Raw genomic sequence first — 142,527 nt, 5'->3', positions numbered from 1 at the left:
GTGGTTGTATCTTCTAGATCACCTCATGCCCCAAGATAGCAGCTTTGTTCCTGCAATCACCGCTGCATTCAAAGCAGCAGGAAAAAGAAAAAATAAAACAACCCCATACTCAGTAGTTTGGCTCCTTTTAAGGAGTCCTTTTGGACGTCCTGCTCAACAATTCCACTTATATCACATAGGCCAGAATGGACCCACATGGCCACGTGGGTGCACAAAGACAGCTGGGGAATGAAGCATTTAGTGCAGAGCCTTGGTCAGAAGCGGAGGAGGAAATGGATGTTGAACCAACTGTTTCTCTCACATGGCGTGTTAGTTGAGCTTGGAAGGATGAGTGGGTTATTTACAGACAGGCTTGGAGAGAGACACAAGCAAGGATCGTGTGTGGAAGAAGCATGCTGGGAATTCGCAGGATAAAGAGAGTCTCCCCCTCACTGCAGATTCTTCTGGCTAAAAACTCAAGGGCTTCTGAATTATTTCCATACTTTTTCTTTCTGAATTTAGAAGATTTACAATTCAATTATATGTAATGGTAAGACATCGTCTCCTTGGGGATTGTTTAAAAACAAGTCTGTTTGGGTTTGGAAAGAGAAACCTAAGACCCGCGTGCAGGGGTGGGAGTTTCAAGGTTCCTGGAACACAATGCTGGAAGGAATTCAGGCAAAATATTCCATGGTCTTCTGACTGCTCTCTGGTGCCTGTTGTGAAGTCTAAAAGCTGTGATGCTCCCCAGGAATGGCTGTGTTCTGAAAACTTTTCCAGGAGAGTGTCTTGAGCTGGACTACATTGTTACTCACTTTTGTAACAGACCAACTCTTGTGATAAGGAACCCACTCCCCCAATAACAACATTAGTCCACTCACCAGGGCGAAACCCTCATGACCTGATCACTCCTTAAAGATCCCTCCCCTCAGCACTACTGCATGGGGGATTCAGTTTCCAACACTTGAAATTTGGGGGACAATTTCAAACCATAGTAAGAAAACAATGGCAAAAATAAATTACTTATACAGTGTTTATCACTGATAATAAGGTATGCACAAAACATCATTTATAGTCTATATTCACTATAATATGTTGTGCTCTATTTTCATGTTAATTCATGCAAAGAAATAAAAAACAAAGAGAAAGATTTTCGAGAGAGGTATTAAGAAAGAGCACCATAACTTTTAGTGAAACTGAGGAACTGGTGGAAGTAATTGTTTTAAAAATCTTTTTTATTTGCTGGTTGTTTGGAAGTCAGTGGTGACATTTCAAGGAGGAGTTGTCATTGGGAAGGCAGATTTCAGGAGGCTTCAGTAAGAGTGCATGAGGAAGATGGGGAAGGAAGGAGGACAGGTGACTTAGAAAGATTCTTGGTGGCAACTGGAAGTGCAGAAATAGAATGGTGACTTCAGGGAGAAGCAATTCAAGGAATGTTGTGTTTTGCTTCTCTCTTTCTGTCCCTCTCCCCATCTCTCTTTCCATCTCTCTCTGCCTCTGACTTTGTCTGTCTCTGTTTCTCCCTCTCTGTGTCTCTCTCCTGGTTGCTCTGTCTCTCTCTGTCTCTTTTTAAGACTCTGTGTGTGTCTCTGTCTCTCTCTTCCCCTCATCTCTTTCTCCATCTTTCTATGTCTCTCTGTGTCTCTGCTTCTCTGACTTTTTCTGTCTCTCTCTCTGTCTCTCTCACTCTCCCTCTTCCTTTCTTTCTTTCTTTCCTTCTTTCTTTCTTTCTTTCTTTCTTTCTTTCTTTCTTTCTTTCTTTCTTTCTTTCTTTCTTTCTTTCTTTCTTTTTCTTTTTTTCTTTGTGTGTGTGTGTGTGTGTGTGTGTGTGTGTGTGTGTGTGTCCCACTTTCTTGGCATCTCACTCCCACTCTCCATCTCGCAGCTCTCTTTGGTTTCACTATGCAAGCTGACTCTCCCCACCTGATGATCCAGTGGGATTAGCAGGAACCGGGTGGACTACCCCCACCACCCGCATCCTGTGCCCATCCATGAACTGGGGCAGAGGAGAGGACTGATCTCGCTACTTGGCCTGGCTGGACGTGCTGACCCTCAGGATCACAGGCAGTGGAAGGAGCAGCTCCTGGAAGGTCAGAGTGAGACCTGTGATGGATGGAAGCCACAAGTATGTTGAGCACCAAAAATGATCAGCACTTGGTCTATGGCAGCAGGAGCTCAGAAGTGAGGAATCCTAGGGCCTTAAATGAGTCGCCCATTGTGGCAAAAAATTTTTAACAAAAAAATAGCCCCTTGGGCCGGGCGTGGTGGCTCAAGCCTCTAATCCCAGCACTTTGGGAGGCCGAGACGGCCAGATCACGAGGTCAAAAGATCGAGACCATGCTGCCTAACACGGTGAAACCCCGTCTCTACTAAAAAAATTCAAAAAACTAGCCGGGTGAGGTGGCGGGCGACTGTAGTCGCAGCTACTCGGGAGGCTGAGCCAGGAGAATGGCGTAAACCCGGGAGGCGGAGCTTGCAGTGAGCTGAGATCCGGCCACTGCACTCCAACCTGGGCGACAGAGCGAGACTCCATCTCAAAAAAAAAAAAAAAAAAAAAGCCCCTAAGGAGTGTTCCAATGGCCACCTCTTAAGCAATACAATTGACCCATGAACAATGCAGATATTAGGGGCACCAACTCGCCACACAGTTGAAATTCGTACAATAACTTTTGACTACACTAAAAAGAATTTACTAATAGCCTATTCTTGGGTGGAAGCCTCAGTGATCACGCAGAGAGTCGGTTAACGCACATTTTTTGTGTTATATGTGTTGTATAGTGTATATAGAGACTACAGGTGTGCCACCATGTCCTGCAAGTGTTTTATTTTTATTTTCTTATTTTTTGTAGAGACAGGATCTCGCTATGTGGCCAAAGCCGGTCTCAAACTCCTGGTCTCAAGCTGTCCTTGTGTCAGCCTCCTAAAGCACTGAGATTATACACATGAGCATGGCACACAGCTGATTTATTATTTTATTTTCTCAGAACTCTATGCAACCTGATTCTTAATACATAAGGAAAGAGAAGCCAGACAAAGGTGGAAGGAGTTACACACGATGTGAGTGTCATTTGGCACTTAGACAAGAGAGGCGGATGATAAAAATAAAAGATCCGCATGTCGCAATTGGCGGTGGGCTTGGATATGGACTCCAGCCCTTTTTATTTTTATTTTTTTAAGAGATAGTGTCTCACTCTCTTGCTCGAAATGGAGTGCAGTGATATAATCGTATCTCGCTGTAATCTCAAACTCCTGAGTTCAAGTGATCCTCCTGCCTCAGCCTCCCAAGTAGCTGGGACTACAGATGTGCCATCGCTCCAGGCTAATTTCTTTTTTTTGAATTTTGTAGAGACGAGGTCTCCCCGTGTTGCTCAGGCTAGTCTCAAACATGTAACCTCAAGCAATCCTTCCGCCTTGGCCTCCAAAGCGCTGGGATTATAGGTGTGAGCCACTGTACCCGGCCAAGAATCCAACCCCACCTGTTTTCTATATAAAGTTTAGCATCTAGATACAAAGCAAAATAATTTTGAAAGATCAAGGAGTCTGAAGGGAAGCTGGTGGGAGGGGAATGGGCTGAAGGCAGCGTTTTCTGGTCTACGGTTTTGCTTATTCTTGGACTTTCCAAAGTCCCGAAAGAAGCAGAAGGAAAGTGAGAAGGGAGGAAGAGGCAGGAGGAAAGGGGGAGGGCTGCGCCTCTGAGGTTGCAGATTAGCCCAAGGCGGCTCAGTGGCTGGGAAGGAAGGAAGGAAACCCCCAAGGACGAAGGTGGAGTCAGAGTACTGGGTCCAGCAGAGACTGGAGGGGAGGAGGGTGCTGGGAGCCAAAGACCTTCCTGCTAGCACTGCAACCTCTTAAACTGCTTAGGTTTTTATCCAAATTTGATGCGTCCACATTTTGTAGACCTCCAAACAAAGTCACTCAGGGTAACCCAAGCAGGAAGGGGAGGATGATAGGAGAAGCTTCCCCACCTGATGATGCCCTTCTGGCTTTTATCCATTCCTGGGAATGACTCTTTCTCCAACTCGGGGGATGCCCCTATGGGAGAATACAGTGGCGTGGACCAGCAGTGGAGAATTCCAAGTCCAAAAAACGATTGGCATTTTAAAGGAAAGTAAGAAATCATCCTGCATATGTGAAATATTGGAAAAAAAGGTTGTTACTAATAATTCTCAAGAGACCACTCTGGTGAGATTAGGTTTCTTTGGGGATGTGTCGAGCAGGGTATATGTACCGAGTGGGCACATCCCACCCTTCAGACTCCTCCCTCAGCTCCTGTCTACTGTAGCAGTCAGAGGGCAGCTCCGGTCCTCATCTCCTCTGAGAGACCCACTCAGTCATTCACTGACTCATTCACTCACTCGTTAACTCATTCACTCACTTACTCATTCACTCCGTCACTCGCTCACTCACTCATTCACTCAGTCGTTTACTCATTCACTCACCCTTTTACTCACTCACTCATTCATTTACTATTCACTCACTCATTCACTAACACATTCACTCACTCACACACTCACTCATTCACTCACCCATTCACTCACTCACTCACTTACTCATTCACTCATTCACTAAGCCATTCACTCACTCATTCACTCACCCATTCACTCACTCATTCACTCCCTTATTCACTCACTCAGCCATTCACTCGTTCACTCACTCATTCACTCACTCATTCACTCACTCATTCACTCACTCATTCACTAACCCATTCACTCACTCACTCATTCATTCATTCACTCATTCACTCACTCAGCAATTCACTCACTCACTAACCTTCTCTCATTCATTCATTTACCCACTCACTAACTCATTTACTCCTTCACTTATCCACTCACTCATTCACTGACTCACTCACTCACCCATTCAGTCTATTACTCACTCATTTACTCCTTTACTCACTCACTCACTCCTTCATTCATTCATTCAGCAGCACCCATGACAGGTTCACTCTGTCCTGGGCTCTGCTGTTGCCCTGGGCCTGCAGCAGGGAATAGTCAAAGAGCTCTGAATCCACGGCATTCAGAGTTCAGCAGGGGGACCTGTCGAGAAGCTCAGCAGATAGGTGAAATGCCCCATGTGTGACACTGAGGAGGATGTTTTAAGAGAAGCAGGGAGGGAACAGGAGTGTGCATGGAGCCCAAAATTTCTGCGAGGGTGATCGGGGGAGGCCTCACCATGCAGGAGACCTTTCAGGACAGACCTGAGGAAGGTGGGCAGAATGGGTAGGGAGAGGAGGGCGTGGCCTCAAGAAAGAGCAGGCTGGGCCTGAGGTTGTTGGGTACCCGCATGGGCCTCTGGGCAGCACCAGGATCTGATGGGACCAAAGGACAGGCCAGTGGGCCATGTGTGGGGCCTGTGACTCCGAGTCAGCAGAGAATATGCCTGAATTACATCCTGATAGGTGCACCCTGACTTTGAAGCTGAGGACACCCGAGGCATGGAAGTGGGGTGGATATGGGGGCAGAGCAGGGCATGGGGAGGGAGCCTGTGCCAGTCCAGGTCAGAGGTGGTGGCTTGGCCCCTGTGGCTCCAGATGCAATGAAGAGCCAAGAGGGACTTTCCTGAGGGACTTAGATGCCGGGGTGGAGGAGCACTGCAAGGTTTCAGCCTGAGTCCCTGGGAGGATGGAGTCACCAGGAGCTGAGGTGAGGAAGACTGAGTGGTGGGGGGTTGTGCGGCGGTGCAGAGGCCTGAGCTCAGTTCGGTCCCTGCAGATTTGAGACGCCCACTCCATGCACAGGCAGAGACGGCAGGGAAGGGGAAGAGGTTGCAGCTCAGGTAGCCCTGGAATGTGCAGCCCCGCATGCTGGGGCACTGGGTCATGGCGCCCTCATGGCTGGGAGGATGCTTCCCTCCTGGGATGCCACAACTCCTTTAGGGCACATCGGCAGCTCCTGCGCTCACCACAGAGGGGAAGTGGGAAGGGCATCTGTCCCTATGCATGTTCTCTTTCACTTTGTCCTAGGCAGGTCCCAGGCAGCACCTCCCCTCCCAAGTGGCTCCCCTTGGCCCCTGCCCCTAGTGTTCACAGCCAGACCCTCGAAGAGGGCTGGACTCAGTGGCTCACTTCTAATGAATAGAACCAGGCAAAAGAGGTGGCGGTCTCTCCTGAGATTGGATTGGGAGGGGCTGCAGGTTCCGTCCACTGGAACTCTCCCTCTGGCTCTTGATAGGTGCTAGTTCTGGCAAAGCCAGTCACCCGCCCAGGGCAGAGGGCGGCCTGAAGCTGATGCCACGGAGAGACTGGGGCCTTCAGTCCAAGTTTGTAAGCAACAGAATCCTGCCAGCAACACAGAAGCGAGCATGGAAGCATCTCCTCCGCTGATGAGCCTGAGCCTTCAGAAGACACGGCAGCCCTGGGCAGACACCTGCTGCAGCCGCGGAGAGCCCCTGGGGTAGAGGGCCCAGTGAAGCCTGCACTCCTGGCCCAAGGAGTAATCATACCTGTGGTTTAACTGTGTGCTGGTGTGGGCCACAGTTTAGACTAACCTGTTAAAGGACAATAAAGAACAAACACACACCTCAGGTCCTACTGGGTGGAAGCTGTACGGTCAGCACGGCATGTAATATCTTCCTCTTGAATTAGAAGATTCATTGCTAAGGCTAACGATTAAAAAAAAAATACCTCTAGTTGTAGCACCATTAAAATACATGACGTGCAAAAAAAAAAAAAAAAAAAAAAAAAAAAAGAGCTCTAGCTATTCTCTTCCATCTTAGCTACAGGCATATATTAATATATGCTAATTCCTTGACTGACTGAGCAATGGGCCAAACTCATGAGAACAGATGTGTGAGGACTGTCAGTGACCACCCTGACCCCAGCCCTTACATACAGACAAACTTTTCAACATAATCCGTAACCTTGGGGGTGTTGACACTCTAAATTTTATTGTTTTTAATTAACTATTTCTTTTCCCTAAACAATACCTGTTCATTGGAGAGAAAAATAGCATTACCTGTACTAAGCAAAAGAAAGGAAATAAAATGCTCAGAAACATTTACATATGTATGCAGACTCACACACACACACACACACACACACACACACACACACACGCACAGGCTCGCACTGTGTCTAGGACTGCCTTTTCACTTATTGGTATGTCCTGAACATATTTCCATGTCAGTAGACACTTATCCTCGTAGCGGTAACAGCAATTAAATATTATTGCAGCATCTATTTTTATCATCATTTATTTAACTCGTCATGGTTGAACTGTTCGGTTGTATCTCTCGTTTTCTGTATGACAGGCAATTTGACGACAAATGACCCATCCCCTAATGTTCAATATACAAATATCTAGTGTATAAGGAGATAAGGGGTATTTGGCTAAAATACAATTCAGCGTGCCCCACCTTCTCCACATGTAATATGCTCTAAAAATGCATGAATAATTAAATTAGCCCTTCTATTCTCCAGCACAGATCCTGAGCCCAGCGGTGGGTGCGGGTGCTTAGAGCCCCGGTCTGCTCTCCTACCCGCCAAAAGGCAAAGGCCACTCAACTGCCACCTTAAGACACCCAGGATTCTCCTCTTCTTTTTTATTAATAGAATAAAGCTCAGGCTCAGTGCATGAGAGCAGCGCTCTTCGACTTTGCATTCATCAGAGTAACCTAGATGGCTTGTTTAAAAATACACATTCCCTGGCTGCGCTCGAAGAAACTGGACTTCAGTGGTTTAGTGGGGGTGTGCATAGGCCAGGTGATTCTGAGGACCACGAGGGGTTAGGGACTGCCCCGTTAATTCCGGCCAATGGAGAGATCAGACCATCCAGCATTGTCTGCAGCATATTTCTTTTTCCTCTTTTGCAATGAATATTTGATGCTCAGCGGGATGAGCCCCAGGATGAGGCACACATGAAAGAAAAATCCATGCCTCTCCATCTTTTCCCCAGGATTGCCCTTTGGTGAGACTCTCTTTTGCGACTGCTTCACTTTCCCCGGTTCACAGAACAAACCTCTTCTTCGTCTCTTTTGTTGTCTCTTATCTGTTCAACAAACACCCACTGCGCAGGACCATCCTCCAGTAAGCCGTCCAGTGGGGCCGTTTGGGAGCCCTTCTTCGTGGGGTGAGCACTGAAGGAACCGGGGCCCCATAAGCCCGTGCTTTTGTCGGGGCTGCCCCCTCTCCCATCTCAGGGTACCTGGCACCAGGCTGTTAAGCTGTGGATAGGCAACCGCACATCCCATTGGGTGTGCGTATTTCAGCACGTGGAGTTGGCCAGTGAAGCCGGCCGATGTCGGCACAGCGTACAGCAGCGCGCCTGTCCGTGGGGAGGAAGGGTCGTCCCGCCTCCCCTCCAGGCCAGTCCTGTTGCGCCTCCTCCTGCCCCACTCTGACTTTCGCGCGCCCAGGGGTCTCTGAGGGTCGCGCCCGATACCCTCCTCTACCCCAAGGCTTCTTCTCCCCAAGGGCCGGGCTGGGGACCCAGGAGCGTCACAGCCTCCGTAGGCCCCGGAAATCGCAACTTGGTCAAAGCTAAGCCTGCCGCGATCAGCTTTTCTCACCACCTTGGGGATCCACTCTCCGTCCGTCCTTCCCGACCTCAGGCTGCAGAGAAAACTTGGGGGCGGCGGTCGAGGAAGCCGCGCCCCGAGGCTCCCAGCACAGCCCCAAGAGGAATCCTGCCGGCAACAAAAAGCTGTGCGCGCGGCCGGGCGCGAGCCTCCGCGTCCAGGTGGGGTCTCCGCGCCCCAATTCCACCCCGCCCCGCATCGGCGCTCCCCGCAAGTGAGGGGTTTCCACACGCCCCGGCGTTCCCGCACACTCAGGGTCTCCCTCGACCCCCCGGGAGATGCTCCCCGCTTTCTATCCCGCCCCGCTCTGGCGCGCCCGGTAAACGATGTGACCCCGCCCCGCTGCGGTCTCCCCTCCCCAGGACACTGCCCCCGTCCCCACTTGTGGTGCTCGGGGCATCTCTAAAGCCCCCAACCAGAGTCCTCCAACCCACCCGCGAGGCTCGCGCACCAGCAACGCGGCCCCGCCCGCAGGGACCCCGCCCACCTGTGGCTCTACCCCCGCCTCTGCGGCCTCCCCCACCGCTAGCGCGGCCCCCACCTAGGACGACCCCCGCGTAGGTCCTCCTGCCCACACCCGCCCCCTCGCCAGCCCCTGCCCCAGCCCCTAGCCGTGACCCCGCCCCTAGCCCCCCCCCGCCCCCGCCCCGCAGCCCCTCCCGTGCGCTCGGGCCCATCCCGTCACCGCCCATTGGCCCTGGGTCCGCTCAGGGGCGCCGGCCTGGCGGCGGTTCCGAGTCGGGCGCGTGCCGGCAGGGTTCCCATTGCCAGCGGCGCAGCCAGACTAGGGGCTGCCCTCCGCCTTCTCGCCATGGACGCGGACGACTCCCGGGCCCCCAAGGGCTCCTTGCGGAAGTTCCTGGAGCACCTCTTCGGGGCCCGCAAGGCCATCGGCGTGCTGACCAGCGGCGGGGATGCTCAAGGTGCGCGCCCCCCTCCCGGCGGCGAGGGAGTGACGGACGGAGGAGGGAGAACAGGGCGAAGTGGATGGGGCGACGGGGCAGAAGAGGGGGAAGCGATGGGAGGACCCGGGGAAAGGTGGGGAAGCGATGGGAAGAACCGGGGAGACGAGCGGGGAAGCGATGGGGAGAACTGGAGAGAAGCCCGTGACCCGGAGCGGCAGGGGTACCTGCGGGGCGGCGTGAGCCGGCAAGGCAGCCCCGGGGTCCTTGCCGGGTGGGGCGGAGGAGGAAGGGACACGGCGGTAGGAACCTCCGTCCGGAAGAGAGTGAGGTTTCCACCCCCTCCGGTTTATGTTTTAAATTGAGCCTGGCAGAGGGGGTCGCCTGGAGCGCCCTTGGGGGACGTTCTCCCTCAGAGCTGTAGGACAGGGCCGGGCTTCCCCTCCGAAGCGTGAGTACAGCGCGATCACTTGCTAAGTGGCCCCCCGCCCCCTAACTCCGCCCCACGTCATCCCCCAGCATGTCGCTTTTCCGTTGGAAGAGTTTAAAAAAGGGTTTCCTAAAAGGATTTAAAAAAAAAAAAAAAAAAGGGTTTCCTGCACTAGTTGCTTTTCGGCTAGTGACGATACCGAAAACTAAAATGGGTCCCAGGCCTTCCCCGCCAGCCTCTGCGGACGGGAAGGACCAGGAAGCGGGGACTCGGGGACGTCAGCGGAGCCGGGGCGCGGGCTCTGGGCTTCCCCTTCCCTGCAATGTAGAAACGGCTCTCCAGGAGGGGCCCGAGTCTGGGCCCACGACGCGGGCGCGCCGGGAGGACATTTAACAATGACGAGCCGGAGGTGGTGGAGACTGTGCGCCTCAGGCCCCGGGTGCACGTGGGGGCGCCAGTGCCCCGACGGTGGAGCGTCCCGATCCTTGCAGCCGCTGGATGGTAGATCCGCGCTTCCCAGGCGAACGCTACCTGGGAGCCTTAGCGATCGCGCGGGCTGGAGACGCGACGCGCCCGGAGCTGGGTTTTGATTTTTATTTTCCCGGTTCCTCCTGCAGCAGATGCGTGGAAAGGCCCGGATGGCGGATTTCCTCCCGTTTCGGGACCGCGCACTGAACAAGGATGGAGCCGGGATGGGCCCCCAGCCCACGGCCCCGGTGACCTTCCCTTCGCCCTTGAGCGCGCGGGGCGGGCGCGGGTGCTGCAGGTTGGGGCGCTGTGGGCCCCGCCCGGCCCGCCGCGGGCGCCTACGTGATGCCGGGCCCGTAGTCTCCTTGCGCCCAGGCCGGGACATCCGTCTGCCAGGCACTCCCCGAGCCCGCAGCGTAGCCTCCCCAGGCCCAGCACCCCCCGCGGGAGACCCCAGTGGCAGCGCCAGACTCCGCCCTGCAGCCCGACCCCCAGCGCCCCTGGGAAGTGCTCTGGCGTTAGCGTTCTAGTAAAAGGACCCCCCAGCCTCAGCATTCCTCCTGTAGGGTTGGATTCTCAGAGAAAGAAAAGGTGATGCAGCAGACGCTGGGATTGGAGAAATTACCAGAGTGAAGTGGAAATAGTCTGGCCAGCGTGACTTAAACCGGCCCGGAGATGTGCAAGTACCAGTGGAACCGCCTGGGGTCGGGATAGGACCCAGAGTGGCTTCTCAGTCAAAGGCCTTCAGAAGCAGAGGGAACATCTTGAGTGACTTTACCCGGGCCGCGAAAGACAAGAAACCTTTGGCACGGGAAGAGGAACCGATCTCTGGAAGTCACCAGGGCGGGTGGAAGGTCAGGGGTTCAAGGTTATTTTGGAATTTAGGTGCTGTGGTTCCTGCACGGTGGCTCATGCTTGTCATTCCAGTGCATTGGGAGGCCAAGGCAGGAGGATCGCTTGAGCCCAGGAGTTCCAGAGCAGCCTGGACAACATAGTGAGACTCTGTGTCTACAAAAAAAAAAAAAAAAACACGAAAGAAAAACACATTAAGATGCTGTATGTATTGGAAAATATTTATGGGTCATTCTTTTGAGCTTCATGTCCAAAAGCTTGCTAAAATGCTTGGGAGTTTGTGTACAGGCATGTGAGATTAGGATACATTGGCAGAATCGCGGTGTTCTCTGTTATCCTGGTTTTGCCACCCGGGAGGAGTTACACATATTGAAGGTTAGTAAGTCCACGCCTCTTCTCTTCTGGGGAAAAAGGTACTTTGGAAACCAATATTATGTGGGAACGTGGCTTGGTTGGTACAGCCTTGGCTTAATGGGAGACAGCTGCCCTCAGCTCTGCAGGTGGCATCAAATACGGTGGCCTCGAGCCCACATGGGTCACACCTGGGCTGTCCCTGGGGAAGCCCGCCACGGCGGGTCACCTGGGCATTCTTTCCCTGGCAGAGCCGAAGTCACAATTTTTTTGTAGACTCTAAAGAGCTTTACCCTTCCGAGATATGATCTTGAATCTTTTGGAGCATTTGGACGCATTTCTTTTAAGGAAGTTCACCTCCAGATGTGCTCAGACGGCCTGGTCTTAGCTGCCACAGATTTACAAATTCTTACAGTAAGTAGGTTATTCCTCGAGAATTTATCTGTTGTGCCCCCATTCTTTTTGCCATTTTATTCTGATTCTATATTAGTACTTGATTTTCCCTGACATAGAAGACTTGCCTGTAGCTAGAGATCAGAGAACATATTCACATTCAAGTATTAATTTCAGGGGAATTATCTGTCAGATGTGAAATTATGGTAAAATTCCATATATTAAAATGACCATAGCTACCATTTGTTGAAAATATTTTGTATACTAGGAGCTTTACAATTCTTATCTCCAAGCCTAGATACATGATCCCAAGAGAGGCATGCCCTCATTTTGGAAGTGGGGAGAAAGACTCACAAAGAAAAATAACTTAGGTAAGGGCATGAGGGGCATACGTGATTGTGGTAGGAGCAAAACAGATCCTAATTCCAAATATTGTACTCTCCCTTAGACCATGAAGAGTGCTTATGTCTGGCTCTGTCACCCAGGCTGGAGTGTAGTGGTGCCATCATAGCTCACTGCAGCCTCAAACTCCTGGGCTCAAGTGATCCTCCTGCCTCAGCCTTCTGAGTAGCAAGGAAGACAGGAATGCACCATCATGACCAGCTAATTGTTATGATGATGATGATGATGATGATGATGATTTCTGTAGAGACAGGATCTCACTATGCTGCTGAGACTGGCCTTGAACTCCTGGCCTCCTCTAGTGAGCCTCCTGCCTTGGCCTCCCAAAGAGCTGGAATTACAGACATGAGCCATCATGTCAGGCCTCCACCATACTTTTCATGGGACTTTCTTGGCGAAGCTCCTTAATCTAGTTAATGCTCAAAAGTGAACAAAACCCAACTTGCTCAAAATTACACAGATATTCTTTGGGTGGTTTTGTGAGGGGAATGGAAAATAACTTTTTATAGCGATAGGAGTCAAGGTGGCAAAAAATCATATTAAGGCTTAATACCAACGCGATGGGCTGCTTTCCTTCCCCCAGTAGAGTTCATATTATTTAATTATAAGGTAAAATTGAAAATCTCTTTCCTGTATTCCTGACTCCCCAGGCCTTGAATGAAGAAAGTATTTCTCAGGCTTGGTTTTTTTTTTGTTGTTTTGTTTTGTTTTGTTTTTCCTACTTCTTTGGGTATCTTCTGTCTCAGGCTGTGGGATTTTTTGTTTTTTGTTTCCCCCTGCTTCTTTGGGTATCTTCTGTTGTCCCAAGACATGTCTGGAAACTTAAATTGATTTTCACTCAATCTAAAATAAGCTCCCCAGCTCTTGATCACGGACTGATCATGACTAAGTGCCCACCGCCACGTCACGCTGTGCCACACACCAAGAGTGACTCATTGTCTTAGTCACAGGTTGTGGCTTCTGCAGGGCCTGATGCCTGGTGGAGCTGAGTGTACTGGGAAGTCCAGGTGCATCCTTAGGGTGGGCTGGATGCGAAAGCAGCGTCCTTTTTGCCTGTGGTGACAGGAACATCAATACAGTATTTATAGAAAGTTCATATAAATTGAGTATCAACCTTTCCAATCCTAGTGAGAATAGCTAGCGTTTAGTGACTCTCTGTTATGTGGCAGGCCCTCAGTGATGCTGGGCACTGACTTATCCCCACTTTACACATGAGCAAGGGATGCCCGAGGTGTTCCAGCTTCCCTGAGTTCACAGAGCTCCGTGGTGTGGCCAGGCCCTGTGGCTGCAGCAGGGATGTTCAGTGCTGCGTGTAGCTGTGTCTTCGCTGTGACTTTCCCGTGCCCAGCACCACGCCTGGCGCTTGACAGGAACACAAATGTTTGCTGCCTGCCTCCCGCCTGGAATCTCCAGTGAGGAGCAGGAAACCAGGGCTTCTAGCTGTCTTCTTCATTCATGAAGTCCTTTAGAGGAATTCAACCCTCTCTAATCAAAAGTACCCAACATCCTCAGGTCTATATGTATACACTGTTAAGACTTCAAGATTAGTACCTTAAAACCGAAGTCAGAAGTGTGAGGTTTCAATTGACTGGACATGCATTAGGTCAATGCCATACATATTTATTGGACACCAGGCTTGATCCCCACATGGGCACCTTTGGTGTCTGAAGCAATATTCCTTGGGTGGTTTTGTGAGGGCAACGGAAAATGACTTTTTATAGCGATAGGAGTCAAGATGGCAAAAATGATATCAAGGCTTAGTACCAATGTGATGGGCTGCTTTTCTTCCCCCAGTAGAGTTCATATTATTTAATTATAAGATAAAATGGAAATCTCTGAAGCAACGCTTCGGAGCGCAGTCGGATGGAAGGGGAAACTGAGAACAGTGCCGTTTCGCCTCACACAGCTCCGGCGCCCCTCACCATCCTGTACACACACATTCTTTGATGGGATCTTTTCAGTGTAAAGTGCAGTAATTGATTTTGCAGAAATTACTGGGTCTGGGAGGCAGACGATGAGTGATGGTGTCACCCCGTGGCACAGTGGAAGATTTATGTGATGGCATCATTTTCTATGAATGCAGACCGCTTTGTGTGCCATACTCGGAGGACCCTTCGAAGCTAGACATTTTGTCATCTTTCAAAAGAAGCATGTTTTCCTTCTTGGTTACAGAAAACTAAAAGCTTTTGATACAGGACTCCAACCTTTTATCAGGGAGAATCAGGGCTCTTTAAATAAGCTCTACCAATCGGATGGGCCATCAGAAACAATTAAAATTAGAAAGATGAAGATACGGTAACAACGTGGTCAGGGCAAACGTCACGATACCAGATTGCACGTTCACAGTTGCCTTTCTGCTAAGAACGTGCGGGTGAATAAGGAACAGAGGGCCATGTGTCAGTAGTTGGGTTGCGTTTTGTGTTTCTTTTCTACAAGCCCTTTCTGGTGTGTTTGTGTATATTACAGAGTAGCTGCCCAGAGGTTGCCATTTCCCTCCCCACTCCTCGGTTCTCTCCATCTTCACCCCCAATTCCCAGTCCTTTGTTTGGAATTACAGTCATTGTGCTTGTCAGGATGGAAGAGGGAGCCAGACACATGGCAGACCAGAGCACTGAGAGGCAGAGACTTACTTATAAGTCCCGCCCTGGCCCTGCAGTCTGGAGTGCTGAGATAGGGTCTCGGTGTTTTCCTCTGCAGAATGGAGGCATCACTCGGTCTCTGTCTTCTCTCCCTGTCTCTTTCTTCACTCCCCTCTTCCCTAACACACATCCACAGTGAAAGTCTTCAGGAGGCAAAAGAGAAAAGGCTGGACTGTGCTGGGTCCCCCAACCCCAGGGCCCATTTGCTGTCTTCCCAGCTTCCATGTGCCCAGAGCTGCCTGGGGGAGCCTTCGGAGGTTCAGATCCTGACTGTGTGGGTCTGAGTGAGGCTCCCACTCTCACCGGTAGGGGGAGGGCGCCAGTGCTGCGGGTCCCCCTGGGGTCAGTGAGGCGGTTTGCAAATCCTGCAGATCAGCTTCTCCACTTCTCCAGGTTTCTCCAACGTGAGATGCTCCCAGGAGTCCTGTGGGATTGTTTTCTGACTTTGACCAGGATTTTGACGGAGAAGATTCATTAATATAGGACCCCTTGTCTTAACGTACATATGTAAATGATCTGATGTGAAGTTTTCTGAATGGAAAATGATTGAAAGGTTGGCATGCAGTAGACTTGGGGAGTCATTCCTTCATATCTTTTCAGCTGTGTCTTACTACAATTAAGATTTTGTTTCTGTGTGTGTGGGGTTTTTTCAGATGGAGTCTCCCTCTGTTGCCCAGCCTGGAGTGCAGTGGCCTGATCTGGGCTCACTGCAACCTCTACCTCCCGGGTTCAAGCGATTTTCCTGTCCCAGCCTCCCAAGTAGTTGGGATTACAGACTTGCGCCGCCATGCCCACCTGGGTTTTTTTTTTTTGTGTGTGTGTGTGTGTGTGTGTGTGTGTGTGTGTGTGTATCTTCAGTAGAGATGGGGTTTCACCGTATTGGTCAGGCTGGTCTCGAACTCCTGACCTCAAGTGATCCACCCGCCTTGGCCTCCCAAAATGCTGGGATTACAGGCTTGAGGCGCCACACCTAACCTTATTTCTGTGTTTCTGTAATCATTTCGCACATTAACCGACCGACTTCGGTGAGTCAGGGCAGGCTTTAGGCAAAAGAACCAAGTCCTTTATGCCCCTGGAGCTCTCACTCCTGCGGTGAGGCGTGGGTACAATATGCCTGTAGCTGGACCTGAGAAGAAAAGCTCCAGTCTTATGAAAGGGCCCAGGGGAGCCTCTGATTGGGGCCCTTTGACCTGACCCTACGGTGAGGGAGGAGTCGGTAGAGGAGGGTGGCCCAGAGGAGGACTTTGGATTTGTCTTAGGGGAACTGGGAAGCAGGTGGAGGGAAGCCGACTGACTGGGAAGCAGACTGACTGTCTCCAATTAAAGGTGGCTCTGTGGAGAGGAGAGGACAGGAGGAGAAGTAGTGAGTTTAGGGTCGCACAAGAAGTGGCCATAGATGGAAGCTTATGGGGTGGGGCATGTGGCAGGGCAGCCCTGTGCCCACAGACACACCCTGCCGAGGAGACCCAGGGACTTGAGTGTGTCAGGGCGTGGGGTAAATGGCCACTCAGCTATTACAGCCGGAAGGCAGAGCGTGTGAGCTGCGGCAGACACAGGCTGGTGGGGTAAAAGGAGAGTCTTCATAGCAGTGCTTAGAATAATAGAAAGTGGGAAAACCAGCAAAAAACTATCAACAGGAGATTAATGAATCCATTATGGCACCTGGAATGGAAGGAATTATTGTCAGCGTTTAATAAGGAGCTTTGTGCTGGTCGAAAGTCAAGAGCTGCACAGTACACTCAAGGGCAGTATTGAAGAGCCGAATCCAGAGCAGCTCTGCACAGTAGATCCCCCTGGGGCCAGAGGGGCCATTTGCAAATCCAAGCAGATCCCCTTCTTGGAGGTTTCTCCAACGGGAGCATCTCCCAGGATTGGGGCCTGCGTGGGTGGCTTGTGTTATATATGCCATTTTAAATGAACTAGTTGCCACATTAAAGAAAGGCGGGCCGGGACGGGGGGACACTGGGTGCCATGACTCACGCCTGTAATCCCAGCACTTCGGGAGCCCAAGGCAAGTGGATCACTTGAGCCCAGGAGTTTGAGGCCAGCCTGGGGAACATGGAGAGATCCAGTCTCTACAAAAAATACAAAACAATTAGTCAGATATGGCGTTGCACACCTACAGTCCCAGCCCCATGGGAGATTGAGGTGGGAGGATTGCCTGAGCCCAGGAGTTGGAGGCTGCAGTGAGCTGTGACTGCACAGGTTCACTCCAGCCTGGGCAATAGAGTGAAACCCTATCTAAAAAAAAAAAAAAGTAAAACAAAAAAAAAAAACTTTTATATTCAGCCCATTATTTGATAACAATCAGTTATTATGTTGATTATTAATATTTTACACTGTTTTCCATACTAAGTCTTTGAAATCCATTGTGTAAAGAATCTTAAAGTACATCTCCATGTGGACGGGATGCACGTGGCCAGCGGCTCCTCTGAGGGACAGTGTGGTCACGGCGATGGGTGGCGTGTCCTGCCTGTATGTAGAAGGTCCCCGTGTGGGTGTTTCTGCGAAGGCCCTGACGGATGTGCAGGGGAGGGCCGACACCGTCCCAGCCACGCAGAGGACCCTGGAATGCAGCACGCTGCCACCGCGCCCACGCCCCAGACCCTCTGCTGCCTGAGCTCTTTCCCAGGTGTCCATTTAGCTAACCTCCCTCCTCTTCTTCCCTTTCCTTCTTTCCCCAAACGTCACTCTCAGGCAGGTCTGCAGGCTCTCCGCTTGTCAATGGCAGCCCTTCCCCTCCCCACCCTCTTAACACCCCCACCCCACTTGTTATTTTTCTCCTTAGTGCTCATGGCCATCCACCCCTGGGCATCATGCTTTTGTTCACTGTGTTTCTTGCTTTCGGGTCTCTCCTGATCAGAACAAGCTCTGCCCAGACCAGAGACTTTCCATTTTGTCACCGACGCATCCACATAGCGCCCGGCAGCGATGGCGCTTGGAGCACCTGAGGTCGACAGTGGGCCGGTGGTTGAGTGAAGAGCCCTACAGATTTATCTCAAGCCCTCCCCTGACCCTACCAGAAGACACGGTGGTCTGCACAGTCCCGATAGTCAGATAGGCCCCCGGCTCGGTGACTTTGAACCGGTGGGGCTGGGGAGGGGGCAACAGCACGTTGACAGAATCCCCCCTTGGTATCCCACCTCCCCATGCCTACATAATCCCTATATTGTCAAAGGAGAGACCCCTAGAAGGAGCTTTGGCAGCAGGAGTGAGATCAGCGCAGTGTAAGCTCATTTTCTGACAAACCAGTGGCAGCAGTCGGCAAACTGACTTTATTTCTCAAAAAGAATGTATGCATCGAAATTAACAAGTGAGTGATCAGCAGTGTGGGAAAATTCAGGAAAAGCAGTTCAGTGCTGTGAGAGAGGGCGAGGCAGGGAGCTTTATTACTCCAGACAACGGAGGAGGTAAAAGGATAGAACTGGATTATTTCATTAGATTTCATCTATTCGAACTTTTTTTTTTTTTTTTTTTTTTTTTTTTGAGACGGAATCTCGCTGTTACCCAGGCTGGAGTGCAGTGGTGGAATCTCGGCTCACTGTAACCTCCGCCTCCTGGGTTCAAGAGATTCTCTTGCCTAAGCCTCCCAAGTAGCTGGGACTACAGGTGCATGCCACCACGCCCGGCTCAATTTTCTTTGTATTTTTAGTAGAGATGAGTTTCACCCTGTTATCCAGGATGGTCTCAATCTCCTGACCTCGTGATCTGCCTGCCTTGGCCTCCCAAAGCCCTGGGATTACAGGCATGAGCCATCACGGCCAGCCTATTCCTTCCTTTTTTTTTTTTTTTTTTTAAATACAGTTTAGATTTTATCAGAGCAGAATCCCAGGAAACTGAGATTTGTAAACTGGGAAATCCAGCTTCTCCAAGTAGCCGGGAAATAAGGGTGACCTCAGTCATTCTTGCTAGACCCTGGTGTGGGCCGTGAATGACTCTGACTCAAGGAAGAAGCGGTCTTGTGACTCTCTTACCTGCACTGTGGTTTAGTAAGAAGCTGTTAAAAAGTGTGTCATATGAAGAAAGTGATTTAATAATTGGTCAGAGTAATGACCACTTATTTCCTATGTAACCACTCCCTCGTTATCTCCAACTTTATCTTTGGTTCTTATGACAAGATTATCACTTCCCTGAAAACTGGGGTTTTTGCAAATGACGAAGAGATGTTTTTCCAAATGGTAAGGTTCTTCTTTGGTGGGAAGATGTTTTCTCCTGGAAATCCTTAGGAAATTTTTTGGTTCTTGGGTTGGGCTCCCAAAACCAAAATGAAAGGAGATGGATTATCCCCAGGATACCTGAGCTATAAGGACAATCTGTAGCTTGAGTGTGGAGTGAAAGACACTGAAACTGCCCTTTGTCCCAAATAGCTGTGTGCTGGGGCCCTAGGACAGCCCTAAGAAGATGGTGAAACAGGTGACGTTTACCTGTGAGGCTGAAAGCCCTCATTGCCAGGCTGTGAAAGCCCGCACTGCAGGTGTGCATGTCTTCCTCCCTGTCCTGCGGGTGACAGAGCCTGCCAGTAAATGCTGGTGCATTTCCTTCTTATTTTTCATCCAACCATGTTCTCCTCCCTCCTAACCCCTTACTGAATGTTCCTGGGGCTTCCTCAGGTTTCGCCCTGCAGGGCCCAGCAGGAGGCAGCTGATATGCACTCCTCACCATTCAGAAGTTCAGAGGGAGGGCTTAGAACCACACAGGCTCCACCCCCAGGCAATTAAGTGAGCATCTGGCCTCAGCAGGCATTATTTTCCTTCAAGTTCCCATTGGTGACTCTAAGGCACAGGCATTGTAATAGAGGAAATCAGGAAGTCTTGAAAGTTAAAATGAAATAAGACTAGGGTTTACACTGCAGCTTCACCACTTCACTAATGTCGTTACCTTCCAGTAATCAGTTTATCCCCCTCAGAGCCTCAGCTTTCTCATCCCTTCAGGGAGGTGTCAGGAGCTCTGCGGGCTTCCTGTGAGAATCATCCCTGTGAGGGCTCTGGCTGTGGGTGTGCAGTCAGCAAGGGATGCCCTACTAGGTCCCACCAAGTGCTGCCAGCCCCTGAGCTCAAGGATGACACGTGAAGAAAAGCCCTTCGCAATGTAGGGCTCCATCCCAACAATGTGCAAGTGAATAGAAGTCCTTTCAGGACCTAGTGTTGTGTATTTTTAAGTGTGGTGCCCTGTCACCTGGAAATTGTTAGAAATGCACGTTCCCAGGCTCCCTCTCCACCTGTGAAACCCTGGGGGTGGCCCAGCTACCCGGGGTGCGGCGGCCGCCGCTGGTGATCTCCTGCTGTGGGGTGATGTCACTGTTCTTTCTGGGCGGGTGCAGGTGGACACAGGGTTGGGTGGTGGGGAGAATGCTGCAGGGACTTCAGGGACTAGTTTAGTGCTGGGATTCATTTTTACTCTGTACAGGAGTCTCCTGGGGTCACCTTGTGTATCATGTCCAGCTTTTTTTTTTTTTTTTTTTGAGACAGTGTCTCGCTCTGTCACCCAGGCTGGAGTGCAGGTGGCGCAATCTCCGCTCACTGCAAGCTCCTCCTCCCGGGTTCACGCCATTCTCCTGCCTCAGCCTCCTGAGTAGCTGGGACTGCAGGTGCCTGCCACCATGCCCAGCTAATTTTGTATTTTTAGTAGAGATAGAGTTTCACCATGTTGATTAGGCTGGTCTTGAACTCCTGACCTCAGGTGATCTCCCCGCCTCAGCCTCCCAAAGTGCTGGAATTACAGGCATGAGCTACCACACCCACTGGGCTAATTTTTAAGTTTTAGAGATGGATTCTCACTGTTACCCATGCTGGTCTCAAACTCCTGGCCTCAAGCAATCCTCCCATCTTGGCCTCCCAAAGTACTTGGATTTGCAGGCATGTGCCACCACACCTAGCCAAACATTGATCTTTCATTTTAAACTTCATCTAGAGATGTGGCAAAAACCAAAAGAGGTATTTGTTAAAATACTTTATAACCCTAGTACAGTAATAGAGTAATCCAACTGACAATTTCACAAAACTCAATTTTTGGCAACAAGTTCAAGGTTATACATATTAATACAGATAACACATTTATTCAACCAGAGGAAAAAGGTCACAATGACAGAATTTATCTTTTTCTTTATTATGTTGCCTGAGCTATGGTTAAGATTTGGGGAACTAGTACCTTAAAGAACCTTCAGAAATGTCTTATTCTAGAATTTAGAAACAAAATTTATACTCTCAGGGTTGAGAGAATCCAGGAGCAATCACCACCCCTAGTGTCCACATGCTACTCTCCAAAGGCCCTTCCCCACTAGCCACAGAAATCAGAGCTCCCTGGGAAACAGACAGTTGAATCTCTGGAGCAGGGAGGGCCTGGCTGTGCATGCTTTAGGGAGGTGGGAGTAGGGGTGTAGAAACCAAAGAAGTGAGACCAAAATGGGCCAACAGCTGGAGAAAATGTGGGCATAAAAATAAATTCTACCTGATCACATAGTCTCAAATATGTACATATACAGAAATATTTCTGTGAGGTCACAGGGGTGCTAAAAAAACAAAACAAATAAGACTGGGGGGAAAAAAGAAGAAAAGAAAGAACTCTCTTCTCCATGTTGGGCGCAATGACTCACGCCTGTAATCTCAGCACTTTGGGAGGTCAAGGTGGGCAGATTGTTTGAACTCAGGAGATCGACACCAGCCTGGGCACCACGGCAAGACTCTGTCTCTACAAAAAAATATAAGCACTAGCTGGGCATGGTGGTGCACACCTGTAGTCCCAGCTACTCAGGAGGCTGAGGTGGCCCAGGAGGCTGAGGCTGTAGTAAGCTAAGACCATGCCACTGTACTCCAGCCTGGGGGACAGAACCAGACCCTGTCTTTAAAAAAAAAAAAAAAAAAAAAAAACAAAAGACAGCCTCTTCTGTCATCATTAGAGGTAGTTCCTGCACCGCCCCTCCTCTTCAAACTGGAATTCCCAGGGAGAGCAGCCGCCCCTGCCTTTTCCACTGAACCATATTTCAAGATAACCCAACAGCCCCAGCTGATGTGGAGCTCTTCTTTGAAGAAGTCCAGCAAACGAATGAAGAATTACAGAATTTGAAAACTTCACAAACTCTAATAAATGATTCAGACAATAATCCTCAATGAATATGAAAACCATTAATAGGTTGATGAGAAACTCATTATCACAGGACACCAGAAACTCAAGTGCACCAGCTGCTCCGTGGCTGAAGGGAGAAAGCAGATCTTCACAAGACAGTGGCCGACTCTCAGCATGCACCCCGCTGGCGTGAGACCCCCCCAGTGGAGGCAAGCAGGCCTCACAGGATGGTAGAATGTGGCCATCTATGCAGAACTCCCCACGAGGGACTCTGCTTCAAAAGGCACAGCCTGACTCAAACTAAGTCTTTGGATCTAAGTTCCAGTTCTCAGGAAACACAGGAACATGGCACCCAACACCACACAGAAGCAGCCAGGTCACCTGGAAAGTGAGAGCGCCCAGAGGAAACCCGGCCTGCACACTCCGCTGCCGTCCGAGAGGGTGCCCAGGAGAGACCCGGGCTGACCAGCTGTGATCTGTGGGACCCTGTGCCACAAACACTTTGAGGCCAACTAGAAAATTTGAATATGGAATAAGAAATAGGCAGTTTTAAGAAAGTATGTTTTATTCTATCAAAACTGAAAATTGCATTAGCTCATGTAAGAAATAATCCTCATGTTTTAGAGTCATAAATTCAAATATTTAGGGGTAAATGATAACATTTATAATTTACTTCCGAAAACTTCACAAGGAAAAGGATATCTATTATGTGATAAGTGTTTAGGGGCTCATTATCCTAGTCTACTTTTCTGTATGCTTGAAAGTTTTCATAATTCTTTTTATGTAAAATAATCTTTCAAATATGTTTTTACGTTAGCATTTCTATGTAAATTATTAGTGTTTTATATAATATATAAAACTATATTATTATGATAATAACCTTATATTAGTGACATAAGAAACAAGCGATGTATTATAAATTATGCTGCTATAAAGACACATGCACACGTATGTTTATTGCAGCACTATTCACAATAGCAAAGACTTGGAATCAACCCAAATGTCCATCAGTGACAGACTGGATTAAGAAAATGTGGCACATATACACTATGGAATACTATGCAGCCATCAAAAAGGATGAGTTTGTGTCCTTTGTAGGGACATGGACGCAGCTGGAAACCATCATTCTTAGCAAACTATCACAAGAACAGAAAACCAAACACCGCATGTTCTCACTCATAGGTGGGAACTGAACAATGAGATCACTTGGACTCAGGAAGGGGAACATCACACACAGGGACCTATCATGGGGAGGGGGGAGGGGGGAGGGATTGCATTGGGAGTTATACCTGATGTAAATGAGGAGTTGATGGGTGCAGCACACCAACATGGCACAAGTATACATATGTAACAAACCTGCACGTTATGCACATGTACCCTACAACTTAAAGTATAATAATAATAAATAAATAAATAAATAAATAAATAAATAAATAAATAAATAAAAGAAACAAGCGATGTATCAGAACGTGAGGATGTAATTAAGGTTCTGTGACTGCATCCACTGTCGGAAGAGCACTTCTCCGTGCCAAGGACAGACTCGAAGCTTCACACACCCTGGGTCGGGGTGGGCACCATCCATGCACCCCCACTCTCCATGCAACAAAGCTGGAAGTGATGCAAGAAGCTGGGGGCCAGGACCCTCCTCTGGGGGTCTCTAAACACCGTGTTTGTAACCACCATTCTGAGCCCACCGAAGGCTATCGTTGTAAATGTCCAAAATCAATGTCCAAGTAAGATAGGCAAACTTAGGCCAAGAATCTTACCTACACTTAGACATTTCTTAAGCATCGCTAAATGTGAGAGAAGCCATGTCATGAAAATGTAAGAACACAAACAAGTCAACTTTTCACAATCCACCATCAAACTTTTCCAACAAAATATTACCTAGCATTGCTTGGGTGATAGTGAGTGGCATGAAATTGCTTAAGCTGCTCCCACGTAAGCTCCGGGATGCAGAGTGGGTCACCCCCAGAGACCACTGAGTACGTGTGGTGGGGAAGAAGTCTGTTTTGAAGGTGCTGGGAGAATATCCTCTCATTGTCTGTCTTGAAATGTGAAGTAAATAAATAAGAATATATATATATAAAATAATACACACACACTACATTCCTTTCAATGTAGCCAATCGATCACATTCTGGTGCATATGCCTGTAATACTTTGCAAATAAAACTCTTCTAATGGTAAAAAAAAAAAAAAAGACACCCCTGTAGGCATTGTTTAACACTGTATTCAATCACTCATCACCCATGCACAGAACCCAAGGATTGAGAACAATGGACTTTTTGATGTGTGTTGCAACAAACTCATAGCCGAGGGCTGTAAATCGGAGGGATCACCAGGTCTGCCTACCAGCCACCAGGCAAGTGGGGAGAAGCTGTCACCCCAACTTGAGTTTCAAGAAGACTCCTTGGAAGAAAAGACCACCAAATTGAGAATGAAAAGGTAAGAAATGGTTCACCAGCTGAGGGAGGCTATGGAAATCAGAGAGCAGGCCACCTATGAGCCTTAGGGACACCAGCACAGGCAGGTTGTCAAAGTCACAAGGGGACATGAAGACACAGACCCAGGACAGCAGCTCTTAATCCAAAATGGTCTCAAGACTCCTTTACACCCTGAAAAATTAACCCATTTATGCCTGAGGTGGCAATTTTTTTTTGTAAAAATCAGACCTTGGCAATGACCTTGAGCTGTAGGATATAAATAACTCCCACAAGCTTAGGATTCCAATAATGGAACACTAGGCACAAATGGGTTTTAATGAGGACCCAAACAGCTTTTGATTATGTAGGCTTTTTTTGCCTGTGTAGGTACCTGTGTGTGTTTATATAATTTTTCTATATTCTAAATTAAAGTTGATTAAAAAATTAAAGTATTAAAAAATAATTATGCATTAAGGTAAGCCATCATTACATGTTAATATAAATATGTTTGAAAAATACTTCTCATAACAAAGTAAAACACTACTTAGAGTGATGCTGTGTTGCCTTTTTTGCAAATCTCTGTAGTGTCTGGCTCAGAGGTGAAGCTGGACTCCCTCATCTGCTCTGTATCCAGCTTGCTGTGTGTCACACACCTCGCCACGCAACCTCTAGAAAGTACACCATGTGCTTGGGCAAGAATGAGTGTAAAAGACAATGTGTTGATAGTGGTATGAAAACAGCTTTTCTCTCCCTGCAGATCATACACGGGGGTCGTCAGACATGGTCTGAGACCTGCTGGGAAGAACAGCAGCCTGGCGCTGCTACCCTCTGGCTTCTGTTCACAGCACTGACCCCAGCTAATCCAAGAACATGTCACCTATAATGCGAATATTGAAGAAAAATCAACCATCTTCCAGATGTGTCTATATCATGATACGGTACATGGGTAAGGTAAGCTGAACACAACATAAAAAAAGAAAACTTACAAACGCTCCCTTCGTCTCATTAAAGATGACTCCTTTAAAGATGAAGGGCATCTGGGGGTCGCTGGGGTTCTCATATTCCAGCCGCCATCTTTCCTGCCTGAGGACAAATAATTATAAGCTGACAGTGACTCAAATACTAAAGTCTGTATCAACTAGTTAATCACTCATGACATACCAGAAATCCAGCTCACGTAAACCTGGGGAAAAGGTCTCATCCAAATACACTGAGAGGAGATTCTGAAAGTCCTTGGGATTTTGTGTGGAAAATGGATACAGAGTATAATCACTAGCTGGGTACAAATGAAAAGTGAAATTGTAAAATTAAACAAATTTCTACTAAAATTATTGAATCTCAAGCCTCATTTCCCCTTTGTCCTAGGATAGTAAGTTGTAGCTATTCTTGAGATCGGGCAGTGGCTCCATGCTCTGGCCCCCGACCTCAGCAGCCGTCCCAGCTCATCACCCTGAGTGCCAGCTTTCCCATCTCATCTCAGGATCTGCACTGGACGGGCACCAGGTCTTTCTTCAGCGAACATCTAAACTCTCTCAAGTGTCTCCAGAGACTTTCACACGTCTACAAAGATGACCTCATTCTGTAGCAGCATGGATTTAACTTGCTCTTCGATGTCACTCCTTCACAGAGTGCACTGTTCATTGTCACCCTATCCACTAGTGTCAGTCTTACTAAAAGTCAAACATCAACGTTAGTGGTAACTCTGGAGGCCTGGCATTGTAGCGATATCCCAAGAGAAAATTGTTTTGAACCTTTCTGGGAAAAGTTCACGTACGTTTTATTCAAACACTAGTTTTTATAACCTCGCTACCATGTGGCTTTCCTGAAGGATGAAATTTCTGACGTCCTTCAAGTAGAGAGAGATAAAAATTTTTCTAGAACATTAATTGCCCACTCCTCTCATCCCTTCTCAGAAACTAACTGAATTCCAGTGGGTGTGCCTGGCAAACCCAAACACGGTTTTCCGTTCAGGATGCTGGTCTTACCTGTGAAGGCGTTCATGAAGGTGGAGAGGGACTGGTTCAACATTTTGAAGAAAGGGTCTCTGCACGGATACTTCCGAGACCCACAAAGGATGGTATGCTCAAGAATGTGAGGAACACCGGTACTGTCCATGGGAGTGGTCCGGAACTGCACGCTAGGGAAGGAGAATGGCTAGAATACAAAATGTTCATCTTTGTGCTGCGGACACAGTTCCCAGATGCATCATCACCTCAGGCTACTAGAAATCATCATTCTGACACCATAATCCTCCAACACGGGGTTTCCCAACTCTAATGTAAATCATTAATTCAGACTATAAAATTGTATTTTGATGAGATTGTAAGTCCGTGTAAGCTTTTCCTTATTTTTCAAGATGCTCTGTCAATAAAAATACTAGTGAGATGATATTTAAACCACATAACATACAGTCAGTGCTTTAAACCAAGCTTGTCTAACCCACAACCTGCAGTCCGCATGCTCAGGATGGCTTGGAATGCATCCCAACACAATCCCTACACTTTCTTAAAACATTTAGGTCCTCTATTTTTTTTTAAGCTCATCAACTGTCCTTAGTGTTAGTGTATTTTGTGTGTGGCCTGAGACAGTTGTTCTTCTAATGTGGCACAGGGAAGCCAAAAGATTGGACATCCCCGATTTAAATAAAACGTTCAAGACCATGTTCTTACAATGCACCACGTACCTGAACAGATTATTCGTGTCTTCTCTGGCCAGGTGTAAATACCTGGCTCCTCTGTCATCGTGGCTGAGCTTCATGACCGTCAGGAACAGCTCGGGAACAGATGTCACTTGAGTTAACCAGAAAAACACGAGTAGTTAAACGTAGACAAAATAGCCTGTGAAATGGTGATCTTCGACACACTGAGAAAACTGGCTTTTCTGCCTGAAATTAGGTGATACCGGGAAGCCAGTATTTCAGAGCTGGAGAGAACAGAACTGTCCTGTCCAAGTCCCTTATCCTACAAACAAGGAAAGTAAGACCTAAAGAAGGCAAATGCGAATGTGTGCGTATTTATGTATATTTTTGAGTGCTTATTACTGGCTAGGTATTTTTCATTTTTTTATTTTTAAATTTTTTATTCTGTTTTGGCTAGGCATTTTCTAATCATGTCACATAGAATCCTGTGAGGGAGGTATTCTCATCCTCATTTACAGATGAAAAAACTGAGGCTCAGGGTGATGAAACAAGCTGCCCGAATCAGAGCCAGGATTCACCCTGGTGTCTGCCCTTCCCACGGTACTGTGCTGCACCTAAATAACACAGCACCCTTTCCAACGCCTGCTGAGTGCCTCCTGCTTTTGTGTACTGCACCTCAGTAACACAGCACCCCTTCCAACATCGGCTGTGTGTCTCCTGTTTCTGTGCATATAATCTCCTGTAGTGCGAAGCACAGGCCTGCAGGAGGGGCAATGCTGGAGTGGGCTAGTCGGCGACAGTGGGGAGAGGGTCCGGGATCAGTCTTTGCTTCCCCTAGTTTGGGATGGATTCTCGATGGTAGCTGTAAGCACAAAGCTGGGGCTTCCAGAACAGCTGGAGGGGCTGGGAGGATAGAAATGCCCCCCAAAAAGATGAAAGGCTCCCCACTCCTGGGGCAGGGTGGAAGGTCTTCTCCTACCTTAGGCAAGCCTCCTGGTAAGTGTCCATACTCCTCGATATGAAAGAAACTGTCTTCTCTTCCAGTCATGCCAGCCGACCCAGCCTCTCCCTCAATCACATACCACGTCCCTGTGATCACCACATCACTTGCCACCCCCTCTGTCCACGTGCCATGAGTCACCTGGCCAAGCGCACACAGCAAGTCGCTGGCAGAGGTGAGACCTCGGGTCTCCTCAGCCCAATCTAGGGAGCCTGCCATCCAACAGTCATGCGTAAAGCGGCCCACTACGACCTGCATCATCTACCGCTGTTAAATTACTTGTTTCCAAGCTTACCGTACTTTGTATCAGATGATCAATGCATTTAAAATCAGCAGATACAGTGAGATGTCTGCTTTCTAATAATATATAGCTTTAATAATAATAGCGTTCATGGTAGCTATTTCTCAAACAAGAAACATGACTTATCGTAAGTTTCTATGGCTGGACACAGTGGCTCACACCTTTAATCCCAGCACTTTGGAAGGCCAAGGTGATATGGTTTGGCCTCGTCCCCACCCAAATCTCATCTTGAATTGTAGTTCCCATAATCCCCACATGTTGTGGGAGGGACCTGGTAGGAGGTAATTGAATCATGAGGGCGGTTCCCCCATGTTATTCTCGTGACAGTGAGTATGTTCTCACGAGATCTGATGGTTTTATAAGGGGCTTCCCCCTTCACTTGTCGTTCTCTTCCATACCACCCTGTGAAGAGGTGCCTTCCACCATGATTGTAAGTTTCCTGAGGCTTCCTCAGCCATGTAGAACTGTGAGTCAATTAAACCTCTTTACTTTTTAGCTCATTCATTATAAATTACCCAGTCTTGGGTATTTCTTCATAGCAGTGTGAGATTAGACTAATATACAAGACAAGAGGATTGCTTGAACTCAGGAGTTTGAGACCAGCCTAGACAACAAAGTTTCCACCTACACCTACACCTACACACACACACACACACACACACACAAAATGAGCCAGGCGTGGTGGCACCTTGTCCCAGTTGCTTGAGAGACTGAGGTGAGAGGATCGCTTGAGCCCAGGAGTTCGAGGCTGCAGTGAGCCAAGATCACACCACTGTACTCCAGCCTGGGCAACAGGGTGAGTCCCAGTCTCAAAAATAAGTACATTTGTATAAAATTTGAAAAATAAAGGAGAAGAATCTACCACTCTGGGTGAGGCCCTTATTAATAGTAGCCAGTACTATAAACTCAGGTGTCTGTCTGCCCGACCTTTGCAGGATTTCACAAATGCACTAAGTCTGTTGTCAGGACACCCATGCCTGGACCTTGCCTGGAACCCCCTAGTCACTTGCCTGGCTCCCTTTCTGGAGCCCTGCCCAGAGGCAGCTGCTTTCTCACACCACCCTGTCCAGCTCTTCCCTCTCCCCCCAGCAGCAGCAGCTCCCACTCCTCCTCCTGCCCTTGTCCTTGGCCCTCTGCATGGCATCCACCATGTGCCTCCAGTCACAGCCACGTCAGTCTTTCTAGACAGTAAGCTGTTTGTCTTTTACATTTGCTACAACATCAAGCATAGCACAGAGCCAACAGCTGGTCAAATATGTGAAGTGTTGTCATTTTTAGTTACTATGCTAAAAAAAAAAAAAAAAATGGAAAAGGTTTAAGCAAATAACAAAACAAAAAACAAATGAATCCATTTTAATATAAACCCAAGTAAGTATAGGTCTACAATTTCTTCTTTATAATTTTGAAACCCAAATGGCTCAGAAAACTGAAAGATTCTGCAGAAGTTTAGAGCAAACTATTTGATGGCAAAACCTGACTGAACAGATCAGGGCACTGAGTCTTCGTGCTCACACTCGGCGAATCATCAGGTTTGGCTGCAGAAACCCTAGTGTGTCTAGGGTTTCTAGAAGGGCGTGCTATGTTGGGCGGGGCTGTGCAAGTGATGGGAGGAGCTTAGTGAGGAGTGGCTCTTTGCAGGTGAGGAGTGGAGCCTAGTAGGGTGGGGATGCAGGTGAGCTGGGCCTTGGGGATGGGGCTTGCAGGAGATGGGGTGGAGACAGTGGGGCGGGGCTGCAGGCAAGCTGGGCCTTGGGGGCGGGGCTTGCATGGGAGAAGCGTGGCCTTGTGGGGGCAGGGCTGGCAGAAGAGGGTGGGGCTTGGTGATGGACAGGACTGTTCAGGTGAGGGTAGTGGCCTCGTCAGGGGCTGCGAGAAGCTGGGCTAGGTGAACCTTGGTAATCCTCTCTGGCCTTGGTCATGTGGCTCAGGCTGTGCCCAGCAGGGAGGCCGGCCCCATCGAGCTGCGGTCTCCACCCTGAGAGCGAGGGCTCCTCTCCCCCAGCACGGGTTAAAGCAGGGAGGCCAGGACCCATCGAGGGTGGGGGTCTCCGCCCTTCCACGCTGAGAGCGAAGGCTACCTCCTCCAGCGCGGGTTAAAGCACCATGTGTCCACCTGTGCAGTGGCTGGTCCCCATGTGACCTGGAGGGCAGAAACCCTGGGTCCTGCCGCTGGTCCAGGGCGTCTGCTTCCCCTTCCTGCAGTTCCTGGGAGGGTCTGTGTGTCCAGGGGGCTCTGATCCCTGCCTCAGGACCACGGGTGAGGGGTCAAGATCGCCCGCTGTGGAGCTGGCCCGGATCTTGGTTCTGTGGATCCTCGCTGTGTAGTTCTGGAGCAGTTCTGTCCTCAGGAGAGCGATCCTCGCAGCTGCTTCCTGGGGTCGTGAGAAGAATTAATAGGCCAACCCCCAGGTAGCTGCTCGTAGCCCTGTGCGGGGCCAGCCCTGTGTCTCCACCAGTTCCTTCCCTTCGTGCTCCACCACACTGTCACCTCGCCAGCCTTTATTTCCTTTTCCTTGGACCCAGGCAGCAAGTGCCCCGCTGGCCTTGGCAGCCCCTTCTCTAATCTGTCATCAAATCACTTCCTGACGGACAGCACTGACCAGCCATTGGTGTCACCAAAGCCCCACAAAATAGAATCCAATTTTCCTATTAAGCTGTGCAGAGCTGTCCCAGCCCCACTTCCCACAGGCTGGCCTCATTCACCATGGGATCCGTGGTTCTCACCTGGGGCTGGGGGTGCCCCTGGCATCCGGTGGAGAGTGTCAGGGATGTCCCTCCAGGCCCAGTACAGTCCCCCAGCCAGTGGCCAGCAGACAGCAGCACCCAGCCTGATGTCCCTGTGGCTTCTGGTTCCCTGAGGCCAGTTGTGCTTTGCTGCCTCTTCATCCTCTCAGACGGGTGCCCTCTCTCCACCTTCTCTGGTTAGCAGTGTTCCATCCACTAGAGCTCAAAGCACTGCCTCCCGGCAGCGCAGCCCCTTCTCTTGGCCTGCCGTCTGCGTGTGCCTCGCGGTCTGTGATATGTCCTCACTGGCCCATCAGAGCGAGGCTCCCAGGGACGGAGCTGTTCCTGTTTGCGTCTCTGTCCCACCTTCTCTGGACCTGGCACCGTGTCCTTTGCTGACAGAGGTCTTGGGTTGATTGTCAGCAAAACAGACAATCTATATGGATCTAAATGGCTGTAAACATGCTTGATTGGGGTATTTTAAAAATAATTGGATATGTAAACATTTGAGTGTGACACAGGTGGATTTTCGGGTGAATGGTCTTGTTCTTCAGGGAATAACCACAGGTCCATCCACAAGGACCATTTCTGGCTGATTTATGGAACACTGTTCTACCTGGTTAATTTTGAACGTTATCTCAGCCTGAGAGGTAGGTCAGCATGTAACGAAGATCACTGGTTTGAATCCTAACCTGCTCCTTCGGAGCTGCACCTTCCATGCCTCCGTTTCTTCCTTGGTTAGGTAGGAAAGGTATGAGCTACCTGAGAGTTGTGAGGCCTGCATTGAGTGACCACATTAAAGTGCCAAGAACTGCACCCAGAATGTTGGTATTTAAAGATCTTTAAACATTCTGATGCTGCATTTTAGTACCCAGGTAAAACAGCAAAGTTATGACAGATGCAGACACAGACCCTCGGTGAGGTGGGGGGCTGATGGCAGGAGGTGGATCACTGACCCTGGAATGAGGGCATGGTCTGTTTGAGGCTGAACGAAGTGCACATCATTGCATGTACCACAGAGGTCCCTCTGGTGAAGTCCTGGAAGGGTCCATGTGGCTGAGCCATGCAGTCTTTCCGTGATGTCCAGCAGGAGCAGAGCTTTCAGGTGCAGCCCTGCTCTTGTGTGCACAGCCCTCAACTGTCTCAAAAGTCTGAGGCTTAAAGCAGGCTTGGGGTTTCCTTACACCTCCCGGACATCTAATTTGCCTGGCAAACATGTTTTTCTTGGGTGTAAAGGTGAAGGAGTGGGTGACTCTGGTGAAAGTGTACTAATTACTGCACTTCTGGGTCAGTGGCGCTTGGTTGAAGACACTATCTGCCCTGGGTGGACATCTCTGGGGTGGTGAAAACCGGTGGCTGGATGTCGCGGGGTTGCCAAGAAGATGCCAGCTTTTTCCTCAGTAACAACACCCTACTTTGTTTAGGGAAGCAGCGCATCCAGCTAAAAAACTAATTCTCTTGCACGGCGGAGTGGCTGGTGACACAGGTCCAGATGCTGGGCTGCTGATGGGGGGTCCTGGAGAGGGAGGTGTCGGGAGGCTTTCCCGACCCACAGCAGCCCTGAGCCCTTGTCCGGCCTTCTTGCCCGGGGCATGATGCCTGGAGGGAAAGCAGCTTCAGGGGCCCAAGTGTCAGAAGACAGAGTCCTAGCATGTGGGGCAGGCCTGGGCCAGGCTCCTTGGATGATGTCACAGAGCTGCTGCCCATGCGGGGACCACCCACCTCTGAGCCCCATGCAGATTTTCGTCTGTAGCCAAGTGAAATCCTGGTACGGCGAGTGAGGCAGTCAGAGGCACCTTTTGTGGAAGGAGGACAAAGCTGGAGAGAAAGAGGTTTTCCTAAAAGGCACAAGGCACTGATACTTCGTTAGGGATAGGTCCTAGGAGTGTGGTTGCTGATGGGTGAAAAACTGTAGCCAGAGAATAAGTGGGAATGGCCCTTGTTGGTATTTAACTGATTCATTCACGAATGGTCGGAACAGTTGTAGTGAAAAGAATATTTTGGACACAGATGTTTTCATCCTGCTTGACAAGCAGCGTGACTGTAGGCTGTTCCATCCTTCCTGGGTGACAGTGAGAGGGTCTCAGGCCCTTCCGGCCCTGTGCTGGCATTTCCTCAGGGTGTGTGTCCCGTCCCGAATAGGCTGGAATGCCTCTGGGTGCAGCTGAGCCTCTTGAAAAGGTAAGAGTCATGTGACATGCTCTGGGTGAACAGGAAAATGAGGGAGGAGACGGAGAGGGGCCTGGAGGTGAGGAGGATGGTGAGCAACACTGGGGACAGGGGATGGAGGGTAACGCCGGGGACAGGGGATGGAGGGTAACACCACTTCTCCAGGTGCCTTTGGGGGATGCTGCCACCTCTGGCACCCCAGAGTGAAGTCAACAGGATTCTGTCCCCAGGAGTCCCAGAGACTGGCAGCAGGGATTGGCCCAGTATGAACCACCGTTCACTGGCTCCACACCCTGGGACAGGCTCCCTGGTGTTTCCACCGTGGTTTCCCATCTGGACAGTGGGATCCTGAGTGTCCCCATCACAGCTGCGCCCAGAGTCCTGGACTGCAGTGTGTCATTGGCACTCGTTAGCGTTTCTTTTGTCGTGGTCGTGGATGAAGTGGCTCTTTCTTTGTGTGTTCACAGCCCTCCTGCTCACTTTACCTTCTGGGAACACTTTTTAACATAACTTCCTATGTGGGGAGGACTTGAGTGATTAATCGAATGTTTCATCAGGTGTGGTTCTTCTGTTTCCCAGTTTTGACACAACATTTGGTGAAATTTCCAGGGACTCCTGTGGTCAACCTCACAGTTTCACTCTGTCACTTTCTAATGCAGTATTCTTTGGGAGTCTTTTAAATTAAGTGCCGTCATTTGAAAATAAGTTTTATAATATGCAGTTTCAGGTTAATTCTTTACCTTTGTGTGTCAGGCAGTGGCTCCTCACCTGTGAGTAGTCAGAAAGGTTCAGGCAGTTTTCCAGGGCGGTCTTTGCATTTACTGGAACTATTAAGAGCTGATTCTTGCTTAGGCCGTGATTGACACGCAGTGCACGTGAGGCCGTGCCTGGCTTAGCGACTTCTGCAGGCTTAGAGGTCTCTTTCTGTTCTTCCCCAAGCCTGCTCTGCTGTGCTGAGTGTTCACTGCGGGCGACGGTCACACTGTCTGGCAGGGGCCACCGAGGCCACAGGGCGGACTCCACATAGCGGAGCCTGCAGAATGGCAGAGCCCAGCCTCCTCGCCGCCCTTCGTGGGGAGCAGAAAGCACAAGCCTGTGATCAGAGCTGTGCTAGCCCAGAAAGCCTCTCAACAGGTTTAATTTAGGAATCGGCTCCTACCAACTGCCCACGTTTAGGATGTGTTTGAGTTTTTGTGATTTTTCCTGCACTGAAGCTACTGGACTGGCTCTTGAGTCACTGTCATGGGACTTCACATTGCCCCGACGGGAAGCCGCGGGGGAGGAGGGCCGCACAGAGGCTTGCGGCGGTGATAATGAAGGGCTTGTTTCCTCTTGGGACAGCGAGTTCAAGCTCTTTGTAATTGTCAGCGTAAACAGTGACCCGCTGAGGACACGGCTGTAATTCAGGGTGGCATAGTTGATTGTCATCGTTGATATCAGGTACCTGCCTCTAAAATGACAGTACCCATAGTGCAGCTCCAGGAGGGCAGCTCCTGCCAAACACACGTGGTCCTGGGCCCCTGCAGCCAAGGTCGTGCTGCCAGCCAGGCCTGCATCTGTGGGTGCACTGGGATCTTCATGGCACTGAGCGACTCCCTCGTTTGCTTGTGGGGCCCAGCCCTCTGTCCCTCCCGGTCCCCAGTGCGGCTCCTCCCTGTGTTCTCCCAGCCCCGTGCACACCTCCGTCTTCACAGCTTCCGTAGTTTTCTCGTGGACGCCCCAGGTGGGCGCCTGGGCAGGAATCGTGTGTTAGTCGAGTTCTCTCCAGCCATCCCTGGCTCGTGGTTCAGCAGGTCCCTTCACATGAGTCAGCCAGCTGTGTGGCTGCACGTTCAGGATGCTTGTCAGGGGCCTTCCTCAGGTCAGAGCAAGACCAAGGCTCACCTCTGTGGGACTTTGGAGCCCACCCTGGAGAGACTCCAGTCACGTCCAGAGGGGCTGCCTGGGTCCCCGCGGGCTGGTGGGAGTGACTTCTGAACCACTCGAGGCCCCACTTTCTGTTCCTACACCCCACAAAGCCATTTAAAGCACCATGTTCTGGTACCGTGTGCCTCTCGAGTGTGGCACACAAGCCTGGACGTGGATCTGAGCGGGCGCTGCCTTCCTCAGGCTGTGCTTGTGTTTTGGGGCCCCTGGAGCACTCGTGGCTGTGATTCCCGCCGCTGTCTGAGCTTCCCTAGACGGTCTCACCCGCAGCCTGAGGGCCACATCGGCAGCCACCGAGGAGCGAGGAGACTGCAGGTCCGGTGTTGGTCCCACTCAGTCCTTCTCGACTTTGGTGACAGAGGAGACAGCAAAACTTCAGCTGGGAACCCCAGGCCTTCTCTGCTTGGGGCCCTGGGACTGAGATAGCACAGATCCTGCCATCCACGTGCTGGGGGCCCCTCTGTGCAGCTCCCTCCTCTGGTCAGGGGCCACGCTCTTGAGCTGGGCAGCTCGGGGTCCTTGCACTCAGGGGCTCAGGGCGGGTCCTGGATGCAGAGAGGAGAAGGGCGGCGGTTTGAGCCCAACTGTGTTGGCTTCATTTTCTGCCTCTTGTCCCTAAATACATTTGCAAAGTTTTCCAGATGAAAACTCAGAAGGGATTTTTAATGACTGGAATCTGTGAATTCCATGGAAGCCAAGTCTGTCCACCTCTTTCACCCACCTCACTTCTTCCCATTGGGGCTGATTTTGGCAGCGTTCATAGGGACATGGATGCAAGGGGTGGTGGCCAGCCCTCAGCCCTGCGTCCCTCCCCTCCTCCCCTCAGCGCCACAGCATTTCAGTGTCATCCCCTTCCCTGCACGCGTCCTCATGAAAACCAAGTGCAGTTGGAGGGAGACACCTGCGCCCGCTCCCGTGACCTTCCCGGCCAGCCCGGCTGCAGCGGCCCCTCGGCAGTCATCTGTCTGGTGCTGCCTCCGTGCCCCTCCTGTCACCTGACGCTCGTGCTCCTGAATCTTCACGCGTGTGCTCCGTGCAGCCACCTCACGGGCTTCCTGGGAACGGAGACTGTGTCTCACACTGGTCAGAATGCTGTTCTCTGTCCTGTCCACTGAATAGTCCAACACAGAATCATTCCTCTGTGATTATTTATGCTTTGTTATGTAGAGCTGGAATAAAGAAAAAGTGAATTTAGACATTACAGCCATCAAGTTGAAGCTAGGTAATTGCATTAGGGAATTAAATGAGAGCATTTGAGCTTCTCGAGTTCTAATTCCACATCTTCGTATCCCCATCACCCCATACCCAGTGTCTAACACAGCTCTTGGTCTAGGATTTTCTTGGTTAATGCTCATTGAATTGAACTGGACTGAGCTTAACATTCCCACCCAGAGTCAGAAGCCAGTCCCTGAGCAAATTGCATTTAGAACGTGAGTTTGACCTTACTGTGGTAAGGGGTATCCTACACGCCATAATTCCTAGTCAATATTGGGTAGTTAGTCAAATAGACACAAGTATAGAGAGGCATTGGCCCAACTGGTGAAAGGGCAAGGTACAGTGCTTTAGGTCCAGGTCCCCAATATCAACTATGAAAATAAAACGTTGTCAACTCCAATTACAGCCCTGTCCTCAGCTGGTCACTGTTTATGCTAACAAATATAAACAGCACGAACTTGCTGTCCTGAGAGGCAACACACCCTCCATTCTCTCTGCAGTGCAGCTGCCTTGGTGGATGGAACATGCCCCTCCTCCCTCCCTCCCCCCTCCTCTCTCCCTCCCTCCCCCCTCCCTCCCCCTCCTCTCTCCCCACTCCTCTCTCCCCCCTCCTCTCTCCCTCTCCCCCTCCTTCTTCCTGTCTTCTCTCACCTTTCTCCCCCCACCTTCTCTCCTGGGCGAGGGGCAGAAGAGAAGGGACCTCCGGAATCTTCTGCTTCATCCAAGCAGCTTGGGGGCAGCATCAACAGCTGCAATTTGGCTGCCCCAGCAGGTGCCTCAGGGCAGCCTTTCTAATGGGAATCCTGGAATCTTGTCTTTCCTTAATGTGTTCTAAAGGCTGGAGGACATGAAGTGAAACAATGCTCCATGCTCAGTCCTGTGATTTTGTGTATTTATTGGACTTACTTTGAAATTAAACTAAACGATACCCAAGATAGAGCATTAAAAAAAAGAAAAAAGGGCCGGGCGCGGTAGCTCAATCCTGTAATCCCAGCACTTTGGGAGGCTGAGACAGGCAGATCACGAGGTCAGGAGATCGAGATCATCCTGGCTAACACGGTGAAACCCCGTCTCTACTAAAAAATACAAAAAAAAATTAGCCGGACAAGGTGGTGGGCGCCTGTAGTCCCAGCTACTCGGGAGGCTGAGGCAGGAGAATGGCGTAAACCCGGGAGGTGGAGCTTGCAGTGAGCTGAGATCCGACCACTGCACTCCAGCCCAGGCGACAGAGTGAGACTCCGTCTAAAAAAAAAAGAAAAAAAGAAAAAAAAGAAAAAAACAGGCTGTGGTGTTTGAAAAACAAACAAAACCGTTTGGTTTGTTGGTTTGTTCTTAGACCTTCACAGGCTACTAGGTCACACGTTTCAGTGTCTCAGCGAGTGACTTTCTCTCTGGAAGCCATGTCAGCCTCTTGTTTGATGATGTCAGCCACAGCAGAAAGAAGCACTCCGTAGGCCCCGTGCTCAGCACCTTGGCATGAGCTCCTGCCATCTTCTGTTCATGCTCATCACAGCTCTGTGCAGTGGGCGTCCTCCTGATCCATGTGGGAGGATGGAGGATGGAGGCGGAAGGGTGAGTGACGGCAGGAGCACATGAGGGGTCTTTCCTGAGATAGGGAGGGGAACCGGCCCAGGACCTCAGTGCCCATCGCGTCCTTCCTCCTCCTCCTCTGCCTCTGTGACTGTTTGACTCAGACTGCAGCGACAGACATGAGTATGTGCAGAGCGTGTGTGCTCCCCTGGGGGTGTGTGCTCATATTGGCAGGGAGGGATGTGAGCGTGTACAGAGCGTGTGTGCACACCTTGGGGGTGTATGCTGGCATTGGCAGGGACAGATGTGAGCACGTACAGAATGTGTACACACCTTGGGGATGTGTGCTGGCATTGGCAGGGACAGATGTGAGTGTGCACAGAATGTGTGCTGGCATTGGCAGGGACGGATGTGTACAGAGCATGTGTGCACACCTCGGGGGTGTGTGCTGTTGTTGGCATGGACAGACATGAGTGTGTACAGAGCGTATGTGTACCCCTGGGGGTGTGTGCTGGTGCTGGCTGGGACAGATGTGTACAGAGCGTGTGTGTACACCTCGGGGTTGTGTGTTGGTATTGGCACGGACAGACGTGAGCGTGTACAGAGCGTGTGTGCACACCTGAGGGTATGTGCTTATGTTGTTTTGTAAGTGGCAAATACGTGGCCCTTGCGTCGGGAGGCCCTGCGCCCATGCTGAGTCCATCAGTGGCCCTCAGGTTGGGGTCTCCATCTCCCCAGACAGCACTCGAGTGTCTTGAGGTTTCAGATTCTTCCTCTCCAGGTACTTGGGCCTCCTCAGGACCAAACACCCAGAACGAGCCAACTGCAAACTACGAGAACGTTCAAATCCATCTTCAGTAGGAAAAGCAAAAGCAATTGGAATAATTTTCCAACATGACCTCGTGGTTAAGCCGTTAGATACTCCAGCCAGCAGATTGAGTCACTTTAAAATTCACGCCGATTAAAATGGTTTTGAGGGTTGCAGAGCTTTACCACTAAACCTTGAAATAATTGAAGCATTCTGCTCCACTTGCTTACTAACTAGGGTTGGAGATAACTTTCAGTCCAAAGTAGCAACCTTCTAAATCCAGCTTAGATGTGAGGCTCCCACTGACACAGGAAGAGACAGTGGCCCTTGTTCACTCTCCTGTGTTCACATACTTTGTCATTTTTTTTGTATCCTGATCATCACTTCTGCTTTTCCAATTGAAACTAAAGGAATTTTAGTTCTGTTTTGGAGAAGCTGTGGTTAGTGGTTTCTTTTCATGGTTTGCTTAATCTCTTAAGTCTGGTGCTTACGTTTACCCAAATGCACTTTTCTTTAGTACGACGGTGTTGTTGCCCAGGGCTTCTCCCTCCATATCTGCTCCCCAGGAGGCCCCCTAGGAATGGACACTGGAGATCCAGCCCCTCCTTCTTTGAGTCCATTGTAGGTTTGGCTCAGAGAAGAAAACAGACCTCTGGGTTAGGTGCCCCTGACTGCTTGCTTGTGAAATGTTTAACAATAAGGTGCCTTCCAAACTAATTTTACACACTGATAGTTGTAGCTTGAAGTATCACTGCAGTCATAAGAACAAGAAACACTCCCATAAAGTAGATAGGCAGAAAAAAGCCATAAAAATTTAATAAAGTACAAATAAAATGGTGTTGTAAGAATATACAGTGGGAAATGCTCTCAGTCCAGCCAGATCGGCTGTGGCTTCCTCCTGTAAATACACTCAGCCACGTATGGCCCTGATCTCAATCACTACTGTGAATTGTGATCCAGAATGTTCTTGGGGGGCCGATGCCTGGACTTTGCCAGCAGCAGAGTCTGGTTGGGCATCGCGGTGGTGATGAGCTTAGCGCGGCCAGCTGGGCTGAGGGGTGGCCACTCGTGCACTCGCCACGTGCAGTCGTTATTCTGGTGATGGAGTTGCACGCGACGCGGCTTGTCCACCTGGGCTACTTAAAGTACCGGGAATCCAACTGTGGGGGGGTGCCTCCCGACATGGGAGCTGTCTTTCTTATCCAGGGCCCTCTAGCACTGCAGACCCCAGCCGCCGGTCCCTGAGCCCACGGGGAGGCACCGGAGGGCTCTGCTGGGCCATGGAGGTCCCCGAGCAGGTGGTCACTCATTGCTTATGGGTGGTCCATGGCCTGTGAGTTTATTCCCGGGGTCTGTGTGGACAAGGTTAACCAGTTCACAGCTGGGGACTTACACAGGTGACACTAGTTAAAGTGGAATCTATATTAGCTCGCACGGGAGTAGGTGAGGAGCTGGGAGGGTGGGGAGGCTTGGCCCGGCCCTAGCACTGAAGCCCGGGCTCCTGACATTTCTGCGTCTTCCTGTTGAGGGGCTGCCAGGGCCCCTGTGGGTCCTGAAGACAGTGGGTGCCCTATGGACCAGGGGATGCGGAAGCCTCTAGAGGCTGCGGGAGGCAAGGAGAGGGTCGCGTCCCCAGAGCCAGCTCTGCCGGCAGCTCGACGTTAGCTGGTGGGACCTGTTTTTGGACTCCAGCTTCCAGAAATGTGAGAAAATAAGTCAGTGTTTAGGGCGCTAAATTTGGGGTGATTTAGTGGAGAAATAGAAAACTAGCCCAGGAAGGTGCACGCATTGAAATGTGCTCTGTCCAGGTGTTCACAGTGGCGTGACGGGGATGGCATCAGGGTTCTGGGAACTGCAGTTTTACTGAAGGAAGGGGGCTCACCACCCCTTTCCTCATGTGACTGAAGGTACGTATGCCTGCCACACTGCCCAGGACACGGGGACTAGAATTTTGACTTTATTATGGGAACCAAGCCACAGTCAGAACAAAGTGAGGACTGAAATGAGCTTCCTGCAGCCTGAACTGGGAAGAGGAATCGCAAGTAGTTTGTGTTTTTCTGCACAGACCTGTCCTTTCAGATTTTGTTGAGTTCTGGAAAAAGGGAGAAGCACACCTCGGCCAGGGACGGTGTTTCTGGAGGTGGGGCGGCTTCAGCCTGAACGTGGCCGTGTGGCTGGGAGGCTCGGAAACTGCCCTCCAAGGGCACCCATCTGTTCCTTTCTGCACTAATACTTCCTTTACAGAAATTCCAGAAATTCCAGAGCAGTGCGGGAAGCCTCTGGTCTGGATGGGTTTGTGGGGACCGAGGTCACGGGGTGTTGTCCCCAGTACTTATCCTGATGTTGCAGAGGCTCTGTTCCCAAATAATTATTCCACAGTTTCAGAGCCTATATCTGAGTGATAGTCTTAACTTTGTTGCATAAAAGCAAACAAAGTATGTCTTGAGCGTCTAAAAATCCATTTAGTAGTCATGACTGTAACCTCATACATGGGGGCTTTGGGATGGAGTGAAAAATCACCGTCACCTGGCGTGGACGCTGCGTGGTATTTCTAGCGTGGTGGCCTGCTCGTGCCTTGAGCTCCATCTGCAGCGTGAGCAAGAGCTGTGCATTTGAGAAATGTGGGCAGGTCAGCTTGCTCCTCCAGGGGGGCTGTGAGGATGTGGGTGAGGGGCCTGGGATGAGGCCACGTCAATGGGAAGGAACTTGGTTGTGTCAGCAGATATGTCTGCCTCTACAGGCCCGCAAGCCAGCCAGAACCCAGTTTTCCTTTGGTCATCTAATGCCAGAAAAAAACCCTGTTTCTTAGAGATTCTCATAATTTATATTAATGAACCATTTGACCCTACATAAAATGTTATAAATGCATAAGGCTTTACAACTTGGCAGATGTGTAACTCACATGTTAGGATTGAATCAAACTGTTGAAGATACTTGTTTCACTTGAAGGTTTTTAGCATTTTATGTGCAAACCAAATGCCAATAGCATTTTGAAAGAGTATTTTGGAATTTTAAACACAGAGTGGGACAGTGCTGGGTCTCTGGGATGCTGGTGGGGTGTATGTGACCACAAGCTCTTGGAGCTTGCAAGCAAGCAGGATTCCTAAATTGTCACACCTGCAGTGCTGGAAGTCAAAGTGGATTTCTGTAAACGAGGTATTAGTGCAATAAGGAACAGATGAGTGCCCTTGGAGGGCAGTTTCTGAGCCTCCCAGAGACCCCAGGAAGAAGCGGGGTAGGGGGGAAGTTACCCCCTAGATGGTGGAGCCAGGTTTGCTGGTGGCCCTGGGTGGCAGGTCATTACGTGCAATAAGGAACAGGTGAGCGCCCTTGAGGGCGGTTTCTCGGCCCCCTTTGCAACCGCAAGTGGAAGACGCCCCAAAGTGGGGGGTGTTGGGGGTCGGATTTCCAGTGGGGCCGGGTTTGCTGGTGGCCGCTGCGTGGCAGGTCACTGCGTGGAGCGATGGGAGGTGAGTGGAGTGGGAATAGTGGACGTACCCTCCACAGCTACTGCTGGGAGTTGGCTCTGGTAGCAGAGGGGGCATAGAGGGATTCCCATCAGGGGCAACACGGCTGGGGTCCCATGTGCGCTGGACGCCGAGGTGTGGCCATATGTGATCTCAGTCTCCACAGCCACTCTGGGAAGTGGGTTCAGTTACCTTCCCATCTCACATTTGAGAAATCTCAGGGGCTGACATCGCAGCTGGGTGGGGTGGAAGTAATGTCTCAGGCAGGACGTTGGCCCCAGAGCCCAGCTCTTACCCGCCCTGCTGTTTTCAGTCCACCAAGCTTGTAGAGAGGCGGGTGTGGTGGTGGGGGGCAGAGGTCGTGCGTTTCAGGGGGCTGCTGAGAAACCAACACAGTAGAAGGGGGGCAGGAAATAAACCAGGCAGGAGACACAGGCAGTGCTTGGGAGATCTGCGCAGGGTCTGGGTATAGGGGGCACCTCTGGGCCTGTGAACCCCATTCTGTGCTCCCGGCTTGCCCAACCTTGGCCCTCAGCCACATGTCCGCTTTAGATGAAATCTCAGTCCCTTGCGTGGTGCGGGCATCTTTTCTCCCTGGCTTTGCCTCTCCTTAAATCAGTCTCAGTGTGGGTGGTGGGGTGGGTGGTGGTCCACGGAATTTGCCCTCCACCTCCCCATCCTTGTCCTGTCTGGCCTGTTACCTGAATATGTGTCTCTTCAGAGCCTGCAAATGAGTGGGGGCCACGGCAGCCTCTCGCTGGCCGGCCTCAAACTTTTATTCATCAGAATCATGTTAAATGCTGATTCCTAGGCACCCCATTAGACTCTCTATGCCTGCCTGGCATGGGTACTTTGAGGAAGGTACAGAGGGTTGCTGGGCTGTTCCAGGAGGGAATTTGCATTTGTGGAATGTCTACTGTGTTCCTTCCAGCACTCTACTTTCCACACACACGTGGCATTAAACCTGGAATACCTCTGGGTGCTGTGCTGGTGAGGAAGCCCCACCTGGATGAGGGGCTGCTGGGGCTTGGACTTGATTACTGGGCTGGGGGCTGCTGATGGGATGCCCTGGGAAGTCCTGCTGTGCACTCGGGGGGGTGCAGAAACAGGCTCAGGAAATACAGACCATGGATCTCAAAAATCCTACTGGAAAATCTTTTATGAGCAAATTTGCATCTGACTGAAGATAATCATTGCTTGAGTAATTGGTTTGTTTATAAAACCGGTCCTATGAACTAATAGATTAGTTTTTATTCATGCCTTGTCTATAACGTAAATAGCTGTTACGGCAACCTAAATTAACTTTAAATTTTGTATCAGATTGCATTCCAGATTACAAACAGCTGCTTGATAATCTAATTGATAAAATGGAGGAATTTGGTACTTGGAACCCAGAGTGAAGAGAACAGAATTGCTTTGGTTTCTCAAAAGCGTGTGACGGGTGACCTGGGGTGAAGAGAAGTGGCTGGAGTCATTACACTCGAGGAGATGATCTGGCCCAGCTTTTCTCAGCTGTCTTCTGGATAAAACAAAAGAGCGATAAACGTGGAACAATTCAGTACTTAGTTTGTCTATGCCCTGAGCTTCTCATACAATCATTAATGTGACCGGGCTGTATCTGAAGCCTCCATACAGGCACAAAGAAATTAGGCTAGATTAAGGCAGCCGGCATCCTCTGGTGCCTGGGCCACGTGTCATCTCCTAAAGCCCTTTTGGGTGAAATGACAGTTGCAATGTCTGTTGTTTGGAGGAGTGTAATCTCACGTATGAGATGTAGATTTAAAACACCAAAGCCAGGAAGCTTGGTGGGAGTGGCTGTCTTCCAAGTGGTTTTCTGTGCTGCCATGGATGAGGTGTGGATGTGTCATCCGTTGGTGAGATCCACTGGTGAAGGGGCTAAGCAAACCCTTCGCGGGGGGCGGGGTTGTGAAACTACATCTCTTCTGGCATCCCAAGTAAATACATTTTGTAAAACTTGTGAATTTGACCCTGACCCTAACCCTGAGTGTTGAGTCTGCTGCAGTGTCTGGAGCCCTCTTCGACATTGAGGGTGACTGACTGTAAATGACCAATTCCTCAGTGGTGAAAGTTCAAATTTAGCTTCCCTGAGGAAGCCAGACCTCAGTCACACGTATCTCCATTGTAAACACTGTGGCTTCTACATGGGTGGCTGCAAGTTTCCAGGTCCTCTTTGGAGAAGCAGCCATGCGGTGCTTGGTGATTTGATAACATCAGCCACCTTCTGTCTTCTGTCTAATCATGGTACAAATGATTCTCCTACAAGGAAACGGATCTGGTTTCTTCCCCGATCATTGGAAGAAGCAGCCCACCTAGGGACTGCACCGTCCTCTGCATTTTCACAGCAAAGCCTGTGTCTGTGAGGAGTGTCATGTGTGTTATGGGAATCATGAGAATTGCCTTAATTCTTCCACTTTTTGAGGGCTCATGCAGCTCTGCCTGTTTTACCTGGGATGAGCAGCGGGTGGTCTCTGGCTGCTGTGGGACTAGGGCTTGGGGTGCATCATCACATCCTGTGGCCTGTCCAGGTGGACATCATTGTCTTTTGCCTGTTGGCTGAGGCAGCTGTGATGCCATGGGGGTCATACTTGTGTCGGGGCCAACCCAGTTCTTCCCGTGTACACCTCTCCTGCTGGAGTGCCTTTCCTTATGATGACGTGTTGAATTAGCGTGGAGAATGCAGAGAGGCTCTGGGCCTCTCCTTCCCATTCTTACTCCCTAGAGCTGTGATGCCCGACAAGGGAGCCCATAGCCAGAGGCTCCTTTAAATTTAATTAGAATAAATGTTTGATTACATAGCTAAACACATTTGAAAAGAACTTCACAGATTAAATTCCAGATTCAGCCCTTCAGGCCCAGTGGCCACATTTTGGGGCTCAGCAGCTGTAGGTGGCTGTTGTCTTTCTGTGTTGGCTGAGCAGATTGGGACGTTTCCGGTTCAGCAGGCAGTTCTCTTGCATGGTTCTGCCTGTGGTGAGGACACCTTGGCTGGAGAGCCTCGTGGCGATGCCATAGGCCTCTGGCTGCAGCCAGGCTGCACGGTTCCTGTGCCCCGCGTCCTGTGCAGGGCCAGATGGATCCCACCACAGAGTGAGCACTGCTAGACTTGGGTACTGTGTGTAGACAGCAGAGGGGCATGTCTGTGCCTTGCTGACTGGCCTCCTTGGCCAGGCTCCCGTCTCCAAGTCTTCAGGGGAAATGCATCCACCATCCACACCGTGCACCAGAAGAAAACTGCAGGCTTCTCTGTGGGTGGTGAATTGAGATCATGCAGAGTGACTAGGCTTGGGCTCCTGGCCAGCGTGGAACCTGATGATAGCTTTAGGTGGAACCCGACATGCCTCCATGTGTACATGGCGAAGAGAATGCAGTGTTGGCAACTTGAATCCAAATGTGCTCCCGTTTTGAGGTGGAAGGTTCTGGGAGTATTGGCCGTTGCTGATTGTCCTGCTGTGGAGGACTTTGAATGCAGGCACTGGTTTAGGGTAACCCTGGTTTCCTGGTCCTGTATGTGGGCATCCCTGAGTGTGCTGGGCTGGAGGAAGGCAGGGCAGATGGGAGGGTGACAAGAAGTCAGGTGTTTCCAGCTGTGGGGAGTGATGCCATCAGATGGCCAAGATCAGGAGGGTGGTGGCCAGGGGACCAAAGCGGGGGTGGGTGGAAATGCCATGTTTCCCGGGGCATGGGGAGGACCTGTTGAGCTCTATTCCTGGGCAACAGTTCTTCCATTCTCAGGAATCTGTGCCATTGTAATTGAGTAGCAAATTCTGTAATTGCTCTAATTACTTTCTGTTAAGTCCCCATCCCAATTACCATGAATTAGCAACAGTGACAACAGTTTCCCTGATCAATCTTTGCGAAGAAAAAACAGTGGAACTAGTTTTAGTTACCTTGAGTTCCCTCCAAATCAGATTCCTTAGTGGCTTGTGTCCCCAGAGCTGCTGCAGTTCCTCCTGGGCCTAGCAGACACATTCCAGACATTCACATCTCAGCTCAGATGTAGGCGTGCACATTATTTACAGAAAATCGCACTGTGCTGTGATCGGCTTGAGCTGACGTTCTCTAGGTGGGAGGCAGAGGCCAAGGACCTGTGAGGGACTGTCCGAGTGTCCTCTCATTGACTTGGAGCAGGTGCACATCTGTTCTTCAAAAGTTCTAATGGGATGAAATTAGAAATATGAATTTTTAAAATTCATGTGTTATGAACACTGTTCCGTGATTTCCTCTGAAATGAGAGACTATTTGTGGACAAGGCAGTTGGCCTGCAGCTCTCCTTAGAACTGTCCTAGACCTCGATGCCATCCTATGGTCTCTTCCTGGGTGTGGGGTGCACTGCTTGAAGCAAAACCAAAGGAAAGAATGTGGTCAGTGTGCATCACTACTGCAGCCAGCTCAACGCACCCACCCACTGGGAGGGGGGCCGGATCACTTAACATTTTAAATGCATTTAACACTAAACCAGCAAATCAGCCAGTACTTTCTGTAACTGAACTGCCTGGCTCATGGGAACCTGACACTTGACTTTTCAGAAGAGAATACTTGCTTCTGTGGAGTGTCAATATTTGTCTCATTTCTTGAGACTTTGTTCAAAGTGATGAACATGTGTAAATTAGGCCACAGAGCTCTCTAGGCACAGTCAGGGGAGTAAAAGGCTGTGAAAGATGCGGCCTGATGTGAGCTGTGGCCAGGCACTTTGGAACCTGGGATCCCATCTCCAGCCTTTCAAAGGACATAGAGGAATATAAAATGCAGATGGGAGAGTTCATATTTTAGGCTTCTCTGTTCTTTTGAAATCAAAGTGCAAAGAAAAAGTTTTGCCTTGAGGTCTTATCCCTTACTTGTTTTTCTCCTGAGGTTTTAAAATTTTCTTAACTGCTTTTTTCTCCCCCGATCCTTGGGGAACTTCTATCTTCTTATCTTCTTAAAAGATATAGTTAAATTGAACACTGAAATTTAAAAACATGCTTTCATATTATTTTTCTTTTAACGTATGTATCTGACATTGGTGAAGAACTAAGTGGGCGTGTTGCTTTACTTTTAGTTTAGTTTATTTATTTTTTTGAGACGGAGTCTCGCTCTGTAGCCCAGGCTGGAATGTAGTGGCACGATCTTGGCTCAGTGCAGCCTCACCTCCTGGTTCACGCCATTCTCCTGCCTCAGCCTCCTGAGTAGCTGGGATTATAAGTGTCTGCCACCATGGCTTGTTCATTTTTGTATTAGTAGAGACAGGGTTTCAACATGTTGGCCAGGCTGGTCTTGAACTCCTCACCTCAGGTGATTTGCTCACCTTGACCTCCCAATGTGCTGGGATTACAGGCATGAGCCACCACACTCAGCCTGAGATATTCTTGATTGTAACTGTAATAGATCCCTTTAATAAAAACAGAACAACAACAACAACAAAAAGCTGTCTGAAAAGTCCCAAAATTAAAGAGCTCACTTGGAAAGGGATTTGGACACCAGTTGAATGGCCCAGCACAAACCATAGTTACATGGGCCACTCGGTCTGTTAGATTCTTAGGGTATTTGAAGTGGTGGGGATATTTGCATTTCTGCCTCTGGATATCGTGTTAGTATGAATTCGGCTAGTGTTTGAGGGCCAGGCTCAGATCCGGGAAAACAAGAGCCCCTGACCTCACGGCACTTCTCTTCTATGTGTGTGTGTGTGAGGAAAATAGAAAACACAAGAATATTTTTTTTCAATGAGCTGGGAAGATGGAAAAACAAGCTTAAGATGTTTACTTGTTCAGAAGAAAGGAAGTGCAGGGAACACTCAGCTTTGCTGCTGCTGAAGGAGGCCCCTGGCGGAGGCTGTTTCAGAGGTTGGGTTTCTCTGAGAAAGGTAAGAGGCAAATAGGATGCCCTATCTGGTTTGCCAGAGATGGGGAAAGTTAGTATCCCCAAAACAGCCTCAGCATTCTTTGAAAGGCTTCAGAAAACCAGCTAGGGTGTGGGACCCTTGTTGGCCGCTGGGTAGAAGGAAAACATTGCTGGTCCTGAGGACTGTATTGTTCTTCCACTGCTATAAAGAACTACCTGAGGCTGGGTAATAAAGGAAAAAAGGCTTAATCGGCATACAGTTCTGTGGGCTGTACAGGCTTCTACATCTGGGGAAACTTACAATCATGGTGGAAGGTGAAGGGGAGGCAGGCATGTCTTCACATGGCTGGAAGAGGAGAGAGAGTGAAGGGGAAGGTGCCGTGTACCTCCAAACAACCAGATCTCAGGAGAACTATCATGAGGACAACACTTGGGGGATTGTGCTAAACCATTAGAAACCACCCCCATGAGTCAATCACCTCCCACCAGGGCCCACCTCCAACACAGGGTTAGAGTTCAGCATGAGATTTGGGTGGGGACACACAGCCACACCACGTCAGGCTTCCCATTCTTCTCTTGCACGTGCTTCCCAAATGGTTCTGTCATTGGTTTTTGTTTTTGTTGATACATAATATATGTACATATTTTCTGAGTGCATGTGATATCTTGATTCATCCCTATATTAATCAATCTGGGTACTTGGGATATCTTTCACTTGAAATATTTTCTTTTCCTTGTGCTGGTAATGTTCAAGTTATGTTCTCCTAGCTGTTTTGATAATACACAGTAGATAACCCACTGCCATCCCCTTGCTGATTTACCAATAGTAGGTCTTGTGCTCCCATTAGGCTGTGTGTTTGTGCCCATTAGCAGCCTCTGCTTATGAGTGGGCTCTGCTGGGCCCTGTTGACCACCTACTCTTAGCCTCCATGAGATCTCTCAGCTCCTGCTTATGAGGAAGAACATGCACCGTTTCTTTGCTTGGCTCGTTTGCTTAATGTAAGGTCCTCCAGCTCCATCCATGCTGTTGCGGATGACAGGGCTCTCCGCTGTGTGGTGGAGTATTGCTCCTGTGTATGTTCAGGCCACGTTCCCTTCATCCCCTGTTGACGGGCACTCAGGTGATTCCAGACCTTGGCTGCTGTGGATGGTGCTGCATTGAAGCTGGGAGCTGTCACTGGCCTCATATTCAGGGGACATGAGCCACTTTGATGTTCTCAAGCAACCTATCCCCAAAGCCTTCTGTAGAATGCCGCATTCCCTTGTGCCCATGGCTTCCACTAGGAGGAACCACTGGGAAGGGGCTTTGAACCCTTGGGTTTCTGTCTTTAATTGGTACCCGGGTGCACTGACCAAGCAGGGGTCCCAGTGACCCTGGACACTACCTCACATAAGGTCCAAAGATGCAGTTAGGTTCTTTTTTAACTTTAGAAAAAAAACGCTTTGGACCTGATTAAGCTATAGCATTATCAGTTAGTGTTTTTCCTATTAGAAAGGTGTATATTTTATTTTCTAGGAAGAAAAGAAATCCTGTTAAATACTCTAACCACAGATTAACTCATGTCAAGGAAAGAGGTACTATTTTGGGGGGAAATTGTCCCTTCATGTCAAAGATCAAGGGGATGACTTCCATTGTTTAATTGAGTTAATTATGAAATCTTAAGTGGTTTGAGGGGCTGTGGTGAGGGTTATTACAGAGTCGTGTGTCTTAGCGAATGGCACAAACGGCCTTGTGGGCCTACTTTGGCTTTGTTTGAACCTGTAGATTGTTAAACTAATTTTAGTTTAACATTCTGAGGATTATAAATTGATTCTTGTCTAAGAAGAGGTTTCTGTTGTCTTTGAAGACAGGAGCCACAATACAGAAGGTCCCTGGCTCCCAATGGTTACATTTGTGTTTTTTTTCAACCTCGTGATGGTGCGAACTAGGCACACTCAGTGCATTGTTTGGCCCGAGATGGGCTGCCTCTGGATGAACTCCTTGTAAGTTGAAACTATTATATCAAATGCACTTTCTATTTAGGATATTTTCAGCTACGCTGGGTTTATTGGAACAGTTTCATCCCATGGTAAGTCAGGGAGCATATGTGCTCATAAAAGTAGAGACAATCTTATAGATACCATTAGGTATAAAGTCTGACGTTACAGAGATACGATGAAAACAATCAAGTGGGACTTGGAAGCCTTAGAGGGGCTCACATGGCGGCTCCTGGAATGCAAACGTGAGCGCCACTGGCTTCTGGATGTGACGTCTGTGCCTTCTGCTCAGCCCAGTGGGTTATCAGCTGCTCTCGAGGGCAGAGCGGTCCAGCGTTGCTGTGTTTAGGTGTTTGAGCTGCCTTAAGAGGCTAGGTCATTTCTCACTGGTGTTTCAGGGCTTTAGGCCTTCTGAACAAGCAGGAGGAAGGACGACTTTGTAGAGCTTTGGAAATCTCAACGGACTTCAGGGCCATCCCCCTTGGCAGGAGAGAGCCCCACTGGAGGTGAGCAGGGTGCCGTGCAGGCCTGTGCTGGACCCAGGCATGTACGGACGTTGTGAGGGCCACAGGACACAGATCGGTCTTGGTTCACAACTGGTGTGGATGGCCACGCAGCATTTCTGGCAGGTACATGAGTGCGGGGAGGTGGGTTTTGGGGTGTGCTTCCTTGTTGCCTAGTTGCTTGGAAGACCCCTATTCAGACCCCATCCTGAGTCACCGTGACAGGCCTCCGGCTTCACACGCCACACAGAAGCCTTGGTGTCGGTCACTGACGCCCACCAGATGTCAGATATGCCTATGTATCTTCCCTGGTCTCGGGATGGGTCTTGTTTCGAGGTTATAGTAAACGTCCTTTAAGAGGGGTTTTGGATATTTTTTTGTTTGCAAGGAGGCAGCAGGGAGTACTTGAGCAGTGAGATCCCCTTCCCAACCAATGAGAATTCAGATCACAGCAGGTAATTATGGCAGCGGGGCTGTGAGATCACCTTCCCAACCAATCAGATCACAGCAGGTAATTAAGGCAGCGGGGCGGGTGGCCAATCCTGAACTGTGGCTATGGCTGGAGTCTTGCCCCGCGGACAGAGCGTGCTGGGGCCTCGGTGGTCCACTGTGGGGTGGGTGGAGCGCATGAGCTGTGTGCTGCTGGGCCGTGGCTGGCTCCCCAGCCTGGGGTTTAGGCAGGACTCGTTCTGAAGACAACTTGGAACCCAGGAAGCAGCACGAAAACAGGTTTGTGCGTTTCTAGATCCTTGGTGCTCCCCAGTCAGACAGTGCGCAGGCTCTGAGGGGTCTCGCCAGGAAGACATGCACAGTCGGCCCGGGGTGGATGCGGCTGCAGCGGGTCTTGCAGGAGCTGGAAGTGGGAGTGTCTCACAAGTGGGACCTTTCAAATGGGTCCAGCAGGATGCATCTGTGGAAATGCTGCCACCTAATGTAGGACTGCGGCCAGCAGGGCCTGAAAGGCTACAGCGGGCTCTGTTTCTGCTCTCTTGAGAAAGTCTCTGCACGGTTTTCCTTGGTTTTTGTCTGTCTGGAGGCTGCTTCCCCCTTTCTTGGGCTTACCTAGCCTTCTGAGCTTCCTTGTTGAGTATGACAAAGCCCTGAGAAGGCATTTTTATCGCATAATTGTGTTATCCTGGTGGCAGGATAAATGACCTGCAAATGTGGGTGACTCAGTAGCTCTGAGGGTGTTCAATATCCAAGACAGAGGTGGGAATGAAATGTTCAGACAGGTGTCAGAGGGTCTGTTCTCTGCTTCACACTGGGGCCCTGGTTTGCTGTGACAGTCTTCACACTCGATCCAAAATGGGGATAATGAAGTCTCACGGATTCGGCTTCAGCTGAGAGCTGCCTCCAGCACAGTCTTGTGTGAGTAACAGTTTATATGTTTGGTGCGAAGGGCGGGCCCCAGTTGATCTTATTTGTGGTGGTGCTTATGGTGGCTTTTCCATAAGGAATGTAAACTTTATTAGCTTTGGCAAGGAAATCTTGAGTAAATCTGAAGAATGTTTCAGGAAATTCTGGAACCTACAGTGAATCTGGAATCTGCATGAAATTGAGATTTGGATTCTCATGATTTCCTAATGCTACCCCGAAGCCCAGTAGTTGAGATAGTCGTAGAGCTTCAGTTGTGCTGCCCAGTTCCCCATTTTAAAAGGAACACGTTGATTTCATCTAGAATGTTCTGATCTCTGAGTGCTGCCAGCGGTGTGACCAGCCCTCTGCATCAGAGGGGAAGCCAGGGCTGCGCTCACGGCATCGCGGCAGCTGGGAGCTGACCCAGGACCTCAGGCACGTGTGATGCTGACCATTTTCTGTAAACTCCAAGGGTGCAGTGGTCTCCTTGGCGCTTTACAGTCTTCTGAAGCTTTTGATGTGTCTGCACTTTATAGATTTTTCAGAAGTAGATGGCCTTTTCCCACACCCTTGGGCTGAGTTTCGTCAGAGGCTGGTGTGTGGGAAGCACCACACCCACATTCTGACAGGGAAGACTCTGGTGCCCAACTGAGGTCAGAGGGGAAATTTGTTTTTCCTTCCCTCCAGTCTGGTCCAGCTGCTCCCTGGTTGGTCAGAAGAATATCATGCTTATCCAAGTCATAGGCAAACCCCCTAAGTCAAACATTTGTCTTTTTTCTTTAATATACCCATTTCATTTATATGGGGCAAGAGATAGAGAAATGTCTTTTAGGGGAAAATTAATTTCTTTAATTACACAAAACTTTTTGGATAAAAACTGTAATCAAGAGGCTATTTTTGTAGAAAGATCTAGTTAAATACTATAGTTGGAAAGCTCCTTATATTTGATCTTAAACTTGGGCCCGGTGTGCATGTCAGCACGCTCGTGCTCATGACACCAGGCTCAGCTGTGAACTACAGGCACCGGTACATATAGCCACCCCATCGATTGCTTCCCCAGCCGTTCCTCCTGGCCTTGTTTCCCCTTCCCTGTGAAGGAGGGAGCAGTTCTGCCTGCTCTGAGATGCCGGCAGGCCTGCCGTTGGAGCAGTGGGCACCTCCCACCTTGAAATGGTTCTTCGTGGTGCAGTTGCACCACGGTAGGTGGACTTGTCTTTGTTGCCTTCCACAGAGGACGGTTAGGGTGGGCAGGAAAGAATTCTCTGCTAAAAGTTTGCATTCCAGGCTGTTTCCAGAAGTGGGAATTCTTGTGCCCTGGAGTCTGGGAATGAATTTCTAGTTTCCCAGCTTCAGGTGGAATTGAAAATGAGTGAGGCAACCCACCACACCCATCTGGAGCCAGGAACTAGAGCCGTTTTTAAAGTGGCAGTTTCTCCATAAGATTAGCAAACAAAATGCACTCAGCACGTTTCTTTCTTTCTCATATGCATTTGTCCATCTAAAATGGGAATGGTGGTTTTTGAAGCATGGATGTAGTTTTAAATTTTGAGTATTATAAACCTTAATGTAGCTTGTTAAAATGTTGGCCTGATTATCTGGAGATTTACTAAACCTTTGGAGTGGTAATAATGAGTTGATCTATATGACTTTGCTTTCTAGGATGCAATGAAAGTACTATAATTAAAACCTCTGCAGTTAGGTGCAGCAGGCGATTGGCCAAAACAAATTTTGCCTTTTGGTTTTCTTTAACCAAACAAGGAAGTAGAGTGTAGGCTGAAGTGGCAAATTCATTTCAGAGCATGCCAGAGCCCTCAACGATTGAGCAGCCTTCTCAGGTGAACGTGTAACATGCCGTGAGTCTTGGCAAGCCTGGCTACTGATGTGTGCACGTGACACCACGGAGCCACACCTAGGAAGATGTGGTTTCTGTAGCAAGATTTGGAAAACCAAAGTGCAACTTAATTATCCAACTTTGTTACAGAAAGAGCTTTGACCAGATTGCCAAAGACCTGATTCTCTTACAATCGAGACTTGGTTATAAAATTGCCCTTACTTGGTGCCAATCAGTGTTGGTCCACAGTGGTACTCCTCCAACCTCACTGAATAGTTGGGAGACTGAAATGAGACTGTGAAAATCTCCTTAAGGTGAAAAGGGCTCTGGGGCACCCGGGAATATCCGCACACCCGTGGCCATTCCCCTTTAAGGTGGAAAGGACTGCTGGGTCACGCGGGAGCATCCGCACACCCGTGGCAGTCCTCTTTAAGGTGGAAAGCGCTGCTGGGGTGCCCAGCAATATCCGCACAACCGTGGCCATTGTGGCTGTTCCCCTTTCTGCTCAGTCACCTCTGTATTCCCGCATTCAGGCTTTGGGACACTCATGAGCAGCTCATCCCCTGGGCTGGTGAGGAAGGGGAGTGGGAGGTTGTTCTGAGGCTCTGTCACCATCTGCCCTGTCGTGAGCTGGGCAAGGCAGTGGCAGTGACCCCGGAGGAGTCTGGTCAGTGAGGGCTCCGGCAGGAAGTGCTGAGGCTTGAGGTGGCTGTGCCAGTCGTAACGAAATGTCTTCCCTCTTATTTCCATGATTCTTTCTAGTTCTGCGCCTTGCACTGCAGAGTCTCTGTGTGTCTATAAATACACATTAGTTATGATACAGGTGCCTCTTTCCCCTCTGGGGCTGGGCCCGGGGAGTAAAGTGCAAGACCCCCTCACTGCTGGATGCCCACCAGCACGAGGCACTGCCTGCCCTGCTAACTAATGCCTTCAGCGAGTCCTGGAAGCCCCCTCCTGAGCGCCTGGCCTGTTGACAGTGTACACGGGAGACAGATGAGCTCCCCTTGCCCCACACTGAGCAGAGACTGGGGAGGCGGCGGCAGCACTGTCCCCCATGGTGCATCCTGGGTGCATGGAGGAAAAGTCTGTTCATGCTTCAAACAGCCCATCCTCTCAAAAGCAGGGAGACAACCACATTTCCATCTGGAATCCTAAAAAAGGGCCCTTTTCTTTGAGGGAAGAACGTGGTATGTATGTGTGTACCTCTTTTTTTTTTTTTTTTTTTTTTTTTGAGACGGTCTCCCTCTGTCCCCCAGGCTGGAGTGCGGTGGTGTGATCTCAGCTTACTGCAAGCTCCGCCTCCCGGGTTCACACCATTCCCTGCCCCAGCCTCCCGAGTAGCTGGGACTACAGGCGCCCGCCACCACACCTGGCTAATTTTTTATATTTTTAGTAAAGATAGGGTTTCACCGTGTTAGCTAGGATGGTCTCAATCTCCTGACCTCGTGATCCGCCCGCCTCGGCCTCCCAAAGTGCTGGGATTACAGGTGTGAGCTACCACGCCAGCCCGTATGTGTGTACCTCCTTTCAAGTCTTGCCTGACCTTTGCATTTAAATATTATTGAAAAACTTAAGCACGTAACTGACAAGAACTTTATAGGTTTCTCCAAGTAAAAATATGGAAAAGTTAAGTGAACCCATAATATGTTTATTAGTCCCACACTTGGATTTTAAAGGTGGGCAAAACATCTCCCAGTTCTTCAGCCTGATTTCCATGGAATCGTGAATGAAACGTGCTGAAGTTGCCGTGCGGATTTTGTTATGTGGCGGTGACAAGTGGGGCTGGTCACTAAACAACTGGAGGGATCTCTGTCCTTTCTGTGCTCCTGTTGGACACTAGGCACGTGCTTGGCTGTTTTCTGTGTGTTGTGTGGGCAAGATGAAGACAGAATTTCCAGATGATCCACACGGTGGTATCTTCTCCCTTTTCTGTTAAAACGTGTCTTCTGCTGCTTCTACATAGACCAAGTGTTTCTCTTGCCTGTCTACATAAATGCTGTTTAACAAAAACTGTATTGTAGACATGTGAAGTTGAATTCCACATTATAAAGCAGATAGAGATGACTGAGCATTGTTTTGTGGAAGAAAGGTTTAAAATGATTTTTAGCTTTTTCCCTGAAAGAGGGAATAATTTTAACTTTTTCTCTGAAATATGGAATAATGAAATGGGAAAATAATTAAATTTTCCCGTGTAATTGTTAGATTATATTTAATTATTTGTTAGATTATTCATGTATTGCAAGGGAAAAGGAACTAGATCACCTCATGCACCCAAATGAAAATTTAAAGGGTATGGGCAAATTCATTTGGACTTCTTTAATTTTTTTTTTTTTTTTTTTTTTTTTTTTTTTTTTTTTGACAGTCTCACTGTGTTTCCCAGGCTGGGTGCAGCAGTGCAATGACAGCTCACTGCAACCCCAATCTTCCAGGCTCAAGTGATTCTCCTGCCTCAGCCTCTCCAACTGCTGGGATTTGCAGGCATTAATCACCACACACAGCTTATCACCTCTTGGAGACTAGCTTTGAGTTTGGGCATTCAGTGAACTGTATTTTGGTTAATTCTCAAAGTTTCTCACTGTTTATCTTTAATTTGCTAGAAATCTAAATGTATTGTGAAATGCATTACATTTCCTTAGCATTCACGGATTCCCAGTTAATGGGGCAGAGACGCAGAAGGGCAGGAGGCGTTCGGACATCATCAGGGTTGCAGTTGAGTGCTTGCCCCGAACACACTGGAGCTCTGGGCTCTGTGGCCCCACGGGGGTCCTCTGTCCACTGAGGCGGCCGGGTTACCTGGAAGGTCCCTCCAGCCTCTGCGATTTTGCCCTTTTCAGGTTAACATCTTGTCGTTGTCCTGGGCAGCGTTGCCTTTCGTTCACTGACCTATGACTGAACAGCTGGTCAGTGGCCAGTGCTGCCTCCTTCAGTTGGGAGGTGGTGACGTGATTACACTTCCGTGGAACTTGGTTCTTGGTGTATTAAGGGTTCAGTTGTGTCTTGATTTTTAATCTGCACCTCTGAATTGGTCTTTTGATTGCAAAGAGATTACTTGCTGGATTTGTTTCTGAATATTTCTTGGATAAGAGAAGAACCTCGCTTATCTGTGTGTTCCTTTAATGTGTTTTTGCAGGCATTTAAATGGGTATCTTAGCCCTTAGCCCATTTTCTGTGTGTGGTAGATTCATTCAAATCTTTTACGCGAAGTATCTCTTCCATTAAGGCCAGAGGACGTGCGGTGCTGTCTCCGTAAACTAGGGGGAAATGGCATTGTTCTGCCCTCCTCCCTGGGAACGCTGGGGTTTCCAGGTCTCTGGACTTGGCTCCCACACTGGGAGAGGGGCTGTGGCTTCTGGAGCCCATTTTGTGCGGGACTGACTCCTTCACTTGCTTTATTCCCCACGGTCTTTGCTGCTTTATGACGCAGGAATGAGGGAGTCGGGCCCGGGGGCTGCGCCTGTGCCTGAAAGGCTGGATGCAGAAACTCCTGGTGGGAAGGATGTTCCTTGAGGGCAGCTTGGAGTCTTTTCCTACTTTTAACAGAGAAGTAGCTCTTCACATGGTTCTATTCTGCTAGTGATGTTTCAAAATAATTGGTGTAGAGTTATGCAGATGTCCAAGACACCCATGATCCACTCCGGGCCAGTGCCAGGCATTGTGCTCAGATGCCTTCAGACCACATTCATATGCCAAAGATTCTTGCTTGGCTATTCTCAAACTTATGAGAATCTAAAACAGGAGCCACGGTGTGGATTTTCTCTTAAGCCCCCATGCCTTTGCTTTGTGTTTTGGGGATGAATGACTTCATCAAGGGGAAAGAATTTGAGGAAGGAGCCTCTGAAGCTAGGAGGGGGTGGGGAGGGCCGGGAGGCAGAGGGAAAAGGAGCTGTAGGGGGAGGAGCCAGGCTGGGGCTTCTCCCTATGATGTTCGCCCACCCCTGGGGTGATGCCCCAGGGATGGACTGACTTTCCCACAGGAAATGTGTATGAGGATTGCTTGTCTGTTTCGTGGGCTGGTCATTTGGATTGAGGGAATGTCCATGTTATGATTCCTTATTGATTCGAAGGTTGAAAAGCTTTGTGCTCAATACAGGGGTCTCTTGGTGTGATGGGAAATGTGATCGCAGCCGCCTTCGGTGTGGGAAGGGCCCTCGAGACCCTCAGTGGTGGCCGGTGCTGGCCTTAGCCTCCCTGGGTGAGCTGCCCTCAGGGCGGGAAGGGAGGTCTTCGGTGGTGGCCGCTGCCGGCCTTCGCCTCCCTGGGTGAGTGCAGCTCCATCCCCAGTGTCTCCGACTCCTTGCCTGGCACCTTCCTCGCTGAAGGCCGTGATCCATCAGCCGTGTCCATGCGTGTCCTCCAGACTAGTGCTGACTGCAGGTCCAGGGGTGGTCAGAGGAGGCCAGAGGAGGCCCTCATGATGTGAAGCTAAACGTTTAATGATGGCGCTGCTGAGTGCATGAGCCGCGTCAGCCCAAGAGTCCGGGTAGGAGGGAGCCGCGGGGTAGAGGGAAGGCTGGACAGATGGGTGCTTTCCTTAGCCCCTGGGGGCATGGCCAGGTCCATGCTCAGACCTGCTTTCTCCCATATTTCCATAAATAGCAAGGGAAGGACTCGGGGCACCCAGGAACCTCATGGGTATAAGCTGTGTCCTCGCGTGGCCCCAGCTGCGGCCGGTGACGTTATTCTCTTTAGCCTCAGGCTTATTTTGTATAAAAACACAAAGGCACAGAAGTAGTTCAAGGGCCTCTAAAGACTTATGTAATTGTTAATAGGCCTACTTTTATGATTTCTTATGTATTAAGAGCAAATCATGAAACAAACTCATTTCTGTTTGAAGAAATCTTTACCGTTCTCATTTTTGTGGCAAGCAACCTTGAGTCTTTGCTTAGAGCGTTAGTGCCCTCATGCCAAGCGCCGCTGCCTGGCGTCTCCTCGGCACACACCTCTGTCCATTGGTTTCCGTTCACCTTTCCGCCTAGAATTCTAGGAGGGGCGCTGGGATCTTAGGGCTAGAAAGAAACTCTGAAGACCACTTCTAGGGGCAACTTTTAATCAGGGCTCTCCAGAGAGACAGCCAGCTGGGTGTGCGTGTGTCTCCAGGGGGATGTTTGCTGCAGGGGCTACGGAGTCCAAGAAGCCCCAGGACCCACAGCCTGCAAGCTAGAGTCCTGGGAGGGCGTGGCTTGAAGACTTGAAAAGCGGAGGGTGCAGATCCCACCTGGGTCTGAGGAGCTGAGACCCAGGAGCACAGGCGGCAGAAGACAGATGTCCCTGGCCCATCAGCCAGACAGGTGGAGTGAGCCCAGTCTTCCCCACTTGCTGTTTTATTCAAGCCCTGGGTGGATAGGGTGGTGCCCCCCACACTGGTGAGGATGGGTCTCCACTCAGTCCAGAGGCAAACATGCATCTCACACAGAAATAATGCAGAACCAGCCATCTGGGCACCTGGGGCATGCTCAAGTCAATGCACAAAACAAATGCCACGCGTGGCCCTGATGTCTGCATGTTCGCATCACTCCACTCACATTGCTCAGTCATCTCCTCGGTGAGTTTGTAAGCTCGTTGTGTGGTTCTGGGGGTCTTTGCCCCGGGTGGTGGTGGTGATGACAGGCTCCCCAGCACCCCAGCTCAGGTGCGGTAGGTGATGCCACCAACAGCTCCTTATTTCTCAGACACTTGAGCGGGTGCTCTGTGCAGCCAGTTCCACCTGCAGCAGCATCTGTTCCCTACGCCAATTCCATTGGGAGTGTGTGCCTGCCTTCTGTTGGGGTGCAGCCTTCTTTCAGGGAGGAACTGTGTCCTGTTTGCCTATGTCTCCCGTGGTGTATCTCATGGCTGAATAAGTACCTATAGGTTACCTCAGTGGCTGAATGATAGGTTCATTGGAAGGAAAACTTTATACTTTTTTTTCTTTTTGAGATGGAGTTCCACACTTGAACGCCCAGGCTGAAATGCAATGGCACGATATCGGCTCATTGCAACCTCTCCCTCCCAGATTCAAGTGATTCTCCTCCCTCAGCCTCCCAAGTAGCTGGGGTTATAGGCATCTGCCACCATGCCTGGCTAATTTTTGTATTTTTGTTAGAGACGAGGTTTCACCATGTTGGCCAGGCTGGTCTCAAACTCTTGACCTCAAGTGATGTATCCACTTCAGCCACCCAAAGTGCTGGGATTACGCCATGAGCCATCACACCCAGCAACTTAATACCTTTTTTTTTTTTTAATCATAATGGGCTTGTTAAATGCTTAAGTTAATGTTTATTTTAAAAAATGTTATCTGTGACGTTTCAGCTTTTCATAGCACTTCTCGTGTGAATATTCAAATAAAGGCCCTTTAGTCGTGGGGGAGAAGGGGTTATCCCTTTCAGCAGAGGGAGATGGAGGAACACGTCCTGGTGGGTCTGAGCACAGGCAGTCACCCCAGCCTTGGTGCTTGCTTAGGTCTGTTCTCCGTTCACCGTAGCAGCGTCCACTCTGATTGTCAGCTTGAAAATAAGCTTTTTCCTCTTTCTAATCAGAACAGTTAGTTTGTTAACTGTCACGTTAAGGTATCGAGAATGATGGCTTTCAGGCCTCAGATATGACACAAGTAGTAAATGCAGCTGACCCTGAACGGCATGGGTTTTGAGCTTTGAAGGATCACTTATGTTAATTTTTTTTTTCCAACCAAACCCTTACTGAAAAAACCTGGCTTTGTGGAGGGCCAACGTTTCCTACATGCGGTTCCATAGGGTGGCCGTGGGTCCTGTGGATATGTAGATTTGGGTAAACTCGGGGGGTGTTCTGGAATCCATGTCCCCGTGTATACAGAGGGACAACTGCAGCTTTTTAAAAGTTTGTGTCCTGCCTTGTCCTAAAAAGGCTCCAAGGTGGATGCAAAATTATTTCATTCTTTTGGTTTTCTTGGTGGGATACTGATGTTTATTCTTCAGGGTCTAAAATCCTGAGTGAACAGAGTTAGTGCTTCAGGAACAAAGCCTGTCTGGAAACACATATTGAGATATCCACCTTTTCTTCATGGTTTCACAAAAGGTCGTGATCATGTTTTATTCGTTTGAACCATAGGAAACTGCTAATATTTGCTGTTTTTGGCCTACAGAATGGCAAGTTCATACGATATTAAAAAGAAAGGTTTTCTGGATGGGGAAAATAGGAATCAGTAAGAACCTGAAGTTGTCTGTCATGGCCTGTGAGTCACAGGTAAATAAACCTGCATGAGGGGACGTTGGCTCTACAGTATTTTCCTTCTGTTTTAAGACTGTCAGAAAAAGGTCAGTTCTATTGTGTTGGGTCCCTGGACCTCACCTTTGCTGCAGAGGGGACTTGCCATTATGCCTCTTGTCCCAGTGCCCAGGAGGCTGACGCCACATAGAAGACCTGCAGGTCAGTGGACATGAACAGGCACCGGACATGCTGTGCACCTTGGGACACATCTGAGAAGTGTGTGCTTGCAGCAGGTCTGGGGTGAGGGCATGTTCCATCTCCTCTCCCTTCTCTGGCTTTACAGGCCTTTGAAGTTAGTCCTGGAAAGTGAAATTAGTTAATGCTGATCAGCTCGAGGTCAAACCCGGAATCAGGCTCATCATTTCCTGCAGTGTTCACAGCAGCAGCTCGTAAACTCGACGTGACCTGAACCCAGAGAGTCGAGGTTCCGCCCTGCTTTGTGACTCTGTTGTGTGTGGTCTTGAGAAAGTGAACATGCGTTTTCTTGACGCTGAGGGGCCCGAAGAGACCCTCCCTTCACTAGGGGTCTGAAGCATTGGACCCTCCAGTCAGGAGGCAGCAGGGACTCAGGAAAGCCCCACATGCCCTCCAGTTCCTTTATGTTGAAATGGTTTGTACTCGGCCATGCCGGGTCATTTTGGGAGGTAAGTGGGGGGTTCACATGGGGGTATGCAGTATTCTTAGGTGTCAGGTGTGAGAGTTGAATTTGTAGAAGCTGTGCAGATAGGAAAGGACCTGGCAGGGAATGCTGTTTACACCGAGCCAATTTAATGCAAGGTCTGCACTCTCCCTGGATCCGCGTCTGACCGGTGTCTCCCAGTCTGCAATGGGACGTTCACGTGACTTGGCGCCATCATCCCACTCTGTGTAGACGTCTGAGGATCTGTGCGTGGCTGCTCTGTTAGAGTGAGTTATGCTAATGAACTGAGAAACAGTGAACAAACCCTGAATTGGTCAGCACTGGTTCCACGGCGAGTTCTGCCGTGGTTGGAGTCATTCATCATAAAGTGTGCTGGACTCCTATGCAGAGCTCTGATTTTCAGAGGCCCTTTAACTTGGCAGCTAACCAGCGGCTTCCTTCAGAAGACATTTGAGTCCCCTTTACCTGCCAGGGTGACCCTGGGAGTTTGAAGATGAGTGAGACAAGCCCTCCCTGTCTTGTGGATTTTACTGTCCAGAGGGGAGACAGATGTAGATGGTGAAGGAGGCCCTATCAGAGGTCAGCGCACGTCGATTTTATTTCTGTAGCACTTGCTGTGTTCAGGCTGTGCCCCGGGCCATGTGCAGAGCATCTGGGGACCCTGCCCATGGCATCCCAGGCACAGCTAGCATCTGCGTCATCTTAATATTTGGCCTGAGTATTGAGGAAGTACCGAGGATGGCTTCTGCCTTTGCTGGAGAGGGTTGGAAGTCAGGGAAGTCCTCCACACGGGAGATGATCGCCAGCTGATTCCTCAAGAAAGAGAAGTGGTCCCCACATGGGCAGAGCAGGGCAGCATGCAGAGACATGGGTGTGGGGTCTGGGGCAGGTGCATCTGAGGGGGGTCTGCTGGGAGACAGTGGGGGTGAGGTGTGAAGGCATTTCAAAATTTACAGGATAAATTATCACTAAGGTGATGCTGGGGAAACAGATAAAATCGGGACTCTCTGGGGGTAAACGTGGACCTAGGGTTACCCTGGGCGTGGGTGTTTTCAAGCTCTGAAGGCAGAGATTTAGGAAATAGGGCAGAGTTGAGCCCCAGATGAGGATGAAGGCTACCCTTGGGGGGGATGTTGAATGAGACAGGGATGGAAACCCAGTGAATGTCCTGGTGTCAGTCTGGCAGGAAGGCAACAGAGGAGACCGGTGCCTTCAAAGGCCCTGTGGGTCCTGCCTCTCAAAGTGCTGGGATTACAGGCATGAGCCACTGCTCCCTGCCATCACTGGTAAAATTTCTAAGCTACTGTCTCTCATACCCACTCCCTTTTTTTTTTTTTTTAAACCAGGTTTATGGCTGTATTTTTTCCAAGGGAACCAAACAGTTACCTGTTTGAAGTACAAATAACACGATGTTTAAAAACCAAAAAAGGTCATTTTGCACAGAAGTTTCCAAATACCCAGTTGGTTTGAGCCTTGTATTGCAGTGCCACTACCTGCTCTTAAATTTCTACACGATGTAGAGATAGCGAGGCAGGGACCACTCATACATCTTCAAGTTTTGATTCTATTAACTTGGGTATATTTTCAATTATTTTGGCACACCTGTGGGTGTGGCAAGCAATGCTAGGGTATTTATTTTGAAGCTTGTCAAAGGAAGAGTTGGGAAGATTTTCACATTTTTAGAATTTTCATGGTAGTCATAATTTACAAAGAATGTAAAATTGTGTCGTCATTATTTTGCTTTTTTCTAGATGTGTCCCTAAACAGGGTTGCTAACTAATTCTACATCACAGGATTCAGAACTGTACCCTTTCGGAGCCAATGCCTGTAATCGAGGAATTCCGCCTCGTCAGTTTAAGCGTGTTTAAAAGGTTTTCTTTATCCTAGTTGGAACCTGTGGCTATAGTTTGTTTTCACTGCTGAGGAATATTCCATGATGGAAACCGTAATTCATCTGTTTGTCATATCGATGGACATTTGGATTATTTTGGGAGGGTGTGTATATCCAGCCTTCATTTTTTCAGGATTTTCTGTAGAAGATAATGTAATAGTGTAACATCCTCTGCTAGGGAGCCAACACGAACCCTGATTACAGCCACACAGACACTCACGCCTTGTTACCAATACACAGAACCATTTTCTTAAGTTGAAACACAGTAGCAGAACCTGAAGCCATGTGAATGGGTCCTCCGATCTTACACTCGGGAATTCACTTTTTATTACTATGTCTGCTAATTAGGAAGCATATCAATTATACAGAAATCTGAGAATGTATAATTATACGTTTATAACAGAAGAAAACTTATTTTTAATACCCCAGAACACATGGCTATGTTTTTCCCTCATGCCCTACCACATTTTTTTTTTTTGCTTGAAATGTGAAGTGACACTTGAATAAGGTTTTCTAGCGACTGTTAGACTGGCATAGTTCTTCAGAGACAGAGGATGTAAAGCACATGGAGAATTTCTGTTTGTGGAATGTGATTTCCCGGTGGCCTCATTCAGGCTGCCGCCGCCTTCCCCTCTGGCCGCCTGCACCGTGGGATGTCTGAGGAGGTCCCTGTTTCATCCTCTGGAAGTTCTGAAACGGAAGGAGAGGAGGGCGTGCAGGGTGTGGTACCTTTGTGTTGTCCTTCGAGCTTTTATTTGGAGTCTCGGCTGCCTTGGTGGTTGCTGCCTTTATGTCCCTAGCTCATGGCTTTGTCCTTGTGTCTAACAGGCAGACAGATGGAAAGGGAAGTTGTATTCAGCCAACAGCTTGATCTTATTCTCAAGGCTCAAATAGACTGGGTATTTGGAGATTTCTATGTAAATTGGAATTTTTGGTTTTTAAACATGGTGTCTTATTTGTACTTCAAATGGGTAATGGGTTCTCTTGGAAAAAATATAGCCATAATGCTGATTTAAAAAAAAAAAAGGGGGGGGGGAGTGGGTGTGAGAGAGAGAAATTACACTAGTAATCACAGGCCGTCGTGGCTTACGCCTGTAATTCCAGCACTTTGAGAGGATGAGGCAGGTGGATCACCTGAGGTCAGGAGTTCGAAACCAGCCTGGACAACATGGTGAAACCCCGTCTGTACTGAAAATATGAAAATTAGCCGGGCATGGTGACACAGGCACCTGTAATCCCAGCTACTTGGGAGGCTGAGGCAGGATAATCACTTGTACCCGGGAGGCAGAGGTTGCAGTGAGCCCAGATCGCACCACTGCACTCCACCTTGGGTGACAGAGCAGAAACTCCTGTCAAAAAAAAAAAAAAAAAACCACCCCGGTGATGGAAACCTCACTGCATCATCTGTGATGGAGATGGCAGATAATTTCGTTTTTAGTGACAGGATGAATTGGATATATTTGCCTTACCGTCTGAAGCCCCCAGCACCTGGTCGGGGCACCCTCCACTCTGAAGCCCCAGCACCTGATCGGGGCACCCCTCCCTTCTGAAGTCCGAAGCACCTGGTTGGGGCCCCCCTCCCCTTCTGAAGCCCCCAACACCTGGTCGGGGGCGCCCCTCCCCTCTGAAGACCCCAGACCCTCCTGGCCTGTGGTGCTGCTTCTCCAAATGCTGCCCTTGGCTGTTTTTGAGGAGTCACTGGCACCCGAGCAGTCTGCATGTGTCACTTCTTCATGGATCCGGGGTGTCGGTGAAGTCGGTGAAGCTCATTTGTCTCGTCTTCCTCCTCATGTGCCACATCTCACCTGTTGTCTGTCGGAGTTCGTGTGTGTGTGTGTTGTGCATTCTCAGGCTGTACTCAGTGCTTAGGTGACAAGAACGTCTTAGAGCAACGGACTGTCTGCTCCTAAAGGACGCTGTGTGTTAATCGAGACACAGTTTACTTGTGGGGTTTAAATTTCCTGGGTGTGTTGGAGGCAATTAGGGGGAAACAAGGTCTAAATAAAGCCCCTGGGAATGAGGAAGGGAATAATGAAAACAATAACTTTATACACACTTAGCAGTTGATTTAATTTGTTTTTTTTTTTTTTTTTTTGAGACGGAGTCTCGCTCTGTCACCCAGGCTGGAGTGCAGTGGCCGGATCTCAGCTCACTGCAAGCTCTGCCTCCCGGGTTCACGCCATTCTCCAGCCTCAGCCTCCCGAGTAGCTGGGACTACAGGCGCCCGCCGCCTCGCCCGGCTAGTTTTTTGTATTTCTTAATAGAGACGGGGTTTCACCATGTTAGCCAGGATGGTCTCGATCTCTTGACCTCGTGATCCTCCTGTCTCGGCCTCCCAAAGTGCTGGGATTACAGGCTTGAGCCACCGCGCCCGGCCAGTAGATTTAATTTGAAGGTGAATTTTGCATTTTGGGGACTCCTAAAGCTACTGTTCTTAGGGATTCCTTGATGAGCTGCTTATTTTCTGTCAAGTAGAAAGTAAAGTGGATCGGTTTTGCCTTTAATTCTGACTGACTAGAATCTACTTCCCTTTCCCCCCATTCACGTTAGGGTGGGGATTGGACTAGAAGAGCTGTAGGATCTCTTTATTTCTGATCTTAAATGAATTTTATCTTTACTCACTTTTTTTATTGGTGAGCTGCTATTTTTTCCTTCAATACACTGTTCTTCGGTTTGGGAAATGTGCTATATTTGTACCGTGCTTTAAATGTACACAATGGTTCTAAATTGCTACTTTAAAGTTAGATATAACATCTTAATCAAAATGTCATCCATAAATCAGGCACAGTCTGAGGCCTGGAGACCCCTCTTGTCACTTCCAGCCGTATCTCATTCCCTGGCCACGTTGCCTCTGGCCACATCTCCTCCCCCAACCACGCCGTGTCATCCCCCCACCACGTCACCTCTAGCCACATCACTCTGGCCTCCCTGCCTGCCTCCCTCCCTCCCTCCTGGTGGCCTCCGTGGCTCCTGCTGACTGCCCTCCCGAGGGTCTGTTTGAGGCTTCTTCCCCATTTTCTGCTCCTGAGTGGGTCTCGGGGATGTTTCACAGGATGCAAGGTTTTTCCCCTTCCAGCCGTGGGTCTCTGGGTGACAACTCCAGAGAGGGCACTAAGCTCTCCTTACCCACCTGGAGGCCCTGAGCCCTGACCGCCAGGGCTTTTCTGCAGGGTGTGGGGCAGACTCATGCATGAATTGGACTAAAAAGGTGCTTCCAGGAATCCTTGTTTTAAGTGCACTGGAGCAGAGATGGGGAGAGGGGACCACCTGGTTTGCTCAGAATTTGGTCCTGCTCACAACCAATTAGGCAACATAAGCACCTCCTAAATGAAGCATTCCACAGACTGATTTTACACATGACAGTTGTGATGGCTGGAAAAGGCTTCACACAATGAGTGAATTTGAGCTGCGTTTGAAGGAAGAACAGGTCCCTGCAGGTGGAAATGAAAGATAAGGGTGACCCAAGCCATCAGCAGCAGCGGGGGTGGGGTGAGGTGAGGTGGGGCGGACTCCCTATGGATGGTGGGCATGACTGAAATGCAGGAGAGGGCAGGGGTGTGAAGGAACAGCAGGGCGGCATTAAAATCCCCCTGCAGAGAGGGGAAGTGACTGAGATACTATCACATGTATACAACTGAGACATGATTTGAGGATTTCTGGGAGCCTGTGGGAAGAGCACGTGGTCATCACTAGTTCTCTGGATCTCTTTTTATGAAGTAGTGAAAACAGTCATGCCTCTGCTTATCTTGTTAGCTGTTGCGAAGGTCAAATCGGATAATCTTCAGCTAGCCTTGTAAATGCTAAAGCTTACGACAGACTGTTCCAGCCCCCTTGTCTCCACGTTCCTTTTCTGCTCGGTAACGTGAACCCTGCTGGGTACCTCACTATCTGCCTGACTTCCCCTCTGTAACGTGAGCCCTGAGCACTTGCTGGGTACCTCGCTGTCTACCTTCCTTCCTCAGTAACATGAGCCCTGAGTATTTGCTGGGTACCTCGCTGCCTGCTGTACAGCTGGGTGTAGCCTTGTCAAACACACTTGGCTGGCACATAAGCAGAAGTGCTCGCCGGGCCTTGGGAGTGCTTTCTGACATGTGGGTGCCTGCTTTTCCCTGTTAGGCTGGAGCTGCAGGAGCCCTCCTAGACCAGAGAGAGGACCAAGGCTTTGGCCTTGGGGTGGCGACTGGGGGAGCTCCCTGGGTTGATTATGTGGGCGAGAGCAAACTTCAGTCCCGCTGCAGCACCGGGATTCAGGGTTCCTTCTGGAATGTTCTGAGTGAGAAACAGGAATGGTGCACAGGTGCATCTTCTGAGGATTTTATGGTTAATCTAGGGAGAGCCCTGGTGCCTCTGAGCTATGAACCTGCAGAACCACTTCTTCCACTGACAGCTTTCTTTATGTAAAGAAAGACTTACAAACAATGCCACTTCAGATGGAGATATTTGCAGGTGTGGCCTGAAAAATGAACAAAACGACTCTTTCATCTCAAGGAAAGCACCTTACATTATTCCCAGTGATAGACATTTGAGCTTTCCAGTGAATATTAAAGTATAAAAATCTTGTGTCCACCATTTTCTCATGTGATCAATGGTGATATTGATGTGGGTTTTTTTTTTGGGGGGGGGGGACACATAAATGTGGAAGCTGCTCATAACTCTGAACCAGTGTTTTCTAACCAATGTGATTACAAAATCGTGTGCTGGTAAAAGCCATTAAAGTGCAGGACGGGCCAGTCGACTTAGAAGGAATTGGGGCAGAAAAGCCCATTGACCAGAGCACAGACTCCGCATTGCAGACAGCCTGTACGGAAGTGCTGCTTGTTACATTTGGCAGCAGAGAATTCTAATTGTATATCAGCATGGGGTCAGACTTTCTTCATAAACTTCAGCCACGGCTCTGCAGTGCACTGAACGCAGATGCAGGCATGAGAACCCTGCTGTCTGAGGTGCAGAGATGTTAGGGGTTTTCACAGCAGCACAAACTATTGCCACGCTGCTGCTTATTTTGGAAAATGGTTTCTTCTTTAAAACTGTTAAGATGTAATGACTTTATCATTGTAAAATGAACTAAATTGTTTCTTTTTGTGACGGAGTCTTGCTCTGCCACCCAGGCTGGAGTGCAGTGGTGTGTGACCTCAGCTCACTTCAACCTCTGCCTCCTGAGTTCAAGCGATTCTTCTGCCTCAGCCTCCCTAGGTAGCTGGGACTACAGGTGTCTGCCACCATGCCCGGCTACTTTTTGTATTTTAGTAGAGACGGGGTTTCACCATGGCCAGGCCAGTCTCGAACTCCTGACCTCAAGTGATCCACCTACCTCTGCCTCCCAAAGTGCTGGAATTACAGGCATGAGCCACCACTCCTGGCCTCATGAGAAGGCTTTTTGTGATCTTCAATAAAGTGCAAAGGGTTCCTGAGACCCAAAAGTTTGAAAACCACTGGCTTAAACCAACAAAATTGTCCACGATTCTTCAGTGTGTCTTCTGTTGATGGAGAAAGGACGTAAGGGTTGCTTTACTTTTTTCCTTTCACAACTCAATGGTGCTGGGACAACTGGGGTATCCACATGGAAAAGGATGGCCTGGGACCCTTCCTCACCCTACACATAAAGCTCAAAATGGATCCAACGTAAGGAGCCAATTGTGAGGGATCCGGGCCTACTTTTAAGATCTTGTGGGACCTAAATTGCCAAGATAAAGGCCTTGTATCTAAATACAGTGATATTTTGAGTTTCTGGGGTTGTGACTTTAACATGGGAATCTGGGGCATGAGGGGCAATTCAGCCTATGACATCTTTAGGGGGCGAATCCTGGTGAAACTGTTACGTTGGATTAGGCAATGTTTCCTTAGATGAGACATCTAAAGCATAACAAGCAACTGATGGGAAAAAGACGGTATCAAAATTAAAAATGTTCATTTCAGAGGATACTATTAAAGTAAAAAGACAACCCACAGAACAGGATACATTATCCCAATAAGGGCCTGATATCAAGAATATATTTAAAAACTCTTAAAATCCAATTTAAAAATGGACAAAGGATTTGAATACATTCTCCAAAGAAATAAATGCCTTAAAAAGCACATGAGATGTTTAACAGAATTCATCATCTTAGAAATGGAAATCAAAACCACCGTGAGATACCACTTCACAACCACCAAGATGGATAAAACCCCAGTATTGGACAGTGACATGGTGAATTTGGGAAAACTGAAATCTTTAGTGGGAGGGGAAGTAAAATGGTACAGTTGCTTTGGAAAAGTCTGGCAGTTCCTCAGAAAAGTTAAGCATAAAATCACTGCACGACCCAGCAATTTCACTCCTAGGCTTATGCCCAAGAAAATTGAAAACACTTTTACAAAAAAAATCTTATGCAAGAATCTTCATAGCAGCACTATTCGTAATAGTAGAAACAACCCAGGTGTCAACAGATGAATGGATGAAGAAAATATGTACACAATGGAATATCACTCAGCCGTAAAAAGGAACAAAAGAACATGTGCTCCAACCCGAACGAGCCTTGGACGTGAAAGATGCCGGTGCCAAAGGTTGTGCACTGTGAGATTCCACTCACCTTGGACGTGAAAGATGCCAGCACCAAAGATCATGCCAAAGGTCACACACTGTGTATGATTCTCCTCACAACAGGTGTCTAGAATGGGCAAATCCAGAGAAACGGAAGACAGCTGACGATTGCCAGGGGCTAGAGGAAGGAAGGAGCAGGTGCTGACTCTTAATGGGTTCAAGATTTCTTTGGCCGGTGGTGAAAAAGTCCCGGAACTACATACTAGTGGTTGGTTGTTGTGCAGCTTTGAGAATACACTAAAAACACTGAATTGTATCCTTTAATATTGGGGCTTTTATGGTTTGTAAATTGCATTTCAATTTAAAAAGGAACTCAAGAACTTCTTTGGTGTTGATATTTAGAATGTGAAAGAGACAGTATCCAAAACATGTTACTACGTAACTCACGTCCCCAGAGAGTTAAACTTCATTAAAGGGTGTGTTTGAGCCTAGGAGACACAACGATCCTATACTAGATGTTACAGCTCATCTCACTGATTTCTATCTCACATAACAAGCATATTCAGGGAAAATGGTCTTGTAAACATGAGCTGAATGCTATGCAGAGGCACATTCCTCTTACCGGGATGGTCTTTAGTGGTGCAGTAAGAGATGCGGTCATAGCAACGTTAGTTTAATTTCCATGGCAACAGGAATTTGGCACATTGATGAGTTAGATGTCCCTGCACAGCTCCTAACAGGGTTGCCCATTTCTGTGGTGTCTGTGTACATTCTTGCTGTGGAAATAAGTGATAGCACCTGCACAGACACTTGCTCGGAAACGCGCACGAAGCTGGTGAAAGCAGAGGACAGGCGAGAGGGAAGCATGGCTCAGTCCTGGCAAAGGAGACGGTTATTCCGAATGCGGAAGATTCAGGAACACGATCCTTGGGAAGACTGGTGATGTCCGTGGATCTCACCGCTGTCGGGTTGTATCTGCAGCCAGTTACCGGAGCTGTCAGAACCGCATGTGTTGCTATCGGTGTCATCACTCAACGCTTCTGACTTTTCCTGTTGCTGAGGATGATTGCATGTGGCGGAAGCAAAGTGCTGACTTAGCACAGATCATCAGATCCCAGTTCTTTTCTATCAAGGGGGGCAGGGTTAGAACCCCGCCCCCCCCCACTCCCCCATCCCATTGTTGAAAATAATAGTTGGCTTGGGAGGGTTTTTACTCCTAAGGTTGAAACCGTGCATTTCTAGAGCCTGGGCTGTCAGCTGTGTGTGGCTGGGGAATGCTGGGTCTGTGGTCGTCTGGCCGCTGGCAGCCCTGCTGGTGGGTCCTGCCTCTGACATCGTTCATTTCTGAAGCTTGCTTTCCCTGGTGTTGGAAGTAGCAGCACTGGAGGAACAGCCTCCTTCCTACAGCGAAGCTCTGCCAAGAGAGAAGACACGGAGCGTCTGTTGAGGGATGTGACGTTCGGGTCACCGCACCATGCGTTCTGCTTCTCAGTAGTGCCTCCTGGTTGATGTTACCATCACCTGGCATTACCCAGGAGGTAACTCGCAGATGCCACACTGATGGAAAGCTACGGCAGCGTGGTTCGAGTCCAGGGCCAGCTGGAGCATATCAGCAAGGTTGGGCTGGACGCATGTGCTCCACGCAGTGGGTGGGTCTGTGGAGCTGGGGTGTCGTGAGAGCCAGAGGGTCCTGGTAGAACCCTGCCAGATGACAGGAAAGAGGCCCATGAGTAGAGGAACCAGTGGAATCGAGGCAGGGAACCGAAGGAGCGAGCCGTCACAGGGCGGAAGGCTTAGGAGCCAGCAGGCGAGTGGGATGTGGCCTCAGGGTGCTGCTGGGTTAGTGAGAGGCCTTCTGTGACTTTTCTGAGAGTATAGTCGGTTGTACGGGTGGGTGCCTGCTCCCGCAGATAGAAGAGCCAAGCATCCTGCAGGAGACCAACGTGTGCACTGGGAGTTCCCAGGTGCGTGTCCTGGCACGCGGCCCAGAGGCCCCTGACAAGGTTCAGTGCACCAGGCACACAGTGGACTGTTGGTGCCTGACCCAACGAGGGAGTGAGGGAGGGCCGAGTTACATGTGCGGAGATGCACGGGACGGGGTGCAGTCAGGTGCATAGTCATGCTGTGGGGTCCAGGAGAGACGGGTTCGAGAATAAATGGGACGGGGGTAGAGTCAGGTGGAGAGTCATGCTGCTGGAGTCTGGGAAATGTGTTTTTGCTTCCATCAGAGAAGCTGGACCTGAGCATGTCTGTGCTTTGACATTTAATCTGTGCACTATCCTCGACAGGGTGTGTATCTCTGTGGCAGAGGACACCCTGGGCACAGTGGATGTCAGTGGCCGTGGCTGGACTCGGGATCCGTGAATGTTGCGTGATCGAACGTGTTTGGTACATTCTCAGCTCCTGCCCAGGTGCCTCCCAAACCTCGGGTGTTGTGGCCCCCCACACCTTTCCCATCTACGTGTAGCATGACCACCACCTTCCTACCATGTGTTTGTCCTACCACGGCTGCTGTGTCTAATGGATGCTTTGCTTTCCAGCTACTTTCCTATAATCAAAACCCTTGACTTTGCTTGTGTTTCAGAGACGACAGGGTATTAGTCTTTCATGATTGCTCTGAGGATTTCAAAAAGCAAATATACCTTACAGGATGCAAGATATTGGAGACAGTAATTATAGATGACTTTTCTCAGTCTTTTGATTGTGGTAAAATTACATAGCACTCGAACCATTTTTAAGTGTATGGTTTGGTGGTATTAACTCTGGTAAGCACTACAGATTGCTTGGAAAATAGGCTTTCTCAGTAAGAGAAGGGGCAAGGAGAAGAGCTCTCAAGACTATCTTGAGATTTGAGGAAGTGTTTTAGGTTTTGCTCACTGGTTCCCAGTGTAAAGGAACTATTGAAGACGTGGGATGGCGAAGGTAAGGTCTGTGATCTCAGGAAGTGCTGGGATGGGCAGCTTTCCTACTGTGATGGGGGCACTTGCCCTCAAACCCGCCTGAGATAATCACTTGAGGATGGTGCTGCATTGTGACGGCTCTGAACTTGGTCTCCTTGAACGTTGCCAAGTGCATAAGCTTTGGCGGTTACCATCTAGTGTCTGCAGGAGACCTAGAATTTGAACGTTGTTGACTTTAGAACACACTCATTCTTATAACACTCTACCTATTCTCATCAATAGGAAATATGCTGTGTCCTTTTTTTTTTTTTTTTTTTTTTTTGCTCTAATATTTGGTGTTGCAGTAGCAGTAGTTGCAGCGGACGCTACTTCTAGTTCATGGTTATTGCCAAACACAAGTTTCTGGAAACTGTGTGAAAAATGAAGGGGGAAAGTGGTTTTCTGCATAAGGCTTTTTTGAACATCTTGTTTTTTTCTGGAATATCTGTCATGGTGTAAAACATTTCCATATTTAGGGGTTTGTAATGTGTTTGATACTGGTTGGCTTTGAAACTCCATGTTTTTGCATGTCCTGGGGCTGCTTTATCCTGTTATTCTATGATATAGCTAGTTTTCAAAACTATTGGTTATTTCACTTTAAAAACCAAAGCAGCTTACATTATGAGTGTGATTCCTGTAAGAATGTAATTGTAAAATTGATTTGTGTTCAATAAACTTACTGGAATGACTAGTTAGATCAGTGGATGAAAAGATGATAAGAACATGTCAGGTCTCTGGGCCAGGAAGGACTTCCCAATAATACACGTGATACGCAGTAATTTCTTAACAAAAGATTAGATTTAGTACATGACTGTTTAAAACCTCTGTATTTTCTATTATAGCCATTCCACAGTGCCCACGGGGGTGGGCTGCAGGACTGCCTATGGATACCAAGGTCTGTGGGTGCTCAGGTCCCTGGTATAAAACGGCATCGTGTTTGCATATGACATACGCACATCCTCCTGCAGACTTTCAGTCATGTCAGGGTTGCTCGTAACACCTATACCATGGATATACCATGCGAGTAGTTGTTAAACGATATTGTTTAATGAATAATAAAGTCTGAATGCTTAGTACAAACACCTTAAAGTATTCTTAAACAATGGTTGGTTGAATCCACAGGCCTGGAACCCCGGGATAGAGTACAAACTCTAGAAGCAAAATGAACAAATAAAGAACTTGAGGTTAGCAGTGACGGGTGTGGGATCACACTGAATCTCGTGTGTTTTCCTGTGTCACTACAGAGTGTAAATGGAAACCATTTTTAGCTTAAGGTAAAATAGGTAACAGGAAACACTACAGAATGGGCACGAAGGCGCGTCCCTCATTACCACGTGTTACAGCCAAGCGTCTGCCTCCTGGGGAAGGATCTGTCTTGTGGGGAGACTAGACGTTGATGACTTCTGGACGTGTGAAAGGAAATGCCCTCCGAGAAGCGTGGTTTTGGCCGGAGCACATCAGACGAGAGTTAGCGTGGCATGGAGTTGCCACAGTGCCCCTCATGTCTGCTGCTTCTCTCCTCCTCACCGCTGGCCCTGACTCTCACCAAGGGAGGAAAGTTCAGCTCCAGCTGAACCCCACACAGGGCTTGTCGGTCTCTAGGGTGGGTGCTGCCTTCTCCTGAACAGGCTGTGGCAGAGGAAGGTCTGGCCATACTTGAGCTGTGAGAGATGCTCTCAGAGATCCAGCATCCTGCAAACCCAGGTGCTGAAGGTTCCTCCTCCACCGTCCTGCAGGGAGAGGGGTCTGTTCCTGCTTCCCCTCAACCCGAGCTGACTTCTTGTCTGTTCTGTACACCTAGCTCTTAAGAGCAGTTATTGTTAAAAATAATCATTTAGCAGACAAACACCATAAGGTGACAGCCTGGGAGGGTAGATGGGGCTGGAGGGTGGTTTCCTGAGCAACAGGGTTCAGTTTTCTGTTTTGGCATCACTCGACCCAAGGCCCCCAGATAATTGAAATATTGTCAGCAAAACACCCATGTTGTATCTGAGGGTTTTTTTAAAGGAATGGGTGCAAACTTCTAACAGGGACCTGACAAAAGAGAAAGATTTTTTCTCTGCAAAGTGAAGGTCGAGGCTGGGTGGCATTTGCCATCTGTGACTAGCAGGGACCCAGGCTGCTTCCCTCCTGCTGCCCAACTCCTGACCCTCCAACTCCTACACCTGTTCCCACCAGCAGGAAGAAGAGCGGGAAGGTGCCTTTTCCCCTTTAAGGGGATTAGGTGAGAGTTGCGCCTGCCATTTCTCTAGTCCCTGGGGTGATTCTCCAGCATGGATGGGAGTTGGGTTTGGCGGCCTGAGCCCTGTGAAGCTGGAGTTGCTGTTCCCTGAGCAGTAGGAAGCCTGGACTCCAGGAAGTGGGGTCAGAGGGTAGCCTTGCTGCATCCACAGGAGGGGGCCCCTCATTCCAGTTGACATCATCACTGCAGAGGGGGGTGTGGGCTTTCATGGTCCATTGATAAATAGAACGTTACTTTTTTTTTTTTTTTAAAGCACATCAAACCCTAATTCCTTCAGCCTTTACTAAAGTGGCATTTTGTAATTCCACATGATTTCATTATACCCGCAGGAGAGAATGTTTCCTGTAAACCAGAAGCGTCGCTGAGATAATTCTCAGCCCATTCAGAGAGTTCATTTTCCCAAGGTTAAAGACACAGCCTCGGGAGGGTTTGAGGACGCACCGTGACAGTCTCAGGAGGGGTTGAGGAAACACCCGGGACACAGCCTCAGGAGGGGTTGAGGACGCATCGTGACAGTCTCAGGTCCTGGACATGTGCCCAAGGTGTTTGGGGCACAACTTGGTCTTACACATTTTAGGGAGATGTGAGACATCAATATATGTGAGATGTACGTCGGTTTGGTCCAGGAAGGAGGGATGACTCGAAGCGGGGAGGGGTTTCCAGGTCACAGGTAGATCAGAGACAGATGCGTTTCCGGTGAGCCTTTCCGGAGAAAGCGGTAAGATCCGCATTTATCTCTGTGTGCAGATGGTGACTTTGAGTTCTTCCCTCTGTCCCTGAGGAATTTCCTTGTGGACCAACGGTTGTGAGGGAGGTACGTGGCTTTTTTTTTTTTTTTTTCTTTTTTCTTCCAGTCTCTGTTAGGAGCCTGGGAGGCAGGTTTGCCCTATGCCATTCCCCACCTTGTCTTCTCTTTAGCTTAGTGATTTTGGGGTCCTGAGATGTGCTTTCACTTCACACTTCTGAGCACACTGGCACTCTAAACAGTGTTGTAGGAGGCCGTCTAACTGATTTAGAAGAAAAAACTATTTGGAAGGACTTGAACACCTTAGTCCTTTGTCTATTTGCCCCGAGGCTGTTACGCCGCCCCGGGGTGGGTGGCCTTAGAAAGCTGTGCCCCTCTGAGTGCCTGCCTGTGGAATCTGGTGAGTTTGAAGTTAATCCAGCAGCTACATGTTTTGGAAAGCAGATTGTTTCTTAAAGTGTTGGTGATTATGATTCTAACACTGGAATTTCAATATGTGTTTTCCACCCTTCTTTCTTTGTCTCCTCATACCCTGAGATGCTGCTGCATTTGCCCTTAGGCTTCATTGAGGGAAGGGTCAGTTCTGGCCCTTTCTTTAGATATTGACCTTGAATGGACAGAATGGAGATTCAGAAAAACCCTTGAGCTGTGAGAGTGTGCCGATATCTATGTAAGTGGAATTCATGTGTTAAACTCAGTAAGAGTTTAAGAAATATCAATTCTAGGCTGGGCATAGTTGCTCACACCTGTAATACCAGCACCTTGGGAGGCTGGGGTGGGCAGATTCAGTTTTGAGCCCAGGAGCTTGAGACCAGCATGGGCAACATAGAAAGACCCTGACTCTACAAAAAAGTAAATAGTGGTGGTGTGCACCTGTGGTCCCAGCTAGTCGGGAGGCTGAGGCTGGAGGATCACCCAAGCCTGGGAGGTTGAGGCTGCAGTGAATCGTGATAGCACCACTCTACTTATGATGCACTGTGCCTGAGTGACAGAACAAGAACCCCTGCCACCACACACACACACACACACACAATATCAATTCTAAATGGACAAAAATGAGACTTTTTAAGTGGAAAAACATCCTGTTTGGTTGCTCTACTTAGGTAACTGTTGACTCACTTGCCAATAGGAAAATGCAGTGACCAGTTCTGCTGGGACCACCTGTTAAGGTACTCTGGGCCTCATGGTTTGAGAAGGGTCTGTCCAGGGGAGAGTGGGAGTGGCTTAAGGGCCTAGAAGTCAGTTCTTGTAGTTCAGTGTGACTGTGGGTGTGGAACTGGGGGCAGGGCTCTCCAGGGCATGAGTGGGTAAACGGATGGGCTTCCAGGATGAGCCCCTGTGACTTTGTCTGGTTCATATACGTCCAATACAAATCCACAGGCTCTTACTCTAGAAGCTTCTGCCAGGGCGGATGGACTGGCCTGGGGCCAGAGGGTGCCTTCTGGTTTAGGAAGAACACTTAGTCACCTAGATCTAGGATTTATGGCACTGCAGGGGACTCATCACACTCGGAGCAGCAGCCATCTGCTGCTAGAACCATCTAGACTTGGTTCTAGGCGAAGTATTTTGGAGCCTGTTGGTACCCTGTGTTCTGTTTATCTGTAAAACAAGATAGAGTTGTAACTAGTTAAAACCTATTTTTAAAATTTTGTCCCAGAATATGGCAGTTGTGGTGGAGCCTGTCCAGAGACCCCCACACTCGGACGCTGCTGCGTGCTGGGGTTGCAAGCTTTGCCTGTATCAGCTGCCCCTCCTGGCATGTCTGTGTTCCTGACACGGGAGCCCATCGAAGCTCGGCCTGTGGGACTCGTGCAGCCATTTGTCCGTGTTCCTCTGAGGTTCCGCAGACTTCACGGTCCTGTGGCAGAGCGTACGGTATCTACTTGCATCCTGATTTCCCCAAACCCCAGGACAGGCCAAGAATTCCTTAAACACAGCTGCAGAGGGCCCCGGGGCGTGGATTTGCTGGTGACACAGCCTTTCCCCAGCTTGGCCTTCATCTCCAGAGTTGGCTTTAGGGCGATAGAAGCTTCCATCAGACTGGGGGGCCCTGAAGCTTTGGTGGTAGGAATTGGGTGACCAGCATGGATGATACCCCATTACTTTACATTTGTAGCAATAGTTGTTAACATGACCACAAGATGCACAGAGAAAGGAAAAAAGGAGATTTTATTTTCAGAGTAACACACTGTGCTTTGGGAAACATGGTCTCAGGGGAGCTGTAAGCACGCGCCCCCCAGGAGGGGGGGAAGTCGCGGCGTTAAACGTTCCGGTTTTTGTTCGCTGTGTGTGTTCATCGGGCTCATGGAATGTCTGAACGTTTACAGGGAAAGTGGGGTTTCTTCATCCGGTTCATGGAATGTCTGAACACCTAAGGGGAAAGTCTAGCACACGCGCAGTGAGTTAACCTGTAACATCCATGTTCGCCTTGGGGGAAGCGTAACATTTGAAATGAGGTGGACTCAGCGTGTCATGTACAAAGCTGAGCGGTTGGGCGCAGACGTTTATGCGCAGCCTCAGTCACAGCCAGGACTGGCTCAGGGTCTGCGGCTTCTGGCGGGAAAGGACACTCACGAGGCCATTCTGTCCAGTCGGGGCTGCCCGAAGGGTCCCAGGGTGGGGTTCTCTGGTCGGCCCACATTGGAAGTCCACCCGGGTCCTGTGGGCAGCGTTCCTCTAAACCAGGCTTCTGTCTGATGGCGGAGGAGACTTCAGGCTGGTTAAACTGTACAGGAGTTAGTGTCATGGGGCTTCGGGGCTGACCTTCTTCCCTGTGATGCCGCTTACATTTCTCTCCGGGCCTCATTGTAGCCACAGAGAATCCACCTCATCTGACAGCAGGGGCTTCCATGTTGACATAGTAATTTATTGTATTAACCTTTTTATTAGTGTTTTAATAAAAGTCCTTTTTTCTTTTTAAAGAGATAGGGTCTTGCTGTGTTGCCCAGGCTAGTCTTGAACTCCTGGTCTCAAGCAATCCTCCCATCTCGGCCTCCCAAAGTGCTGGTCTTATGGTCATGAGCCACTGTGCCCAGCCTACAGCCATGTTTTTAAAACTCAGCAGTTTAAAAACACTAATCCTTTCACCCCCTCAAGTTGGCCTTGTACAAACTGGGGTGTCAGGACCTTGGTCCTCCTCCTATTTTTCCCTTTCTTTGGCCTCAAGTTCTGATGAGAACAGCAGTTACAAAATGGGCATTAGGTGATTTTTCCGTTACTAAAGCCAGAATTCTCACTAGTTAGACATGTTTGTCCCCAGGATCCCAGAAAGCTGTTTTGAATGAAGACCATAGCAAATAAGTAAGGAACTAAAGCCTTGGTCCTCTGCTTAGTATCTGGGGAATGTGTTATTGCTGGCACCCTTTGATCTGTGTTCACGTGCTGCATCTCGTCATGGGAAGCAGAGTCGCCCTGTGGAATAAAGCCTGGCTCACGGTGGCACGTCGGGATGCTCCAAGCTGTCAATCCCTTAGACGGCGGCAGACATGGAGACTCAGCATCGCGTGAAGAGCCCAGGCAACCGGGGTGCATCCTCCTTAGAGACCACACAGCCGGTCGGCAAGGTGGGCGTCCAGGCAGATGGCCCTGACGGGCTCGCCACGCTGTGGTGAATTAGGAATTTGTTAGCAAAGAAATGAAACTCGCCTGTGGGTCCCAGCTACATGGAAGGCTGAGGCGGGAGGATTGCTTGAGCCAGAAGGTCAAGGCCGCGATGAACCATGATTGTAATACTGCACTCCGGCCTGGGCGACAGAGCGAGACTCTGACTCAAAAAATAAATCAAGCTAAACCTTACTTTCCCTAGCAGAAGGGAGAATTTATCAAAGTAACTGCAACAAAAATCTTAGATGATGATATAATTTCAGTGGCTAAGTGAGCTGTCCAGCCCACGTGGCTGGCTCACAACGCAGCAGACAATGGTGCTGCTGCAGCTGCCCTCCCAACCGATCGCTTGTGGACATTTTCTGTTTTCCCATATCTCTCTTTTTGGATACGTAGCTCGCTCCTTTATAGCTAAGCATCAGTAAAACAGGTTGTCTATTTTGAGATCTAACTATTGTGTCTTTTAAGGACAGAAAATGAAGCAGGTGACAGGAGCTTGGCAACGTGGTGAATGGAATTAGATGAATATTTAATACTTGGTACCACTCTGATCCCTTCTTCCTCTCTCATGCTTAATTACAGCTGCCGCCTCCTAGGACAGAACACTTTGAGCTCTGTGAGTAGGAATTAAACATGTTCTCAATCAGAAGTTTCAGTCAAGCAGTATTTTACATGAATGCCCAGTCCCTAAGTGCTCACTGTGCTGGTGTGTGCTGTAGAGGAAGGAATGGGCACTTGGGGCCGGGTCTATGGTGCAGTGTCCTGGTTCCCATATGTGAGATGAGGGCCATGAGATGGCCTTAGAAGGTTCAGAATGTGGGATTGAATGGATCTGCCCACTCCTGGGAAGCCACGAGTCTAACTCGACTTGGGCTGGTTTTAGGGAGATGCCGGCAGCGCTGTCCTCACAGGTCACTGGGAGGGGCTCTGGCACCGTCCCCGTCAGGTATCTCATGATCAGCCCAGCTTGCCCATCTCAGAAGCTGCTGGTCGTGTTCTCCTTCCTGTTGTTTCTTGCGTGTTACTTAGGTTCTGTTCATGTGGGGACCTAGGAAGTTCCACAGTGAGAGGAGAGCAGCTGAGCGGCCTTCCTGCCTGCACACCAGCCCCACGGAGGACTGTAACTGCTTGAGGTTGGCTTCTGCCCCTGGCCTCAGCTGTGGATGCATTGATACAGTGGTACTTTCTAAGCTCCTGGGGCACACAGCGCGGTTGTGTGGATCCACAGGACACTGTGGCGTCCAAGCACGTGCTCCCAGAGGAGAGGACCCTGTGGGCGCTGATGCTGGGAGCTGGCCGAGAGTCCAGCGTGTGAGACTCCCTGGGACGTGCACAGCTGCCATCTGCACAGCCCCTCCTGACGCCCAGATGGTCATGCGATAAATGCACAAAGCGCATCTCCAGCAGGAAGCCGCCAAGTGTCCACACCCAGGATATCCACCACGGTGGCTTTTGGTGTTAATACGATGAATGTGAGCAGCAGGTGGTCTGCGTTCTGGGTGTGTGTGACTGTGCCACTGCAGTTTTGTTCTCATGTCTTAATGAGCATGAACAGTTCCTGACGAGGGTAGGTAAGGATGCTGTGATCAGAGATTCTGCAGTATTGTAGCTTGAGGAACCAAGGAGGTTCTCTCTCTTGCAAACCCTTCAAGGCGAGGAAGTTCCAGGCTGGTGACTACTCCATGAAGTATTCAGGGATCCAGGTTCCTTCCAGACCCCTGCTTTGCGTTCCCAAGGACACGGCTGTCCTTGCTGTGATTGGGACTGGGTGATTGCCACGCTGCTGGGGCGGGAGGTGGGGGAGGCTTGGCTTAGGGTGAGAGTGGCCATGATTTACCTAATCTACATAATGACAGGGAGCTGGGAGTAAAGTGTAGCCATATCCTGGAAGATGGATGATGGATGTTGGTGAACGACTGGCTGCACTCAGCACAGCTGGCCCAGGGATGGGAAGGATGGCTGATTATGTCGTTCAACGGTACCTGGTTCTTTCAGATTTGACTTCCTTATGGATTTTCTGCTATAAAGAGGAGAGAGCCTGTGGTTCTAGGCCAAGCATCTCACTCATCTCATAACATCTTGTATCCCTTAAGCCAACATTTATATCAAGTTTTAGAAGTCCTACAAACTGGCAAGCATTTCTCAATCTGGTTTAACCATTGGATTTTATATCTCTGTCTGCATCTCTATTTACATCTATGTGGTTATTTGACACTGTTGTACATTTGTAATAGGTTCTATTTGGTGGAAGTTACTTTCAACAAACCCTTGCTGCTTCTAGAATTTTCAAGGTTGCAAGTTAGAAAGGAGAGAATAAAAACCACATCTTCTCTAATTTTAAAATTTGTTCCTCAAATCACACCAGAAGTACAAATACTACAAATTACAAAAGCAGCCAGAATCAAGGTTAGAGATTTCTGGGTGATTCTAGCTAATCAGCAGTATTTGCTGAGGTGTGTGCAGCAGAGCAACATGCCAAGAAGCCCGGGATGGAGGAGAGTTGGGAGGCCAGGCTGTGACTTCAGAGGTGCTGTTGCCTCAGGGAGAGGAGCTAATGCAGAGAGGATAAGTGGCCGCAGGTGCGACCACCGCCATCCTTGCTGCGGTACAGGGTGCCTTAGTGTACTGAGTTATGAAGCAGGTGAAGTCCGTGCACGTGTCAGAGAATCCAGGCCAGATGCGACGGGTGGAGGCTTGGCAGAGGTGAGGAGCCAGACAGCCTCGCTAAATGTGTGGTGGCTCACTGCAGACACCGTCCATCAGTCACCAGACAGACGGGATTGATGTTCAGTCCTTATGACAGCTGCCATTATCCTGTCTGCCTCCACCTTCTGAGGCCTATAGGCGTCGCAAATGTGTGTTTTTTAAACAGATTTGGATGACTTGCTTTCTGCACAACACACCTGGAAAGACGGAGGCTGGTTCTCCACAATGGCACCGGGGACTTGGCGGGGACTGGCGGGACAGAGCCTCAGGGGACAGCACCATCTCCCTGGGAGAAGACGGTGCCTGCGGGATGGAGGAAAGAAGAGGCACACAGTGCTGAGGAGTGAACTCTAGGTTGCTCTTAGACATGACACACATGCCTTCCGGAAGTTTCCACGAAGCACCGTTAAAGCCACCAGTGTGGACAGGTCCTGAGATCACGAGACCCAGAACATACTTGTATTTGAAATCATTCAGGTGCTGCAATCTCTTCAAAGAGGATCACAAGTCCTCTCTAATAATGTTGCAAAATTATTTTTTTTATTAAGTGCCATGGCTTTTTGTTGTTGTTGTTTTTTGGTTTTTGTTTTTGTTTTTGTTTTTTTGTGTGTGGGGGGTAGGGCTGGTGTGTGACAGTAAAACAGATGCAATGACACTGTGTTGTTGGTGTTGGTTCTCGGCCCCAGCTGGGCAGTTGTATGAAAAGAAACTGAAAAGTCTCCACAGTGGTATGAACAGAAACACCTGGATTACGTGTTTTCCTGTATTTAACATAAATGCACATGTTTGTATGCAAAACACACATTTTTCTATATGTAATAAAATTCACACCTTCAAGTATTTAGCATAGAAACAGCTGTGCAGCATCTTCTCCCTGCCTACAGCCACCCGGACGTTCTGAGTGGAAACTGCGCTGCTGTGGGCTTTGTGAGTGGTGAGCTGTGCACAGATATGTGCTGCGTTTGCTGTGTCCGCTGACATGAACCCTGGTCATTCCTGTTTCAGGTGGATGCTTTCCCTTGCAGTTCCCTTCTCTTGTTCTGTTGGTAAGTTCAGTAAACTCGGGACCAATGGTGAGAGTAGGCGTAGAGGAACGCGGTGTCGGCAATTGAGGAAAATCCATACCAGTCGTTGCAGAAGGAGGAGGCGTGCGGGGTTCTGCTGCCTGTGTGAGCCATGACTGGTGAGGGCCTCTGGGCAGTAGCTCAACTGGGCTACTTGGAAATGCAGATTCCTGGGCACAGACCTGAGAGGCCCTGGAGTGACCACCCTCCAGGGATTCCGCCCAAACTTGGCTATCTTGTCTCTTGGCAGGTCACCCGTGCCCAGCTGTCTCATTGACATGCCCGGCCATTGCAGAGTTAGCTAAGTCATCTGCACAGCTGGTGTGGGTGTGCCGATGGGTGTATGAGGCTGGCCCATCTTCCTTTCTCCCCCTATGAAGTGTTTGAAGGTCTGTTATCCTACCCTATTCTCTCCCTGTCCTCAGTGGGCAAGCAGGAGGTTCATTTTCACTTGCAGATGAGGAAAATTCTGAAGTCTCGTAAAGAAGCCAGGATCTTCTTCAGAATCTTCTTTGTTCCAATCAGCTCTGATATTTTCACTCGGAAAGACTTTTCCTCAAACACTTTGCCTTCGTTCTGTATGAGAAGTGCTGTATACTTTCCTGTTGTTTTAGTAATTAGTATCTGTCCTGTTGTCCATCAAAGTATATATTTTCATTCTGAGGCATGCTGAGTCAGCCTTTGTAGTCCAGAGGGATTCCATGTGCGTTCATAGAAGCTTCCATCAGAAACCACATTCCAAATAGCTGTGGACATACAACCTGCTTGTGACTTTGGGAATTGCCAAAGTCCAATTCTATCCCGATTTGAGGCTTTAGGACCTTTAGAAATTTTGAAATTAAAAAAAGAAAATATGACAAAATTAAGTGGATTTAAAACAAAAGAGATTTTATACTGTGGTTTTTAAGGGTTGTGATGCACTATTTTGTTATTTTTAAGGACTTCATGTTCCATTCAAATTACAAACACATTAAATAAAAGGTGATGCCTTCAGAACATCCTGGATTTCGTCTTGATCTTCTGCCCTTGAAAATGTGATTTTTTTTTTTTTTGAAAATGTGATGGTTTTAAACTGTGGGTCTAGACCATCTCATCTGAATTGCTTTGGAAACATCTCCACGGGCATCTTTCTATTCTTGGGTACATATAGAGAGACATCATTACACTTTAAAATAGCGAAAGTCCCGTAGAGCAGTTTTTCTTGAACTAATGAGTTATGGTTGGAAATCAATGTGTGTAGCAAGTTATAGAATCTCTCAGCAAAAGTGATTATTTAAAATAGAAATTGAGAGAATGCAGTACATTCTTGGTTTTTAAAATAAAATGCCAATAAGAGAACGTTTTGTTCGCAAGAATGTAAAATATTACGTCTTTGTTTAGAATTTAAGAATAGTAATTTGCTTGTGAGATCTTTGTGACTGAGGTTTGAAATCTTAACTATGGCTTATCATCAATGTTTTATACATATGCACGTATACATATGTATGTAAGGTACATGAAAGGAAAATAAGCATGTGTATATTTACATTTATATACACTTCTATAATGTGTATACTTCTAGTCACACATAGGTCTAAGTGACTATGATTTGATGACCGTGAGGATGATTAAATAATTTTCCTGCACTTAGCCTTGCTTTTGCATCTGAGCAGGGACCCTGCGAAGTGCACCTCCTGCGTTCCAGGCCTCACACAGCCTGTGCCAGGTTTTGGAAGCAGGAGTTTGTCTGCAGCCACTTCGGAAAGCAGGTGGTTACCAGGATTGCCTAGAGCTCCAGGCTGTCTCTAGTCCCAGCCTCCCTGGGGTAGAAGCTGCCCCACCAGGGGCCTGGACATGGACGTTAGGGCCTGGAGCCAGGAACTGCTCTGGAAGGAGGGCTCCTGTCACTGCTGGGCATGAGAACCGAGGACAGGAGGTGGAACCAGCCTTGGGCCACTGCACGGCCTCCCGGGAGTGCTTGCGGGAAGCCCCAGCCACCCTTTCCTGACCCCACAGCCAGCACCAAACTCTGTGAGATCCCCTTGGCCCACCCCTCAGGTTCCTAAAATGGTTAGGGTGTCCTGGGCTGTGAGTTTTTAAGTCTAGGCTAAAAAGACTCACAGGGTTCTTTATGTAGAAACGACGAGTGTGCTGTTAACTCAGAGCAGGCACTGCACCCTCACTCCAGGGTCCTTTGTGCCAGGTGGAAACGAGCATGTGGGTCAGGCAGAGTCCCTGCATCCTCACTCCAGGCATTGCTCTTTGATTTCTTAATTAAAAGCCTTCAGAACGAAAATGTGTTCTCCCCAGAGTAGAGTTTCTGCTTATGGAGGCTCACCTGTAAATGCCGTGCCAGGTCAAATATGCTGAGATCTAGGCCAGGTCCTGCTTCCTGCCCATGGCCAAGGCAGGTACTTCATTTGGGAGGTGACCTGGAGGGACATCTGAGAGGCCTGGCCTGTCCCCGAGAGATGAAGCTGCTGGCCTTCTCATGCTGCTCCAGCCTCCATCAGCTCCTTCCTACCTGCACACTGCCTGCTTTTATGTTGCCATCATTGGAGATATGTTAGGGACTTCATATGGAGCGACCCCCACAGGACCAGCAGACCGTGGAAAGGTGGGAACCAGGGCTGGGAGGGTGGTGACCACAGCCAAAATGAGAACAGTGGTGGGCTTAGAGGTCCATCTTCTGTCTAAAGTGTTTTTTAAAAATAAAACACTGTCTCAGGAGCATGAGAGGGCAGGCCACTGATGGGGAGAATGTATCTGTAAAAGACTCATCTGATAAAGGCTGTTATCCAAACCGTGCAAGACACTCTCAAAACTCAACAAGAAAATGAACAACCTGATTAAAAATGGACCAAAGACCTGGACAGATACCCCAACAAAGAAGATGCACAGATGGCAAATCTACACGTGGAAAGATGGCCCGCATCTTATGTCGTAGGGCGAGGCGTCACTGTGCACCCAGCAGCCTGGTCCAATACTGGAACTCTGACACCACAGCGTGCTGGCGGATGTGTGGGCATCAGGACCCTCAGTCATCACTGGGGGAAGTGGGGCAGCTGCGGCGGGAGGCAGCGTGGCGGTTTTCCGTGGAACTAAGCACTCCGACCACAGGAGCAATCACAGTCCTGGACTTTTACTCAGAGGAGTTGAAAGTTTACTTCCATGCGGAAATGTGCACACAGATGTTGACAGCAGCTTTATTTATAATTGCCAAAACTAGAAAGCAACCAAGATGTGCTTCAGTAGGTGAATGGATAAACTGTGGTATGTCAGAAACTGGGATATTATTCAGCGCTAAAAAGAACTGGACCACTAACCCATGGGTTGGGGAAGGGAGGGATGAATGGGAGGAGTGTAGGGTGGAGAAGCAACTCCGGGTAGGGCTTTCATGGGGGAATCCATGCCGTTCCACGTCTGTGAAACCCACAGAGTGAGCAGCAGCAGACTGAGCCCTCTTGTGTGCTGTGGACTCTGGGTGGTGGTGCCGTGATGATGCGGATCTGTCAGTCGTAAAGACTTGCTGGTCCCGTGGGGGCAGGAGAACGATGGAGGCTCTGCCTGTGCTGGGGAAGAAGATATGTGAGGACTCCGTACTTTCCTCCTGATTTTGCTATGAACTGAAAACTGCTTTTAAAAACATCTACTGAAAAGGCAAAAAAAAAAAAAAGAGAGTGCTAGCCAGATAGCATCTGTGTGAGGGTGTGGCCTGTGTTCTACGTTCAGGATTTTCCTGTTAGGATACATGTATCTAAATTATTCAGAAGTTAAATTTTGCATTAAGTAACTCACTACAAAGTTAATTACAGTATCAGCTTCAGCACTGCCAGGATAGCCAGGATCCTGTATCCTGACCAGCTTCTCCCCTCACAGGTACAGTGACGCCCATGGCCTCACCCCAGTGAGCAGCAGGGCTGGGACAAGGAGTCAGGCTTTGGGGGGCAGAAAGGAAGTGAGATCGAGGAGCCCGTGGCAGGGAGCCAGCAGGGATTTTTTTTTTAACCAGTTTTCTTTATTGCTGAGGCCTTCTTAGACTTGGGGAGTCGGGAATCCCCACTCTCAGGCACCTCCGAAAGCAAAGGCTGCTCCTAATCCTCATGTTCCAGATGCCTCAGGGGAGGTACCTGGGTTGTTGGGTGCAGTTCCGTTATTTGCTGTTCAGTGGAATTTGCCCGCAGCATTTCTGATTGTTTTTAAGAGCTGATGCTTGAGCTGCTTAAAATCACATAAGGATATTCATTTACCTGTAAAAGTTAAGAATGGAATTTGAGTTCAAAGATTTGTGAAAATGCTCAAGTTTGTGTACTAATATATACATTACATTTGTGAAAATATCTAAAAGTCCAGGATTTTTATTGAACACTTATCTTGATTTTTGTAATGTCTACTTGTCATATTTCCATTTGATTAATAGATGTCAAAGGGCTTAAATTTTGAGTGCCTGAATTCACTGAATTTAAAACTTCTTACATCAAATGTAATTAAACTGACTGTAGCCAACAGCACATGCTTTTATAAGTATTGATTAAAATATATATAAAAACACATATCCATGAACATGCAGATGGGGGCAACATATTAAATCATGGAAGTAGAATTAGTGTTCTTTGTTTTCTGAAAAGACAAATTTTTAAAAAGCCAAGAGAGTCTTATAACTTTTTAGTTTCCAACTTATTTGCCCTAAAGCGAAAGTTTAGCAGCAGAAGATTGGCAGCAGCAGAAGAGGATATCCTGGGCCAGTGCAGGCTCTGGGAGCAGCCAGGTGAGTGCCGGAAGGAGCTGGCTGGAGACAGAGCAGGGAAATGCTCAGGCAGGTCAGGATGGCCTCAGGGCACGCGGCTCAGCGAGTGAGAAAGGGTTCACATTTCCTGGAGAGCCCTTGTCTCTACCCACGGAAAACCCAGACTCCTTCCAACTGGGATGTGCATCTCATGTAAAAGTTGTTAAGCCCAGAAAGAAAGCCAGTGGATATAGAATTTTTTTGTATGCAGAAATTACTTTAAATTTGTTTCTAACCTTATCCTTTTCTTCCCCCATCTTAGTGTCTAGTAACTTTCTGCAGGTAACGCACACATCTTAGAGCGCTGTATTTCAGTTGCTGTTGGCTCTGATGTGACTTTGTGGTGTCTGAGGTTCTGCCCAGAGTGTGGCACTCTCTGCTGAGCGTTGCTTGTTGAAGGCCCGTGTGGAAACTTTCCCTGTAAGGTTGTCGACCCCAGCAGTCTTGGTTCAGAAACCTTTGGACTTGCTGAGACTTCACACGGCCTTCTAAGCTTTCTTCCGTGACCTTTTCATTTTAGTGTTCCCCATAATTCAGATGTTTTCCAGAATGTGTAAGTAAGCTGCTGAATTCAGGGTAGGGGGTGCCCTCCATTGGCCCTGGGGAGAAGCATCGCTGTTTCTCCGGGTGGAGCTTCCTGCCCGCCATGGTGTGCTCCAAGATGGAGCAGAGTTCTTTGGCAGAAGTAACCGTCAAAGGCTCCTGTCTCAGCAGCAGGGTGGCTGTGGGTGTGCGGCCTCGCGGCCATACCGGCCCCTTCCCGTCAACGGCACCAAGGAGAGGAGCACGGGGGGAGGCCTGGGATCTGTGCTTCCAAGACTGCGTCGTCTGTTTGTAACTAGACATGCCCAAAAAGTGTTGGAGATAAGCAGGAGACCGTGTCTGTCCCTAATGAGCTCAAGTGTGCCCTTGAGAGGGTCAGGTTTCTGTGTGGTTGATCCGAATTCAGCCTGGCTGTGGCAGTGCAGGTGACTGCTGGGCTTTGGCAAGGCTGCACCCACTGTCCGTCTGAAATGGCCCCCTTCCCAGGCTCGTGGTGCCAGCTGGGAACCCAGGCCTGCCTTCCCGCCAGGACGGAGGCCCCGTGTATGTGTGGGGGGGAGGTGGCGGTCCTGCTTTATTGCCTTATCTAATGCCACGTGGGGTCAGCACTCAGGAAACATAGCTGTGTGGGTCAGCGATTGAGTTCAGAAACCTGGAAAACTCAGCAGTGCAGGCTTTGGGCATGACCCGTCCAGCCCTGGGGCTCTTTCTCTGAATTTCCTTCCATGGCATCCTCCTCATCTCAGGGACCCGTGTCCCCGCACAGCTGTTGGCAGCTTCACAGCTTCCTCTGCCTCCCCTCCCAGGCCCTGGTGTGGCTGGGACAGCTAGTGGCTGTGCAGACCCCACAGCCAGTAGATTGTTGGTGCCAACGGCTTGGGCCTGGGTTACCTGAGCCAAGGACTCCAGTGCACGGCTGAGCTCACCCTGAATGGCTGGATCGGAAGGCCTTGGGTTGCAGAGAGGGTGGCTGGATATTGAAGGAAAATATGCAAAGGAGAAGGGGAAATGGGTGTGCTGGATGGACAGCTGGAGAAGTCTGTGCAGAGCCTGGGACCCGGTGCAGATGCAGAGCTGGCATGGGGAATCCGGTGACACGGCCACCGTGGAAGTGGGCAAAGTCAAAGGCTTCAGACCGGCATGGAGGGGCTGGTCTAAAACGATCCTCCTTTTCCTTTAATCCTAGCAACTGCTGGCTTACGGGGTGGGGGAATGAGATCTGTGGTGGTGGCAAGGAGAGACAGGGATTTTAATTAAACCCCTCTTTCTAGGAGAGGGGAGTAGCCGTCTCTGTAGGACAGTGAGCATTGTCATCTCAGGCAGCTCAGGCTGCTGTAATGAAACACCATTGACTGAATGGCTTATGAACAACAGGAATTTGTTTCTCACAGTTCTAGAGGCTGGAAGGTGAGATCAGGGTGCCGCATTGGGGGGGGTTCTGGTGTGGGCCCCTTCCTGGTTCACGCACGCCTTCTCACTGGCCCTGACACAGTGGGAGGGCAAAGAATTTGCTGGGCTCCTTTCTGAGGCACAAACCCCATTCACCGGGCTCCAGCCTCGGGACATCATCACCTCCCAAAGACCTCCTGACAGCATCACATTGAGGGTGAGGATTTCAACCTGTGTTTTGAGGGACAGGCAGGCAGTTCGTAACCGTCACCCTCTTTGTGTATTTCTGACTCAACATTGAGTCTGCATTCGGCTCTCCAGGGGACAGAACCTGTGTGGACACTGAGCGAGGTCAGAGCTGCAAGCATGTACACATCGCGGGCAGGGGAGCTGCCAGGGGTGCGAGAACTGGGTTTCAACATCAATCAGAGTTGCTTTCCTGGCAAATGCACTCATAAGCTATCCTGGCAACATTTGCTTTTCACGAAGAGTTGATCAGGCAGTGGGAGCAGCAGGCGGTATTGCCAGAAGCTTGGAACTGATGGGCAGCAGAGAAGGGGCAGAGGCCACGACCTTGGGGTGGGCAGCAGTGCCAGGTGTCTGCCCTCCAGGTCTCATGCCTGTGACTGTAGAGACCAAGCCGACCGGGGCTTGCTGGCCAGTGTGGCTCTCATGCAGGTGATTATTGGGGCTTTCTATATAATGTTCCCTCAGCCCCATTCCCACCCCACCAGTTTCTGTGCCTAGTAGAAATCATGCTGTGTCTCCTTGATGAAGCATTGAGTTTCCTATGAAGGTGTAGAAATAGCACGATTTGGCTCATGTCAAAATACTTTGCAGTGAAGCTGCACAGAAGAGGATTCTAGGCTTCCATTTGACGTTTTAGACAATGCCTGAGTATTACAGGACCCTTTTGCTTGTTAAAAAGCACCAGATGAGAAAGGCTACTGGTTAATAAAGGAGACTTTTTACATTAGCACAGAGAGGGTGGCTTGAGATAAATTCAGCGTAATGTAGGTGTGTTTGTAAGCCGTCTAAAGGACCATCTCTCTGCTGGCGACACATGTTTTCCGGTATTGGTTTTGTTCTGAAAAAGGATGACTGGCATTCGGTAGAATCATTCCAAAATTCACCTGGAAGTCATCTACATAGTGCCTTGTTTTCTTCTGACATTCTGGACACCACAAGGAATTATTCTTGTCTTCCGCACTAGCAGGAGACTTCTCCTGAACTCCTGCTCCTCTTTGGCATTGTGGGTGTGAAGGGGTCAGAGTGACCCTGTCTTCATGGAGCTTTCAGATACCATGGGGACAGTGTGGCACGAGTGTCAGGCTCGGGTGGGACGGAGGCTTTCCCCAGAAAACAGCTGCCGATTCCAGGACAGCCCTCGACCACTCCTCCCTCTGTTCCTCCATGTCATGTCTGAATTAAGGCTGTTCTATCATAGCTGGGGTGTCATGTTAACTGGAAGTGTGCTTTTGTTCTGGGAAGTAAATAAACTAATGGTACATTTGCCAAGGACAGTGAGATTTGATTTGATGAATCCAGTGGGGAAAAGGAGAAGGGGCTTGGCTGGGTGGGGACGTGTGTGATGGGAGTAGAAAGGAGGAGCCATGCAGGCTGGTGGGATGTAGGGGCCACGCCCGCGTTTCCATGGGATCCGTCGATGTTTGTGCCCCTAGACCTGAACCTCTGTGTCCACTTCTAAAACCTGCATAATGAGGAAACCCCTGATGGGCCTGAGTTGTTACTTCCCACGGCCATTGCTGGGAAGTGCCCCAGACGCCTCTCCTGGCTGGTGATGGCCCCGGACCTGGACACTGGGTTCGTCCTGAGCTCTGCGAGGGGTTTGGGCTCCACGCGCAGCAGGCACCTGTGCATCCCTTTGGACGTGAGATGTTGGCACTCGGCTTGGAGGCCACCGCGATCTGGGTGTGGTCAGGACTGGCTCATCCTTTGGGGAGAGAGCACCTGCCCGGGGGCCCCTCTGAGGTGCGTAGCCCTGCACTTACCTCACAGGATGCCCTGTCCTGCGGGGACTTCCTGCCATTCCCCTGGACCCTCAGGTGTGGGAGCCAAGTGTGGTGTGTGTGTCCCAGGCAGGGGTGCTGAGGACACCACGTGCCTGCTCGTGCGAAGACCCGAGGCACCGCGTGGGTTCGTTTCCAGGGGGCCGTTGGCATCTGGGGGCCTGTGGGTGTCTTTCCACTGGCAGGAAATAATGGGTGGCCCATGTTACCTTTTTTGTCTATTTTTGCCAAAAAGCCCTAATGTCAATGTCGCTGTCCCACTGTGGGAACCACTTGTCTCAGGCCCACTGGCCCTCCTGTTTCTGGGCTGTTGCAGGGTTGTGTTGGGGTAACTGTGTTAACTTCGTTTGAATTTTCTTCCTGTTCCTTTGGAATAAGTGTTGATAGCTTGTGCTGCTTGTTCACCCCAGAGGTGATGGTGTCCTTTAGGCCTGGCAAAGCACAGCAGTGCAGGGAGGTGCTGGGCCTCGGCCTCTCGTGTCGTCTGCAGCCCTCACCGCACGTCTGCTCTTTGCTCCTCGTGCACACAACCGGGATCACGGGCTGCTCACTCTGCTGTTTGAGATCCTCAGAAAAGGTGGTGTTTACACTGAAGGGAGAATTGGCGGTGTGCGGCTGATTTTAAATAGGAGGAAATGACGGTAACAGAATGAGCAATGCCTAGCACTTAGTCTTAGGCTTGAGAAATTGTGTTTTAGAATCAAGGTATCCCCAACTCCGGTTTTCTTCAAATTAAATCTTTTAAAGTGTTCACAAATATAGCTAAAGCCTAAAACTATGCAACAGAGGGCCTAGAGCCCAAGCCACTGCCACCTCTGACTCCAAGACACCTCTGAAACTTGGTCCTCCTCCTCAGAGAACCCCCCATCTGCTCCTTCCTCCTCCTCCCTCCCCCCCCCCCATTCCCTAGACAGTTTTCTTCTTCTTCCCCCCTCCCCCTCCCTGTCCTTGGGCAACCTCCTTGGACCTCTGCTTGAAAGTCACTGGTCTGTGGGGCCGCCCATTTGACAGACGAGCATGCTGAGGCCCAGGCACAAGTGACTGACTCAGACCCACGCAGAGGCTGACCCAGCGTGGATGCCATCTCCGGCCTCCCGTACCACCGGGTTGTCCCTAATGGAAGAGAATCAATGATGCTGCTTCACAGATCTCCAGGGAAAGCTGGTCCTTTACAGGTTATGAACATGGGAATGTTTTGGAAAAGCCGTCGTCCACTTGTCAGCTCCATCTCTCTTGCCTGGAAGATGTAGGGAGAACCTGCCTTCAGCCCACCCTCATCCCATAACAGAACAGAGGACAAAGGGACAGTAGACCCAAGTCCTGTCAGTGTCCTCAGGAAACCCCCGTTTCCTCCTCATGGTGGAAGTGGAAACCATCCCGCTGGATGATCTTCCCGGGGAGACCCTCCACCCTGAAAGCAAGGAATCTGGTTTGAGCACACACACATTCTTGGTGCCATCACTTTCTGCAGCTGAACCCTGCATACGTGGCCCATTAATCTTGCTCGTCCGGTGTTACTGGGTCCTGGGAGTTTGTGTGGGCTGATGGCAAGTGTTTACCATTGTGTTTAGAGAGGAGAATAGAACTTTATTGTGTCAAAATCAGATGATAACCACTGCCATGTGATTCCTTGGGTTGGTTTGGGCAGGGGATGCTCAAGCTTCTTCTGAGGGCTAAGTGCTTGTTTGAGAGAGTCTCACTTTGTCACCCAGGCTGGAGTGCAGTGGTGCGATCTTGGCTCACTGCAACCTCTGCCTCCTGGGTTCAAGCAGTTCTCTCTGCCTCAGCTTCCCGAGTAGCTGGGATTATAGGTGTGTGCCACCACGCTTGGCTAATTACAAAAATTTTTAATATAGGCAGGGTTTTGCCATATTGGCCAGGCTGGTCTCGAACTCCTTACCTCAAGTGATCGGCCCACCTTGGCCTCCTAAAATGCTGGGATTACAGGCTTGAGCCACCGTGCCCGGCCCGATCCTGACATCTTTTAAAGCTGCCTTCATGTACCAAAAACCAGTCTATGCTTGAAAATCAGGCTTGAAGAGCCTAGGAGGGAGGAGAGGGATATAGTTTAGCTAGGTAAATAACTATGCGTATGTTAAAAATAGGGGCCAAAATCTACCCCAAATGTTAACTCTTCCGCTTTGCCTTTGCGTTTTATATCCATTTATGGTTATCCATTCAGTATCAAGATTTCTGAAGATTCTTTTGATAATTATGGACAAATTACTGTTAAAACTCAGCTGCATTTGTAACACTTTAAAGAACTAATTGGATGGCATTATTTCTCTCGGAGGCATTTTGGATAGTTACATAATTAATGTTTATCTCTTTGCCAGATTTTTTTTTTCCCCAGAACAGAAACCTGAAAAGAAACATTCCTTTGCATTAAGAGCTATTTCACTGTGTGACAACCAATTTTTGAATGTGAGAACAAGATCATCGTGTATTTTTGGGATAATTCTTGCTTAATAGTGATAATGCTAAGTGTTAAAATTATGGAACAATTTGATTCTTTGAAAATTACTATTTGCCTGCTCACCAGGTGGGAGCTGATGAGAACGTGGATGTAAAAATTAAATTGTTTTTAGCTTGTATAAAAAAAGTTAAAAAAAAAAAAAAAGCTTTTTTGTTTTGTGCTACTACTGAAGTTGCTTAGCTGTGGAAATGAGGTTATTGCAGGTACTTAGAATTTTATCTCCTTCACTTCCACAATGGGAATAAATTCTCCAACAAGCACAGGAATCTGACTTTCTGATATTGAGACTCCTAGGCATCAAGCCCCATGGAAGGGGTGGTGATTACGTGAGCGTTGATGTTGATGTGGGCATCCTCTAAGCCGGATGCAGGGAGCAGGGAAGGGCAGAAAGAATAGGCCCCTCAGGAGCCATGAGAAAATAAAGTGTTGGCAGCAGTGGTGGTGAGGGTTGGTGTCAGGGGCCAGGAAGAGGTGGTGAAGGGAGCATGTGCCTCAAGGCAGCCCTGGAACCCGCGGTCCCTGCAGTGAAATCTTGTCTGCAGGGGACGTGGACTGCCATGCAGCGAGGCCCACAGACAGCCTGGACTTGGCTGGCTCAGAACTCTGGTGGACATTGCAAATGGCCCCACAGCGTTGCAGTGCACATTCCTCAGACAGAAAGAAGACGCTTGGAACTGTTCCCGGCACAAAGCCAGCACCCTGTGAACAGTGGCTGCTGCTGTTGTGACTGAGTGCTGTCCAACTGGGGGCATTTGCTCTGCTCAGTTCACTTAATTGGGCCAGGAATGGGGTTGCTCTGCCTTCAACAAGTTTGACGGATTGAACGAGGACTCAGTCGATAATGTACTCTGTAAATACGCTCTCCCGGCTAGAGTGAGCAAAGCCCAGGGAGCGGGTGGTTTTTCAGTATTAGCCAGGTGTTTGTGGTGGGGCCAGCTGTGCGACTGCCAGAGCAAATGTGACCAGGAAGCCTCTGTCCCCCCAAGGTGGCCAGCGTTCCTATTATACGTGCCGTAGGCAGAAGGTGGGCACTGCTGGGGAACTTGCTCATGTTCCTGTTTTCTGATTGGAAATTCAAGGTTTCTGAGCATCTTACATTGAATTTGGACATTGCTGAGACTGTACACATTTCAACACTTGTTTTTTTCTGCTTTTCGGATCTATACAACCTGGCATTTGGCCATGGCTTCCAGGACAGGCTGGATGCAGAGTGAAGCCCTCTCCTCACTGTCAATGTTTGCAGATGTCTTTTTGTATAAACTTTGTATTTCTTGAGACTTTCTATTAGGTTTTTACATAACTAGACTTTTAAAATTGCCATGCACTTAACTCTGCCAGTTACAATCGTGAGCTAACATGGGTTTTTGGTTTTACTTTGATGAATGTTTAACATTTGCATCCTGGATGTGGGGGTGGAGGTCATTTATCTGCTTTTCATTTCCTTCTTGGTTATACTTACCTGAAAGTCACTAAGGTGTGGAAGGCGTGGTACAGGGTAAACTGCAGGCCGCACTGTGGCGCGGTGGACAAGAGGCACAGGCTGCAGTGGTGTGCACAGTGCATGAGAGAAAAGAGGAGAGACTTCCATCCTCGAGGGAAACACACAACAATTTAAAAAACTGATCATCTAGCTTACATGAGGTCCAACAAATTCAGTTTGCAAAGTTTAACTTCCAAGTTAATTGAGTAATTTTTCCCCTAAGTCATTAATTTAGTAGCTTATGTTTAAATATATTTCTTTTGTCTAAAGCAAGTCATTAAATTCTAAAATGAATGACTAAACATGTAACAATTTAGGCATACAGCACCTGAAGGCAAAACCGCCAGTATGCTAAAACGTTGGATATAGATGCTTTAAAAATATAATGTAGCATTCTTGCAGTGCATGTGCTGTTAGCATATAACTTGGTGAGTAGTTTTGAGCTATGTTTGTAGGAATGTGTATCTTGAATACTTCAGGGCACCACTGCAGATGTGTGCGTAAGATGTATAAATACTGAATGTTCTTCTCCCTTCCCTTAAATGAATAGCATTAGCTCCCTTTTATTTTTATTTTTAATTTTATTTTTTTTGAAGTGGACTCTTGCTCTTGTTGCCCAGGCTGGAGTGCAGTGGCGCAATCTTGGCCCACTGCAACTTCTGCTTCCCGGGTTGAAGTGATTCTCCTGTCTCAGCTGCCCGAGTAGCTGGGATTACAGGCACCTGCCACCACGCCCGGCTAATTCTTGTCTTTTTATTAGAGATGGGGTTTTGCCATATTGGCCAGGCTGGTCTCAAACTCCTGACCTCAGGTGATCTGTCCACCCTGACCTCCCAAAGTACTGGGATTACAGGCGTGAGCCACTGTGCCCGGCCAGCTCCCTTCAGTAATGATTTATACAGTTGTTTTTGCTTTTTGTTTTTTTGAGACGGGGTCTCACTCTGTCGCCCAAGCTGGAGTGCAGTGACGCAAATCTTGGCTGACTGCAGCCTTCACCTCCTGGGCTCAGGTGATCCTCCCACCTCAGCTTCCTGAGTAGCTGGGAATAGACACATGTCACCATGACCAGCTAACTTTTTTTTTTTTTTTTTTTTGTATTTTTAGTAGAGACAGGGTTTTGCCATGTTTTCCAGTCTGGTCTTGAGCTCCTGGGCTCAAGCAATCTGCCCGCCTCGGCCTCCCAAACTGCTAGGATTACAGGCGTGAACACCACATCTGGCCCTTTTTTTTTTTTTTTTTTTTTTCCTTACAGGATTAGAAGTCGACTTTCAGAAAACCCTTCAACCTTGTAAACTTGATTTTCTACAATAATATGCCTCTAGGATAAAAACAAGATGGAAACAAAGAAGTATGTGTGGACTGCAGTTAAAAGTTTTCAACACAACATAGCTTAGGAGAGTTGACATTTACAAAGAGCAGGAGGCCCGTTCAGTGCCTTCTAGGCATTGGGAACGGCGGTCTGTGGGCGACCCTAACGTGTGCGGTGTCCTGAGACATGATCGTGGTGCTCATGCTTTTACCGAGGGCCTCCCGGGAGTACCAGAGGCTCTTCTCCTGCAGTCAGCCAGCCAGGCAGTAGCTGCTGGAGAAGGAACAAACAGTAAAAGACAGATGTACACGGTGTTATTGTGGCAGAGAGGTTAAAACTAGGCTCACTTTATTCTCTCACTTTGTTCTTACAGTTTTAAAAAAACTAATAACGAAGTCCTTAAATATGTATTGTATTTCAGGATTTTCAAGTAGTTGTGAGTGTGTCTGTCTCTCTCTCGCTCCCGTTCGGGTGCTCCCTGCGAAGAGAGCTCAGAGAGGCCACCTTTCCTTGTTGAAGTGACAGGGCCTGGAGAGGTGTGAACCCCGAGGTGGGGGGGTGACTGACTGGGGGGAGGCTGGGTCAGCGTGGGGATCCACCCCCACTCCACGTTCCTGTAGGGAATCCACAGTTCTAAGTCTTTATGATATGGGTAAAATGAACCTGGAAGAGGTGTTATTTTTTAAGAAGTAAGTGCCATGCTCTTTTTTCCTCATACTTCTCCGTGTTTAAGCAGCATTGAAAGATAAGGCACTAGTAGCATGTTGGTTTGGAAACAATCTTGTTGATTATTTTAAGTTGAATCTGATATTAAGGTTGTCTGGTAACAGAAGTTTTCCTTTAACAACATGGAACTCTGTTGAATCTGTTGCCCCATTGGCTGAGCCGTCTGAAGTCAGTGCGGTGGCACCTGAAGAGTCCGCTTCCCCTTGGAGGAAGCCGCTGGATTGGCAAGAGGCACTGTCCTTGATTGAGGGAGTGAGGTGCCTTTGCAGGGACCCCACGCGGCACCTGCGGCTCTCTCCTGCCCCCTGCGGCTCTCTCCTGCCCCCTGCGGCTCTCTCCTGCCCCCTGCTGGCTGGCCAAGCAGACTCGCGACAGTGCTCAGCATGAATGTTCAGGGGGTAGGCCGAGGCTTTTGTTCCAGAAACACTGACTTCAGAAACGGCGGGCAGTGTGTGTTGAGCATGGCAAGAAAGACTTACTTGTGTCTTAAACCTCTTGAACAAAGCAAGTTGATGTTTCAAATGTATCTCGAAGGCTAATGACTTTGCTATGGTCAATATTCAGGAGAAAATAGGGTTTGATGAAATAGACAGGAGTGGCAAGTGACGTGCTTGTGCCCCGTATGACTAAGCGATGTCCTGGCCGTTCCACACCACGGCCTCTGAACAGCCAGCGTGCAGATACTGGATCAATTTAGATGGGACTCCTGGAGCTGTCAGCTGCCCGGGAGAAGCACAAGGAGTTCTGTGTGCCCATGATCATGGTTCCCGCTACTGTGTCCAACAATGTGCCGGGTTCCGATTTCAGCATCGGGGCAGACACAGCCCTGAACACTATCACCGACGTAAGTCCGTGTGCGCCCCACCAGGTGGGCGCTGGCTGACTCTAACCTGTGGGCCCCCGCCCTTTTTGTCTACCGAGCGCTAGAAACAGCCTTTTACAAATATCCTGAATGAGAGCTTCTCGTTATTTCGCCGCCCCTACCCCCGAAAAGTAGGCTTTTAGACTCTGAACATTTTTTATCTCACTCCCAAAAAGTTTTACCGCCTCTTCTGTGTGGCCACCGGCGGGGACGTAGTGTGGCCAAGACCCCGGGAGTGCCCGTGAGTACCTACAGCGCTGAGGAGGGCTGGGCCGCAGTCTTCTGTGATTGCACCAGCATTAAAATTTGCTTTTAAAAAATTATTATTAATGCTGAGCCTAAATTTTCTTTGAGCATCCAATACCCATTATGATGAACCCCTGCCTTGATGCTGAGGGTAGAAATTGAACTGAATATTTTGTAATTGTAGTCATTGTCCTGAATGCACCATTGCATTTGTTTTCTCTTTGGTCTTGGCTGTTGACCTCATTTTCCCCTTTGTAAAGTGGGGATGTTAAATTACATCTAAGGCAATATTGGGGCTAATTTTTTTGCCAAAAGACAATAATAAAACATAGAAATATATTCTTCTGTTTTTTGTTTTGTTTTGCTTTGTTTTCTTTGTTTTACTTTTCTTTTCTCAGCCTCTTGAGTACCTGGGACCGCAGACACGTGCCGCCATTTCCAACTAAAAGAAATATACGCCTACCCCACGTTTGTGTGTCACACTTAGTGATTCACATGAGAGTCTGAAGATCCATATCTAATGCAGGAAGTATTTCATTTTTTAAAAATTTGATGTCTAAAATTTTTCACTAATTCTCAAGTTTTAATTTTTCTTGTGTGACTTAGTTCTCACGAATACTTTTCAAAGTTTTCTGTTTTGTTTTTGTTTTTTGTAAACCCTTGGCATGAAACTTATTTCTAGCGCTGGTAAATAAAAAAAACAAGCTTTTAACATACAGCTCATATGGCAAGTAATGCTTAGCACTCGTTTCTTGGTTTTCTGAGCGTCTTAAACTTTCTTCACTTCCTTTGTGAAGGAAACCTGTCCAGGTTTTCCCGTGTTCACTGGCTTTGGGGGCAACGTTCACCTTATTTTTGGCAGTCACTAATCTCTGACCTAGATGTTGCTTCTGATCTGCTGGTGACGGGCGTCACGGCTTTGCTGCTGCAGGGCTGGCCCGGCTCTGGGTTTACCTTCGTGCTGGGAATGTGAACATGAGTGTGTTTCACAGAGAGGATTCCAGCATGGCTTTCACTGCTCTTTCACCTGCTTTAGCTGGATTTTTGGGTCTGTGAAAGTTGGGTGTGCAATGGGAGGTATTGAAGCTTCCTTTTTCCCTAATAGTTACCTAATTGGAACTTACCCAGAGGGAATGAGTGGAGAATTTGAGAGCAGTCACTGCAGTTAGATGGGCATCTGAAGATGTGGGACAAAGCTGGTGTTGATCTCCCTGTGACTTTTTTTATTTTCAAGTTTCCACACAAAGCATAGATCCTTGTGGTATGTGATGTACACTTTCGGGCATGAAGAAAATCTCTCTTTAATTCCAGGGTCCTCCGCTATAAATAACTTTTTTTTTTTTTTTAGATTGTAAATATGTAACAAATGTGTAGGGTCAAAATTTGAAAACCAAAATACGTGAGGCAAACACCCCGCAAATGATCAGTTCCACCCGCTTTGACTTCCCTTGGAGGGACTGTGTGATTTATTATGCGATTGTTTTAAATTCAGTTTTTCATTCATTCCAGTTTCTTAAAGCTAGGTTAAAAAATTTCATTTTCTTTTCTGTTCTTTTTTTTTTTTTTTTGAGACGGAGTCTTGCTCTGTCACCCAGGCTGGAGTGCAGTGGCCAGATCTCAGCTCACTGCAAGCTCCGCCTCCCGGGTTTGCGCCGTTCTCCTGCCTCAGCCTCCCGAGTAGCTGGGACTACAGGCGTCCGCCACCTCGCCCGGCTAGTTTTTTTGTATTTTTTAGTAGAGACGGGGTTTCACCGTGTTAGCCGGGATCGTCTCTCGATCTCCTGGCCTCGTGATCCGCCCGTCTCGGCCTCCCAAAGTGCTGGGATTACAGGCTTGAGCCACCGCGCCCGGCCCATTTTCTTTTCTTTTTTTTTTTTTTTTTTTTTTTTTTTTGACAGGGCCTCTGTTTCCCGGGCTGGAGTGCAGTGATGCAATCACGATTGACTGCAGCCTCGACCTCCCAGGCTTAGGCGATCCTCCCACCTCAGCCTCCTGAGTAGCTGGGACTACACGTGCTTGCCACCTTGCGTGGCTAATTTTTTGTATTTCTACAGAGACGAGGTCTCCCTGTGTGGCCCAGGCTGATCTCAAACTTCTGGGCTCAGGCAGTCCCCCCGTCTTGGCCTCTCAAAGCCACTGGGGTTATAGGGATGAGCCACCACGCTGGGCCTTAAGTTAACCGATTACAATAGAGAAAGAACTGGAGTGTGTAGTTAGTTGAGCCTCCCGTTGGCCAGGCACAGCCACCTTGGTAAGTGTATGTGTGTGTCCTCATTGCCCTTCTGATCCTGAGCTCCGAGGAATGAGGCTGTCTTGGGAGTGCTGTGGTTCTAGTCTCGTGATGGGTGAGTGACGTCGGCTGATTGAGGTCACCCTGGCGAATGCTGCAGCTGCTCGGGAGCTGGGGCAGGGACGAGAAAACCGCTGAGGGTCCCTCTCTGCACCCCTGAAGGGAGAGGGACCGAGATGTGAACATGGCAGCTGTTTTCTCCAGAGCCCTGTTTACTGATGGCCAAACAGGGTGAATCCTGAGAAGGTTTGGATTTGGGTCTGAACTGGGCTCGCCTGGCTGTAGAACACAGGAGCTGGTGGCGAACTCAGGAAATGAGGGCGTGAGGCGACTTGACGTGGATGGCTCCGGGTCGCTCCAGCCACTGTCCTGAAGCCGTTGGAGCCTGAGGATGTGTGGGAGTGAGCGTCTCTTTCCTGTCCGGCCAACACCCTCTGTGACCCGTGACTCATGGCCTGGCCTTGGGCAGCATTTATGTTTGAGGTCTGTGGATGACTCCAGTTGTTCAGTAAATTTGGTGATTCTTATTGGGGTGATTGTGCCCCAGGGGATGTTTGCGCCATCCAGGGAGGTTTCTGGTTAGAACTGGGAGAAGGGATGCTCCCAGCATCTGGGGCTGGAGACAAGGGATGCTGCGGAAAGTCCCTCCAAGCAAAGGACGGGCTCCATAGCAGGAGTCTGGCTCAGGACGTGGCCATGTTGTGCTTCAGAAGCCCTGGGCGGATCTGATGTGGTGAAGTCGTCATCCTCGTGATTTCCTTCTTGGCAGCATTGATGCTTAGCTGACACCACAGCCCCTCAGAATCTATGAGGCACTGATGTGGTGAAGTCGTCATCCTCGTGATTTCCTTCTTGGCAGCATTGATGTTTAGCTGACGCCACAGCCCCTCAGAATCTATGAGGCACTGGTGAGTGGGTCTTTCTGGCAGAACAGAAGGAATGAAATACCTCAGAGCAGGTGTTACACATTCTCAGGATATGACTGCAGGGAGTTTCGGTTGGACTCCTTTCATTCCTTAGTGCTGGCTGGTGCATTATTCTGTCCTGTAAGCTTGATCAGGTCACATCAGAAACACAGTAGGTGGGTGTCACGCTGCTGTCAGGTTTCGCGAAGGTGGCGGTGACTACAGCCTTGTGAGTAATTCCTTGTCATAGTGGCCCCACTACGGACCCAGGGGCCCGGCTGTGTTTGGTCTTGAGAGCTTTATGCTTTTCTGGGCAGGGTCTCTCCCCATCTTGAAGTCTTCCCTCCCCTTTTTTGGAGACTGAAGGAAGGAAAAGAGGAGCGACAGGGAAGAGGGGAGAGAGGATTTGCAGCAATGTGGCCATTCTCACAGATTTCAAGGCGGAGTTAAGGAGCCGAGACACCCCCACCTGCCCACTTGTGTGCCTCAGGCCCCTCCTTGGCCCCAGGTCACCCACACCCTCTGGCTTCCAGTGAGGGCTTCTTGGAGAAGCAGCCAGCTTCCCGCAGCCAGTCTTGGTTAGTCCTGGGCTAGGGTATTCCACAATAAAGGAGTGACATCACCTGTCTGAAGAGCATAAGGAGCCCCCCACGTGGTAGTGCTGACAGGGCCACATCCTGGGCACCAGGCCAGCCAATATCCCCAGATGAGTGTTTCTGGCTGGGAAGCAGGCTGGCATTTGGATTGAAGTCCTGCAAAAACTGCCATGGCCAGAGCCTGCAAGGCAGAGCCTGTACAGAGCAGCCCAAGAGCTGGGCATGTGCTGGGTCTGGGTGGACGTGGAGGCCATGCCATGGGGGCACGGGGGCCCCTGCTCACAGCTCACCTCGTGGTCACTCAGCACTGACCCACCCACCTTACCCTGCTACCCACCATGCTGTGAACTCACCTGCCACGGATCTGCACCCGCTGTCTGAAGTCCTCGGCCCACACGGGCTACTGGCCTTGGGATGCTTTGGGTTGCACCAGGGCTGCAGAGCCTGGGTCGCTCACTGTCCAACTCTCCCGGGGAGATGTGGGACCTGCCTTGCATCCCAACAGTAGCATTTCTGCAGCAGATGTGGGGATATTCACAGTAAGAGGGACACGTCCAAGTCCATAAATAGTTGATTTTGCCACCAAGTGGATGACAAAAACACCTTGCTGTGTGGGGCCACTTGGAGCTGGGAACAGTGGGCATGTGGACCTGTCCTGCTGTTATCTTGGTTAACACCCTGAGGTGGAGCCTGAAAAAGCCCGGTGCACACGGGCTCAAGAACCGCTCCCCTTTCTGACACCAGAGCCCATTTCCCAGTGGAACCCCAGAGCAGCAACTCAGGTTCTTGCTCGCCTGTGTGGCTTTGTGTGTGACTTCCCGCCGGAGAGCAGAGATGTGGCGTGGGGCTGAGTGTGGCCCACTGGTAATCCAGCTGCCCGCCTCCTTCCCTGCCTGCGCGTGGAGGCTGCCTCTGCATGATGAAGGCGGTCACTTAGTGTGGTCCTTACAGCTGTGTGCCCCATACCACTGATTGTGACCTGCCTACAGAAAGCTACAGGACTGGCTTTGCCTTTAAACGTCCTGACCGCCCTGGCCTCCCTTACCCACGATGAGATGCTGAGAGCTGAGCTGTCCCGCTCGTGACTAACTCGCCGCTGCCTGCAAGCTGCTCTGCTGCCGGCCTCACACCCACCCTGCTGTGCTGCCTGCAGGCCTCCCCTTTCATGAGGACCTGGGCTGTGCCCAGGCAGCCCCCTGTGTCGCTGAGGCCTGTCCTGCTCCCACATGGCCTCCAGAGCTCCCCTTGGTCCCCTGACCCACATGAACTGGCTTCCCCTGATGACTCAGGTCCCTCCTGTCCCTTCCTGGACCTCAGCGGAGGCCCTGGGGCTGGCAGGTGAGCACCCAGCACCCCCGCTAACCACTTGGCCCTGGTGCTTCAGGCTTACAAGAGCGCGTGCGACCTGGCCGAGGCGCAAGGCCGCCACCGGGAGCTTTGCATCCCCCTGTGTGTGGTGCTGGCCACGATTAACAACAATGTCCCGGGCACAGAAATAAGCCTGGGCGCCGACACTGGCCTGACTGCTGTTGTCCAGGTAAGAGAACCCCGTTTCCTCGCCTTGCTTTCTTTATTTTATTTTAGCAATTTGTTTCTTCTGTGCTAAGAATGAGCCAGATTTATTATTACTCTTTCCCCCCCACCCTTTGTTAGCTTGGCTTTATGTCAGTCACACTGGCCAGAACAGGGTAAATTTTTTAGCTTCTCTGCCTTAGGGAGAACCTGTCTTTATTGATTAAAAGTGAGATGATATATCCAGTCCTTGGGGTCGTGTTTCTATCCCACCTAGACTAGGGGAGTTTTGAGCACCTTTTCTCTGGAGCCGGCCTCTCCTGCCTGCGTTGAGTAGCGAGGCTGCAGGGCCAGCTGTGGGAGCCTGCAGGAAGGGGTTTGAGTGCCTGGTACATACGAGATATGGGACAGAGCTGTGACCACTGGGGGCCGCTGCCTGGAACCACAGCCTTCCTGTTGAGATGAGAGGTTCTTTAGAGAGCCCAGATCATGCCCTCCTGGGCAGGCAGTTTCACCAACATTTGCTTTGGGAGGAGTGGATTCTGCTGGTTATGGGCGTGGTGCTGACACCTGCAAGGTGACCCCTCAGGTCCCTGATAAGCTGACCAACCTCTATGGTCATGAGCTGGACATGAGGACCTGTGGTAGTTCCACAGGCCTTTGCTGCAAAGAGGGTCCTCACTCGGCTGCAGACGGGATGGTGGCCACCTTGGCACGTGGGGTCATGTCAGTGGATTGGCCGCCGGGTGTCTCCTGGAGAGCAGCCGCTGGCCTTTAGCTTAGATGTTCACGTCCGAACCAGCTCCGGAGTTTGCGGTGAAAACTCCCAGCCCTGTTGGAGACTCCTTAGTTCAGCTTGGCACAGAACCCAGGAAAACAGTAGTTCTGTTCTGGCTTCTTCCTTCAGAACTGAGTTCCAGTGCAGGGAAGGGAGTGGAGGGGTCGTGAGGTCGACTGCAGCCTCCTGTGCCTCCCACTCGAGTTGAGGGCCATCTCTCTCCTGGGCTTCTCCCTGTTGCGTTCCCTGGTGCTGTACTGGCCTGGCAGAGGCTGGCCCTGGCTTGTTCCCTGGACTTCCTTGGGCCCCCGCGCTTGACCTCTGTTCACTGAATGCCATTAGGGTCCAGCCATCGCTGGCTTCACTCTCCTTTAGCACCTTGTAGATGTCCACACATGCTTCCACCCTCGCACCCCGCACTCAGCGCAGCACTACCCCGGCCAGCGGCTGTGCTTTGCTGCAGGTCCCTTGCTGTAGCAGGGATGGGAGCCCCACCCCCTGCCCCTTCTGGCCACCGACTTCAGCAGAGGCTCGGCTGCCATGAGGGATACCAGTCATGGGAAAACTGGCCTCCCTGCAGATTCACAGAACAAGGTGGTTCTCACAGAGAAGTCAGTGCCTTTTTTCTATCTTAACACTGTAGCAAACACCACCTTATCTTTCACCACCAATTTATGTTTCTTAACACCAATGGAGCAAAGTGCTGGTGATGTTTGAACTGTAGCCTGGGGCTCCTGCTCCCATGGGACTCCTTGGGGAATTTCCTAGCAGGATAGTGTGTGTGCCCTTACAAGGGGTTGTGTCTGCTGGGCACATCCCATTGTGAGGCAAGAATGGCTGAGGTCACAGGCTCTGCCTGACAAGTGCCACTCACAACTGCTGTCCACGCAGGGCCACGCTTGGGATTGGCCGCCTCCTTGTCAGTGCTACTTCGACTAATTGCCTGAGGCACGGCCAGAGTGACTTGCTATTTTTAGAAGCTAATTCAGGCTTCAGATGCGATCTAGGTAATGAGGAGAGAGTTCAGGAAAGCTGTATCTAAGCTCCAGCAAAGGCAGACACTTCCATCCCAGCTGTCACTGCGTTTACACTCAGAGGAGCACACGGTTGGGGGCATGGCTCAGCTGTCAGGGCTCCACTGTTCTACACACCCACAGCGGCAGCCTGGCGGGACCAGAACTCAGACACGCTCGGGCACAAATCAGCCTCTTGGGAGAGCTGCTTTGCCTGCAGAATTCTTTTGCCATTAAGCAGTTGATGTCATTCTTTGAACGAGTGACAGTAATTCCCCACCTCAGGGTGGGCTGCGGGGGAGATTCAGTTGGAGAAATAATCTATGAGGCTTTGTGCCTCTGGGGGTCCTGATGCCCCACCAACATTTTTCTTCCCGTGCCTGGGATTCTCTAAGACAAAGGGAAAGTCTGAAAGCCTTACAGCATCTTAAGTCTTAGATCACAATTAGAGACCCAATTACAGACAGGTGGAAGAGTGAAACCCTCAGAATTCTGCACTGGCCCTTCAAGAAGGCAGTTGTGGGCTCTTTGGACTCTTGATGGGTTTCTGTCCTCTGTCCTCCCTAAGCACAAAGACAGTAATTCTTCCCATTGCCTGTTTCTCTCCCGATCTGGGCTTTTACACAATGCAAAGTGGCCCTCTAACTAGAGCCCATGTTCAGTTTTGAATACGTCAACCAATTATTTTGGGAGGAAAAGAATCTGCCAAAGAAATGAAGTATAGTTTGGAATGGTTTAATCAAGCCTGTGTTTATTCAACAAAATGTGCTTTTAAATTTCATCCGAAGTACTCAAGTGAAAATTTCCCAGTGGGTGTTAAACTTTGGTGCACAGACTCTCGTGTGGCTCCCAGTCTCAAGTCCACACTCCCACTTCGTGCTTTTACTCTTGGTTGAGTCCCATGGAGGCCTGTTAGGGAATCCTGCAGAATCAGCCCTTGACCCGGACGGACGGACGGCTGGCTGGCTGGCTGGGGAATACTGTGCTTGTGTCATTCAGAGACAATCATTTCTTGAGCGCCTGCTGTGGGGGCTTGGCCGGGTCCTGCTGATAGTGCAGTGGTGTAAGCCCAGCCCACAGTTCCTGCCCTCATGGAATGTGCAGCCTAGTGAGGACTGCAAGTCAAATAACCACGAGGTAACTACAGGGAGACACCGTGGTGATTTCTATGAAGAGAGGACATGGGGTGCCCCGAGGGCCCCTGACAGAGGGAACTTTGCGGTCCTAGAAACCAGGTGACGTTTTCCTGAGGAAATGACATTTCCCTCGGGGTCAGAGCTGAGGAAGGTGCCTGTGTGTGTCCCGTGGCCACTGTGACCCTGACCACACACCTGGGGCTGGAAAATACACTCACTCTCGCACAGCTCTGGAGGGTGGGAGCCATGGGCTGAGGCCAGAGTGTTTGCTCCAGGAGAGTCCCTCGTGGCCCATTCAGGTGCCCAGAGCCCCGGGCATTGCACGCCTTGTTCCCTGGCACCTCCTCCTCCCATGTGGGTGTGCAGCATCCTGCTCCAGGGCCTCTGCACCTCTCATCTGCCGATGCAGGTGGTGGCACTTAGGGTCCACCTGGGTAGTCCTCAGGATTCACCTTTATCACCTCATGAGGGAACATCCCCAGGTTCCAGGGATTAGCACCGGGATTCCTTTGGGGGCTGCTCTCCTGCCCACCACTGTGCCTGAATGTGATGCACATAGCGGCCAGCATATGGAGAGGCCCGAGGAGGACCTGGGGTGGCTGGAGCTAGAGCCGGACCTGGTGTCAGAAGCAGGAGGGGCCAGGGATTCCAGAGAAAGTCTTGACGTGTACTTGAAGTGAGCAAAGGGTTTTGAATGAACCAAGAACTGATCAGATTTGTTTTTTATAGATGGGTCTCCAGTCTGTGTGAACAGATTAGAGGGGGCCGGGGTGGGAGCTGAGGCCCAGGCAGAGGCTTTGCAGAGTGCCAGGAGAGGGCGCTGTAGCCCAGACTGGTGTGTGGGTGGGAAGGTGGCCGATGCATTTCTCTGCTGTTTTTCTCCCTGCTGAGCTTGGGTCCTTGTGGAGGGCGGATGGCAGACATTTCACTCTGGGACCTCATGCCTATGCTATCCTAAAGACCCCCAGGTGCCTGGGTGTAAGAACCACCATCTGCCTTTGAGTAGAGTTTCTATTAATGTAACATTCACCAATGGATGGAAGACGGCCACAACTCTAAAATCACAGGGAGCTTTTCTGAAGAAAATAGAATAGCACAGCTGTTCCCATGGACAAAGCTGGCAGGTGACAGCCCCCTAACTTCTCAGCTCACACCTAACCGTGTCCGTGTCTGGTGAAAGCTGCTTCAGCAGGGACAGTCGGAGAGCAGCATGGAGTGAGCTGGCTTATGGGGTCGTCTTTTCAGTCTCCTCCTATGGGGCCTGGGAGAAGGGAGCGGCAGATGGCCAGGTCCCCACCACAGGTCATCGAGGTCACCTCCAGGTGGCTGGCGGGGTGGGGGCATGTTCACACCCACTCCGAGGCACATCCCGGCTGCTGCACACCCTTCACCCCTGTGCGATGCTGGGACCGCATGCTCAGGCGCGGTGTGGGGCCTTGCTGCACTCACTGGTAGGGGAGCTCTGGGATGGTGGGTGCACCCTGGCCCTAGGCTGGAGTGACTGATCTCTTCTCTGACCAGACCTGCGACCGCATCAACAGTTTGCCAGCGGAACCAAGCGGCGCGTGTTCATCAAGACCATGGGCGGCTACTGTGGCTACCTGGCCAACATGGGGGGGCTCACAGCCGGAGCCGATGCTGCATACATTTTCGAAGAGCCCTTCGACATTGGGGATCTGCAGGTATGTGACGGGGCTGGCCTCAGGGGACCGTCCCCTTGGGATCCTCTCGGTGCTGCGGAGCGAATCATCGTGTCTAGGGTGGTTTGCTTTTCGAGGGGGCATGGAGACGGAGGTGCTACCGAACATGCCACGCTTGATGCCCTTCGCATCGCCCAGGTGCCTCTCCCAAGTGTCAGGTGATGGCGGACGTGCCTGGTTGAGGACACCTTCTAGTCTCTTGTGTGAAACACAAGCTTGTTTTTTTGATGTAGTCTGTTGTGTAATGTTTTCTCACTTCTGTCACAAACGATTTGAGTGCCTCCGCTGACAGTCACCACCCACGTCTGCGACTGGCTCTGGAGCTGGCTGCAGCATCTTTTAAATCTTGAGGCTTCTGATGCTGCGTCTGCCTCTAAACTGACACAGACACGGCCGTGGTTTCTTGGCATCTGTGGCTCTTTTAGGGAAGGGTGTCGCCGACCCCGGGGTCTGCCCCTGCTTCGACGGCACAGCAGAATCCCGGCCTGGACCCTGCAGTGTTCAAAGTTGCTAAACTCCATGCAGGAGGACAGGCCTTGGCAGATAAAATGCAACTGAACAATTGTCTTTAGTTAGTTATATAAATAAATATATGTTATATATTACTCTGTCAGCCAGGCTGGAGTGCAGTGGCATGATCTTGACTCACTGCAACCTCCGACTCCCAGGTTCAAGCCATTCTCCTGCCTCAGCCTCCCGAGTAGTTGGGATTACAGGCGCATGCCACCATGCCCACCTAATTTTTGTATTTTTAATAGAGATGGGGTTTCACCATGTTGGTCAGGCTGGTCTTGAACTCCTGACCTCGTGATCTGCCCACCTTGGCCTTCCAAAGTGCTGGGATTATAGGCGTGAGCCATCGTGCCCAGCACCGTTGTCTTTTAAAAAGTTAGGATGTTACTTGTTTCTGAGCCAAATAGATCAAGTAAAAAGGGCCTTGGTGTTGTCACTAATTATGTGACATGTGAATCATGAATTTCTTCACTGTGTCATAGTGACTGCTTGTGGAGTCATTCACTGCATTGTGATGTTGCTGTCAGCAGTGGGTCCCATAAGATGATAATGGAGCTGCCCCAAACAGGTGTAATGTTTTTTTTCTCTTTTATAAAATTTATATATATATATATATATATATATATATATATTTATTTATTTATTTATTTTTTTTTTTTTTTTTTGAGACGAAGTCTTGCTCTGTCGCCCAGGCTGGAGTGCAGTGGCCGGATCTCAGCTCACTGCAAGCTCTGCCTCCCGGGTTCACGCCATTCTCCTGCCTCAGCCTCCCAAGTAGCTGGGACTATAGGCGCCCACCATCTCGCCCGGCTAGTTTTTTGTATTTTTCAGTAGAGATGGGGTTTCGCTCTTTTCCGCTGAGAGCGCCGAGTAGAACATTGTCATGAAAATAAATAAGGGGCAATAGAGCCGTGAATGAGTGCTAGGCCAATCACGGAATTATCATCTTCAGAGGGACCCTGTTGATTCTGGAAGGCATTTCTAGTGGCCGCCATGAGGGCTGCTCACTGTGCCCTGCGCTCAGCATTCATCGCTGCAGACATGCTCTCCCCGCCTGGGGGAGGCTCCCCGAGACCTGAGCCGTGAGAGCTTGCAACCTCCTTGGCCACACTCACCGCCATGCTTGGTTGGCACTTCCCGCCCTGCAGGGCCTGGCACACAGTGGGTGCTTAGCATAAGTTTATTGTCTGATTAACAAAATACTCTTTTCCAGTCCAATGTGGAGCACCTGATGGAGAAAATAAAGACCACCATCCAGAGGAGCCTTGTGCTCAGGTGAGTGAGAGACCAGGGCTGATCTTACGGTCACTGTCACACCGCGGTTCTTAGGTTCTGGTGACTTTGGGCTGGATGAGTGGTAATTTCTTTGCTGCTGGAGTGCACTGCACACTGGGCATATGCAGAAGAGAGTTGTGGTGTGTTGCTCTAAAGACTTTCTTGCATTTAGACAACTAAAACTTTTGCTTTATAGTCTTCCTCTATTAGATATCTCGCAATCATTTCTCTAACACCTGATGTTTATGAAGAAAGGAGGAAATACAGCCATCCCTCTTAGCCTCAGGGAATGTGTCCCAAGACTCCAGTGGGTGCCTGGACCTGGGGATAGTACCCGCCCCCTGTATACATAAGGGGGTGGGGGCTGATAACCATCTGATAACCAAGGTGGCTACTGAGTGACTCAGGGGCAGGAGGCACAGACAGCATGGAGACTTTAGGGCACAGGGATGATTCACGTTCTGGGTGGGACAGAGCAAGACAGCACAAGATTTCATGACTCCCTGTTAGCTGGGCTTAGGTGAAATCGACATCCTGGGTCGGTTTGTTGTGTCGCATATGTTGTGACTATACAACAAAATGATCTGGAGTATACGCATACTCCCAGTTAGCTGGGAGACTTTTTTTTTTTTTTTGAGACAGTCTTGCTCTGTTGCCGAGGCTGGGGTGCAGTGGTGCAATCTTGGCTCACTGCAACCTCCACCTTCCAGGTTCAAGAGATTCTCCTGCCTCAGCCTTCCGAGTAGATGGGTGTACAGGCGCCCACTACAACGCCCAACCAATTTTTGTATGTTCAGTCGAGATGGAGTTTCACCACGTTGGCCAGGCTGATCTCAAACTCCTGACCTCAGGTGATTCGCCCACCTTAGCCTCCCAACATGCCAGAATTACAGGCGTGATCCCCACCGTGCCCAGCCAAAACATCTAAACTTTTAAGTCATGCCAAACATCAGCAGCTTCAGGCTTCTATTCGTTGGTGAGGTTTGAGTAATGGGGATTTTAAGGGAACTGTCAGCTTTCATGAAAACAGTGACACCCCCATTACTTGGAAATGCTTATTCAAACTAAACACGGCATCAGGTTAAAAACCGGAGCTTCCTAAGATTTAAAATGGATTATCAGATGTGTAAGATACTTGACACTCACCCTCAAATCAGAATGACCTAGAATGAGCTGCATGCAGGCACACGCGTGTTATGAGTTGAGCCTGGGACACAGCGGTCCAGGATTCCTAACTCCCACACACTCCTCCTTCACCACCTCGTATTCTTTATACTTTTAAACCAGAGCCCATGAACTTATTTCAGAGAGCTCATGAATCCCCTGAAATGATGAAATAGTAGGCGTCTGTGTGACTTTGTCAAAGAATCCACAACGGTTATCAGATTCTTAAAGCTGTGACCCATCCCCACCCCAGATGAGTCTATGAAACCTTGATTTAAGATTTTAAAATATTGGAGATGGTTAGTTGACTCGTTCCATTTATTAAAATCCTTCTCTTACTGGGCAGGGGGGAACACTTGATACTTTTGCTTAGCAGGCTGAGTTCAGGCTACAGGAATCACAGATTTTGTTTTGTTCTGTTCCAGCTATCCCTCAAGACTTAGAAACAAAAACATAAATTCTGTGAAATAGAAATCGTCATTTCTATTTCACAGCAAAGTGTGACTGTATAACTGATATTTCATATGATTCTAACCCCCAACAGGGTGGGGCACCTTCTCCATTTGATAGAAACTTTGGAACCAAAATCTCTGCCAGAGCTATGGAGTGGATCACTGCGAAACTCAGGGAGGCCCAGGGCAGAGGTAAGGGGTCCGGGGAGGGAGGCCGTCTGCCTTGGTGAAAATGCTGTCCTATCGGGGAGAAGTAGGCTGCTGGTTCCTTGTTCAGTTCAGTGCTGAGCTGCGTGTGATGTTCTAACTCCTGCTGGTTTCTGAGCATTGCTATTTAACCAACCTTGGATTCCTGGGTGTGCGTGACATGTTCTCTTTTATCACTGCTAGATTCAACCTGAAGTTCTTTTGTGTAGGCTTTTTGCTCTGGAGATCCTGAGCGTCAGCCCGCAGTTTCCCTCACAGTTGAAGTGGGGCCTTCTATTTTGGGGATGTTTGGTAGGACAACCTCCTTGTGACTCCATCCATCAGAACTTCCAGTTTTGAGAAAGATTTGGCTGCTGAATGAATTGTTCGTGTTTGTAGAACTATGCATGTTTTTCCTTAAATCAGTTTTGTAAGTTACATATTCTAACAAATCTTTAGATAAGCTGAAAAGTTTTAGAAAACATGACACATTACTCTTGTTAATGGTTCCAACATGGCTGGTCCCTACTCATTCCTGAGTGGTTATTTGTGCCAGCATCTTTCTCACCCCCACCCCCCTCAGCTTTCTTCAGTCATACCAGACGTGTGCTTTTATTAGGGCAATCCATTATCACTGCCAATGTCCGACTTAGAAGAATGACAGTGTACAAAAAACCGTGATGTGAATAGTTTCAATCGGTTTGTCTTTTTGAAGAACTGACTGATTCTTTCTACATCCATTTTCTCTTGCTAATTTAGCTACGGATGCTTCTCGTGCCTCAGTGTGTGTATACGTGAGCATCAATTTCTTATTAGTGTTTTGCCATAATTTAAAGTAATTTCCCTATTCCACTATTTAGTGAAAAATTCTCTCCACTGAGAGAAAAAACAAAAGCTGCTTTCCAGGAAGCCATCAGGGTGATCCCACAAGAGCAGAGCTGTGCAAGCCCAGGCCAGGCGCTGGCCACACTACACAGCTGTTCTCAGCCTCCCCCAGGCCTCCAGGCCAGGTTCAGCATGGTTCCCAGGAATCCCACCCCGTGATTCTGCTCCCCCACCTGCCCATGGGACAGGGCAGTGTTAATCTGTTTTTAAACCTTTTATAGGAAAAACATTGACCACCGATGATTCCGTTTGTGTGCTGGGAATCAGCAAAAGAAACGTTATTTTTCAACCTGTGGCAGAGCTGAAGAACCAAATGGATTTTGAATAAGTCGGGGTCTTATTGCCTTAGCAAACCCAGCCAATGTGAGTACAGGACAGGGGAATGTCCATTGCTGTTGCGTTCGGCAACTCATTCAGGGGTTTGAGGAACTAGCTTTTCTGAAGCTCAGTCAAAAAATATTAGGTCTTGGCCAGGCACGGTGGCTCATGCCTAAGATCCCAGCACTATGGGAGGCCTAGGTGGGTGGATCACTAGGTCAAGAGATCGAGACCAGCCTGGCCCACATGGTGAAACCCCGTCTCTACTAAAAATACAAAAAGTAGCCGGGCTTGGTGGCGCACACCTGGAGTCCCAGCTACTCAGGAAGCTGAGGCAGGAGAAACTGCTTGAATCTGGGAGGCAGAGGTTGCAGTGAGCTGAGATTGCACCACTGCTCTACAGCCTGGCGACAGAGCGACACTCTGTCTCAAAACAACAACAAACTACCACTAGGTCTTTGGGAAGAATTTTTAGAAATATAAAAACAATGGTTTTGTTTGATCTTGAAATTGGCTTTATCATCTAGTTGATTCAGCCGACCCTACAACCCCCGTGTTTCTGGCAAGACCGCTCGCTGTGCTGGCCGTGGCATCTCCCAGCCTCACTGCTGTCCCCCCCCCGCCCGCTCCCTCCACAGGCACAGGATTCCCAAAGAACGGTGGTGGCTCAAGCTGCGGTTCCTCATGAAGATCCTGGCCAAATACAAGGCCAGCTACAACATATCAGACTCAGGCCGGCTAGAGCACGTGCAGCCCTGGAGCCTCTGACCCAGTCCCACCTGCACGTGCCTGCAACCTGGACTCACCGTGGACCATCCATTTTTGTAACACTTAAGTTATTGATCAGCACTTTATGCAGGTATTATTGACATTAAAACCTAATCAGTGAGCACCTGTCACCGCCCATGTGCCCCACCAACTCCAGTGCGTGCTGTCTGTGGACTGTGTCTCATGCTTTCAGATGTGCGTATTAAACATTTGCCTACAACTCCAAGTAGGGTGGCTACTAAAGGTTTTCTCTGCAGTTTTTGTGGGCAAAGACTATCAAAATATTTTTATAGGGATCACTGAACTATGTGCAAGTCATAAAAGGAGAACAAAGCCAGTAGTTTACACAGGCCAAGGGGAATGCCATGTTTACTTACCGTTACATATTTGCTATGTGTCAGTTTCCATCCACAGCAGCAGGCCAGGACCCTGGGCCTGGACCCCAGGCTCCTGCTCTCCTTAGAAAGTAAAAGAGAACACAGGAATCTTATCTACTCGGCCTCTTGATTGCAATCCTAGCTGCATGTTAAGACCACCAAGGTGGGGGTTTGAAAAACCTGATAGCCAGCTTCTCATCCAGTCCAAGCCCCCATCCTCACTGGGCCCTAATTTGGAACTCTCCGATGACTCTTGCCAGAGTAGACATGGGTGCTGGGGTGACAGCCCTGCCGCCCTCGTGGGACCCCTCCTGTAGGGACAGTGTTTCTGCCTCAGTTCTAGACTGCAAGAGACCACAGCTGTACCTCAGAAACGTGGGCGGAGAGCTGTGTGGAGGGAGAGGAGACACCAAAAACCAGCTGTTTGGGAAATCAGAGTCCAACGGCCAAGAGCTGGTGTGGAGCCTTTCCTTTCTGGCTCTGTAAAGACAAAGCGAGGGCTTACTCACCCCAGCCCATCTACTTCCATCTGGCCGCCCTGTTGAACTTCCGTCTGTTAGGAGGACGCTCCCACAGGGCCTAGGTGTGATCAGTCTCACGAGTCAGCACAGGCAGAGGTGGGACACCTTTGTGTACCTTTTCATTTTACTTCTGCTTTTTAATAAAGGCCCTAAATGCTACTTAAAATAATGACTCAAGCAGAGGTTAAGTCAGAGTTGCCCTTTATTTTTAGATTCTTAAATATTCTAGAACTAATGAGGTAAAACTAGCCTTTGTCAGTAGAAAGTAAATTCTATGTGGTGCATCTTTGGCACTTTGTGCATAACTATTTCAATGAACGTCTTCTTGGTTGCTCTTAAGACTGACTTGCCAGTCAGTGGCAAAACCTTAAGAATGACATAATGTTCCTGGAAAAAGCAGTAGCATTTCTGACTTTTCATATTCAGCTCTAGAGGCCGATTTTCTCAGGGGCTCCTGCACAGTCGGGCGTGCCAGGGCCACTCATCTGATGATCCAGGATGGGTCCTTGGCGATTTTGGGGTTCTCGGGTCCGAGTATGGCCAGGCCGTGCACGCTCTTCCCAGTGCCGAGGTACCCGAGGGGAAGGCAGGCGAGGTCAGCGAGGACTGGCTTCTGCGTCAGTGCCGTTAAGGCCTCCATTCCCAGACACCGTCTCCCCCGCTCCCCACTCACCTATAGCTGATGGTGAAGAGCTGCTCCCTGTGGGCCTGCTTCATCTCATCTGAGAGGCCATACAAGAAGAGGTCCATTCCTAGAAGACAAACTACAGGCACAGTGGGCTGTGCATTTGTGTCCCGGAGTGAGGCACCCCCTGCGAGGTGGGGAGTAATAGCCACCCCCTCTCCCCCCCCTTGGCTATTGGGAGGCATGGTGGACTCACAGCCTGTTTAGGATATTGTGAGTAGTATCATCTGCCCCTCTGGAAATAATGAACTGGATGGGAAACATCCAGGCCCCGAGACCCACTCAGGAGCAGAAAACGGGGAAGGAGCCTTGAACAGACCCTCGGGAGGGCAGTCAGCAGGAGCCATGGAGGCCACCAGGAGGGAGGGAGGGAGGGAGGGAGGCAGGCAGGGAGGCCAGAGGTGACGTAGTGGGGAGAGGAGACGCGGCCAGAGGCAACGTGGCCAGGGAAGGAGATACGGCTGGAAGGAAGTGACAAGAGGGGTCTCCAGGCCTCAGACTGCGCCTGATTTATGGATGACATTTTAACTAAGATGTTATATCTAAAGTAGCAATTTAGAACCATTGTGTACATTTAAAGCACGGTACAAATATAGCACATTTCCCCAAACCAAAGAACAGTGCATTCAAGGAAAAAATAGCAGCTCACCAATAAAATAAAGGTGAGTCAAGAAAAAATTCATTTAAGATCAGAAATAGATCCTACAGCTCTTCTAGTCCAATCCCCACCCTAACATGAATGGGGGGAAAAGGGAAGTAGATTCTAGTCAGTCAGAATTAAAGGCAAATCCGATCCACTTTACTTTCTACTTGACAGAAAACAAGCAGCTCATCAAGGAATCCCTATGAACAGTAGCTTTAGGAGTCCCCAAAATGCAAAATTCACCTTGAAATTAAATCAACTGCTAAGTATGTATAAAGTTATTGTTTTCATTATTGCCCTCCTCATTCCCAGGGACTTTTTTAGAGCTTGTTTCCCCCTAATTGCCTCCAACACACCCAGGAAATTTAAACCCCACAAGTAAACCTTGTTTCGATTAACACACAGCATCCTTTAGGAGCAGACAATCCGTTTGCTCTAAGACGTTCTTGTGACCTAAGCACTGAGTACAGCCTGAGAACGCACAACACGCACACACACGAACTCGGACAGACAATAGGTGAGATGTGGCACATGAGGGGGAAGACGAGACAAATGAGCTTCACCGACTTCACTGACACCCCAGATCCGTGAAGAAGTGACACACGCAGCCTGCTCGGGTGCCAGTGACTCCTTGAAAACAGCCAAGGGCAGCATTTGGAGAAGCAGCACCGCAGGCCAGCAGGGTCTGGCGGCTTCAGAGGGGAGGGGTGCCCCCGACCAGGTGCTGGGGGCTTCAGGAGCGAGGGGCGCCCCAATCAGGTGCTGGGGCTTCAGAGGGGAGGGGTGTCCCCACCAGGAGCTGGGTGCTTCAGGGGAGGGCGCCCCGACAAGGTGCTGGGGGCTTCAGACGGGAAGGTGCCCTGACCAGGTCCTGGGGGTGGCAGGACAAGCCCTGGGTCCCCTTGTCACTTTTCACTCCCTACTCCCGAATCTCGCCCTGAAGTTGCAGCAAGTCCAGGTATTCATTTACCCATAAAATTAAGTATCTGTGAGTGACACAAGTCACTAATCCACAGAGATCTGAGTCCACAGATACCTCCCAGAGATGCCACCATCCATTCTGGTAGAAGAGCCGCCCAGGGGCCCATGCTGCTAGGAAGGGAGACTGTCTCCAGCCTGACGCTGCAGAATTCTCAACACAAAGTCTACCTTCTGGAACCATGCCATCTCCTACAGAAGCAACTAGCGGCATGTAGGGTTTTTTAAAATCTCTTTATTCTTAAGACATTCTCACTCTGTCACCCAGGCTGGAGTGCAGTGGCACAATCTCAGCTCGTTGCAACCTCTGCCTCTCAAGTTCAAGTGATTCTCCTGCCTCGGCCTCCCGAGTAGCTGGGATTACAGGCGCCTGTCACCAGGCCCGGCTCACTTTTTGTATTTTCAGTAGAGACAGGATTTCACCCTGTTGGCCAGGCTGGTCTCGAATGCCTGACCTCATGTGATCCACCCGCCTCGACCTCCCAAACTGCTGGGAATACAGGCATGAGCCACGGTGCCTGGCCCATATAGCTGTTTAAATTTGACTAAAACTAAATGCAATTAGAAGTTCAGTTTCTCATTTGCACTTCAAGCATTCAGTTACCCACAGGCGGCCACGGACCAGAGGCTGGTGGAGATGTCACACTCCACACTGCAGAAGGATCTACGGATGAAGTGGCTCTAAGATCATCTCGGCATCTTTATATCGAAGCTACTGAAGTTTTACTCTGCTTATTATAGACATCAGCATTCTCCCATTTTAAAATGTCAGTGCTATTGCAACGATCAGATCTGTGACTTCCCAGCACCTCTTCTCTTCCTGTACAGATAACTGCAGAGCATCTGCACTCTGCCTCCACACTAACAGACAGCGGAAGCCTCCGTGTAAAATCAGGGGGAGAAAAAAAATGAATCCCTAGTCCCTCTCCCTACAATTTTGTGAAACGCCTCTTAATATTCAGAATAACTGCCGGAGTTACAATAAACAAGCATCCCTTGACCAGGAAGCAACAGGGAAGCAAGAAAAGGGAGATGTGAGGACCCTCCATTCCCTCTGGGACCCCAGGCCCAGCCAGGACTGAGAAGGGCAGCACAGCCCGACAGACCTGCACACCTGATGCGAACCGTGCACATGGCTTCCCTGGGCCTCGGTCCCCCGCTCTGCCCTCACTGGCCGCTGTGGCTCTGGTAGAGGGAGCTCCCTCAGCCCCAACACCCACAGTCAGTTTCCTCCTTGCAGGTCTCAGCTCTGCTGTGACTGCCTCAAGTGCCTCCCTGATGCTTCTCATCATCATCCGGGTACGGTGCCCCCTCTACCCCACAGCCCTTGCTACCACCCACCCCACCAAGAAGCCTGGCACACAGCAGGTGCCTGAGATACCCCAACGGGCGGGCATGCCAGGGTAGGGCTTGGAGATCCAAGGGCCACGTCCCGCATACCACCACAAGTGCCACGGAGGCTGTGGAAGGGGTCCAGGCTTCAGGCCTGCACTCAGTTTCTCCCGCCCCCGAGGCCAAGAACCTAGCAAGGGAACGCAGCCAGAAGCAGGATCCCAAACCCCTTCTTGCTCCTCAAGAGGAAAGGGGCCTCAGGGCAAAACCCCACAAGTGCCTTCCTCCTGCCAGGCTGCCTGTCATAGCCCCCACACCTTCACCGCAGGGAAACCCACTCCTGTGAGGAGAAAACCAAGTACCACAGGAGCCACGTCCACTGGCAGCGTCTGCTGAGCCCAATTAGTGACAACAGCAGCCGGGCCCCCACGTGGCATGCACCGACTCTGACCTGCCCCGCACACCACAAGGTCCTGAGGCTCAGCTTCAACTCATCAGGGGCCTCTTCCAGGAGAGCTCGGCATGTCTATCTTTCCTGGGCTCACAGAAAGCTGAGGGACTCAGCCCTGTGTGAACAGAGTCAAGCTCCCACTAGCTGTGCAGACAACCTCCCCAGCCCTGGCCTGGGAAGGGGCCAAGCAGAAACAGGCATCTTTTGCCCGCACAGGTACAGAATTCAGCCAGCTCTCTCAATGGAGTCATGACAGGTCAACTCCAGGCTCCTCAGTGTTCTGGGGTTCACCTCGGGCCACTGCACCTTTGAAATGTGGCTGCAGACTCCTCTAGACTGCTCGGTGTCACGGCCCATTTCATTCAGACACTGCAGGCCCCTACCCGTGGTGTCACTACCCAGGACACCCCTGCCGGCATCCTCTGATATGCTGCTGCAGCTGCTGTGATCTGAGAATAGCCACACGCAAGCATCAAAGGGAGGGCTTCTCAAGTCTCCTCCGAAAGCAGTGGCTACAGCTTTGGAAGACGTTGCACTGAATCCTCGGTGAGCCTGGCTCAGTCTGCAATCTAAGCCGGGTTGCTGGGGAGATGCACTCTGTTGTAACTGATGGAGGCTGTCGGTGGCAGCTCTACCAAGACCAAGGATGGCAACTAATCTGAGATTTACAATCCATACTTTCTATCTGATGTTTACAAGGAAAGCATCGTGCAAGTTCCAGTAGCAAGAAATTTTCTGTAATCTATCACATCAGGATACAGCGGAAATGTAGCTCAAAAGTTAATAGGGTCTATGCAGAAGAACAGATGGGTCTATTTCAGGAAAAGTGCTTGCTGGCTTTTTTAGAAACAGAGTGAAGTCCCTGCCAAGTACAAGGTTGTTTATACTTTTGCTTTGGAAACAGAGGGAAAGTTCTTCCTTATTATTCAAATACATTAACTACATTTAAGTGTTCTGGTAGACTAAGTATTCAATATTCAAAAATAAGTAATTGTTTGGTCTATTTCATTCCTTAAATGTAGCTTTCAAAAACTGACAAACACCTGACCAGGTATGGTGGCTCACGCCTGTAATCCCAGCACTTTGGGAGGCCGAGGTGGGCAGATCACGAGGTCAGGAGATTGAGACCATCCTGGCCAACATGGTGAAACCCCGTCTCTACTAAAAGCACAAAAAATTAGCTCGGCATAGTGGCGGGCACCTGTAGTCCCAGCTACTCAGGAGGCTGAGACAGGAGAGTGGAATGAACCCTGGAGGCGGAGGTTACATTGAGTGGAGACAGCGCTACCGCATTCCAGCCTGGGTGACAGAGCAACACTCCCATCTCAAAAAAAAAAAAAAAAAAAAAGTGACAAACACCCCATGTCTGCCCTGGCTCCTGCCATCTTCACGGAGTGGACAGAGCTTGGGAAAAGCTCACTGTGGAGGCCCAGAAGGCCGGGCCAGGCCTTTGCTCAGCAGATGAGCGAGAGGGTCAACCACCCTAGGGAAGAAGCCCATATTTGCTACGTTACTGACAATATCCACATAAGTTTCTATTTTGCCTCCCACACAGACCTAGGATCCATATTTGAGCAAGTGGCTCATGCCAATACACCCTCCATGCCATCGTTTTCCTGACCTCCCCAAGAAGAGCTAGGCCAGGCAGCATCCCCACACACAGGCGCTGGGGCCCAGGAAGAGTCGGGTCCTGCCCCCTTCTCCCTCGTCCCTGCCCCCTTCTCCCTCGTCCCTGCACTTGGCTTGCTGTGGAAGCCCAGCAGTGCCGACTGAACCCACGTTCACCTGGGATATTCAGGAGAAGCCTCTGCAGAAATCAGCTGGGAAGCAGGGCTGTGTGTGCTGGCAGGTCACTTGAATGGATTTGAGGAACTGAGTTTTCAACACAGGTGCTGCCAACCAAGTCCCTCAAGCGCTTCGTGAGCCTAGAGCCACAGAGCCATTTGCTGCACTCTATCTCTAACCACCCTGCACAGAAGCCCAGTTTATCCAAAGGACCATAAAATTGTGCGTGTAAACACTTGAAGTTTGGCATAATGAATTAAAAGTGAAATCACCACTTCTATTTTCCATTAGTCCATGCATTCAAACAAGTGTCTCTTGAGTATGTGCATTGAATACTGTGGAATTAGGATTTAGTCCATGCCGTCAAAAAATATACATCACAGAAGAAAAGGTATAGCTTGTAACTGTAACGGTGGTGAACAGGCAAGAAATAAACATCATAGAAGAAAAGGTATAGCTTGTAACTGTAACAGTGGCAAACAGGACAGAATTTCACAGGCTCATCAGGAGACGCCAAGGAGGAAGCGATGATTCATTTCCATCTGCAGTAGATAAATGTTTCCTGGAGAAAGTAACTTTTCTACAGTGACATCTGTTCCTTATTGTTTAGATCTTGCTTGATAGGGTATTAAAATTATCACTTTCTATGTGCTGCTTATATAAAATACATCATTGTCAAGGGAGGTTATAAGTTATAAAATAACTTAAATACTTCACATAAGCTTGGGCTGTAAATGGTGCAAGGGAGTGGGATGATGTGTTCCCGTATTCTTGAGACACAGAACGGGCAAGACCCTGGTTCCCTTCTGCTCTCCACTGCCCTGTTCCCACATAAGGGGCAGAGGCAAGGCCGCCATGCAGCCCTAGAGCTGGCTCCAGGGCCAGGACACCACGCCCTGACTCTCTGCGCCCCATGAGAGAAATACAGAATGGGGGGAAATCATCGAGTTACCTGGCAGTGGGGAGAGTCCTTCATCAAAAGCCTGTGCTTCCAGGATCCAGGACTAAGAAGGAGCTCCCAGGAAAACTGTTCTAGGTGCTCCTGAAACCTGAGCACAGAGTCACAGCCTGGCAGGAAGCCCCAGTGATGCAGGTGTGCCCAAGACTGGGAGGATAGACAGATGCTTGGAGGCCAGACTGTCCTGAAGGAGATGACCACTTCTCTCTCCGGTTCATTAGAGACAGAGTCTGGGCTTCAATTTTGTATCTGGAGTCTCACAGTACAGAAATATCACAAAGGGATTAGACTTTGTATACTTACCCCAATTTTTTTTCCAGTTAAAAAAAATCGTGTTTATTGTGACTAATTCTAAATCCAACAAAGAAAAATAATTAAGTGTAAAAACACATGCCTACAAAATGTAAACCACAATCTCTTTACCCATAGAGACCCAAAATTTAGTTTACGTTTTCTTCAGTATTATCTGATTTCTTTTTTTTTTTTTTTTTTTTAAGCCATTACTGAGGTGTCTCCTCACTGCCCCATGAGGAGGTTCATGGGCTCTTCAGGGCTCTTTGCTGTTTTATCGTTTCTTAAGTTTAAGGGCAGGATCATTTTCCCACACTTCTTTGCTTCCTTGATCACCAATTTTTCACAAGGATGTCATTGTGCATCGGAAAACCTAGTAACTGAACTTCATTAAAAGTGAGAACAATAAGGACATGTTGGCTGCTATGACAGCATCCTCAGTCACCGAATCTCCCTGGGGAACCACACCCCCAATCTCCTTGTAACCCCAGCATGCAGGTATCGCTGCGGCTGACGGGACTGGCCCACCCTGGGGGAGGCATGAAAGCAAAGAGAAGGCAGGTGACTCATATTTAGGAAACTCGGGTGATCCTCTCGAGTCACGTTTCTCAGGGTGTCAGGGGACCAGCCACATGCGGGGAACCTCCTGGCCTGGCAGGTGGCAGATTCTGATCACACACGTTAATCAGAGAATCTAAAGGCGGGCGAACTCTGAAAAGTATCTGTAAAGGAAGGACTCAAGCTCTGCTGTGAGCCCACTACACACGGGGTCACGCAGGATGCAGCTCCCAAAAAGCCATCCAGCGTCCAGTCTCCACTCCACCCTCATGGGAGGAACACCTGTCAAGTCACAGAACACGGGCTTCAGCGAACGCCTTCCTGCACCACCTCCACTGTCGCCCAGCCCTGCAGGAGTAGCCGCTGAGTAGGGGAAACAAGTCTGCTCCTGACCCTGCCCCCGACACACCTCACATTCTCACGGGAATCCCAGTAGAGTTCAGTCGCAGTGGCCTTTCCCTCACAGCACCCACCTCTTCCACAATCGAATCCCAGGCTTGTCCTAGGCCCTGCTGCACACGCCACCGTCTCTGGCACCCGGACCTCAGGCTGTCCTCACGCAGCCACCCGCACCTTCCCAAGAGGGGGATCCGCACGCCCCAGCAGCCGCTACCCGTCTGTACCAGGACATTTCAGAGATTCCTCAGCAAACTCGATGCCCTTAGACTGACGCCCTTAGACTGTGAGGCTCTTCCCTCACAGACCCTGTCACTCCAACACGTCACCATCTACCGGCCACATGCAACAAGCCTCTCTCCCTCCACACTGTTGCCCGTTGGCACCTGGCCCTCCGTCCTGTCCACACTTCCATTCCAGGACATTCCTCTGGGATCAGCAGCCCCAGACTCACCCCCTACACCTACCGCACTGAAAATAACCTTCTTCTTGATGCATCAAACAAAACACAGAAAACCACCCTCAACAGGCACGTACCTTGAGTCACAGAGGAACACCCTGTGAGCCCTGACCCTGAAAGGGATCTGTGAATGTGAGTACTTCTAGCCCTGTCCCGACCTTCAGGGCCTGGCAAACCCACACGCATGCTCTCCTCTCTCTCCAGCTCCCAGCCAGATTCTGCCATTTTCCTCAGCTTTAAGGCAACACCCAAGGCTTCTCACATGGCCCAGAAGCCAGCCCTCGATGGCCCCATGACCTCCCTCCTGGGGCTCATACGGCTGCATGCTCCCTCCTGCAGAGCTCAGGGCTGGTCAGTATGGCCCAGGGGACCGGCCACCTTGACGCTGGGCATAAGACCAGCACTCCCACGTCTCTGGGGAAAGGAGCGGCCCTGGGCAGGGATGCACCTGGCACCCCCAGGGAGGGGCCAGGTGTGGAGGACTAGGCCTCCGCCCGCAGACATGTCAGCACAGCATCCTGGAGCAGAACCTCCAGCCCAGCTGAGCCTACAGATGGCCGCAGTCCTGGATAGGGACAACATCTTCACAGTGACCCAAGGGGACTGGGCCAGAACCGCTCAGCAGGGCTGCCCTGAATTTGCAACCTGTAGAAGCTGTACAGTCATACGTGTATGTTGCCTTAAGCCACTAGGCTTTGGGGTCACTTGTCACACAGCGACGCACAGTGGATGCGCACGGGCTCCCAGGACACGACGGCCTCTGCCGGCCTCACCCGGGCTGTCTCATCTGTTCCCGCGACATCACGTTTCTCAGAGCCAAAGGCTGCCAGGGCCCCCTCTTTTCTTCATAAAGTCATTATAAGCTCACAATACAAAGTGAAAAGCAATCTGTAAAATACAATGTATGACGCAATACAGGGTGGTGAATGCACAGGCCTACACGTGCGAAACAGGCACATGCGTGAAACAGGTGAATGTACACACGAACAGGTGTACACATATGAAACAGGTGCATGCATGAAGCAGGTGTACACATGTCAAACAGGTGTGCATACATATGTGAAAACACCAGACATGAAGGGCTGTCTTTGGGAGCCTGGTTTTTAGGCATCTCCCTAACCCTTTTAGCATCTGGCACAATCACAAACACAGCACACCACAGTACTGAGGGGAAGCCCCAGCTTCTCAGGGGGGCACAAGAAGCTTTTTATGTATGCCACAGGTTGCATCACTACTTTCTAGAAATTCAAGGCCCCCCACTACCAGGACTGGGTCACCAACCCACACGGACCTGCCCCTCGGATGGCGCAGCTGCTTCTAAAACAGAGGCTGAGCCCCACCCAAAGACCTGCAATATCTGTTATTAAATCAAGACTTGGCCATGGATGAATGTGAAGATTTTTATTAAATGTGACTCTGGAACATTCAAAGGACCATAGCTGAATGCTTTCTGCAGCCCACGGCATGTCCAGATGCTCATGGAGAAGGCCAGGGAGTGAGAACCCACGGAGCCCCGACAAGGCAGACTCGGAGCTGTGTGGCGCAGTTAGCACCGATTTTGTTTTGACACTTGCCTTTTATATTCAGATTAAAATGAAAAACAAGACACAAAAGTAGCTCACATTCTATTTCAATTCTCTGGATTTCTGTAATAACTGGGCCCCTTTCCCTCTGGTTTCCCAGCCAAGAGTTAAATAGGCCCAGCTGGGATTTGTCAAAGTCTGGGCCTCTGTTGTAGAGTAAGTGAGGGGGGCAGGGAGGGGAGCGGGGGATAGGGAGTGACAGAGGGAAGGAGAGAGAGAGAGAGAGAGAAACCCCCGAGGGCTGGAGGCAGGAGGGATGCTCCCTGGCAGCCTCAGGCTCCCCCTTCCTAGGTATCTGAGAGCTGGCATCATGCGTGCGGTACCGTCATATGACTCGGCTGACAGACACCAGAATTACAATAAAATGCTTAAGGAGAAGAGTAAGCACCAGCATCTTCAGATTAGGATAGTGTCCGAGTTCCATGCTTGCCTTGTATGACATTCTATAAATTGTAAAGATAATGCATTTTCTTACCAGCCACGCTGTTCAGCAAATACTAACTATAATAAAGACCAGACAGCATCTGAGTACTGAGCGTGTGTCAAGCCCGGTGAGGTAGGAATCATTTACTTTGTTAGAGAAAGAAACAGGCTCTGAGAGAAACTTCCTGAGGCCAGGCAGCCATCTCCAAACCCACCTCACGTCTCCTGACCCTGAATATAGAGAACCCAAGTCATTCACGTGAATAATTTACCCACATGCATGTCAGATTGAGATTCAGCCCCCAGATCTAATCATCTCTATACAGAAATGTGTCAAGGAAGGTACAATTCTATGACCTCGAGCTGGGGGAACCAAGGCAGGCACCCTCGACACAGATGTGCGGCGGAGGCGGGCGCCCAGCGCAGGGGCAGGCAGGAGCACGTCCAGCCCTGCCCAGTCACACAGCCACCCTGCCATGCCAGTGCAGGGGCCGCCACCGCGTCTCGGGGTAAAACAGCTTCTCCTGCACAGGAATCTACCCCTGAAAGTGTGTTCCTGAGAAGGTGTGGACCAACATCTCGGAAATCAGACACTGTAACACGCTTATCTATACAAGCTGCCTGTGTCCGGGAATCACCAATAATTCCCATCTTGCCATCAATTATTTCTGGTAAATATTGATTCAGTTAACTGAGTGAACACAGGAACAAAATAATGGAAATGTCAGTGAATCTGCTCCACCTGCTGAAGAGCTGGGACTAATGATGAAACGGAAGGAATCCTGGAGAACGCAGCAGGACCCCAGACCCCGCGGACCACCCGGTCCTCCCCCACGGACCACCCCAGCCTCCTTCCACAGGAGAGTTAGTCGTGGGGCCAAGGAGTAGTTTCCAAGGAATCTCAGAGGTTCTCAAGGTCTTCAAAGTTTAACGGGAATTGAATATTTACATCTGAGTCCCAGGAGCACATTAAAAGTAAAATTTCTCCTTTACACTAGAATATTGAGCTTGGTTCGGTGGCACTGGCTGTATCTCATGCTCACGAGATGTTTAGAGGCAGTCATGCGTCTCAGGTGAATCATTTTAATAATGAAAGAAGTGCTTGGGCCCTCGATCCAGGATCACAGACCCCATCAGTGAGGGTCTAACCAGGACAAGCCTCAGCCTGGAACGGCTGGTGTTTGTGGGGGCAGGGAGGAGCACCAAGGAAACGCAGGGACAAGCCCCACACAAGTTCGGCATGTGCTACCCCATGCAGTGGACATCAGCCTCTTTTGTTTTTTGTTCAGGAAGGAACATATAAAAAAGCCTGGGGCCCAGGGCCTGGACTCCTCAAAGCTCCCCACAGAGCCGGGTTAATTGGCATCTTCCCTCATGTTAAAATCAACTATATATGGCCGCTGAGGGCATCTCAGAGCAGGTGCTTTCTTGCTGTCTGGGGAAAGCAGGAATTCTAGGCCTCTGCCTTCCTACCTCCCCAGAGGCTCTGGTCCAGGTGAGCTCAGCTTCTCCCAGGTAAGGAGCACAGACCAGCTTCTCACATGTCCCTCAGGTCACACAGGAGCTGTGCAGACCCTTGTACCTTGGCACGAGCCCTTGCAACCCACCCTAGAGGCAGAAGCCCAGCCCTGTGGCCCCGGCCTGGCAGGAGGCAGCTGCTGGGGCCCCTGCTCAGGGTTCAGCACAGCAAGGTCCAGCCACAACGGTGAGACATCTGTCACCCAGCCATTCGTCTTTAACCTAAAACAGACACAGGGATTCGGCAAGGGGTTTCTTCCCCTGACAAACCCATCCTCCCTGTTTTCATCTCTCCCTCCTGCCCTGTCATGGCCACCCAGCACTGCACACAAGGCCTGACTCCCAGTTTCACAGGGAATCCAAGATAATTATGATTTTGAGAAACTGGGAGCTACATAGAAAGTGAGTTGGGAAAGCCAGTGTCCACTGATCCCCCACTCCACACAACCGAAACCCCACAACCAGCCTCTGCCTCAGCCACACCCTCTGGAAACCCCACATCCACACCAGCCACACAGGATCAGGACAGGGAAGGAGCAGGACTGTGTCTTGAGAACTTAAACTCTGGAAGCTGAGTTAAATCAGTGCCGCTCAAATCTTGTCACCATCGATATTGTTAAATTGGGAGATTCCATCTCTGGGGATCTGGAGGGAACCTGAGGCTCTGCACTGAGTGAAGTGAGCACTCGTGCTGGAAGAAGACGTCAGGGAAAGCAACCAAATCTGGAGTCGCAGCTGTCTGAGGCTTGGGTCCCACAGGGAAAGTGGTACCAGGGCCCTCAGGACAGTGGCGGAGGTCCCAGGAGGCAAGTCCAGGCGCAGAGACTCTTGGATCCAAAGCTTGCTCCAGTGACAGGAGGGGCTGCTGCGCTGACAGCCACGAGGCAGGCAGCCTTCGAGCTCCTCCAGCTGCCATCCTGCAGGCAGGGAGGACAGTGTGCCCAGACCACCCCGTGGGCTCCCCCAGCCTGCCAGGCTGGTACTCTTACTCCAGCCACAGACAACAGTACCCATGTTCCAAGCTAGGTTGAAACAGTGCCCCAGGCTTCGGGACACATGCACCCCTGCAGGGCCACTCCTACCCAACACCGATGGCTATTCCCACACATCCCCAACTCCCAGCAAAACTTAAAAATGAAAGTCGGAAGATACAGCCAGGAAACCAATGCTCAAGAAGCAAGTCCAGGGTGACTATTCCTAGAGCTATCACTACTGAACATCTTTACATTTCCAGGGACTTCCTAGAGCTATTGCTGTTGAAAATCTTTAAAATTCTTCATTTCAAAATTAGCTTTCATTACACTGTCTCCCTATTCTACCAAGACTCTAGAAAACAAAAGCATTACAAATTCCAATTCTATCTTATAGCAAGTTAGAAATGCACATGTTTCCTCAAAGGATTCTATGTGTTTCCGTGGCGATATCCTTTCCATGCCCCATGCTACTGCCTGCAACAGGGAAGGCTTTTCCAACCCAACACAACCCAGCGGCCCTGAGACACGCCCCTAATGAATCGTCTGCAAACTCCATCTTCCATAAAAACAGTATTGAAAATGAGCTTACTCCAACCCAATCCGGGTACCGAGACAGGCTTGCCTTAACGAATTGTCTGCAAACTCCATCTTCCATTAAAAACAGTACTGAAAATGAGCATATTACCACTTTTTAAAAATTACTGTAAAGTGGACAGTGTTCAGTTCTGTGGATTTCGGCACAAATATTCCCATCATCATCATCATCATCATCACACAAGCAGAACAGTCCCACAGCCCCAGACCCACTCACGAGACCTCATAAGCACACCCGCCCATTCCCAGCAATCACCGTCTCCATGTTCTCCATTCCCACTGGTCTGTCTTTTGTGAGTATTGTCGGAGGGGCAGGTCACAGCACAGCAGGCTCAGCCTGTCTCTTTCCTGGGCATCGTGCCTGGAGGTGCACCCAGGGTGTCCTGTTATCAGCAGCCCCCAGCCTCGGGGCTGCTGGGTGTTTATTATTCCACGTATGGCTGCGGCACATTGTAACCTGTTTTGGGCAACTATAGACAGTGCTATTAACATCTGGGCAGTTTTTCTTGAACATCAGCTTCTGTTTCTCGAGGGTAAATACCCAGGAGTGGGGTCACCAGGCCCCACGTTTATGTGAGATCAGTTTTGTAAGAAACCGCCAAGTTGTCTGCACCGTGCTGAACCCCAGCATCGCACAGGAGTCCCGACTGCCTGTCCTCACCAGCACCTGGGGCTGTCGGAAGACCTTAGGTGCTCCAGCAGGGGTGTGAACAAATTCACTGCGGCTTCGGTGCACATCTCGGTGCAACCAGTCATGCTGAAGGTCATTTCAGATGCTTTCGGGCCATCCTCCCATCCTTCTCAGTGAAGCATCTGTTCAGGTCTCTGCCCACTTTTAAGTCAGGTGGTTTGTTCTCTGTCATGAGCCATGGGAGTCCTGTGCATTCTGGATACAAGTCCTTTGCTGGCTGCATGGTTCATAGACATCTTTTCCCCCTCTATAGAAAATGTGTCTCTTCAATACCCTAGGGGTGTCTTTTACATTAAAAGTTTAATTTTGATGAGTCTTACCCTACTTGTTTTCTTCCTTGATTATGGATAATGGTATCATGGCTAAGAGCTCTAACCCTAGGTGTTGACAATTTCCGTTTCTTCTACAGGTTTTGTAGTTTGGCATTTTACATTCAGGGCTATGGTCTACCTTAATTTTCATACAGGAATTTCTCCTTGTTTTCACTCTTTTGCATATGGCTGTCCCATAATTCCAGCAAAATTTGTTGAAAAGACTCAAATTCCACTGAATTGCTTTTGCGTCTTTGGGTCTGTTCTGGACTCCACTCTGTCAGCTGACCCGTGTGTCTTCCTGAGCATAATTTACAACTTTAGTGGCCATCTCTGTGAAAAAAGTAATTCTGTCTGGAAGCAAAAACCACATCAGAAATGCTCTAAATAAGATTCTTCCTCTTGTCAGGAGAGCAAAGCCACTGCCCTAAGCAGAGGTGAGGCCTCAACAGCTCCCAGACAAAACCTTAACACACAATGGGGAACGCAATTCATTTCAAGATAGTTACCAAGGGCCACAACCTGAGACCAGCGTAGCCATGAAAACTGCAATAATTTCACAACAGAATGAAATTCATAAAGAACCACTGAGAAGCGTGTGATAAGTTACATAAATCACCGTACCTTAAATTCTGACGGTTGACTAGAACAGAAGTAGCTTCACGGTACAGTTCAAACAGGAGAAAGGTAGGTAGGGGTGGTTTCCACACCACACAGGGCCTGCAGGAAAGGGACTCTCTTCCTCTAAACGGGAGATCCCGGGAGTGGTGTGATAAACCACGGTGACAGGCATGGAACTGTGCAAGCCGGAGTCGCGGCCTGGGCCCCACCACGGAGCCTGTGTCCATGAACGATGAGGCTCGACTGTGAGGCTGGAGGCAACTGAGGCAGTTATCAGGGGACAAGAAAATGAGCGCACGGTGTGAGGCAAAGGTCTGAAACTGGGCAGCAACTTCGAGTCAAGTTGGACAAACGGACTCAAAATACAGGTTCTAAAAACACCACAGCGAACTGTTCCTCGGCCCTGGAAAGGCTAAGTGACTAATGTCCAACACTGAGCATCTGCTACCAGAGACGACCCTGGTGATGCAAGGCCCAGCTCCTCCGAACCCGCGCAGAACCTCAGCGAGGAACTTTGCTGGTATCTTACGGCATATCGACATGTTCCTTTAAAATCTGGTATTTCATCAACAATGCAGGTGCCAGCTTTGACTCATTCACATTTCGATTAAACAAATGTGACCACGCCAGGTAAGAGTTTACTACAATCTTTAAACAGAGCCAGAAGCTACAGTTTGCTCCTACACAACACCACGTCTCTGCAAGTTTGATGGGTTTATTACTTTCCATGTCTTCACTTGCCTAGTGCTAGAAAGCAGATTAAAAACAGAAGGAACCCAGAAACACTACTGAATGAGACTCAAATATCTTGCAATCATCCTGATGAGATGTTTATTAAACAGAAATGTTCTTACCTGTAGAAAGCAGCACACATATCAACACGCACCTAGAACTGTCGCCAGCATTCCAGATCATCTTCCCTTCCACGGCCACAGTGCAGGGCGATGGACCACGCACACCTGCAGACCCACGGAAAGCGGGGTGACACAGCCGATTCTTGTAGCGAGCAGGCCAGGGTGCACTCAAAGTGCATCTCTTTCCAGAGGGCCGCCACAGAAAGTTACACATTTATTCCACGGTTTAGCGGCGCTGCACCAAACATTTCTGTAAGATTCTCTAAGCAAGCCTTTCCTTCTGCCTAAAATGGCCCAACAAACTGAAAAAGCTCTTGGAGCTGGCAAAGACTTCAGTATCTCCTTAACTACTGTCATGCGCGTCCATGTGAAGAGAGCACCAAACAGGCTTTGTGAGCGCAACATGGCTGTTTATTTCACCTGGGTGCAGGCGGGCTGAGTCTGAAAAGAGTCAGCGAAGGGACGTAAGTGTGGGGCCGTTTTATAGGATTTGGATAGGTAAAGGAAAATTACAGTCAAAGGGGGGTTGTTCTCTGGCGGGCAGGAGTGGGGGTCACAAGGTGCTCAGTGGGGGAGCTTTTTGAGCCAGGATGAGCCAGGAAAAGGAATTTCACAAAATATCATCGCTTAAGGCAAGGACTGGCCATTTTCACTTCCTTTGTGGTGGAATGTCATCAGTTAAGTCGAGGCTGGGCATTTGCACTTCTTTTGTGATTCTTCAGTTACTTCAGGCCATCTGGGCACATATACGTGCAAGTCACAGGGGATGCGATGGCTTGGCTTGGGCTCAGAGGCCTGACAATTAGAGTCTTCAGTTTTAAGGTGTGGGGTAAGATCATATAATCCCCAACTAGGCTCCTGATGTTGTGTGTGGCATCCAGCAACAGCACGTTCCATTCCTGGATTAAATTTGAGTCAAGAGTCCACAATGAGAACGATTTCTGGTGAATGAAACACCAGGCAGGAGGGCGATTCCGCTGGGCAGCTCTTCACACACAGCCCAGGAGCTGGGGGGAGACGAAGAGGCCGACTCGCGTCCACCGTGCTCATGCCCCCTTCGAATGCCCCCAACTCCTAGAGGCCAGGACCCAAGGGAAATCTGACCTGAAAATGGGCAAACCCTCACTTTGGCAGAGGGACAGGGATTCGGGGCCACACCTTGACCTCAGAGCAACACAAGTGCAGACACAGCACCCCAGAACACCCTCCCCACCCAAATTCAAGGAAGAAAACCATCGCCCCGCCCCCTTGCGGAAACCCCCAGCTGCTTGAGCAGACGCCTGCCGCGCACCGTGTGCAGCCTCTCCCGTCCACGTTCCGGTCTCAGCACCTGTGCCTCAGCCCTGGCACTGCTCGCCACACCCACAGGTGTGTCAGGAGAGGCAGGTCCGAAGGTCTCCACTACACCAAAGCCTGTAAAGCCAGGGGACCGCTCCCTCCAGCAGGAGTCCAGAAGCAGTGACTGCAATAGCATCACGGCATGAGAATTCTCCCCTCGGTCTCCGAGTCTCCAGTCTGTTGCCCACCAGGGTCTTCTGCCAACGGCGAGGCCCAAGCTGGGCGTCACATTTGGTTCTGACCATTTCCCTTGTCAAGATCAATACTGCAAATATATCCAATTCATCCTGTCACTAAAAACGAAATAATCCGCTATCTCCATCACAGATGACACAGTCAGGTTTCCATCACTGGGGTGGTTTTTTTGTTTTTTGTTTTTTTTGACATGGAGTTTCTGCTCTGTCACCCAGGGTGGAGTGCAGTGGTGCGATCTGGGCTCACTGCAACCTCTGCCTCCCGGGTACAAGTGATTCTCCTGCCTCAGCCTCCCAAGTAGCTGGGATTATAGGTGCCTGTCACCATGCCCGGCTAATTTTCATATTTTCAGTACAGACGGGGTTTCACCATGTTGTCCAGGCTGGTCTCGAACTCCTGACCTCAGGTGATCCACCTGCCTCATCCTCTCAAAGTGCTGGAATTACAGGCCTAAGCCACCATGGCCTGCCGTTACTGGTGTAATTTCTAAGCCGCTCTCTCACACCCACTCCCTTTTTTTTTTTTTTTTTAAACCAGCTCTATGGCTATATTTTTTTCCAAGAGAACCCGTTACCCATTTGAAGTACAAATAAGACACCATGTTTAAAAACCAAAAATGCCAATTTACGTAGAAGTCTCCAAATACCCAGTCTATTTGAGCCTTGAGAATAAGATCAAGCTGTTGGCTGAATACAACTTCCCTTTCCATCTGTCTGCCTATTAGACACAAGGACAAAGCCACGAGCTAGGGACATAAAGGCAGCAACCACCAAGGCAGCCGAGACTCCAAATAATAGCTCGAAGGACCAACACAAAGGTACCACACCCTGCACGCCCTCCTCTCCTTCCTTTTCAGAACTTCCAGAGGATGAAACAGGGACCTCCTCAGACGTCCCACGGTGCAGGCGGCCAGAGGGGAAGGCGGCGGCAGCCTGAATGAGGCCACCTGGAAATCACATTCCACAAACAGAAATTCTCCATGTGCTTTACATCCTCTGTCTCTGAAGAGCTATGCCAGTCTAACAGTCGCTAGAAAACCTTATTCAAGTGTCATTTCACATTTCAAGCAAAGAAAACAGTGGTGGGGCATGAGGGAAAAACATAGCCATGTGTTCTGGGGTATTAAAAATAAGTTTTCTTCTGTTATAAATGTATAATTATACATTCTCAGATTTCTGTATAATTGATATGCTTCCTAATTAGCAGACATAGTAATAAAAAGTGAATTCCCGAGTGTAAGATCGGAGGACCCATTCACATGGCTTCAGGTTCTGCTACTGTGTTTCAACTTAAGAAAATGGTTCTGTGTATTGGTAACAAGGTGTGAGTGTCTGTGTGGCTGTAATCAGGGTTCATGTTGGCTCCCTAGCAGAGGATGTTATACTGTTACATTATCTTCTACAAAAAATCCTGAAAAAATGAAGGCTGAATAGACATACACACCCTCCCAAAATAATCCAAATGTCCATCGATATGACAAACAGATGAATTACAGTTTCCATCATGGAATATTCCTCAGCAGTCAAAACAAAGTATAGCCACAGGTTCCAACTAGGATAAAGAAAACCTTTTAAACACGTTTAAAGTGAACTGACGAGGCGGAATTCCTCTATTACAGACATCGGCTCCAAAAGGGTACAGTTCTGAATCCTGTGATGTAGAATTAGTTAGCAACCCTGTTTAGGGACACATCTAGAAAAAAGCAAAATAATGACTACACAATTTTACATTCTTTGTAAATTATAACTACCATGAAAATTCTAAAAATGTGAAAATCTTCCCAACTTTCCTTTGACAAGCTTCAAAATAAATACCCTGGCATTGCTTGCGACACTCACAGGTGTGCCAAAATAATTGAAAATATACCCAAGTTAATAGAATCAAAACTTGAAGATGTATGAGTGGTCCCTGCCTCGCTATCTCTACATCGTGTAGAAATTTAAGAGCACGTAGTGGCACTGCAATGCAAGGCTCAAACCAACTGGGTATTTGGAAACTTCTGTGCAAAATGACCTTTTTTGGTTTTTAAACATCGTGTTATTTGTACTTCAAACAGGTAACTGTTTGGTTCCCTTGCAAAAAATACAGCCATAAACCTGGTTTAAAAAAAAAAATACGAGAGTGGGTATGAGAGACAGTAGCTTAGAAATTTTACCAGTAACGGTAGGGAGCAGTGGTTCATGCCTGTAATCCCAGCACTTTGAGAGGCAGGACCCACAGGGTCTTTGAGGGCACCAGTCTCCTCTGTTGCCTTCCTGCCCGACTGACCCCAGGATATTCACTGGGTTTCCATCCCTGTCTCATTCAACATCCCCCCCAAGGGTAGCCTTCATCCTCATCTGGGGCTCAACTCTGCCCAATTTCCTAAATCTCTGCCTTCAGAGCCTGAAAACACCCACGCCCAAGGTAACCCTAGGTCCACTTTTACCCTAGAGAGTCCTGATTTTATCTGTTTCCCCAGCATCACTTTAGTGATAATTTATCCTGTAAATTCCAACTGCCTTCACACCTCACTCCCGCTGTCTCCCAGCAGACCCCACTCAGACGCACCTGCCCCAGACCCCACACCCACGTCTGTGCATGCTGCCCTGCTCTGCCCCTGTGGGAACCACCTCTCTTTCTTGAGGAATCAGCTGGCGATCATCTCCTTGTGGAGGACTTCCCTGACTCCAACCCTCTCCAGCAAAGGCAGAAGCCGTCCTCGGTACTTCCCCCAAAATTCAGGTCAAGTATGAAGATGGTGCAGATGCTAGCTGTGCCTGGGATGCCATGGGCAGGGTCCCCAGATGCTCTGCACATGGCCCGGGGCACAGCCTGAACACAGCAAGTGCTACAGAAATAAAACCGACATGCGCTGACCTCGATAGGGCCTCCTTCACCATCTACATCTGTCTCCCCTCTGGACAGTAAAATCCACAAGACAGGGAGGGCTTGTCTCACTCATCTTCAAACTCCCAGTGTCACCCTGGCAGGTAAAGGGGACTCAAATGTCTTCTGAAGGAAGCCGCTGGTTAGCTGCCAAGTTAAAGGGCCTCTGAAAATCAGAGCTCTGCATAGGAGTCCAGCACACTTTATGATGAATGACTCCAACCACGGCAGAACTCGCCGTGGAACCAGTGCTGACCAATTCAGGGTTTGTTCACTGTTTCTCAGTTCATTAGCATAACTCACTCTAACAGAGCAGCCACGCACAGATCCTCGGACATCTACACAGAGTGGGATGATGGAGCCGAGTCATGTGAACGTCCCGTTGTAGACTGGGAGACACCGGTCAGACACGGACCCAGGGAGAGCGCAGACCTCGCGTTAAATGGGCTCCGTGTAAACAGCACTCCCTGCCAGGTCCTTTCCTATCTTCACAGCTTCTACAAATTCAACTCTCGCACCTGACACCTAAGAATACTGCATACCCCCATGTGAACCCCCCACTTACCTCCCAAAATGACCCGGCATGGCCGAGTACAAACCATTTCAACATAAGGGAACTGGAGGGCATGTGGGGCTTTCCCGAGTCCCAGCTGCCTCCTGACTGGAGGGTCCAATGCTTCAGTGAAGGGGGGGTCTCTTCGGCCCCCTCAGCGTCAAGAAAACCCATGTTCACTTTCTCAAGACCACACACAACCGAGTCACAAAGCAGGGCGGAACCTCGACTATCCGGATTCAGGTCATGTCGAGTTTACGAGCTGCTGCTGTGAACACTGCAGGAAATGATGAGCCTGATTCCGGCTTTGACCTCGAGAAAGTGAAACTAATTTCACTTTCCGGGCCCAACTTCAAAGGCCCGCAAAGCCAGAGAAGGCAGAGGAGATGGAACACGCTCTCACCCCAGACCTGCTGCAAGGACGCACTTCTCAGATGTGTTCCAAGGTGCACAGCGTGTCCGGTGCCTGTTCAACTCCACTGACCTGCAGGTCTTCCTATGTGGCATCAGCCTCCTGGGCACTGGGGGCAAGAGGTATAATGGCAAGTCCCCTCTGCAGCAAAGATGAGGTCCAGGAACCCAACACAATAGAACTGACCTTTTTCTGACAGTCTTAAAACAGAAGGAAAATACTGTACAGCCAACGTCCCCTCAGGCAGGTTTATTTACCTGTGACTCACAGGCCATGACAGACAATTTCAGGTTCTTACCGATTCCTATTTTCCCCATCCAGGAAGCCTTTCTTTTTCAGCTGAGGCTTGTGGCTACGGACACTAACGACACCAAAATCAGAGTACGCAGGTGCAGTCAAGTCATATGACTTCTCCACTAGAATATGCACAAATGTTCATCAGCAAATCTGATCTTTGCTTTACCTCCTCCTCCCATGATCTAAAAAGGAGTTCACCACACACACCCCACTTCGAAAACATAATTCATACTCGCATTCAATTCTGGGCATTCGGAATAGACCTAATGGGGAATTAAACCTCTCCTCCAACCCATTACTTAGTCTTCTTAGAGGATGAAGGATTTTGCATAACACAAGGCAGCATATAAAATATCTTGTATAGAAACATACTTTCAAGTGGTCCTCATTATAATAATTCAACTAATATACAAAGGACCCAACACACAGCACAATGTCTATTAGAAGAATGATTAATTTGTTTCCCTAAAAATCCTAATATCTACACAGAGAAAATGCCCTATACACATTTTATCATTCTTTACAAGTATAGTCATACAAACAAAGGAGTATCACAAAAGCAAAAGAACACATTTGGTTTGACTTGCAGTTCTAAATTTAATATAAAATTGCTAAAACCACCAAGACAAACATGACTATGAAATATTTAACGATCTTCACCTAAATTCAAGTCATCATTCAACCACCAATACCTCTGCTCTCCTTACAGGAACTTTCCAAAAGTAAATTCTGGAATTAACAGGACAAATTTTTCTGGTGATAGAAATTAGGAATAAATTGGTGGAAGGCTGTTTCCTTGGCTGTCAAACTTTTCCTCAATATTTTGTAAAATAAAAGCATCAAACCAATCTTTACTTTAACTTACAATCTATCAAGCAATACTGGAGCAAGCTTTAAATATTAGCCACATTCTGTCAGGGCTGACTAACGTTAAATCAGCATCAGTCTCATGTTTTGCAGCATCCGCAGCTCGTCTTCTCAAAACCACTTAAGATTTCATAATTAACTCAATTAAACAATGGAATTCATCCCCTTGATCTTTGACATGAAGGGACAATTTTCCCCCAAAATAGTACCTCTTTCCTTGACATGATTTAATCTGTGGTTAGAGTATTTAACAGGATTTCTTTCCTTCTTAGAAAATAAAATATACACCTTTCCAATAGGAAAAACACTAAATTATAATGCTATATCTTAATCAGGTCCATAGTTTTGTTTTTTGTTTTTTTTTCTTTTTTTTTTTTTTAAGTTAAAAAAAGAACCTAACAGCATCTTTGGACCTTATGTGAGGTAGTGTCCAGGGTCACTGGGACCCCTGCTTGGTCAGTGCAGCCGGGTACCAATTAAAGACAGAAACCAAGCGTTCAAATCCACTTTCCAACGGTTCATCCTAGTGGAAGCCAAGGGCACAAAGGAATGCGGCATTCCACAGAGGGCTTTGGGGATAGGCTGCTTGAGAACATCAAAGTGGCTCATGTCCCCTGAATATGAAGCCAGTGACTGCTCCCAGCTTCAATGCAGCACCATCCACAGAAGCCAAGGTCCGGAATCACCTGAGTGCCTGTCAACAGGGGATGAAGGGAACATGGCCCGAACATACACAGGAGCAATACTCCACCACACAGCGGAGAGCCCTGTCATCCGAGACAGCATGGATGGAGCTGGAGGACACTGCGTTAAGCAAACGAGCCAAGCAAAGAAACGGCGCATGTTCTCACTCATAAGCAGGAGTTGAGAGCAGATCTCATGGAGGCCAAGAGTAGGTGGTCAACAGGGCCCAGCAGAGCTCACTCATAAGCAGGATGGGCAGAGGCTGGCAACGGGCACAAACACACAGCCTAATGGGAGCACAAGACCTACTATTGGTAAATCAGCAGGGGGATGGCAGTGGGTCATCTACTGTGTATTATCAAAACAGCTAGGAGAGAATAACTTGAACATTACCAGCACAAGGAAAAGAAAATATTTCAAGTGAAAGACATCCCAAGTACCCAGATTTGATTAATATAGGGATGAATCAAGATATCACATACACTCAGAAAATACGTACATATATTATGTATCAACAAAAACAAAAACCAATGACAGAACCATTTGGGAAGCACATGCAGGAGAAGAATGGGAAGCCTGACGTGGTGTGGCTGTGTGTCCCCACCCAAATCTCATGCTGAACTCTAACCCTGTGTTGGAGGTGGGCCCTGGTGGGAGGTGATTGACTTATGGGGGTGGTTTCTTATGGTTGAGCACAATCCCCCAAGTGTTGTCCTCATGATAGTTCTCCTGAGATCTGGTTGTTTGGAGGTGCATGACACCTTCCCCTTCACTCTCTCTCCTCTTCCAGCCATGTGAAGACATGCCTGCCTCCCCTTCACCTTCCACCATGATTGTAAGTTTCCCCAGATGTAGAAGCCTGTACAGCCCACAGAACTGTATGCCGATTAAACCTTTTTTCCTTATTACCCAGCCTCAGGTAGTTCTTTATAGCAGTGGAAGAACGGTACAGTCCTCAGGACCAGCAATGTTTTCCTTCTACCCAGTGGCCAACAAGGGTCCCACACCCTAGCGGGTTTTCCAACGCCTTTGCCAGAATGCTGAGGCTGTTTTGGGGATACTAACTTTCCCCATCTCTGGCAAACCAGATGGGCCATCCTATTTGCCTCTTACCTTTCTCAGAGAAACCCCACCTCTGAAACAGCCTCCGCCAGGGGCCTCCTTCAGCAGCAGCAAAGCTGAGTATTCCTTGCACTTCCCTTCTTCTGAACAACTAAACATCTTAAGCTTGTTTTTCCATCTTTCCAGCTCATTGAAAAAAAAAATATTCTTGTGCTTTCTATTTTCCTCACACACACACACATAGAAGAGAAGAGGTGTGAAGTCAGGGGCTCTGGTTTTCCCGGATCTGAGCCTGGCCCTCAAACACTAGTCGAATTCATACTAACACGATAACCAGAGGCAGAAATGCAAATATCCCCACCACTTCAAATACCCTAAGGATCTAACAGGCCGAATGGCCCATGTAAATATGGTTTGTGCTGGGCCATTCAACTGGTGTCCAAATGCCTGTCCAAGCGGGCTCTTTAATTTTGGGACTTTTCAGACAGCTGTTTTGTTGTTGTTGTTGTTCTGTTTTGTTTTTATTAAAGGGATCTATTACAGTTACAATCAAGAATATCCCAGGCCGAGTGTGGTGGCTCATGCCTGTAATCCCAGCACATTGGGAGGCCAAGGTGAGCAAATCACCTGAGGTGAGGAGTTCAAGACCAGCCTGGTCAACATGTTGAAACCCTGTCTCTACTAATAGAAAAATGAACAAGCCATGGTGGCAGGCACTTATAATCCCAGCTACTCAGGAGGCTGAGGCAGGAGAATGGTGTGAACCAGGAGGTGAGGCTGTAGTGAGCCAAGATCATGCCACTGCATTCCAGCCTGGGCAACACAGCAAGACTGTCTCAAAAAAATAAAAGTGAACCAACACGCCCACTTAGTTCTTCACCAACGTCAGATACATCAGTTAAAAGAAAAATAGTATGAAAGCATGTTTTTAAATTTCAGTGTTCAATTTAACCATATCTTTTAAGAAGATATGAAGACAGAATTTCCCCAAGGATCTGTGGAGAAAAAAGGAGTTAAGAAAATTTTAAAACCTCAGGAGAAAAACAAGTATGGGGTAAGACCTCGAGGCAAAACTTTTTCTTTGCACTTTGATTTCAAAAGAACAGAGATGCCCAAAATATGAACTCTCTCATCTGCATTTTATATTCCTCTATGTCCTCTGAAAGGCTGGAGATGGGATCCCAGGTTCCAAAGTGCCTGGCCACGGCTCACATCAGGCGGCATCTTTCACAGCCTTTTACCCCCCGACTGTGTCTGGAGAGCTCTGTGGCCCAATTTACACAAATAGGTCCTAATTTACACACGTTCATCACTTTGAACAAAGTCTCAAGAAATGAGACAAATATTGACACTCCACAGAAGCAAGTATTCTCTTCCAAAAAGTCAATTGTCAGGTTCCCATGAGCCAGATAACTTGGTTACAGAAAGCACTGGCTGATTACTGGTTTAGTGTTAAATGCGTTTAAAATGTTAAGTGATCCGGCGCCCCTCCCAGTGGGTGGGCGCGTTGAGCTGGCTGCAGTAGTGATGCACACTGACCACGTTCTTTCCTTTGGTTTTACTTCAAGCAGCGCACCCTACACTCAGGAAGAAATCATAGGATGGCATCGAGGTCTAGGACAGTTCTAAGGAGAGCTGCAGGCCAACCTCCTTGTCTGCAAATAGTCTCTCATTTCAGAGGAAATCACTCAACAGAGTTCATAACACGTGAATTTCAAAAATTTGTTTTTCCAATTTCATCCCATTAGAACTTTTGAAGAACAGATGTACAGCTGCTCCAAGTCAATGAGAGGACACTCGGACAGTCCCTCACAGGTCCCATGGCCTCCGCCTCCCACCTAGAAAACGTCAGCTCAAGCCGATCACAGCACAGTGCGATTTTCTGTAAATAATGTGCACGCCTGCATCTGAGCTGAGATGTGAATGTCTGGAATGTGCCTGCCAGACCCAGGAGAAACTGCAGCAGCTGTGGGGACACAAGCCTCTAAGCATCCGATTTGGAGGGAACTCAAGGCAACTAAAACTAGTTCCACTGGTTTTTCTTGGCAAGGCTTGACCAGGCAAACTGTTGTCACTGTTGCTAATTCATGGTAATTGGGATGGGGACTTAACAGGAAGTAATTAGAGCAATTACAGAATTTGCTACTCAATTACAATGGCACAGATTCCTGAGAATGGAAGAACTGTTGCCCAGGAATAGAGCTCAACAGGTCCTCCCCATGCCCCGGGAAACATGGCATTTCCACCCACCCCTGCTTTGTTCCCCTGGCCACCACCCTCCTGATCTTGGCCATCTGATGGCATCACTCCCCACAGCTGGAAACACCTGACTTCTTGTCACCCTCCCATCTGCCCTGCCTTCCTCCAGCCCAGCACACTCAGGGATGCCCACATACAGGACCAGGAAACCAGGGTTACCCTAAACCAGTGCCTGCATTCAAAGTCCTCCACAGCAGGACAATCAGCAATGGCCAATACTCCCAGAACCTTCCACCTCAAAACGGGAGCACATTTGGATTCAAGTTGACAACACTGCATTCTCTTTGCAATGTACACACGGAGGCATGTCAGGTTCCACCTAAAGCTATCATCAGGTTCCACGCTGGCCAGGAGCCCAAGCCTAGTCACTCTGCATGATCTCAATTCACCACCCACAGAGAAG

At 49.4% G+C, this 142,527-nt stretch overlaps 2 protein-coding genes and 1 long non-coding RNA gene across 5 annotated transcripts; 2 read left to right on the top strand and 1 right to left on the bottom strand.

The window, feature by feature from the left end:
- The first annotated feature begins 9,256 nt into the window (after positions 1-9,256).
- Positions 9,257-25,300, top strand: LOC144341487 (uncharacterized). 2 transcript variants are annotated; one of them, XM_078005047.1, is made up of 3 exons: positions 9,257-9,416; positions 24,252-24,439; positions 25,175-25,300. In XM_078005047.1, the coding sequence occupies exons 1-3, from the start codon at positions 9,408-9,410 to the stop codon at positions 25,266-25,268; spliced, it is 291 nt and encodes a 96-aa protein (XP_077861173.1). In that variant the 5' UTR covers positions 9,257-9,407; the 3' UTR covers positions 25,269-25,300. The 2 variants fall into 2 exon arrangements, with proteins under 2 accessions (XP_077861173.1, XP_077861172.1); XM_078005046.1 differs by lacking the exons at positions 24,252-24,439; positions 25,175-25,300 and adding an exon at positions 10,443-11,364.
- A 45,377-nt stretch (positions 25,301-70,677) lies between these two features.
- On the top strand, positions 70,678-114,828 carry LOC144329455 (ATP-dependent 6-phosphofructokinase, platelet type-like). Of its 2 annotated transcripts, XM_078005044.1 has the most exons (6): positions 70,678-71,586; positions 108,846-109,006; positions 110,751-110,812; positions 112,521-112,620; positions 113,721-113,862; positions 114,456-114,828. In XM_078005044.1, the coding sequence occupies exons 1-5, from the start codon at positions 71,478-71,480 to the stop codon at positions 113,730-113,732; spliced, it is 444 nt and encodes a 147-aa protein (XP_077861170.1). In that variant the 5' UTR covers positions 70,678-71,477; the 3' UTR covers positions 113,733-113,862; positions 114,456-114,828. The 2 variants fall into 2 exon arrangements, with proteins under 2 accessions (XP_077861170.1, XP_077861169.1); XM_078005043.1 differs by lacking the exon at positions 110,751-110,812 and having other exon boundaries at positions 70,679-71,586.
- Positions 106,908-137,327, bottom strand: LOC144341484 (uncharacterized). Its single transcript, XR_013418456.1, has 5 exons — positions 136,556-137,327; positions 116,157-116,247; positions 115,329-115,442; positions 114,963-115,043; positions 106,908-109,578 (listed from the first exon to the last, which is right to left on the bottom strand). It is a non-coding gene; the product is annotated as an uncharacterized LOC144341484 (long non-coding RNA).
- Between the last annotated feature and the right edge of the window lie 5,200 nt (positions 137,328-142,527).

Source organism: Macaca mulatta, chromosome 6 (assembly GCF_049350105.2).
Source record: "Macaca mulatta isolate MMU2019108-1 chromosome 6, T2T-MMU8v2.0, whole genome shotgun sequence".
Classification (NCBI taxonomy): domain Eukaryota; kingdom Metazoa; phylum Chordata; class Mammalia; order Primates; family Cercopithecidae; genus Macaca; species Macaca mulatta.
This window is presented reverse-complemented; position numbering and strand designations above follow the sequence as displayed.

Coding starts and splice junctions, on each gene's coding strand:
- LOC144341487 (XM_078005046.1), top strand. CDS start 9,305: ATGGACGCGGACGACTCCCGGGCCCCCAAGGGCTCCTTGCGGAAGTTC. Junction 9,417..10,442: donor CAGCGGCGGGGATGCTCAAG/GTGCGCGCCCCC, acceptor TTCCTCCTGCAG/CAGATGCGTGGAAAGGCCCG.
- LOC144329455 (XM_078005043.1), top strand. CDS start 71,478: ATGTTACCATCACCTGGCATTACCCAGGAGGTAACTCGCAGATGCCAC. Junction 71,587..108,845: donor AGCTGGAGCATATCAGCAAG/GTTGGGCTGGAC, acceptor TTCTCTGACCAG/ACCTGCGACCGCATCAACAG. Junction 109,007..112,520: donor TCGACATTGGGGATCTGCAG/GTATGTGACGGG, acceptor AACCCCCAACAG/GGTGGGGCACCTTCTCCATT.